Genomic DNA, 139,458 nt, shown 5'->3' with positions numbered 1-139,458 from the left:
AAAGGGGTTTCTACACTAGTGGAGAGGCAAAACGCACCTCTTGAAAAGAAAGTACTCACTTAGACAGGAGCTGAGATCAATAAGATGATCAGGAGGAATATAGCAATACAAACATAAAACCCACCTTTCAAAGTGTGCAATAAGTCATGCTTAAACTCATATTCAACAACCAAACCAACCTAAAATTTATAAAGAGGAAACAAATAGTTTTTCTGCCTAATGTCCCATCATTATAATCGCTACGATATTAGCTCTCCACATATGCTAATGAGGTCATTAATGAAAGTACATTAATTAAGTTCTAATATTAAGTGCTAATATATCGGAAGTCAAATCAGCCTCTTGCCATATAATAACTGGGTAAGAATACGTGGTGTCCACAGGTTGTTTCTGCCAAAGTCCTTACCGCGGCAGGTCGGATTCATGTCATCCTCTCTCTCTCTCTCTATCTCTCTCTCTCTCTCTCTCTCTCCCTCTCCCCCTGCCTTTCCTGTCTATCTCTACTACCACTGTAAAAAAAAAAAGAAATGGACAAAATCAGTGATAGAACAGTGTGGTGAGATCCCATTAATTGGATAACGACATACTGTCCTCCTGCTTATGTAAATACTAACTAGAGTTCTGAATGTGTATTAATCCGCAGCTGAAAATAGTCCCCAATAAATGTGCAGTCACTCCGTTTGAGTAACAATTAATGGAAATTACATGAACCGGCTGTTTTAGGAAATTACTGAACTTTTTTTAATTTAAAGTTATATATTTCACGAGCCATTTTTAAAGATTGAAATATTTACTTTGATGAGATAAGGTTGGGACTAAACAGACAAAATAGGGAAGTTGCGAGATAAACTAACACGTTGTTGGTTTTGGTCTTCTCATAGGATTTGTAGACACTAGTAAAGACATAGAACATCACCAGCCTCATCCCTTAAGGCATGTGTGAGGTGGGATGGTCACTGAGAATGGAGTACGGTGTCAATGTTGTTTTTTAACCTTTAAATCCGAATTTCTAAAGGGTGACGTGAAAGAGTAGATGGAATACTGATTTAGACTTTGTACAGGGTGGTTCAAAGATTCACTTTTACTATTACACAGGTATGTACTATGGTTTCAATCAATGAATAAGTCTTCAGATCAAAGTTCATATATTATTTGCTGATGCCCATCAAGTCATATTTTGTTATTTTTAGGTTTGCAAATAAATTGATGAATGAAATGGTCTTTGGGGTGGGTTTAGACACTTGCCCTATGTATTAAAAAAGACCTAAAACATAATTGTGTTATCTAGAAAATGCACTGTCACAAACCAGAAAGGCTGTTTTTTCTGTTTCTTGAAAAATAAATAGTTTTCACCTTCCATGACGGCCGCGACAAGTTATCAACATTGAAGATAACTTTTCAAATAATTATGTCTTTCCACCTTTTTCCAGCCATCACCTACACACCCAACTACAAGAAGACTCCTCCTCCTGTCCCACCACGCACCACCTCCAAACCCCTCATCTCCATCACGGCCCAGAGCAGCACCGAGTCCACCCAGGACGCTTACCACGAGGGGAGACATCCTCATGGTGGGATGTGGGCCCCTGATGGTCTCAGCCTGGGGCTGAGACCAGGCAGGGCGCTCTATAACTCCACTGACAGCCTGGACAGCACCAAGGCCGTGACTATAGCCATGGAGGCGGCCGGAGTCATGGCCGGAAAAAGACACCCGTCCACAGACAGCCACAGCTCGGTGCTCACCTGCGACAAGGCCATCTTGGTGTCCAAGGCTGAGGAGTACCTCAAGACACCTCGGTCGTCTATAGGGATACAGGTCAGTCTTGTCTGTATGATGAAAAGATCCACCACAACCACAAACCTATTCTTGGTTGCATAATGATACAGAATATTCTCACACACATACATTCAACTCAGAAACACTGCTCTCTTTCCAGCAGCTAAAAATAGCAAGAGTGAGTCATATTACTGCAATCAATCAATTAAGATTCAACTCATGCTGGAGCAGGTTTTAGTGAATGATCGTTCACTCCATGGTCCATTCACTCCCTCTCCACTTACTGTACCTTTCCCTCTTTCTCATTCACAATCCCTCTCTCTGCTTCTCTCCTCTCCTCCTCCTTTACTTCTTCGTCCCTCTCCATCTCCCACTCTCTGTGATCTTACTTTGGTTTGTTTTCCTCATTCTTTGATACTGGCTGAGGCCCTGGTGTTGTTGATCTCATGTCACAGTCCAAAGGTTGCAGGTCTGTGGCAGAACAAAAAGAGAGGAATCTGTGGCAGCTCACATCACCACCTCAGTGTCTTTTCAAAGCAAACTATCAAAGTTACTCAAGGAATTTCAGAATTTAAAAGTCATGGATGGTATCTTCTCTTATGCTGTGCTTCGTGAGTAGTTTTCTGCCCTTTATTTTTCTTGGTTCATATACTTGGGTTCTCAGCACCTCTTTATCATTATGATTCCCTCTGTCCACATTTACTTTCCTCTTATCTTTCCTGAGAGTACTAACTCAATTATTATTCTCTTTCCCACCCATAAATCTATGCATTCATTCACACGCTCACCCCCCTCTCTGCTGACTGTCGGACTTGCTTAGACAAGTGCAAAGTTGAACTCAAAAACCTTTCAAATATTTGAAAATTCTGGATATGTTTCAATGTCGTTGGGTGCTGTTGCAAAATAAATCAAGCGCACCTTAAAGGGTAATTGCTGAGTTTTTTTCAGCTGATATTAATAAAGTCCTTTGGCTGGAGATTGGTCTAACACCCAAATTACACTGAAGCCATTGACTGTCAGATGTTGCCATCGGGGAGTCGGCCAGTGGATAAATTATCCCTTCAAAGTCAATTGATCCTGCTACACTTGCTGCGTTCTATCACATCCAGACTTAGAGAGTATCCAGCAGCATGTTTCAGAACCCAAACATTATATTTCACCATTATGTGTAAATGCGAGCAATGAAAAACAGCCTCCAACACATTACTTCTTATACGCTATTAAAATGATGTACTGGAATTCAGTCTGCAGAAACCTGGTTACTCTCTGCTCTCTCCCAGTTTACACAGAGTTTAAGGAATGAAGTCATCGCAAAGTGATCACGATAATTAAAACGAAGGATTAAGAGAAACTTGGTTAATGCAGTAACATTGCACAGCTTGGTGAACCCCAGGTCAAGTGGACACATAAATATACTTCTACCATGTTACTTGTGTGCCTGCGTCTATAAAGACTTCAGATAAGCAAAGTATTGCTGTGGCAGGATTGGCTTGGAATGAAAAGAAAAAATCTGTATGTGAAAACTCCACAACAAACAACAGATTGCTAGACTTACTCACTTTTACTGAGCAGAAAGACAGTACAGCACAGGCAGCACAGGTTCCACATGCGTGTGGAGAACAAAAATGAGTCAGTGTGGCCCATATCTGAGCCATCGTCATTAATCACTGATACATTTAATTGCAGCCTTGTTTCAAAAATGTAGAAGCTTTGGAGAGACAAATCAGCTGAGCGTAAAAGCAAGTTTCGCAGTGACCAGGTTACATTACTTTCCTGCCTCGTACACCGCCTCGTCATGTATTCATTCATTTGCTCAGTGTCTTCCTCGTATCACCTCACCACTCAGTGAGTGAGCAGATAACTCTTTACGCTACTCTCTGTCAGACACTTAATACCTCACCCACATACAGTACTTACAGTTTCTGTTTCCTGTTAGTGAGAGTCAGAGTCAGTCATCCAAGGCCGATCTGCCGCCTAACCACACTGATGAGTGCTAATTTTAAATAGCAGAGCTCATTGTCATGCCTCACCAAACTTCGCAGTGGGCGAAGCGCAATCGAGGCTCCATCTTTCCAAATCAGCGCACATGCAGCTCGGATTTAGCTTGTTCATTACCAGCAGAGGTGAATACAGATCAAATACAGTGTGGAGGAGCTAAGTGTGAAGCAGAAAGAGCAGGACGCCGTTCAGGAGGATGAGAGGAAGTGTAGTTATGGGAAGAGCAGCCAGGGAGAAAGTAAATATGTATTTGTGTGTGTGTGCATGTGTGCAAATGTGAATGAGAGCGACAGAGAATTGTATTGGCTTCCAAATTGGCTGCAGTGATGTGTGTAAAGTCCATAAGCACATTTGGTTAGTAATGTAGGTGCAATAAAGGTCTATATTTACAGAAACATCTGAGAGGGACTGAGATGCAGAGAAGGCAGCTTGGCAACAACATTTCTTTAAAAAAAAAAGAAGAAGTGTCCCAGGAACTCCCTTTGGAAGCATCCAGCCCCTCACCGCCAGTCCACCACCACTCTGAATGTCTGTTTGATTGTCTGAACTTCACAGTATCAGCGTGTTGGTGCTGAGCGTGGCTGCCTTTTAGGACACTTAGGCCATGACCTCAGTTTTTATTTATTTTTATCAACCTGGTGGAATTGGACTTCAATTCTAGTTATAAACTTACATACGGTGGATTTTTTTTTTTTTTTTTTTTTGCAGAATCCAGTGATTTATACTTAAAATATTTTATTTGGATAACTTTTTGATCCACAGAAATAAATAATTCTACATTTTATTCTTCGTAGTGTGGCATTTATGTTGGGGAATCAAAGGCTTAAGAAGTGTTTATTCTGGTTACTAGGCTAAATAGAGATAAAATTCAGAGTTATAGATCGTAATTAGAGTTTATTTAGCTGAGTTTGTTTATTGTCAAAGGAATTTCCGAAAACAAGCTCTATTTAAAAACTACAGAAAATGTAGTTGAATTAATAATTCAGAAAATAAACATTTTAGAGATTATATTTCTTTGAGGCTGTTGCGTTCGCTCTCCATGCATGAGATGCTCTGTCTAACTTCAAGCCCATATTGTTTCCTGCTCGTTAGTTGATAATTTCCGTCGATGTGATGACAATAACATGTTACAGCAAGCGACTCTTGGGACTTTTCAAATATCGATTTATCTACATAGCAGACAGGCTTTGTTGACCTCATCATATCATATGGCCAATCAGTCTGTTTCACCTGCTACTGGAAGCATAATTAACCTGAATTAGCCAGCCTCTGCATTGATCTGCCGTTTGCTTTTCACACCCTCTATCTCAGAAGGTCAACGTGTTTTTAATCTCTGCCCGTGTGGACGTGGTGTCGTATTGACTTCCCGTAGCCCTCAGAGGCCACTTTGCAGCTGCACTTTTGCTACGTTAAAGCTGCGACGTGTTTGTGTTCTAAAGCGCTGATTGATTTATTTACTGAAATAGTTTTAATTGGAGCCGTAATGAAGTTGTATAAAGCGGAAGTCAAAGCTTTTAACCTTAAACGCGGCCACTGGCTGGCAAAAGTCACCAGGTGGTGTTTGTGTGTTTTGGATGAAAGTCGCAGTGGCTCTGTTCGACTTTCCGCTGATGCTCACAGTTTCCACACCTGTGCTGAAATTGTGACTGTGATTACCGATGCAGCGTGTGTGTGTGTGTGTGTGTGTGTGTGTGTGTGTGTGTGTGTGTGTGTGTGTGTCCAGCATATCTCTATATACATACACCTAAACGTCTCCAGGGTAGGTAAGCCTATAGGACATAAATCTCACGGCCTCCTGGATGTTTTGTCTTCCTTCAGTCTTTATCCATCACAGAGATGAAACTCATCCTCTCCTCATGAGTTGGACTCTGCTCTGCTTCTAACACAAAGTAATGGAGGTCACCTCGGCGAGCTGCTCCACACTCATTTCCTTCCCGCTAACAGCTTCTCCCAAACGGCCTGACAGAATACAAAATGGCTCTCCAAAAATGTCACTCCCCAGCTTTAATACTGACCACTCCACACCAAAGATGGGGTTGACATTTCTCCACGACACAAGGCCACCCTTTTTTGAACCCGTGCCTTTGACTCACTCTTGCAAACTCTCGCTGAAGATTTATGAATGTCAGAGGCCTCATATGGACATTTCTGGATGGCTCCTGCAATCATTCTGGTGGCAAAGGCACGATTGATGTTCCTGATATGACAGAAAAATAAACTGATTTCTTTTTAGTGCACTCCGTGTTATAAAGAAACACACTAATCAAAAGATAGATATCGTAGAAAAAGTGAATCCAGGAGAGCTACATTCAAAAGGAAAGAAATGGCACATCGCTTCCTACCAGTAACCACATCGGCCACTCTGAACTATCAAACTTTGGATGTGCAGACCATTTCTGATACAGTCACGATGAAAAAAAGGCTCAGTGGGCACTAAAGAAGAAAGACTGATAATACAAAAAAGACCAAGAGAGGCTTAAGACACCAAAGAAAGAAAAAGATTGTGACAGTAAGCCAGCAGGAAATTGTGAACTCTAGACAAAGAGAGAAGTGAAAGCAAAGAAATAAAAAAAAAAAAAAGAGAGAGAGATGAGAGAAACAAGGAAAAAGTGACAGATAAAAAGAACCAGCAGAAATGGTGAGCAGTGACAGGGTTTCCATAAAGCCAGTAAAATGTGGGGCTCCAGGGAGTGGTGCAGGCAGCGATAAAGAGTCTCTGAGTCTGGGCTGCTGGATCAGGTTCTCAGCCACGCAGCAGCAGGGAGGATCATCATCACTCACTCTTGCTTCCCATCCCATAATATCCACTAATGTTGCCCTATCTGTCACTGCGTAACTATGGTCACACAGTCATGAATACTTGGCCAATACATACTACCTCACTTACAGTATTGAGCAGTTTTTCAGTGGATTTTGGAGGCAGTATAACAGGATGCAAATACAACATTGGCTTATTATGACCTTATAAAGTTGATACGGCTAACTTGTTAGCTCCATTAGCGCGCATTTGAAGTGATGTTCCTGGCTACCTGAAGACTGTAAAAATCCAATGTTCACTCTCCTGTTAGGTTTGTTTTGGTATAAAAATATTTCTGTGAGAAATATTTTTACTCTTTAGCGACTAAACAGTCGTCATTGTTTCTCAGTTAGTTGCTAACTTTATGTAGCTGCCGTTTGGTGCTAGGCTGACGGAGTACAGTGGGTTTAACAGAGCTTTACCACTAAAAACGCTGCCTGTGTTGAGAGACTATGCTAGCATGGTGAGAGTGAGCCAAAACATAGTTATGTGACCTATTGTTCAGATAAAAATACTGATTGGAACGACTTTAACCCCGATGGAGTCCTGCCAGTTTCAAAAATATTGATTACAGCACAAGAAAATACCTTAATTTTTTTGCTTCTTGTATTTCTATTTTATTGTAAATCATATGACCTGAATTTGAGAACTATAATATTGCACATGTGTGTTGCTCATACTCATTTAAACACAGCACTGCAGCACAGCAACAGCTTGATGAGCAGAAATCTGAAAATAATAAAACATAAACATTACAAATTTTCAGTTAATGAGCATGTTGAGGCATTATATAGTGTGCGGCATAACATGCAGCACAGCCCAAACTCCTCTGTAGTAAACCTCTTCAGTCTGTTACCTTTACAGCCTCTGTAAATCATACAGTGTTTACTTTCAGACAGGCACTGTACAGTTAAGGTGCTCTGTCCAGTCCCAAACCAATAAAACCCAGTAACACTGGGGAATGGTCACTCACATAATGAGAGGCACTGTTGATTTGTTTCATTTCCTCATATTAGGTGGAAGCAGCCACAGACTCTGAATCTGAAAGCAAAGGCTTACGGGAGTACCACTCTGTTGGGATCCAGGTAGAAGATGACAAGAAAGGGTGAGATAATGATTTAAATTGTGTAATCTTTGGATGTTTTTCTCTAACTTTTACAAACAACAGCCCCATTGTTACTACCATTATTTGTAATTTTAGGCTGTGTATGTGTATCTCTGCAGACAGGGCAGGTTCAAACGCTCCAACAGCGTGACTGCAGCTGTGCAGGCTGACATGGAGTTGGAGGGCTTCCCTACCATGGAGGACAAAGGCCTGCAGTTTGGTGGGGGCTTCCAGCGTCACTCAGAGCCCAGCACGCCTACACAGTACGGGGCTGTGCGAACCGTTCGCACCCAGGGGCTCTTCAGCTACCGTGAAGATTACCGTACCCCTGCTGAACCCCCCAGCCCCAGGGAGACGACCAGTGAGACCACCTGGCAGCTGGAACCCCCCTCCCCACGGGAGAGCGCGGTCTCGTCAGGCGAGTCGGGCAGGGCGTCCCCCTCCCTGCGGAGGGATGGGAGCTGGTTCATGCAACTGCTCCACACAGAGACCAAGAGGATGGAGGGCTGGTGCAAAGAGATGGAGGCAGAAGCTGAAGAGAATGACCTGACAGAGGACAGTGAGTGGTCTGCTGAAAGCTTCCTATATTTCTGATTTTTGATTTTTTTTTTTTAATGTGCTACACTGAACCTATGGCGCTGTGTGTGTTGTACAGTATTTGATATGCTGTGTGTGTGTGTCTCAGTCCTAGGCAAGATCCGAAGTGCAGTGGGAAGCGCTCAGCTGCTCATGTCTCAGAAATTTCAGCAATTCTACTGGCTGTGTCAGCAAAACCTGGTAAGAAACCTATCAAAGAGAGGCAGTATGTGAGTGCTCTCTCTCTCTCTCTCTCTCTCACACAGACACACACACACACCAACACACACTCACACATACTATACTTTTGCAAGTGAAATGCACTTATATAATATTATTATTTTTGACCTTCATGCTAACTCTAGTTGAGTCAAGTTGTGTTGTGGAAAGAAAATTTTATCAGATGATCTTTTGCATATATCTCAACAAGAATAAAAGAGACAACAGAAACAACACTGTACTAACATGATCACTGGAAACGGTGGATAGTAAGTGTTTGGCATATGATTATCCATATATGGCAAAGCATAAAACAAAAAGAAAAGACGTATAAAACTATATGGTCTGTTTTGTCTATGTAGGAATTTATAGATAATGTCTCTGTGTCAGTAAAAAAATCTAATTTAGTTATTTTCGTGGCAACTCAGACAAACTTAGAGTTCAAGTCACATGTAGGACATCCAGTTTTTCAGTCCATTCGTCAGGCCCAGGTCAGAATCTAAGTAATGTTACTCCACTCAACTTTCTTCTATACGCAAAAATTAGAAAACATCATATCTGAATTTTAATTAATAGGAAGAGAAATTATTGTGCCTCGGTTGCAGTGTGAAAGAAAGAAACAAGACAAAAAAAAAAACTTTTGTCTTTAAAAACAGCTCCACACTCCTTTACGTGGCCTCACAACCTTAGTTCTCCAACCTGTGGTCCACATTTAGTGCTTTCACTGGCACTATCAAACTGAATCAAAACTCCTTGAGTATGGCATTGATTGTGGAAAGCTACAATGCGGAGAATCAGTAGCTCAATAGCACATTTATATGTGACCTGAATGTTTTGAAATGAACAATACACGAGCGTGGATGGACGTGTTCTCTGCGATGCAGCTCGCTCCTGAGAGGACAAGAGAAGAGAGCTGAGGGCTGAGCCAAACCGGAGGTTTAAATGGAGCTAAATATCCAGACAGCAAGCCGCTCTATCGCTCATCCAGGGGGTCAGGAGCACACACAGGGTCAGGGATTTCCGCCTCACATTTTTCTTTGCACTGTTCACAACTGGTTTTATTGATCTGAGCCAAGCACCCAATATTTCAAATGAAGTTGGGGTAGAGTTATGAGAGATAGTGATGCTGTATTTGCAATGTGAAGCAGAAACTGCTCATCCTGGGGGGAATGGGAATTGCATGGGGATTAGATACAGAGAACCAGCCTTTTAGACCAAGTCAAGTGCGTTTTGTCCTCTAAAGGAGACGGTATTATGCAGGTTTACTCTGCAACTTCTTCATTACAAACAGCTGCATCATTTCTCCACATGGCAAATGCATAAAGATCAATACTCACAGCACGTTTTGGCTTCACTTGTGAAATAAATGCTCACGAATTTGCAGTTTGAAAAGACGTCTAATTGCGTTTTATCAGCCTGCTTCTCTCTACCTCATGGATCGACTTTCATAAAGCTCGACTCTGAAAAGAGACAAACAGTTTGCGTGGAGCACTTCTCTGGGAGGAGCTCCAGGATTAAAAGCACACACTGACACAGCCAGGGTTTAAAACTTACTCTGACTCTTCCTAAATCTGGCAGCTCTGGATACTTGAAGCCTTAAGACTTCCGAGACCGTTTGCAGAACATCTCAAGGTCAGGGGTCAGAATAAAGCTGATGAAGTGCTGAGGCAGTTCCACGGTAATTACAGATAACAGAAATGTGTTCCCAGCTTACCTCACCTGATGGATGCTATGATCTTTAAAATCTTATGGTATGTTTTTTTGATTCTTTTGCTGCACAAGAAAAGAGTTATACTGATCCCAAAATGCTAAACAAATATGAAAGTAAAACGATGACTCGATGAGAATTATATGCAAATTTTAGTCACGCCATTTGACATTACAAATATCACAGTAAGATTACTGTAAACATGAAACAAAGCACAGTTGGTCTAAAGCTAGCTGACAAATGTCTTTTTCATTCACATTTTTTGTTTGTTTCTGTGATGTCATAAGATTTTCCTTTTAGAGGATCATTAATGTTTAAAGTCAAAGTCAGATAAAGTCAGGTTGGTGGTTTTATTCCCGCCTCCTCCAGTCCGCATTTCAATGTGTCCTTGGGCAAGATACTGAACCCCACATTGCAACTGATGTATCATCAGTGTGTGAATGTGCGTATACGATAGAATAGCGCTACATGTGTAGGGAAAAAGCACTGTACGAATGTTTGTGTGAGTGGGGTGAATGTGGCTTCTATTATAAGAGGGGTTTGAGTAGTCTATAACTAGAAAATAACTATATATAAGTGCAGTCCATTTACCATTTATTCTGGTAAAAACAGGATCCTGTAGCAGGATATGATGCCACATTGAAAGGGGGAGAAATAAACCACAGGAAACAAAGCTGGAAAAAAATAATATAATAACTCTCCCATGGCTGTAGCGCGGATAGCACCAGGCACTGCCATCATACTGCACGTCTGTTAGACCATCAGGCAGCAGCACCCTTCACCAGCCACATAATCTAAATGTCATAAGGTTTCGAGCGTGAGTGTGGGAATGTCGCTGGGGTTGTAGAGTCGGCACGTCCCTTCTTAGATGTTTTGTTTAAGCAGGTCCACGGTTTCTGGAATCTGGAGTCTGACACTGACTAAGCTGCAGATTCTGCTGGCCTGAGACGCATTGAAAGAAATGAAAAACCAACCTGAAACACGAGGTTGACTTGAACAAGTGAACATCTTTATTATACACACTTTCTTTAATACTCGGTTTCTTTAGTCACAGTGAAAAATTTAACGTACTCAACATCGCTTCTTAAATGTCAATAGTTCATACAGAAAGCAAACTCATGACCTTTGTATTATCAGCTCCGTGTTCTTTAAAAGGTCCTGAATAAATTACACAGTGTGGTGTGGAAGGAGCTCCTTGTATGATTAGACCATTGTTAAGAAAATTGTCTTTTTCACACTATTGTTGTACCATAGATTAGTCCAGCCACAGTGTCTCTTTGTAGATCACCCAAGAAGAAGTGAACAAAGATGTGGACTTACTCTTATTATCTAAAAAAAAAAAGAGTGTTAGCACAGATTCTTGTGACTCATTAAAACCAGAGACAATGAAACGCTCTTCAATCTGATGTTCACTTCATTTCAGGTTTCAAGTGGTGAATAGGACCCAATTGACAAAGGCAGTTTATTATTTCTAAGCTCATCCATGGAAATATGACAGGATTGGTCTCCATCACAAGTTGTTATCCCTCATTTCAACCAAAAGCCCAAAACTAGTATCCATGCCTGTTTTGAGTGTGATAAGGACATCTAGTGGATCTAAGCCGAAGTGCACTGACCACTATGGTCATGACTGTCTTCATGTCCACGTGCTCATGTGCAGAGGTGGAGGAGATATCCAGATCCATCACTTAAGTAAAAGTACCAACACAGAAAAGTCCATTTAAAGTTTAATTCCTACTTAATTAAAAGTACATAAACAAAAGCGCATAAGTAAAATGTAGTGAAAGTTTTAAAGTAAAAGTACAGTTTTGGTCTGATATATTGTTATATATGACATCATCAGCTGATTAATAGTGACGCATCAGCGTGTAAGCAGCATGTCACTGTTGCAGCTGCTAGTTTGAATTTATTTATATACAGGAATACAAGATAAATCTGAGGGGTTGTGAGATGATTGATGAAAGAGGAAAGAAGGAAAAACAAAGTTCTGTTTTCAGTTTCTGGACTTTTTCTCTTTTCCACTATCTGGTTCATTACTTAATGTCACCGCAGACATTAATACCATCTTTGTTGTAACTCCTCTCACCTGCATCTCATGTAGGACCCTAGTGCCATGCCGCGGCCAACCTCTCAGGACCTGGCCGGGTTCTGGGACCTACTGCAGCTCTCCATCGACGACGTCACCATGAAGTTTGACCAGCTGCAGCAGATCAAGAACAACAACTGGAGGCCCGTCGACAGCCCAGAGAAGAAGGTGAGAAGTTCCCCTGGCAGTGTTAGCCATGAACCCAGGTAGCCTGAAGATGTTACTGCTTTGTCGGGTGCATGTATTTTGTATAATGATCCTGACAAAACTTCAAAGACTGGAAGTGATTCAGCGCTTTTCTGTGGAAGCATTAAAAACATATGAATGTAAGAAACAGTCAGAAGTTTGATTCTTCCAATTTACTTGATGAAGCATTTTTGATTAGGGATTAAATATTATTAGGAGAAGAAAAATAATTTATTTATTAAGTTATTTAGTTATTTAGTTATTTTTATTTTTGCAAGGTTGGCTAAGTTTTGGAGAAAGTATGGGAGGGTTTTTAACAAAAACACACACACATCTAATGTGCAATTTAATGGCTATATAATATGAAAACTATTGTCTATAAATATTTGTACACTAATCAAAATTCTCTATGCACGTTTAATTGGCCAATTGGCAAATTTTGTACTGTTTTTTTCTATTTATATTACATTTCTTATAGGAAAGGATGTAGGCATAGCTTAGAAAATATGAATCATTCTGGGGAAGGCCTTTGCTTTGAAAAAAACATAACATAAACATGTTTTATTAATTATTCTCTCTTCTTCTTAAAGCCACCAGCTCCTGTACCAAAGAAGACAGTTCGACAGAGGAGTGCGGTGACCAGGGAGAAATCCTTAGACCTCCCAGACAGACACCGACAAGAGGCCCGTCGGCGGCTCATGGCAGCCAAGCGAGCAGCCTCTTTCCGGCAGAACTCAGCCTCGGAGCGAGCGGACAGCATCGAGATTTATATTCCCGAGGCTCAGACTAGACTTTGAGGAGATAGGGTCAGGGGCCAACATGTCTCCCTGCTCCCACGTTTAAACAACTTTAAAACTAGCCTTTTTTCTAGACTGCTACTCTCTTTACTCTTCCTTTATCCATCTGTTGTCTGATCTCGATAGCCATCCTCAGTGCCCATCACCATCGGTCTGTAGGATGTGCCAAGCCTCTTCTCCCATTGCCAGAATAAGTGTTAGCAGAAATGTATGTCTGACATGGGTTGGTTGGGTTTCTCCTTGGTTTGCTGGTGATCACGATACCCAGCCTACAAGCTCTCTCATCCAATGTCCTGGATGGGTACATCTGTAGTTTTTCAGCATTTGCAAAGTGCCATTTAAAAAGTGCAGCTTTGAAAACCTACCAGCAACCAGGCCTTTGAGCTAAAAGAGTAAATGAGAGAAATTATATTTATTTCAAGTTGTTCAAAAAGGGTCAAAGTTAGTAATACTTCAGTATTTTTAAATAATTTAAGGTTACATTGTGACTCTTTTTTTCTCTGTTCGTTTTGGAGTAAATGTTAATTACAAGCTAAATATCACAAAATTGTTGTAAGTTCAAAACTTTGAAAAGTGCCAATGCTTGAAATACCTCAACTATGTGCATGTGGCACTGATCACCCATTCAAGGTTATTCAGGCAGCCCTTATAAGCTCTGGACTGGTCAGTGTTGAAAAATGCAGCTTTCTACCCAATCTGGTTGTAGTCAAACATTTTTCATGGTCTGGATTGGTGTTAGATTGACATCTGTCAGCTCATTAACATGCACATTTCAAACAACTTTCCTATATATCTCATGTTCTTGTTGCCAACTTTCAAATATTGACATTTACTTGAAGCGGAAAACATGCAAGTCTTGTGCCAACATTTTCATTATGTCAATGCAGTAGAAAAAAAACTATGAAGGTTTGTGTAACTCCTTAGATCAAAATGTGTAGACAAACGCACTTATGCACTTATTACAATTGTCTCTATTTCCAAGGGAAATGTACATACCCAAGTTCACAATAGTACTGTTGTATTTTTGAATTGTGAGCGGGAAGAATATTCATTGTGTATTTTTTTTTCGCACAGATCCACTGCTTGCCTGCCCTCTCTATTGCTTTTGACAAATCTGGATTTGTTGCATACATACAGGGGCTTGTTCACACACACTCACACACACACACAAACACACACAAACACACACACACACACACACACAGACAAAACCAAACTGCTGTGTTTTCATCTAAAATACTTCTCTCAGGCGCTTCCAAGTAGCGCCCCCAGCCACAGTTAATGAGGAGTGATAGAAAAAAATCCTCCCAAAACATAAACAAAATATCTGCATACGAGTTGCTTTAATCAAAGACAGAGCTTTGTAATTTTCATATTTCTTGAAAAGTTCTGTGTTGCTGAAAGTCTACCTAAGCAGTATCATAACTGCACTGACTCCCTCTAGGAAACACTGAGAAGTAATGAAAAGAAATTGGGGCAAAGGCATTCCAGAGGGAAGCAAGTCCCAAATAACCAAAACTCTGCACGTCTCCCGTTGAAAGGAAATAAATGAGGAATGGGATATTAGTTGTCTGTGGCTCTGCAGACCTGTGGGTGATATTTTGTCACAACATGACGTAGTTACCTAGATATTATTATTTGCCTTTGATTACCATCGCAATGCTGAGATACACTCGAGAGGCTGGTTGCACCAGCTCTTTGTAAATGCAAACTTAACCTAGTTCTAACATGTTTGACAGAACTAACTGGAGATTTCTGCATAAATTAAAGTGGGTTGCACTACACAAGCAAATTCATACGTAGAGATTAGCTGTAACAAAATATATAATTACACCTACTCGGTGTCAGGTGTAACTGCAACATAGCTAACTGAACCAGCTGACAAACAAGCGTTAGCTTGCTATATGTGACCTGTTCAGATTGAAGAGTCAAGGAGTTCACATGAAATATGGTCAACATATCTGACCTGATACTGGATAAAGTGCTTCAAACGTTTAAATGATGCAAACTAGTAATGCTTTAAATTAAATTTAATAAAAATAACACAACATACATTAAATTACAAAACGTTTTGCTAATTACATCATGCTAAATGACTAAACTGTGACAGTTAGGCGAGCATAATGACGGTCATTCTAAACTGCATGAATAGTCCTAAGTCTGACAGTGCAGTTTGTGATGCTGGAGTGACTTCCTTTTTACATTGTTTATAGCTTTTGAATGGACCATGCTGCCAGTGTTTCCTAGCAACTCATTTAAACATTACTAAAGGCTTGACCAGCCAAGACGTCTTTTGAGTTTTTGCAGTGCAACCCAGTTTTGTAAATCTCTAGTTTGAAATCAGCCCGGAGATTCTAAAATCTTTAGCATTTTACACACAGACTTGGTAATGGATTTACAACTAACTGGTGCAACCCATATCCTGGTATGTGATGTGAAGGTGGAAAACCAACAGTCATCACAGAGTTTACGTCCAGGTGCTTTTAAGTAAATTGATCTTAAATCAAGCTCATCTTGAGCAAAAGCTAAAATTGTGCTGATCTTTATTCATTATATTGAAATCGCTGACCTAAAGACTGAAGTCTGTTGTTAAAAACTTTGGATAATCAATCAAACGGTGCTGCTTTTTATTTAATCAATACAGTACTAGATAAACAATCAATGCAACACAGTGTGCTATCAGCTGATCAAAATATCACTTGAAAGTCTATTTTTATGACTAAGAAATTTTTTGTTGATTAAATGTGCCAGTGTGCCTGGCTTCTTTAAAGGTAGGACCGTTTGGATTTATCATAGAGCATTAACATTTCAGTGAATTTGAATATTGCATGTGTGTTTTGTTGATATGTGTGTGTGTGTGTGTGTGTGTGTTTATCTTGTTTTCGTGGCGCAGTGCTGACAGATTCAGAAAAAGAGAGGGTGAATCTGGGGTTAGTGTGCGTCTGAGTCGGCTTGATTTCCCTGTTGCTACCCAACTGTGGCCTGACCTGCATCTGTCTCACACACACAACCACACAGACAGATACACATTGTCCCTGTGTCATCAGCATTCTGCTGAAATGTATTTTAGAGACCATAGCATATAATGTAAATTTTTTTGGCTACACATACCTTTTTTAACCGTTTGCATCCGTGTTAAACTTAAATCCCTGAAGACATAAAACAGCTCTGAATCCATCATGACTCCAAGTGTAGATGTGTTTACTCCAATTTGTTTCCAGTTTTCAAACCAACCTTTCACTGTATCAGAATGCATTATTCATTGTTTAGTTATCATACATTCTTGTAGCACAGCCCAGACAATACATTTCAGAGAGCTAAAAAGTATTTTCAGTCCAACAACCAAAGTCAGCTGTAGGGTGACAGTGTCTCAGACATGTGGTGCCATGCTTAAGTCACAGATTGAGCTTTTAATAGCCCACAGCTGAGTCTAAGATTACACATTTTCTTAAAAACACACTCATCTATAATTCTGCTGTTTTTTCATTGCAGAGGCAGGAACCTTAAACACTATGACAGCGGGTTTCTGGAAAGCGTCTGGGTGTTTGATGCCAGGGAGTTGGCAGAGCAGAGACGTTCCCCTGCTGTTGCCACAGTGGCAGGCAGACGGGGGAGAGACAGACTCAGCCTGACATATGCTGGCTTAGAGGAGAAGAGAGCTCCGCGCTGAGCCCCAAACTGCCGGTGTTGTATGCTGTTGTGTAGCACGGAGGCTGTTCTGTGTGGATCGCTGGGCGCTGTGCTGGGTATTTTTCAGCCTGCCTTTGACTAAGCAAAGCAGCTTATGTAAGATTTCGGGTCCTCGGTGAGATCAAGCAAACAGCCTCCAAGGCCCTTCAAAGCTTGTGTTGATAAATGTATTGCTGAATATTGGCCTACACTGTAGAACTTAAGCATCAGCACTATACACATTTTGGTTCTATCAATCTCTGCTGGGCTGGTTTCACAGAAGGCTGTGATTGAAACAACAGAGGTGTTTCTCTCATATGCAAATTGATCAGGGCTGTAAAAAAAAAAAAAAAAAGAACTGTATCCACCACCTTGGTTCAGTTTGAAACATATCTCTTCCTCCTCCAAGAGGCATTCACATAATTGCAATGAGACAGTTTTTCTCGTTAGACCACGAACAAGCCATTTCAAATAGCAAAGTGAGATCAGTGCCAGTAATCACGAGGGAGCAGAAAATGTTGGAAAGGATTTGTGCAATTGAGACACGGACTTCAGTAAATTTACAGCTACAGTTTAGAAGTAAGAACTAGGCTTACAGAAATCACATATTTAGATTGAGAACCATTTCCTTTCTGGAAGAAAAGAATATTACCTTGGTAGTCCTGAAACTCTCGCGAAGCCATTTTCTAAGCTATGAACAAAATCTTTGTGCTGTAATGGTTAGGTCAAGTTTCTCTCTGTGAAAATCATTTTCCACCTAGGAGAAGTCTTTTTTCTTTTTTTTTTTTACCCTTTCACTCATTTTTGTCCAAATAGGTATGAACACAGTCTTAGATGGACAGCTGTAATGGCCTCCTCCTTGTGACAAATTGATCTTGTAAGTCTTTACTGAGGATTGTTTTAGTGCGTTCTGTGTTGGATTCCCTTGATTGACGTACGTTTGTGTGGTGTGCATGTGACACTGTGAGCAATGGAGGATGCCTCACTCGCCAGAAAGTAACTGCAGTGATGATTTTTTTTTTTTTTTTTCAAATTAAAAGATTATGGTAATTTAACAGGTCACCCACCAAAACCTCCTGAAAAGCCAGCGGGCAGAAAATTGCATCAATGTCACATTTAATGTCATGAGGGCAGCAATTAACTACAAGTGCCATCTTTTTTGACTTATCCAGCATACTGTAAAGTAATTTCTCCTCACAGCCACGTATCCATCATCAGTTACGTGTAAGCTGCCATCTTCCTTTTCCCATTTCTAGTCACATATTTCTTTTCATTTCAGCCCGCATCTTGACATTCTGTGGCCTCTCTTCTGGTGTACGACTGTCTATCCGCTCTCGACTCTCGACCCCATGATGTGAAATATTTCAAGGGGACTTTTTCGTAACCATGTCGTGGAAAGAGCGTCAGACTCACTGAGATATAGCCTGATACAACACTTCCTTGAACTTGGAATGTGAAACAACTCTATAATTACTAGATAAAATGAAAAAGGTAGTTTAGCTAAAACTATTTTCATCTCTTGTATATCATATCTATAGTGAGGATGAATATAATTCCAAATATTCATTATTTGTAAAGAAATATATATAGATATATAAATATATAATATATGCTTCATTGAAACATAACTATTTTCTGCTCTTGCTCATGTTTTGTTTTCATTTTTACTTTGTTATAGTTATTTTATAAGCTGATATGATGGCATGCGAAATACTGATTCTGAATGTAGGTTTATTTATTTTGTCAAAAACTGATGACACTGTCCCACTGATGTACATTTGTTATGTATTTATTTAAGTCGATCACATATGCATTTCTCAATGTGTGTTATTTCAGTGCAAGTTAACGTATCACTTGTTTTTTTTTTGTATTATTTAAGTAGTTTGCAACAACATATGCATTTTCCTCTGTTCTTTCCTAGCTGAGCTATTGAAAGATTTTGCCTCTTTGAGTAGTTTGATCATTGCTGCAGTCATCCGGTGTAAATAATTCTGCAATTAAATTTTTGGAGAAAAAGTTTGGAAATGTTTGTCTGTGTGGTTGCTTTGAAAAATGTTAGTAAATTACTCTCTGCTACTGTGGCAATTATAGTAAGATATGAATATCAGTAAAATGTTATGAGTTGATTTAAAATCCCTTAAAGGTTTAATTCCATATTGTTAGACACCAAACTACATTATATCCACTAAAGAAGGGGGTAAAAAAAAAACAACTGCTATTCAATGCTTCTCCTAACAACAACTGTATTCCCAGTGGAAGGATTTTATCTCACAGGAGGAAGGCTCAAAGAATTTATCAAACTGTTCTTGACATTTCATGCATTTTATATCTGTATGCAGTCTGCTAACCAAAATAGCAATGAGATAAAGATGAAGGGAAGCTTTGAATCATCTGTCAGAGAAATTGAAATTACTTGTCACTGTTCCTGGTTAAGTGAGTCAGGGAGGTCATATATGTTATTCCTCAATATATGCTGTTATTTTTTTCCATAGCTACCAAGTATGAGTCAACTCACCTTTTTGAGTAATTCAATTGAACAGACCAAAATAATGACTTTACAATCCACCTCCCATAATGTTCTGGTCCAATTGCTGAAGAGCATCTTTTCGGTTCACAACACAATAGAATGATTAATATCCAACATGGTGTTTGTCTGAGACATTTTGTATTGGAAAGCTGGTTGTGACCAGTATTGCATAGTGTTGCTACAGATTATATGTGCATTCTGTTGTAATGGTAATCTGATTCAGGCCCGTGACAAAATAACAACAGTGCTATATTTAGGTTAGTTGTCAAATAACATTGCCTAATTTTAATGTTGATTTCTTTATCTGAAATATAGACACTTAATACTTATGTTTCTGCAGGTTGTAGGGATGTCTGCAAGAATATGATTATTGCAACAATATATCAGGATTGTACTTTCAAATTTCAAAATCCAGATCATCAGTCTGAAGGCGTTTTCAGTTATTCTGACAGATGAAACATCCTCTAACTCTGAAGTTTGGCAGAGATATGGATAGGAATAATGAAACACCATGCACTAATAAAAATGATAAAGGTGTAAGTTGTAGGAAAAGTAGAAGCTGTCAGAATACTGAGAGTTACAAGCTCCCAAAGGATTTAATTACTGCAACATTTTGAACTTCAAGGTCAGGTGAATAAAATGGTGTGATTTGCCCCACTCAACAAAACTAGCAAGAGAATCAGGAAGATGTCAATACTTTAATTGCAAGTTGATTAAAATATGCTACTGTAAACCTTTTCCTTCAATTTAATATTAGATTGGTTTTATATGAAAAATCAGTCATTCAACAGCCATTCATTAACTTTAGTGTCAAGATATTTCCATTAAAAAGGTTACACTGTAGAACCCATGTGCAGAACTCAACTTAAACCCTGGGCCCTCTCTCTCACAATCTCAAATATATGTGGCAAAGTCGCCCCCTGTTGGACAAATAAAGAAATTCATGCATTGTTCAAATAACAGTTGTTGCAGCTGAATTTCTTTGCATACTTTTCTTCCTTTACTGCCAAATCAAGATTTAATTTGACTTCAATATTTGATTGTTTACATTGCTGTAATTATTGTGACATGATATATCTAAATGTAGTGCATAAAAGGCAGCTGCTAACTCTCTGTCTTTTATTTTAACCTGTTTACCATTAGTTCAAGAAGTTTCATCAGTTCTGACTTGTGAAGTTCCCACCTCACCGGGGAGTGATGTCTTCAAAGGTTTGACAGGGTCCTAACAGATATTCAATGACTATAAAGATTGGGAAATCTTATCAACATATAACCCTGTTGTTGTGGGATGTCATGTGCTTTCATCACATAAACAAGTAAACACTGTCTCATCACAATGGGGCGAGACCCTTTGTGTGTGGAGCCTACATGTTGTCCTTGTGTCTCTGTGGCTTTCCTCTAACAGTGCGGAGATATGTATTGTTTATTTGGTGGCGTCAATGTGTTTTATCACTATGGCAATCTGCCCAGGGTGCACATTGTTTCTTGCCCAGTGCATTTGAGGGTACGCAACACAATTTCCCGTGACATAATTGTCTGAAGTTTTTTGATTGTTTGTTTTTAATAACACTGCTTTCATGTTATTTTTCTCCATGTAACGACATATAATTTATATCTGCAACTTGTAGATGAATACACGTCCTGTTCATGTGGTTTGTTTGTTTGTTTGTTACGTAGCGTTATAGACAGAATAAAACCATAAAACCAAACCAGACTTTTGGCATTTAGATGATAAGTCAAGAGACAACCAGTAGGATTCTGGCTCTCAGCGGCGTTCACCAATGAGATGTCCGGAAGTTCAGAAGAGGCGTGACTTCCTGTTTGCAGGTCACATGACCAAATTGAAGTCGTATGATGTGAATTGTTCTGTTGTAGCTTCCAGTGGCTGTATCGTCATACTGTGTTCAGTGGAAACTCGTCCGTACGGTGAGTGTTACAAGCAAGTCGTAATTATTGCCTCTTCTTGGTATCTTCTTAACTTGAGTCGGTCGCAGCCACATTTGGGTGTGTTTTTCTGCTAATTCTACCACACAGTTGTTTATGTTGAAACTTGAATGACTCATCGTGTTTTTGAAAGGACTTGATGTAAAAGTTCGGCTTAAATGGGTAAAACGATATTTATTATTTATTTATTAGGTGTAGAACTGGTTGTGTTTCGTTTCTGAGTTACTACAAAAAATCCGGGGTACATAAAAGCTACCCAACTTTTGTAAAGTCATTTTTAAGTCAAACAGCGAATTAAACACATCGTTTAATGGAGCTTGGGCTCATTTGTTAAGCGAAAGTAATGTATTACTATATATTATTTGTGTTATATGATTTGCTGTCTGTATTTTCTTCATAAGCTTGAACAATTGTTTTGCAGGTGACCCACACACACCATGTACGTGCCAGCCCCTGCCCACAGTCCCACCTGCAGCTGAGCCTCCCCTGAGCTTGAGCTTCACCTCCCTCCATCACCATGGATCCTGACCAGCAAACCAGCCCTCTTCCCCGTCCCAGTGCAGAATACTTCCAATGGGACTATCGCCTCAGACTTATTGGCCTAGGATTTGGCTTCTATGTAGCAACATTCCTCCTCTCTCACCTCCTGTCTCTGGCTCTGTCATGCACCTACAACTCCCTACCTGCTAAGGAGAAAGTTTTCTGGAACATTGCAGCCAGTCGGGCGGCATTTGGAATCCAAAGTACTGTAGCAGGTCTCCGGGCCCTGACTGAGGACTCTGAGTTAACCAGAGACAGAGTGAGAGGCCAAGAAGACTGGTCATGGTTTAATGTCCTCACAGCCACAGGTTTCTTTGTGTTTGAGAATGTAGCGCTTCACACCTCCAATGTGGTATTTTGGTCATTTGACCTCCCACTGGCGACACACCATTTCTTTGCCCTGTCGGGATATGCAGGGGCAGTGGTGTGGGATTCCCTGGGCCACTTCCTGCCGATGGTTACACTGCTGCTGGAGATGAGCACACCATTTACCTGTATATCCTGGATGTTACTGAAGGTAGGTAATAAAACTGTCATCACTTTGCTCCATAGAGGAGCTTATCTTACTTATCACAATACAGAGTAAATGCAGCACTGCCACTGCTGGTTGATTATCTTTTTGTCACAGTTTGTGGTCAACAAATGATCAGAAGTTCCACCAGTTTTCAGTTCCTCTTAGGTCTTGTGTATCATATGACCAAATGAAGTTTGGCTTTCTTAGAAAGAGGAAGTTCTATAAAAAGGACTGAGTCTATACCTGAACTTTCTCTGTTCCTCCCCAGAAATTTGACTTGAGTACACATAAGTTACAGACATGTAGGCTACATAAAAAGAGGTTATGGTATAAAAAGGAGCTTTGTTAAAAGTAATAAAATGCTACCATGTCTCATGATGCTTCTCTCAGTAATTAACCATCTCTGTATTTCGTTCAACCCAACAGGCCGGCTGGGCACGCACCCTGTTCTGGAGAGCCAACCAGTGGGTGATGATCCACATGTTCCACTGTCGCATGGTGCTCACCTACTACATGTGGTGGGTAACCTTGACCAACTGGGGGGAGATCAGCACCCATGTGGCCCTCCCCCAACGCCTGCTGTTCTTCTCTGGCCTCGGTCTGCTCACTGTTATCATCAACCCCATCTGGACGCACAGGAAGACCATGCAGCTGCTCAACCCTGTAGACTGGAACTTTGGCAACAAGCCGGCTCCCCTAAACGGTGCCGCGGAGGACCGTTCAAAGATTCTTGCCAAACCTCATGCCAGCTGAGGAGTACCAAGGAGGTCAATTCTCATCTGACTGATGTCATAATTTTTTAAACCTGTTTTTCTTTCATAATGGAGGTGTTAGGTGACTTTTGGTGTGGTGATAGTGAGACGGATATTCTTAAGATTTAGGACTCTTAAGTCCCTGGTCTGGTACCACATAGATACATTTTGCTACACTGCCTTCCATCAGGTTTTACTTTCAGGCAGTTTCCATGTAGTTTTTCTTTTTGATCATCTTAAGGAAAGAGTATTTATTTTCCATCTAATTAGCTCTTCATAGGTAGGTGTGGTTGTGTAAAGCGTGTGGGGCCCTGCTTGTTTGTGTGGCCTTCACAACACTGTGTTGTGAAATGTCCACTATAACAGTCATGTGATTGGCTATTTATTGACACGAGGAAAAATATGTGAGAGAGAGGATCTTGCCAGAGCCATTCAGTAGCACAAACTTACAAATTAAAATTTACAAAGAAAAATCAGCTTATAAAGTTAATAGTTTTGACTTTTTTATATTAAATTGGAAAGAAAATAACACAATATGTAAAAGAAATGTAAGCTTTTGAAGCTACTGTACATCTGTAGTATTTCAAGATTTACATCCTGTCTTGATGGAGGAGGTATTGTACTGTATATCTCTTTGTTTGCCCACAGTTGCTTCTGGTTTATTGCTGTTAATAGTGAAGGCCAGTTGTTCTGTCAGGTAAATGACGACTAGTAGCAACATGTTCTGCGCTTGGGGATACAACATGCGGAAGACAGGAGAGGTTATACTCATTCTCAGTAGTCACCAAACCACTCTAGTAAAGTCATGTCAAGAATTTGGCCTTTGTCATCTGTAGCACTGGTGCTTTTTCAACAGACAGTTATTTAGCACTGATTGGGCAGCGTGGACTGGAAAACTGAGTTACAGTTAAATAATTAGGTTCTGAAGGTTGGTTACTGGAACTATTATGTACAAAATGGATAATTGCATCAGTCAAATCATGATTCACATCCATGAATCCTCTCTCAGCAGAGAGGGAACTGTTTATTGTGGTCATGAAAGAGAAGGCGGTTAATTGAATTTTCTTTTCTGGTGGACGAAAGCTCAGGACTTTACTCCACAAAGCCTCTGCTGTCCAAAATGAAGATGTAATGTGACAAAACTGAAGCAGTATTAATACAGACTAACCAAGCATCAGTTTCATCATGCTTGTTTTTGGTGTTATGAGTGAAAGTAATTTAAACTAGAGATGTTTTAATAAAGTAGGTGTTTCTTTCTACTGAAGCTTCTTCAGTATTTCAAAAAGATTTTGGTTTTGTGTTTTTCCACACAATGGCTTCATTGTACATGAAGTCTTGGCCTTGAGTATTTGGTTTGTCTGTTGTCATTTATCTGGCACAGGAACTGTTCAGTCAGTTGTCACTGCAAATTCTGCAAACTTTCAGATCCTCAGTGTGCTGGCTGAAACATCATTGCTACTGTAGCTCATGTCTAAGTATGCAAGTAAGCTCTAGATTTTTAGACATTTCAGTTTTTATTTTTTCTTATTTTGTCTGCATTTCTAAACTTGAACAGCTGGATCTACACAGATAATGAAATCTGTTAATAGCATTTTAAAATATTTTCATCAGTTCCGTTATAAAGTAGATAATTAATTTTTCTTTTATTGTATATGTGATGTTATTTTTATTTAAGGTAAACACAAGAAACTTGTGCTACAGAAAATGGACCAGACTCAGTGAATAGCTCCCTAAGCTTAACATGTCCTATGATAACTATTAATTTTAGCTATACTGACTAATGAGCAGTGATAACTAACATGTCTTTGGGGTCATCAGGTGGGAACCTCCTTTCACCAGTGTTTCGTCTAGTTGGTCCCACCAACTAGACTAATATATATACTGCAAAAATGACTAACATCAAGCTGTCATATTTACACTTTGCATTAATTTGTTATAATGGCATAAAAATACTGTACTGTAACATAATGGGATGGTTTGGGGGATTATCTATTAATTCTGTGCTGTTAAACATCATGTTTCTATCAGGAAATGCATTAATTAGAGTTACTTTGAGTTGCATATTAAAATGTTTACTCACATACAATGTTGTCCGTTTTAAGGTTGTGCTATAGAGACTGCGCCTGTAGGTGGCAGCATGGGAATAATTATCTCATCAGATATGTTGTATGTTTCGTCTCTTTTGGCGTAACCATACATCCTTGAGTTTGACACATTTTTTCACTGTAAGGTTTATTGTCTTCAAAGTATCACCACAGACTGGCATATTTTACTAAGCTGGTAGATGTTTTTCAAGATCAAATCAATAACATTTACAAAAAAACAAGCAATACATGAAAAAAAATGAGTGTGGTTTTCCCCCAAAACTCAAAGTGTTGGGGAAAGACGCGCCGTTTTATATTCAATCCTAGTTTGAAACAGGGGTGTGGGGTGGGATGTGTAAATTTATGTGAACACAAGACTCACAGAGTGCGACAAAACTTTAATGCAACATCATCTCCGGACAGCTGTTTCGGGGGGAGCCACCTCACACGTCACGTGGGCAGCTCGGAACTCCACTGTGCGATCCCGCAGGAGAAGACGTTGGAAGCTTGATTGGTGTTCCGTACAGCCAATCAGAGTCTCCCCAAGTCTACCCGCCGGCCAATCAGCGACTAGGAGGAGGGTAAAGCGTTTTCATGGATGGAGTCAGCTTGCATCGAAGAATCTGAAGTTAAAAGAGGGACACTGGGCAAACGCTGGATGTGTTTTGATGTATTTTTAAAGTCGTGTCGAAGTCAAAAATGAACCACGTTTAACACTTGTACAGTGTTACAGCAGAAGGATAACGTCATTCTTTTGGGGAAAAGTCATACAATGGTGAGTTGAGGACATTTTTTTTACGTGTCTGTCAAAGTTTTAAACAGCCCTAACTTAACTGTTCTGCCATCTGTTTTTTTTCTCAGGTGGGCTTCAGCGTAAAGGCAATTATTTATTAACCCCAAGAGAAATGTTTCTTTTGTGTATCATAGTGACTTAACGTGTATTTTGTTTTTAAAACTGTGTATTGGGAGATGGCTATAACGTGGCGCCCTAGCTACACTGCCAAGTTTGCAACACTCTCAACTACCTGCTATGACAAAGACAGTCACTCATTTTGTCCACACAGTTATGTTAATTAACGCGTCCTAATCTCGGAATTAACTGTTTTAAGACCAAAACTAAACTTTTCTTTTTTGTTTAACATGTTAACTCAACAGGACACTAGCATATTTCCTCAGGGTTCGACTCTGTCATTAACATTTTTGATACATGTCTCTGTTTTGAGCACAACCTCAAACTTTTCTTCAACCCCCTGCCCCTCTTCTAGGATGCAGTTGCAGGTGCAAGATAGCCTTTTGCCATTTATAATAGTGATTTAAAAGCATGTCAAGTTGCCATCTTGATAATAACCACGACTTCATTCATACACAACTTAGATATAGAAAATATAAGAACTTTATTACTAACATAAAATCATTAATGAGTGGGGAAGTCTCCCTGAGCTGGAGCAGTCAACCCAGCTACAAATTCAAGTAGTCATGCATAGCATTCCTCAGTGAAAGGGCTGCACAGCTTCAGTCAACTGGAAGATTAGTCTAAACAGGTAGTAAAACCATAATTTAATTAAACTATTTCCTTCAGTAGGTGCCCCTCTGCACAAAAAACAGCCAAGTGCTTCCAGGAATCTTTAAAGCTTAGCAAAGCCCCCAAAGGATGGTTTAAATACAAAGAGTGCTTTGATCTTCATTTGTATTGTCTGGTGTCATGCATGTCCAGTTTACTCAGCCAATACATGGATGAGTTAGAACATTCAGGGGGTCACACACACACACAGACACATGCAAGTACACAAAAGTCTCCAATGGTAATTTGTTTAGCAAATAACCAGGGTGGCCTGGCTGCAAATACAGATCCTTAACACCTCGACCCACTGTAATAACACCTAGGGAAGGCTGTTAAAGGAGCACAAGGCAATTCTTTCCTCACTCAAATTTACTGCTTTCTAATGTAAGAACTCAGGTGAGACATGTAGACACACAGAGCTCTTTATGTGTGACACTTTCTCCTCATCAAACCACAACTGCTTTGACTGTGAATGTTTTCGTAGACCTCTTAGGAAAAAACTGTTGATGTTTTGAGGAAAGGAATGTTGGCAATCAATGTTAACGCTATTTGCCATGTCTGTAATGTAGATGCCTTGGGAGACAGTATGTTAGCATCCTATCATTCCTTTATTCATCAACATGAAAACGTGGTATAGCCTGGGACTGCAGTATCTTCCTCTGTCATGGTTATAGTCAACACAGATGTAGTTTAGTGGAGAAATGCCAGGGATTGCTAATTGCTAAAGTAATTGTGACCAGCCAGTGACTCTTCTTTGCCAGTAGCGGCTCATGGAAATGTCTTCTGTTTACCATGACTAAGCTTGGGGTTCCAGAGTACACAGTGGTTGAGCAAAGGAGCATACCATTCATTTTTAGAAAGGCAGTAATGGATTCACTGTCCACCCACGACCCCTGCAATGATCCACTGAGATAATCCATGTATTTGTAACATAGTTCAGCAACAGCTGGGAAAAAAAACACTGCTCTAATCTGCAGGTGGATGTGAGAAATTGCTCACATACCACACACTTGTTTAGCAGCTGGGAACATGTGTCTGATAAATTTGGAGCTAGAATTGACCTGGGAACATCACTTAAGTTGTATATGGTAGGCATTATAGATCCCGCAATCACCAAGATGTCTGATCCCTCTGTTCCATTGCCCTTGTTAGTGCCATGCTCTGTGAATTGAGCGATATTCTTAGCAGCCAAGGAAAATCGTAGGTCATTGGCAATCTTGGCTTCAGACAGTGGCTCAACACTTTGAAGTCAGTGCATTGACCGGTACACTGACGATTAAATTGCAGTTTCCTGCGCTCATTTATTGTAATCTGAATGAGCTGCTCTATTCATATTAAAATGCCTTCAGAGCTTAATTCCAGGCAGTCAACAAAAGCTCTTTGGAGCAGCCACTTATCCACTGCTCACCAGACACTATATAGTGCTCTTCTGTTGACATGCTTGGCTCTCAAAGCTCATTGGGTGGGTGGAGACCAGTGACAGCCAAGACTGCGACCGCCTCTGTTTTCAAATGGACACCACATTAGAAATATTATGCAGCCCTGATCTTTAATTTTGTCCAGTGATGCCCAATCCAGGAGGGCCATATCAGTATTTTGTCTCTTTAACTGAAAACAGAATCTGCCTCCAAGTTAAGGTCAATATAAGAAATTAACCATTACGATTGTAATGAAAAAATGTCATACAGCTGTTATAGTAGGAATCTTCCTAGGCGTATAATGGGGTAATTTAACGCTGTGTGATGCATCGTAATGTTCACACTACATACTGTAATGTGATGGATGACACCATGCAGTAATGGGCAATTGTGGTAACTCAGCATTGACCACATTTAGTTTATAAACGTGGCTTCAGTGCTTGCAGCTGACATGCAATTCCCTCACGTGTCCAATAGCTCATACGTCTCACATCAGATAAAAACCACTGCAGATCAGCCGGCCCGCTTATTGAAGTGTATTTTTCTACGATCCACACCCATTAGGCCTGTAATTATAATTGGTAGCTGACAGGGAATACCAGAATCATCCTCTGGTTGGGTTATTCAGTGTGTTGAGGGTAGGTTATATTACACTGAGTGGGGGATTGAATGGAGGCGTAAACTCTCTGCCATGCATGAGAAAACTTTTGCCTCTACAGGAACAAAAGGAGATGTAATTATATGGAAGATTGTTTGCTTATCTGTGATTTATTATGTGTCTATGAATATGTTTTAAATTTGTCCTTTGCTGATCGCAACAGCAGTTTCAACAAGTCAGGGCTCTCACTTTTTAAAGTCAGCTATCTTGTGCCTGTATCGAAGCTTCTCCACCCCTTTTGAGGTCAGGGTGGGTGGTGAAGTGTGGTGCGTTGTCAAGACTGCTTGGCCCAGATACTGATATTTTGCGAATGTTGATCCAGTATGAGCTACAGAGCTTTTGAGTTGAGATTCAGGATACAGGCTGTCACTATGTTGTTCACAATACAACTAAACTAAAAACAGTGGGTGTTAAGGTTGGTTAGCTCAGTTGCTCAGAGTGTTTTTTTTTTAGTAATGCCATGAGAGTTTGATGGAGGTTCGATATCTGTATGGGCCACAGATCCTTTTAGCCAATGGTCTACAGCACCTATGAGAATCCGATAACAGTACAAGCAATATATTAATATGTAATAGTGGGACCTCATCAGTGCAAGTTCTTTGTAGCAATAGAGACTAAGACTAGAATGCGGTACCTTTTTTCCTTTTTAGTATGCTGCAGGGCACTGTCCTGTCCTCCCCTGAACCTCCCCACAAATACATCACAGTGCTTTGCTAAGCCTGTCCGTCCACTCTTTGTAGGCCTGGGATCTGTTGTTTTCGGTCGAGGCCTGATTACTGTAAGCCTGGTAGAAGGAGAAGATTAGGACACACTGCTCAATAAAACAGCCAGCCAAAGAACTGCAAAGCCAAAGACAGACACTCACAGCAGACTACAAGTCTGTCTCTCTCAACTCCCTCTCCTCCAGGCTTTTGTTTATGACTTTCAGTCCGTGCGTGGAATGCCACTTGTCATTAAGTGTGGTGCAGAAAACGAAAGAATCAAAACCCCTTACCAACCAGGCTGTTTGACGTAGAATAGCTCTCAGCAACACACACAATTAATTTTCAACAGATCTCCGGTTGTCATAAGTAATGGCTAATTGTTTTGTTTTTTTGTAGTTTTTTTTCCAGGTTGGAAACTATAGGGAAAGTATAAGATATCTGTGATGTAAACTATGGACAAATGTATAAATATGTTCTGTCTGTTTTGTGATTCTGTCTCCGTAATTCCCATCATTCCTTGATTTTTTTTCTCTTTAGATGACGTCATTTATCCATATCATGAATTTAGAGAAATGTGATGTTGCTGGAGCATACATGCTCTCAACCTATCCTCGATTTAAAAAGTTTAAATAAACTATTAAATAAACTATAATAAACTAATACCCCCTTTTGCAGTCTGAAATGGGGGAGGAATCCCTGTGAAATCTAGTGAATGTAGAGTTAATGTACAATAGTATCTGTCTCAGGTACCTCTAAGTTAACATTTAAAGTGCCATTCCACAGACGGCTGTAGAATTGTATTTATGACTAAACATAGGTGGCAATTTATCCTCCACAACGTAGATTATGTTGACAATTTTTATCGTACGTACATATTGTCAACATGTTTTTTGATCCTTGTCGTTGTCTGTTCTTTCACACAGGTTATTAGGATAACACATTGTGAACAAATTGTCTGCATTACACCAGCAGGCCAGATGACTGTTTTCCTGTCTGCAAAGCACAGCTCAGCCTTCCCAACATGTAATGACATGCTCAGCTGAGTCTGTCATCAACTATACGGCTGATTTTACATCTCTGGTCTTCCGCTCTGTCCTCAATCATTGCTCTCAGATTAGACTGGAATACAGTACCTTTTTATTAAATACTGAGCAGATTAACAGAGATTGTTATTGCATACTGAGGAATGTTTTCCTGCCTCTCTGTGAGGGTTCACAGACTACACATACTAACCTGCTTTTGTTGCACAATGTATCAATATACAACGATGCAGTATACAAAGGCTGCTGACGGATGCTAGAGATGTAGGATTTAGTTGAGATGGTCATCTCCATGGGGTGAGCCAGGTGCTTGTGTTGTGCACACCACACTTGATGTCACACCACACCACAGGTCATGCAGGATGTAATTTGCAGAAAGGGGCATTTAGTTTTCTCCCAAGAAGCAGGTAAAAAGACGAAAATCAGACTAATTATAGGAGAGAAGAGGATTGGAGGAATTTGCTAACTGGTTTCAAAGCAGAAGTGAGAAAGGCTGTCTTTCCTTCTCGACTGATGTGTGACAGGGCAATCAAATGCTGAGCCAGCTCCTCTAGAAGACAATAAATGTCATCGTGTTGGCTTGATGCACACTTTTAACAGACAATTTGGTTTCTCTCCTTTGTGCCTCAGCTTCAAGAGAGCACACCTGAATATTTGGCTTCTTTTCCCCTCCCTTCCTTCCTTTTTCCTGCTGCCCTAGACCTTGAACAGTGCATTTGAAGGGAGAGATGAGTCACTCTTCAAAGCTCCTGTCAGGGCAGGGCTGTTAGTTCTGACTTCAAAATGTGTCAGTCAGTTTACAACCATGTTTCAGACTTGTACATAACTTTTCTCAGGCTGTGCAATATATAACCTAAAGACAGCCTCATCGTCAGTCATACTATTTAACATTGTAGCTGCTTTTGGTCGTCTCCTCTCTATTGTGTTGGCTATTTCTCCTCAGGCTATGCATACTCTACCTGCCTCTGTTAGTGCTAGCATTATCTGTCAGTCGCACTGTATTCAGCAGACACTGGCCCTGTGTGCTCACATCCACTGTTCTGGCCTTGTGCCCTGTGAATAGGGTGGAGGACAAAGAAGCAGAGGATTTCACATTATTTGTAGACAAAACAAGCTTTGAGAATCAGAATGAGTTATCTTTTGGATCTTGTTTGCTGCAATACTGTGGTGTGCGTTTGTCTTAGTCAGAAGTAGACTGTTGTAAACTTATGTTGTGGTTTGGATTCAACTGTAGAGGCCCATTGCATGGGTAGAATATGGGACATACATACCACTACAATGGCTGCTTTATGCTACAGCATGATGTCATGACTTAGTCATCTGTTTTTGTGGATACTAACAAGCTGAAGAAGTCTGGAAGTAGAGCAACTTTTTTTTCTAGAGGAGGCCTTTGACAGAAACTGTCACCTCTGGATACGAATTGTACATCATCAAACAAAGGCTGTGCTGCTGAGGAATGCAATGTCTCTCATGCCCATGCAGGTCCAAAGGTCTCTCCTGCCTCAGCATGCTAATGACATTTCCCTGGGCCAAAATGTGTGGTTGCTGTTAAGTCAAAATGTCACATTGACCTCTGCACCTTAAATGCTAATACATACTGTGATTTAATTTCAAATAATGTTAAAAGCCAAATCTAATAGCAGAATCTTTGTACCTGGGTTAACCTACGGACATGATAATAATCCTTGGGTTTTAGTTTGCATTGAACTATTTTTCACAGCCTGTGGGATAATGTAACCTTTTCGAAAATCAAGCAAGAGAATACATTTTTCCTGTGTTTGAACAAAAAACACTTCAAAGTGAAAGAAGTAGTGTTTCCCTTCAGCTGTGTTTACTGTCCGATCTACATTTGTGATCTACACTCTTATCTTGAAGAAAGTGTGTAAATTTCTAATATAACTACTTCTGGGAAACCAATCGATTTAAGATCTCTAGTAAATATGTACATTTTGATAAAGGCTGAGCTGAGTAAACTGATGAAGGGATGTATGTAGCCTTAATCACCACAATAAGCAAGAGTTGAAATCTGAACATAAACCTGCTTTGAATAACTTTGTTTTAACCAGAGAAACCCATGCTGCCCTTGTTTTCATAATAGTTACTCCACAGGGTATGGCCTATCCATTATAATGGTGGCCAAGCTCCTTTATACCCATGACATGACTCACGCCCACAATTTGCAAATGAGAATGTTGTGTACACTTAAACACGTGGTAGTGTCAACAGCCCCCAGGAACGCTATAAGAGCTTCTTTTGTTTTCATTCATTTGTCTGAATTAGTTGTGGTTCAGATTCTGCTGTTGACACAAAAGGTACCAGACCGTGACCACAACACAGCCATGCTCCTCTGGTGATGAACTGCTGCTGTGATTAAGTAATGTGGAATAACAAGTGTGGTTGGGCTTTCGGAGACTGAGTGGTTTACATAGGCCGGCCCAGAAATGCCAAACTCATGATGTATGGAAACATTCTTCAGAGCTTAATTAATTTGGAAATAATGTGTGTATCAACCCACCTATTTTGCCATTTTATGACGTTTGTCTTTTTCCTTTAGGAATGTGTGTCAGCGTAGTTGATCCCCTGCATGCAGTGGTCTGAAGAGCTTGTGCCGGAGAGGAGCAGCAAGCATGGATGTGGAAGACTTTCCTCCCCCACCTCCTGAAAGTAAAGTCAACAAAGCTCTGTCACTCACACAGCTATGCACTTTGCTTTAACTTCACAGAGTAACTTGAGAAATATGGATGAAGGAAGGGGGTCACCATGGGCCGGTTAGCTCAGTTGGTTAGAGCGTGGTGCTAATAACGCCAAGGTTGCGGGTTCGATCCCCGTACGGGCCACAGCTTTTGAGTTGAGATCTGGGGAATTGAATGAAGTGATTATAGACATAAAGGGGGACCACAACAAATTAGCATTAAACATTGAATATACTAGTCTAAAGACAGAAGTGCAGTTGAATTTCAAAACATTGATGCAGAGCTGAGGGGAGATTTTGAGATGCTATATGGCTCAACTCCAGACAACATTCTCGTCATGTTTCGTGTTTTCGTTTTTTATTGAGAGTTTAATCATTATAATAGTGTCATCTGCTAGCTTCTGTAGGTCATCTTGGTCAGATCACTTCCTGGAGGGGTTGCTGAAGCTGGACAGTATGAGTAAACAACACGGATTCCTCTTCTCCACTCCTCCGCCACTGTGGAGTATGTGGGTGGAGGAGCAAGGGAGTAAGGAGGGTAAAATGTGCTGCGCTGCTGTGAACACCAGACAATGTGCCTCAGTATTATGCTGAATACTGCTGCAGCAGCACACACGCACATCCACACACAAAAAAACGCACTCACACAGCCTCCGGGGATAGACACGGGCCAGAGAAATGCTTCGTCTCCAGCTGGCCAGTCACTTGCTTTGTTGCCAGGGCGATGCTGGAGCGGATCGTAACCCAGTGACTCATTTGAGCAGACCATTATGAAGCAGTGTGGAGATAAGCCCACCGAACAGAATCCATATTGTGGTTATGAATTGACAATGGGAACCTCAGCTAGGCTATGGTTGTGTGTCAGTGTGCACATTCATACACTTGTATATATATTCCTCCATGAGCTTGTAGTTTGCGTTCTCACAAGAATAGAAAGATATTTTATTCCCAGTTCAGGGCTGGCCCTGAACAATATGATTGTAGTTTAGAAGGACAAGACAATCCTCATATGAGTGGTTATGCATGTTTGTGTGTGTGCACACGTGTGGTTACACTGTAAGGTCAGCATCCAGGACAGTCTCTGTAATTAAGCTGCTGGCATGCATTCCCACACAGCCAACTGTGAATGGCCTTATGTACACATAGTTGCAGATGTACTATTGAAGGGCTAGTTGTGATTAACCATCTGGCCAAATCCAATCAAATCAAGTCCTACTCTGTTCTGGCACAGTCAATTGTTCTGCATTGACACCACAGAGAGGGGATCTGAGTGCATATCAAGTATTGGCATATGACATAAACCCCACAGTCCTGGAGTACCACAGGCTGTTAGTCAGCTAGCTGTGACTTATCTCTGCGGCCCACACCATTCATTACTACACAGATGGAAAAAGACTGATAGCATCTCTGTTTCTAGGTTTGCTCTTTACACGTCTCGTTTCCTTCACCTTTAGTCACGGGCGCAGATGGACATGAGGTCAAAATGTTGACCTGGAACGTTAGTAACAGACCGTTTCCTCACACACTGAGTACAGGGTGGAACAGCTACCTGTCAACGCCTGGGGGAATTGTACTGGTGATTTAGAGCTGTGTATGTTGCTGTGAGGAACTTCAAAGTTATTGGGTCTTGCTACAGGGAGTTTCTTGATTTACTTGGTCACTATCAGTGGACCACTCAGGCCTGGAGGCAGAACACAGCATGTTACAACAGTGACTATGGCTCATTTGATGGTAATGGTGTGTAAAGAATAACCTTATCTGCCAAACTATAAATGACCACATAAATGCCTGAGTTAACTGGGTAAGGCAGGAAGTTGGACATTAAACTGATATTGCAATGTGTCCAAAGGAAACGCTGCAGCCTAGGTATTTGGGAAAACTTCATATAGGATTTACATGGGCATGTATCTACAATGAAGTGGAAGAGGGAAAAGGACAGGTCAAAAATGCCGAAACCCGGGATCGAACCAGGGACCTTTAGATCTTCAGTCTAACGCTCTCCCAACTGAGCTATTTCGGCTGTGTGGCTCTTATGCGGATATCTCTTCGACATGTCCTGGAAATGAACTCATTCAGACTTGGAATTTTCTGTTTTGTTTGGGAACACAGTCAGGATATGAGAGTAAGACTTTAGACTGTAGGCTAATACAGTCAAGCTGTGACTACTGATGAAAGTGCTCACAAAGAATCCATGGTATGCTTGCAAGTAAAACTGTGACAAAGATTGAGTATCATTCTTAGAGGTTAAAGGAACCTCCCTAAATGTTGGCACCCTAAAGGAAAATCAGCAACCCTATGGAGAAGCTCAAGGGTTGGTGGTAATAAGAGTTTCTTCCACTCAGGCTCCGTGGTTTTGGCTCAGTTTATGCTTCTGTGAACCCAGTTTAGCTGATGAGCCAATATTTTCCACAGTATTGAATTGAAATTTCTTTCTTTCTTTTTTTTTTTGAATATTTGCTGTACTCTTTTTTTGTTTCACTACACCACTGAATGAAAACTAATATACTGCCTTTACACATTCAGCTCTTAGTGCCGGAACACAAAACCAGCTGATGCAAGTTGAGCCTGTGCATTCCTAATCTTGATTTTTATTGAGATCCACTGACCCAGGGCCACACTCTATTCATCAGATCAGAAAAAAAAGCATAAACCCAGGCTGCACTACTCACTGAGGGGAGTAACAGCTCTCTTTCCTGCTGGCCTAATTGCAGTGTGGAAACTGGAAAGACATTTGTTGTTCCCTTCCTGTCTTCTGCCAAGTGAGCGCTCTGATGTGAACGTGACGCCTTTGAACACTAACTATATTTTGTAGCTCTGCCCTAGTTGGTTTTTTGCTATAAATTAGAGCAGCTGATGTTCTGTTTGGTGCGAAACCTTGATGTAAAAAATTCTGTTGAGAAAACATACTGCTGTAGTAGACCCCACCCTTAATTATAAGTCTGCATGTGGCTCAGTCCTGTAAATTTAACAGCCCAAGGTCTAGAACTGCCACCCACAGTGTATCTGGAAACGGTCTATGAAGTAGTCTGTGAGTGAAATAATATGATTATTGAACTAAAGCCTACCTCAATTTAACATCAAATCCCAAAAACATACAGTGCGATATGATTACCCTACTGTCATTCCAGTTATGTAACTTATTAGTCTAAGCTAATTTTTTGTGTTCCTTTTTTTTGTATAAAGACTATATGTGACTGTTACAGTAGACAAACAGGTCACAAGTTTTCAGAAGTTTACACATTAGCGCTTTGTGTGCAGTTTCGTTGACTTTACATACTGTAACATAAGGATTCAAATGTAATCGTCTCTTAAGGACTTCTTTTCTCAAGAAAACGTTAATTGTCATTTGGTGCAAAGCAAATACTGTGTTTGGTTACTGTTGTAATCATGCTCTTTCACATATGTTCTCTCTAGGGAATGAATTTGCACTTTTGGATATTTTTCATTTTTTCTAGTTGGACTGGTGATATAAATCCCCGCCCACACTATATTTCAATTGTTATAGCGATGTGTATCACAATATTGTGAATGTTCTGGAAATTTGGATGAGATGCTGTTTATGGGTGAAATAACTGTATGACAATAATGAATAATAATTGCAGCATTGCCACCAACATCCTAGTATTTTAAAGGGATAGCTACCTCAGTAGAGATAAAATCTTCACCATATTAGGGCTTTTACAATAACAGACTGGTGAATTGCAACACATATTGCCCAACTCTAATCCAGCACTCAACATCTCCTCCTATCTCTGTTTCCAGTGTTGGCAGACAGCGTCCCTTTGGCAGATGACGATGAGGGAGAAGCCTTCGACTTTGATGACAGCGGCGATGACGTCCCTGAAGCTGACCGCTCACCCCCTGTACCTCCAGCTCCTCCAGCCCCCAGCAACAAGGATCAGAGCCAGGACAGCCTGGTGGCCAGTCATCCTGAGGGCCATCTACCCATCCTGGACCCCCCAGCACCTACCCCCACATCCGACACAGCTGCATCATCAGCGGTTGCCACAAGTGGAGCCACCGCGGCAGGTGGAGCAACAGAACAAGGAAAGGGGACATCTGCTGTTGAGGGGACAGATGACAGAGAGACAGATTTACCTCTACCTCCACCCCCTCCTCTTAATGATGAGGCAGAGGCAGATCCTGGAAAAACAGGTTTGCAGCTCAAAAGTGTTGACATTTTGTTGTTGGCTCTATGGAAGAGAGTATTTGAGCCCATTTTGGCCTTTCCTTCGGGCAGAGACTCCTCTACACTACAGTTGTGTTTCAACATTAGTTAACTGCAGATAATGCATTGAATATGTGTGATGTTTTCTGGCAGTGGTCAAAACTTCTCCACATTCTCCTGTTGTGCTTTGTGTACCTTATCTCGCTCTAATCCAGCCCCTTCAGCGCAGGCTCAAGTGAGGCTGTTAAGTGGGGCAGTCTGTCTCTCTCATGACACCTTGTATCTCTGGCAGCGTGGTGTCGGAGGCTGTCTGGCTTTTATCACACAAAGTTGTGACAGCGGCAGCAGGAAGGGCTAGGCTCTGTTTATTCTCACTCAGTAGTCACTCTGTAGTACTGCACTGAAGCAAAGAACTTATTTTTCAGGTGGTGCCCCTAGAGCATTTATGATTTGAACCCATGCACAAATGCCTTGTATTTCTATTACCATGGGAACCTCCATTGAATACATTCATAACACAATTCAAGCTTGTAAAATTTACTAAATGACCACTACATTTATAACCCATACCTAATCCTCAACCAAGGCTCCTTGAAAAAGTGAGGTTCATCCAGAATGGCTTTCGAAAAGTGTCCTCTGAGAGTCTAAAACTCAAATCTGTTCTAACAAAGATCGAATCAAATGGAATATTTTTTCCAACTCAAAATAGGGCTTTTTGGAGTGGACGCCCTGTACCGATCCGTTTGTTGTCCATGGTAGAGCATTAGTGGTTTACACATGAGCTCTGAGCAAATGCGACTGACTGTAACCTTTGACAACAGTCTAAAAGGTTTCAGTTTCATAATTACTTGATTAATGAAATCACTTTAATAGAACATGAAGGCCAATGATTGAAAATAAATGTCCATACGGCCAACTAAAAATAAACCAAATTCAAGCAATTCCACGCATAGCAAAGAATTGCTTCCAACTGTGATTGGCATAAAGTTTGCAACTGGCAGTCAGACACACCTTATTTAAGTACATGAAAAAGGCAGTAATGTATATATGCTCGTCATTGATGGTGCTAAAGTTGTAGGTTCAAACCCTGTCCCACAATGATGAATTTAGGTAGTAGGTGTGATCATTTTTAAAACAGGGTGTGTATAGACCGGTTCTGTGTCTGTAGTTGTCTCAAAAGTATATTTATAATCAAATTAAGTACTGTGTAATTACAAGTAAGCTACATCTGCATGGTATTTTTACATTGTTGTAATGTGCTAATCACTGACTGTATGTGTAACTGTATAAGTTAACTGCATCCGATTTCTCTCACCAGGCAGTGAAGGCCAGGATCCATCCACTGATGACCCTCACCCTCCGCAGGCCGTCCCCAGGACCTCCTCCCAGGGCAAAGTCAACCCCTACTCTGTGATTGACATCACTCCTCTCCAGCTGCAGCAGCTTGAGCAGCAGCATGGCCCCTCCTCTTCAGCTTCCTCACCAATGGAGCCCAAGGAACAAGAGGAAGACACTCAAGATATCAACACTAGCCCTGTTGGCATCACTTCAGGATACTCAGTCCCAGTGCCCTGTGGCTATGCAACCCCCTCTGGTGTCCCACTCATCACACCAACTTACACCACACCTGTCATCATTCGACACCTCTCCATGGATGAGGATGGTAAAGTAGAGTGTGCGGGGGTACTTTTATATCTAAATTTTGATTCATAAAATAGTTATGATAATAATGTATTTATAGATAGTGTTTTTTTTTTTTAAACATCCAGGTCACCTTAAAATTCTGCGCATATCTGGGTTACTGGGGTGGCATTCTCCACCACTCTCTCTCCTCAGTTCCTGTCATCTTTTCACTTTCAACTTTCTAATAGAGACATAAAACGCCCGAAAAATACTTGAAACTGTTCTCTGCGTAGCAAAACTGTCTATTGTGCTCTGTTTATGTTTATCCTGTCCTTTCAGCAAGATTTTCCTCATCATACACAAACCTAGAGATACAAGGCCGTCACACCCAGCTACTTCACTGCTGTCTCCTTTCTTCTTTCTCTTGTTTTTCCTAAAGCCTTGCCACAAGGAAGTAGTGACTAAATTTAGCCCTCCCCAAAGATCTGTGTTGGCTGTAAGGATTTTCCGGTTTCCCTAAAATCCTGCAGTAGCTGTGTCCAAGCCTGTGGCCTGGCACTCTGAGGAGACTGATTACACTGTATTTATCTCATCAAGGTCATATTGAAAGAGTTTTGAACCACGTAGGTTTGTAGGATAATGCACAAACTTATTTACATTTGTGCAGTGTTTTGGTTTTAATCTCAGTGATTTTTTGACCACGATATGCTGAGCCAGAACATTTTTCTACAATCACTACTTTTGCCATGACAAAACTCACTAGAAAAACAGGTTAGTCTTATCATTGAATCTTAAATTACATGAGCGTGTGAATTGAAATTCACTAAAGCACGTTTTCAAGTGAACGTCATCTTGACTAAACCATTGGTAATGTAGGAAACACGGAATCGTCAGTGACATCTGGTGGCGTCATATGAAAAAAGTCAACACAAGAGTTCCTAAATCTTGGAATCAGGAGGTCTTTTGGAGTTTCTTGACATGGATATGCCGATTTCTCAAGAAAAATGTGTATAATTTGTTTGAAAAAAACACTTTGTTTTTGTAGAAACAGGGTTTCAGGAAAGTAAACATATAGTCTTATGGTTTTTTGTTGTGTAATGTTTTCTCTTTTTCCTCCTTCAGTCACTGTGGTTGGGACCGGCAACACCTCTGCTGACAGGTGTGTGACAGTCAGAGCATGTCTATAGCAATCATTAATACATTTAGTGTGATATGTTAAGAATCATATATATATATATATATATATATATATAAAAGGTATACTCCCATACTCCCCACATAAAGTTACAGTTATAGTTATTGACAATTGATAATAATACATAGATTAAATCACTTTTACTTATACAGGAAATTAAAGAATTATTAATAGATTTTCTGACATAATACCGACAATGAAGATATTCATTTGTAGAGATACATTTTTGTTTCCATGTTTTTCAAGTGTTTTCAGTGAAGAGTATCCACCTATTAGAGAAGAGGATGCTTTGGCTAAATGGGCATCAGATCCTGCCAACACTGCGTGGATGGAAAGTAAGGAATGACATCCATAATTAATGTAAATTTTGTAGAGATGCATTTATAATTCCCAAGGAGACAATACTGGTGTTGTTTCAGTTCTTTGGACTTGCTTCACAGTGTATTCCTTCAGCTTGCTATTATCTCGTTTTTCTTTTGACACAGCTGAATTCCCAGACACTTCCTTCCCTGTTCTTTTGAGGAAGCAGACCCTTGTGTGTGCCTGTCTTTTAGATCCCTCTCACATTACATCCTGTTTGTTGTGTGAACAGCTATGTGATACAAGAAATCAGGCATTAGCTCTTTTGAATGTTTGTTTCGTGGCTCAGATCCAGATGAGGTGATTTATGATGACGTGCCCAGAGAGAACTCTGACTCCAACACAGGTTTGTGAAATTTCTTTTTCATTTCTTCATTTCACAAATTCAATATTTTAGTTTCTGCCTGTAGCATTAAGCCTATCAGGGCTGCTCACTTTCACTTTTAGTTTCCTTGCCTTTTTTATTTTTCAAAACTGGGATACTTGAATTATTCATTTAGGCTTTTGAATGTAAAAATGTTATTAAACATTAACATTATGGTGATGTTGAGTGTTTGGGTTTACAGTCCACATCAATAGCCATTCAATTAAAAATGACCCTCTGTGAAGCTTATGATTTCAGTAGTTTTTGTTGCAGCTGTTAAAAAAATAACAGGAACACCCTATGATACAATGCAATGCAATGCCACACAGCTATGGCATCAGAAATGACCATGTAAAATGAGCACATTTCTACTCTCTGCACAAATTATCAGCTTCACAAAAACAATATTGATTTCAAGGCTATTCAATTTCAGTGCAGTATATTGTTATACTGTTTATCTACATGCACAGTACATGATCTGAGTCTGAAGCTGAACTGAAAATATATTTTCTCTGTCTGTCCTGTTTTTTTTTTCATACAGATCCAGATGAGATGATCTATGATGACGTGGAGCTTGGTGAGGAGGGTGGTTGCAACAGCTCCCTCGACAACGGATGGAGCTCTAGCGAGTTTGAAAGCTATGATGAGGCCAGTGACGGGGAGGGTCGCCCTGAGAACGGCCTGCCCCACGCCTTCATGAGAGGGAAGCCGCCCCAGAGGAAGACCCATGTGTGTAACTCTCCCATTTCTCTGTCTGGATTACAGCCAAAAACCAGCTCCTGTGTCAATATACTGTACATCTGTGGGTGGGCGGATGACAGCAGTGGATAAAGCAGGGATTCATTTTATTTGTTACTGTGGAATTTAGTATAGGGGATTGTGTTTTCTCTTCTGTCCTCCACATATCCACTTTACTATCAGCTGTGATACCGGAGGTCATATATTTGTTTATATGAAGTTATAGTTTAAATTTCTGAGTTAAACAAATCCTCTTATTGTGCTTGTTCTTAACTTGTAGATAAACTATTTATAGATGAAGTTGTCAATGATGTACAGTTCATTTCTCTGTTTGATGTGGAATCAACAGTCCATTTGCTTCTGCAGATCTGAGAGCGATCATTCTGGCTTATAGTCAGCTGGCTGCACTCTGTAATGTTTTGGCTTGTGGTTTTGAGAATTCAACTTCACTTTGTTTTTAGTACCACAGTCAGAAATTAATTGATTCCTTCAGGCAAGAAAAATCTTTTTAAATTTCATCAAATGCCAATTACCTTAAATATAAGTTGGAAATTGCCCCCAATAATTGGAAAGCTATTTTGTATATTTTATATTTTGAGTTGATACATATTTATTTACACATACACATTTACACTATTGTCCAATTTGAAAAAAATCAACAAAACAAAAACTGCAGTAATAAAGCAAAACAGTCAGTATTGTGGCTGGAAGCAATGGTCAGAAATGAGCTCTGTTATAATATTATATTCCTCAGATTCAGTTATCAATGAATCACATTTTAATGATACAAATTAACTATTAATTTTCCTGTATGTTGTACAAGTGCATTTTGTCATATTTCAATGGGCTCCAAAAAGAAAAAAGTACAGATGAACATGAGATCATAGGACACCATTGCCCTCTGGAAAAGTTCATTCAAATTATTTCTAATGCGACAGGAGATTTTTGGAGGAGGATAGAGTCGGCAGTCTAGCAACAGAAATTTCAAAATTAAGGTTCTAGCTCATTCCAAAACCATAACCAGTAACGCTTGCTTTGCTTTTGTTTAGCTCTCTCAAGATCTGACTCGCTTGAAAGAACACTATGAGAAAAAGATGAAAGATCTAATGGCAAATACAGTGGGAACGGTAGAGCTGCAGCAGCTAAAACAGAAACACGAGCAGAAGGTAAACTACCTGAGGCTCACCTCACCTGCCTGTGCTAGGCAAAGTAGTCCCAACCCTCTACTCTCAGTCTAGCTAACAACTCTGGGTATCTGACGCTTAACACGGTACCTTTATACCGCTCTGATGTGAATGACATGTGGTGGTGGTACTGGTGATGGGTCTGCATACAATTCATTTGCCTCCCTGTCTGCTGCATTAATCTTTCTCGTTATTTGTTTATGCACTGGAGGTTGTAAAGCTTAGGATATATTCAGTAAACTGAGACACCAGCAATTGAGTTTTATTTTGAGCCATTAATTTAAGATGTTTTCAAAGTAGCTGAAAAACTATATAAATATTTGTGGCATTTACAATGTCTCTCATAATGTAAACCAGTCTTTATGTATTACTTTTAGCTGCTGTCCCAGTTACTGTCATTCTCTGATCAGCTCTGCTCTCCTGTATTACATGATCTTCCGTTCATCCTCATCCCTGCTCTAACACTGCCTCTTTCTTGCTTAGCTCAGTCCAGTATGTAGCTTTTTAGCCATAGGTTTAGACAAAGTAAACTAAACTTTAGTAAACTAAACTTCCCCTTGGACTGACATCCCTGACTGTGAAATTACTTGGTGTTACTTTTGCAATATAGATAATGATGTATTTTGTCTCATTCAAGATGCAAAAGCTGGTGAAGGCAGCTAAGGAGGGGACCAAAGATGGGCTTGAGAAAACAAAAGCTGCCGTGAAAAAGGGACGCTCTTTCATCAAAACCAAGTCATTCTGTCAAGGTATATAATCGTAAAAAGACAGCTTGCCTTCATAAACAGCAATAAATGTGTAAATCCATTTTAACTATACACACCCTCCGTTAGCGCTTCTGTTTATGTTAAGTCAGTGTTAATGTATTTTACTGAAGGCTAATATGGTTTATTCAGGACAGCGTTTTTTCTGTTCCTACAGCATGTTTGCTTAATTGCAGCCATTTTTACAGCGTTACTTGCTCTCTCTTAATCTTTTAGAGAGGAAGTCAGCCTGTTTTGAGGATGAGGAGTCTGAACTCTTCATTGAGGTGGACTGTTTCAATGTTGAGCCAGTGCTAAGTCCAGCCCCAGAGGGTCTTTCACAGCAACAGGTAATGAACATGCACTTGTTAATTTGTTGTTTAAGAAAACCGCGCCAAATGCCTGAAGACCACTGGTTTATTTTTTTCTCTGCAGCTTGTGAGACGATGTATATTGGGATCCATATTGGAGAGTGAGAAGAATTATCTTGATGCACTGAAGAGGATACTAGAGGTATGGAAGTACAACTGCAGCGAATGCCAGATCCACTTTTAAGTGCTTGTTATTACAGTTCATTTTATCTGCTTTCTCAGCAATACGAGAAGCCCCTGTCCCAGATTGAGCCGAGGCTACTGAGCGACAGGAAACTGAAGATGGCTTTCTATCGTGTGCGTGAGATCCTGCAGTGCCACTTCTTGTTCCAGATTGCCCTGGCGAGCCGCGTGGCTGAGTGGGACAGCCTGGAGATGATTGGGGATGTCTTTGTGGCATCGGTAAGATGGGACTGTAATTTTAAGGCCTTTTTTACAAGAGCTGCACCATTATATTACAAATGAATAGTCTACATTAACTGTGGTACCCAGAGTTCCCTGAGTCCAGCTGTTTTTCAATCAGCTTGACATTTATGGGATTTATGATGATTTCATGCTGCACAGCCAGACTCCTCCCTGTCTGACCATCTTACTTCATGTCAAAGACACGTGCTCTCATGACATAGAGAGCTGCATTCTGTTCTCTTACAGCACTGTAGCACTGGCAAACATCTTTAAAACAAAAGACCTCATGTCCCAAAATCCCGCTCCTCACTTCACTTCCTTGTTTTTGTATGAAAATCGACCCCTGGCATGACAACAGAGGAGCAGTGAGACCCATATGAGACCGATTTGAGGTCTGTTCACTGCCCTCTTTCACCTCACGGTCCTCATCTCATCATAAAACAGCACTCACGCACTTAGAGCTTATTTTTGGAATGGAATATTCCCAATGACTTGCATATATACAATAAAATACAATAATATGAAGATAAGGTTACATTTATATTGTTTAATCAAGTTGTTTCTTCATTTACTGTATACTTTAATACATGTTCTCCCTAGCAACCCAACTTTAAAAAGAATTAGAAAACATAAACAATTTACAAATGGACAAAAAAAGAATACAAAATTTAAAGTGACAATCTCTGAGATTTCAGTCCTGGTTGATTGGGCGACACCTGTAGTTACTGATGGTAACAGCAAATGCGGTTTAATTCTACAGGCCACAGATATATATGGGACTTTTTCCATTATTCTGTGCGTGACCGTGATCTGATTTTATGCTCCACACAATGAATCTGCAAACAGCAGGGCACTGTGATAGGAGCTGAATACTTTTCTGAGAAGTTAAACAGGTTGCTCTTAAGCATGAAGATAGGACGGCATTTTTAGACCTCCTGAAATGTTTTCTACATCTGGATGCCGAGCGAAAAATCCCATCAAAAAAATCCAGAAAGAGTCATCTACTGCCAGTTCCCATGAAAAAGATTCATTAACTGACAGTTCATTTATTTCATTTTTATTGAGCACCTTGCAAAACACAGTCACAAATTAAATTAAAACAATCACAACAAGTATCATCAGTTAAGAAAAAAGCCATACTATAAAAGTGAGTTTTAAGAAGATATTTAAAAGAGGATACTGAGGAGACCTGTCTCAGATCCTCAGGCAGTTAGTTCCAGCTGAAGCTTTTGGATGTTTCACCTGCTGATACCACGATAAAGGGTGCTGCAGTGGTCCAGTCTGGAGGACATAAAAGGGATGACCTTTTCCATAAAGTTGTTAATTTGTTCAGTTATTCTACACTGCCACAAAACAAGAAAGAGCTATTTGCAAAAAATAGCAAATGAAAAAAGATCAAAGCATTTCACAATTAATACAAAGATTGTGGAGGTTATATGAAGAATGATCAATGTTAATGATAAACATACAAGAGAGTTTTCTGATGTGTTGCCACTATCTGCAGGATGATATACTTCTGTCTGTCCCTTCCAAAACTGATCCTACAAGTGGTTAGTGTATTTAAAATGTCTGTGTTTCTCAACAGTTCTCAAAGTCTATGGTGCTGGACGCCTACAGTGAGTATGTGAACAACTTCAGCAATGCAATGGCAGTGGTGAGGAAGACGTGCGCATCCAAACCTGGCTTCCTGGACTTCCTCAAGGTTTGACAGGAACGCACAAATGCAAAGTTTTATTGCTATTTGAGAACTGTGTCAATTAATAATTTTCTTGCAAGTGGATTGAATCTACTTTTTTTCTGGGAATAAACAAATATTTTTGATATTTAATAATAGTTCACATCTTTTATTTTTGTGCATTTCAGTTAAAAAAAAAAGGTCTTACAACTAATTGTTTTAACCATTCATTAAGTGAAATTCTTGCTGTTTAGCTGCCTGTTGACAGAAATGAAAACTAATCACATTAAATACATTACAAATATTTTAATAAATATTTATTACATTATTGTTATTATTGAATAATGTTACTCAGATGTACATACATTTAGAGAGTTGTTAAGTACAACTATGTACACCTCTACCATCATTCCTAGTCCTTCCCCTTTTAAAGGCTTTGACTGGTCCCTCACTGCACTGCAGTAACCCATCCTCTCATCTGCAGCATCGTCAAGAGAGCAGCACTGACAGGATGACTTTGTATGGACTGATGATGAAACCTATCCAGAGGTTCCCACAGTTCATTCTGCTCCTTCAGGTATAATGACCTCGTATTTGGATCTCCTTCACAGTAACTGCAATATGCAGAAGACAGTGTGGTATCTGTATTCACCACCAGAGGGAGAGCTAACCACACACAGTCGAGGCATTTTTGTTTTTCAAAATGCTTACCTCAAGGGTAGGCAAGAGAAATGCCCGAGGGGAAATGGTTTTTTCAGATCTCTTTTAATCCTGCTTTCATTTGCCCTGGCATATTAAGTATGCTCATGTCTATTGCGGAAAACCTTACACATAATATGGGACACTGGGCTCTTTCTTTGGTTCTTCCTTTTTTTAAGTATAAACATGTATAGCAGCAGCTGAGTGTCTACAAATACCAATCACAATAGCTTGTGTTCAATCTACAGTTATTCTGTTATTAAATAGGATGTGTGCTATATAGATATAGAAAATTGGAGAGAGTATGATTCCACCAAATGCCAGTGGATGCAAGATCACAAGACACAATGACACAAGTAAAAAGCTCTGGTCCTCAGTGTGGACAATCAACTAACAACTGACTAATGTGTGACCTCTCTGTGCCTCCTCATCAGGACATGCTGAAGAACACACCAGTGGGTCATGCAGACCGTCTGCCACTTCAGATGGCCTTGACTGAACTGGAAACACTGGCAGAGAAGCTCAATGAAAAGAAGAGGGAAGCTGACCAGCGCTGTGAGATCCGTCACATTGCAAAGGCCATGAATGAACGCTACCTCAACAAGGTCTGCCTGTTTCTCCTGTTTGCCCTTGCATACATGTTTGTAGTTTGAATTGTGTGAGACCATCATTGTTCTTGATACGTGTGGTTTTGCTTTTTTAGTGTGTATTTTTTTTACATGCTGGTTAAGACTGTGGTTAGAGCTGATGATGTACTCATTGCTCACAGTCAGTGTGCAAGTTTTTGGCTGATGCTTGATTCTTTTAGCATATGCTGTCGCATTTCTCTCTGTCCCAGTGTGGGCGGCCATCAGGCACTTGAGCCTCACATATTCTACCAACTATTCTCCTGACTGAACACCATATTTTTAGTGTATGGCTTAGCACAACATGTGCACACAACACCAGCTTTCCCCAAGGTATAATTATTTGTCTATCTGCAGCCACCCACTCTGGCATCGATGTAGAAACGTGTGTTTACAGGATACCTCACATGGGGCAGAGGAGTTTTGTTCCTCATGGCCTTTAATTGTTAGAGAGTCACTGTTGATAGCCATGGATTATATGCTGTTATCCAAAATGTGTGGTTTCACAGTAGAGAGTGACAGGAAACATGGAGGATAGAAGACCAAGATGAAACAGACTGGATTTCTTTTTGATATCTAGAGTTTAAAAAAAACACATGCGACAGTGTTTACTTTAAGATTTTATCTGAGGCTGTATAGGCTGAAGTGCATCAGGGTTGTTTTTTTATGTAATGTGAAATGTGAGAGCTGTTGGTCTCTGAATGGACTACATTCCTTCTCTAAGCTTGGTATTGTTAGTGAGGTACATAAACAGAACTTTAATCAAAGGTCCACACTCCTACTACACTTTGAAATAGTACCACTCTGAGTTATCAACTCTATCCCTCAGCTTCTGAGCAACGGCAGCCGCTACCTGATTCGCTCAGACGACATGGTAGAGACGGTCTACAACGAGCGTGGTGAAATCATCAAAACCAAGGAGCGGCGTCTCTTCCTGCTCAATGATGTACTCATGTGTGCCACACCCAATATCCGGTAAGAGTGACCACAAACCAGACCTGTTCTTAATCTCTCCTCTAAATTACACCTTCTCCGGTCCTTGGGTGCAATATCCTATAATTTGTTAACCATTTTGCAATTTTAGAAACTAATTGCTCTGTGTGTATTTTTGTTGCGGTCTTCATTGAATAATAGATCACTTTGTCTACTGTGGGGGGAATATTTAATGCAACTGGGATTTCAGTAAAAATTGATCCCGAAGTGAACTAAGCTAGAGAAAGATGGTAAGCTTTGTATGTAACTGGTGTCCTTGGGATGACTTTTGGCAACACAGAGTCTCTGGGTTTGGACCAATATGTACCCACTGTGGAAGAGTGATGGAGAGCCCTGTTCCCGAGCTTGTCAGCTTCAGTCCTGTAATTTTAAGATGCTGGTCCCCACTTACTGCCTCTAGGAGATGTGCACTGACTTGTACGAAAAGTTTGGTTTTCCACATGAGTGACATTTATCTGCTCCTATCTTTCACATATGGCATCCATAGGCCTCCTCCACAGACACTTAACTGTTCTCTTTTCCTACCTTCAGCATTTCTTGCACTCATATGCCTTCTCCTCACACAGTGCAGAGGATACATACATTCTCCACAAACAGGGTGTTAACACCATGATCCGGGGCCACTTTGTCACATAACCTTCATCTCTCTCTGCTCTGTCCAGATGTCAGGATGGCAGTGGGAGCGGGAGTGGAAATGCTCCACTGGACCAGAAGTTCCTTCTAAAGTGGAGCGTGCCTCTGAGCTTTGTGGAGGTGCTAGAGTTCGGATCAAGTGAGGACATGGCTGACAACAGCCGCTACCCAACACCCCATTCTGGGGAGAAGGTGGTCATCAACGCTAAGCCAAGTATGAACCACAGTTTTATACACCTATGTGTCTGTCTGTCTGTACCTGTTTCCCTTTCTGTGCTCTCAGGACAAAAGGTCTTGTAGGAAAGGTGACAGAGTTTAATTACCTGGGTTGATTAGAGAGTACCAAGTAGTTGAGGACTGATCCCTGCACAGGTCATGTGGATTTCAGACTCTGGGATAGGAGCCAATAACTGCGTGTGCTTGGTGTCTGGTTAATTACTTTCTAAGTGGTAACTAAAGGTAAATATCTCTGTCTACCTGATAACTGATTGAACGAATCAAGTTACAGTGTTGCACCATTTTAAGAAACTAATAGATCTTGTCTCCTACATAAATACATAGAATAAATACATAGTTGTTTCTTGCCAGACATTTTCAGACATTTCTAAAATGGTGTCAGTCCTCCAAAGACCTTCCAGCCACCGAGTGTGTATTTTTTTCCTTCTGCAATCCTCTGCTCTGCTGGCTGCCGAGTCCAATGATTTCAGTCTTTCCACTGGGTTCTCCCCTGTCACAGACAGCTGCTCAGCCACTTTAAAAGGCCCAGATCAGACAAACAAGAGGCATAACGAGAGTGTATGATTTTGTGGTCACAGCACTGCAGTTTTTATTCTAGGACCTAGATTTTTCTGTGCATGTGTTTGTGCCGAGGTAATGGTAGTGCACATTTCTGGGCTTGTGAATGCTTTTATACTGTATTATCCCTGGTCTGTCAAAGGTTATGTGTATTCAAGCTGAGGTCAAAGGCACACTCTTTCAGTTGCCAATGGTAGTGGGCTGGAATTACTACCACTGAGCTCATCCACTCTCTCTCATGCTCTCTCTTACTCTCATTCTCCTTCTCCCTCAAATCTATCTGTAATTCAGTTACATAAGGCTCAGTCTTTTGCTGCTAAGTGTCACCTTTATCTCATAATACATCCTGTGATGTTTTTGTATGGGTTTTATCATATAGTCCATGTCTGTGTCTGACTACCAAAAGATTACTGTTCAGTATTAGCCACGATATATTCCACTCCATGTGCACACGATATAATAGTGGAAACTGTAAATTAAATTAATAGGGACAATGCCCATGTTATTCTATTGGTCCCCCTGCTTTGTGGAGTTATTATGCAGTCGACGGCATGTGAAATAGATGGTCCATATGGGCCCTTTTGCACATACACACACATACACCCTCCTGCCGCCCAACCTCGTCCTCTACTGAAAATATCAGATGGTGAATTTTCACACTTTTCCCTTCTTCGACTGCCTTAAAATACTTTTCCTTTTTTTTTATCTGCTTATATCCCTTTCCCTTTACCTCCACTGCAGCAACATTTGGGGCCTCTCTTTTGCACTAATCCCCTTTCAGGCCACCTGTCCTGCTCTGATATTTCACAGAGCTATATGGACAGCCCAGCCATTGCATGAGCGTATGTAACAGATGGCACAGACAGGCCTGTGTAACATCTGGTCTGGCTGTCAGGTTTTCCTAAGGCTGCAACTGACAGACAGGTTCACAGCCTCATCACAAAGCAATGTGATGATACAAGTGTATGCACTCTCCTGAAAGGCCCAAGGATGGCCATATGGGTCCCAGTGTATTGTTTTCCTCTTTTAAATACCATTTAATTGAATTAGATGTTATGGAAGTTGATTTTAAGATTATATGGATCGACCACAGTGCTTCAAAAAGAGCTGTTTATTCCCTGGACAGAATTGAATGACTGTATTGGTTAACAATAACATACTGACCTTCACTCGGTTCCCTCCTCAGTTCTGTGTGTGTCTTTGGGGAAGTGGGTGTGTGTGCATACAAATGTGTGCATTGTCCAGGAACTTTTAATAAGTGGAAACTATTGTTTCTCACTCCCCTGTTCAGCCAAAAGCAGCTCGGTGACCAGCCTGCTAAAAGACATTGAAAAGACTCTATGCATGATGTCACCTTTCAGTATGTCTCTCGGCTCAGTTCATCTCCTCTCTATGATGCATAGCCATCAGACAACCGTGAATACTGGTCAGTTAAAGTTATGTTTCCCTCCTGCTATCACAGCCGGTATGTAATTTGTAGATATATTGTTTGTTTTTTGGAAGTGTGTAGTTGCTGGGATGACTGGCCTGCTTCTGAAGATGCTCCCAGGCTTGTTTTGTTAGAAAACTCTTGGCATTTGGCGCTCTAACAAAGAGCCATTCAGGAAGTTGGATCCCACTTAAAACGGGTTACACAGTGCCAGTCTAGTCTGTGGGAATGGTCAATCCAGTGATGGTACAATTCTGTTCTCTCTGGTGTGTTATTATTTGTACTATTAAATACAGATAATAAACATCAAGAGATGCTATTAAACTCTGGAACTGTTGATTTTATAATGGCATTTCTTTTTTTCTTTTAATGTGCATTTATTCAAGGATGACGAGGACATTCAGTGGAATAAAGAATTTAAATTCTTGTTTTATTTAAACATCAATCATGTACAGGGATATTGCAAAACATGTAGTTAAATTAATTAATTATTGACAAAATTACATAATATTTAGTAGAGTCTTACTGTGTTGTGTGATACTGGCTGTAATGAAGTGTTGTTGCTGCATTTGCTCATAATATGACACACCAAGTATATAGAGGGTTTATTCAGCATTCTGCTCTGACCTGAACTCAACCCCCGTCGTCTCAGCCTTTGCTAAGATTGATGAGACATGAAAATGGCATGTAACTCCTTTAGACAAGGAAATTTGTGAGATGAACAGAAACATGCTAAAAAAAGTGCATAACACATTCCAACGATTAATTTCTCATTTGATCTTATTAACGATTTAAGTAAATAAACATAACATATAGATGTTTTGTAGACATGAATGAAATGAAGAAGGAGGTCATTGACCATGGAAACATCAGTGAAACCCAAATCCATGCACACCACAGTGGGCCTGCTGTGTAGTGCATGTGCTTTGGTGTGAAGGGGTGCTCACGCATGTCTGAGGCCAGCAAAGAATTTCTCAGTCTGTAAGCAGCCTCTTGTGTACAGACTCACAGGGAGACGTCTTAAGAGTCATTTTCTTGGAGACCACCTACAAATGTGTTACTGGGGTAAAGTTTCCCCTGAATGCCCAGTCAGCGAGACCTTCAGGAGAGTACTGGACTGGGTTGCCATGGCATTCGAGCACCAGATAGACATAGGGACTATTGTAGAAGAAGATGAGGAGGAGGAGAAGGAAGGAAAGTAGAAGGGCAGAAGCAAACAGAGCTGAAGGTGCCAGAGACTCTAATGCACTTTAACTCTTTGTCCCCAGATAAACACTCTCAATGGAAATTAATATAGAAAAGAGCATACACACACTCAAATATTTGCAGTTTGGTTTTAATTTGAAAGAGTCCTGAACTTGTTAATTGAGTCTTGTGATCAAATGACCGCAATAATTTGTCAGTTGGCAATTTTGGCCAGCTGACAGGCGTCCCCCCCTATGCTCTTTGTGTGCTTTTCCCCATGATTATCGCCATGACTGTGTGTGTGTGTGTGTGTGTGTGTGTGTGTGTGTGTGTGTGTGTGTGTGTGTGTGTGTGTGTGTAAGAGAAAGAGACTCTTGGCCTGTCAGACCTTCGATGAGCTCTGTGTCCTGTGCAGTAGTCCTTTGTGTACACACAAAGCAAGCCGTTGTTTCGTTTCAATACAGGACAAAACTGTGACCGCTCAAGGTCACTGAACTGTTCATATAGCACAGTGATCGTTAGGTTTAATATTTTGAGCACAGGGGCAGTAGTGAAGAGGTAAATACCTACCTGCAAACCTGTTGCAGCATTCATGCAGTAGGTACGCAAGTGAAGAACAGACAGGAGGATATATGCTGACATGCGAAAACAAACACATTATTGGGTGTGTGGCCTCTGAAAGCTAAACATTAGATAATAATGTTGTTGTTGTGGACAAGTGAGCACACTGGTGTGAATCACTGCCAAGTTTGCAGAGCTGTCAGCGCTCCTGTGGGAAACTGAATGATTGCCCCTTATTGATCTTTGTCTTCATTAGTCCATTTTTAACTGCTTCTGTCATCAGACTGGCCTCACTCATTACTGCCTGTGTTTCCAACATTTTGTAAGCGGACTGTTGGAAACATCAGCTTTTTAGGTCTCGGCTCAATTTCCTTGCTATCTGTCAGTCTTGTGTACTTTTATTCTTTCCAGCTCACATGAGGACACTGCTTTTTGTATGGGATTGTAGTCACTGATTTATGAGCTGAAAAGGTGGCTATAACTCACCACTTTAATACGAGTCTATGAAAGCCTTGTAACATTAAACGCTGTAACATTAAATGTGAGTTAGTTTTTGGACAGCTGGCTTAGCTTCGCATTTTTGAGAGAGAGAGTAAGAACAATGAATTGTGTTTTTGTCCTAATATTTTGCCCTTGTGTGTTTCTGTGTAGACAAGCTGTACATGGGCCCGGGTCAGCTGTACCAAGATCTGCAGAACCTGATTCATGACCTCAGCCTGGTCAACCAGATCTCCAGCATGATCGGCAGCCTCAAAGGAAACTATCAGGTACCGTACAACCACACTAAACACAAGCACTGCCAGTCCGAAAGAGAATCAGTATTTTTTTCTAAAAACAGGTCAAAAAATCAGAAAGGCAAAGAATTAATCCATAAGTCATAAGTCTGATTTATTATGAATAATCGAGTACTTGTCTTTTATGTTATTTTGACTAAGTAGGAGGTCTTTTGGAAAAGTGTCTATTAATATTCTTGGAAGCTTGACAAAAATTGACACAGACAAATGTTTCTCCAATGTACCTCAGGACTTTAAAAATCACATTCTCTGTGTTTCCCCTCAGATGGGGCTGGGCTGTTATGTAGGCGTATAATGTTTAAGCTATGGAACACACAAGCATGGACGATTTGTCTTGTGGAGATCTGGAGTCTCTTAGGTCTTTATTTGCACCATTCAAGCCTGTCATATCATCACACACACACACACACTAACACACACCTGCCTGTGCTGCTGGGTTGGAAGTTTAGTTTGCAGAGCACAGCATGTGTGTGAGGCTGTGTTTGTGCTGCGCTGGTAGATCTGTCAAAAGCAGAGTGGGAGGCAGAGTATCAGAGAAGCTCTCAGAGAGATATGTGTCCCAGAGATGGAGGGAGGGAGAAACTGAAAGGGGGGCAGGATTGAGATATATGTGAGCTGTACACTGCCAAGCATTTTCTCAGAACAAAATTTCATTTAGTTCTTATTCGTCTTCTTCTTCGTCTTCTTATTATACATGTATACTCAAAGGTTCTCCATACAGTTTGTCTAATTAGTACTGACATTTTAAGGCCAGATTTCCTATTGCTTCTTCCTGCAGAGAGAATCTTGGTACTTGCACTTGAACTAGAGTATGTAAGCCAGTCTTCAACTGTGCCAGTCAAACCAATGAATATCTGCAGTTGTGGTTGTTTGTGTATTGAATCAACTGCATGGTATTTTTTGCAGTTGTGTGTGTTGATACGGGAGAACACTGAAATGAGTGTGTAATAACGTTTCCACCTCATTTATATGTACGGAGGAGTAAAGATACTAGAAACCACAAAAGCTCCCAAAAAACTGAAATTATACATTTCTCAAAGGTAGTGTTTGAAACAGGACTGTTGTATTGGATTGCACTACAGTGACAGGTCTTTCTATTTTGTGGAACTTAATGTAGATGAGAGCAGATCCACTTAAAATTGAATCTGAGAAGAACATATAGTTATACCTAATTATACCGTATCTAAATAAATGTGGTTAGGATTTATTGATGTTGAAATGCTCTGAAGTGCAATTTATGCCTCTCTTACTTCTTCTTTCTTTCTTCTTTCACCTACTTCTTTGTCTCTGTTTTTTCTTTCTATCCCTCCATGTTTTTGTGGACAGAATGTAAACCCTACAGTGGCCCAGGACTGGGTATCAGGTCTCCAGAGGCTGATACTAAAGAAGGAGGACGAGATCAGGGCAGCTGACCGGTGTAGGATCCAACTCCAGCTGCCTGGCAAACAAGACAAGTCTGTTTTTTTTTCCACATACATAAAAAACCTATTTAGCTTTAATTGCTATTTCACATGTACAACAATGTAACAGTCTCCAGTCTCAGTCCTTGCCCTCCACCCTCGCCCTGTTTATCCTAGGTTTGTGTTTATCCCCTTTTACCCTGCTTCCTTCTTCCACCTATCGCTTTAGCAGAGAGTATTAGAGCACATTTGGATATTTGGACAAACAAGTTTCCTCACCAGCTCTAATCTGAGGCATGAATCTCAGGGGAGGAAATGTTCATCATTGTTTGCAACCAAAGTCTTCTCAGTGCTGCAGCTGTTGCTGAACACAAACGCTCATGTCACACATTTACACACACTATTATGGTCCGCACGTGGTCCCCCAAGGGTGAACCTTGTTTTGGTTTTGTCATATTCTCTCTCTCTCTTTGACATCCTCACTCCATCCCTCATCCCTGCTCCATTTAGCTGGTGAGATTATCCACGGGTATGTTTGGAAACACAGCTGTGCCTCCCTCATTCCTCCGCTGATCCCTCAATCGCAAACAAACACTCAAAACACTCGCCATCAGCTAGTGGCAGGAGGGACGCATTTCAAACAGGGCCCCACCACACACACACACACACACACACACACATACACACACACACACACACACAACAAAAACACACACATGAAGTGCACATGAGCTGCTGATAGAAGTGATAATTGAAATTGACTTCAATCGCATTTCTGTCATAGTCAGTCTGGTCAGTCAGCATTGAACACCCAGACTCGTTTGCTCCCTCATTTGGAATTCAGCCCAACAGAACTTTATTTTTTTGATCACTGATTAGGTATTTTACTGTAAAAGATGCTAATCATCGGACTTGTGTGTCTGCAAGAATATTCAAACATTAACATTAACTGCTTAGAGAAATGTACGTGCTAATTCAGGCCCTCTGGTTGCCAAAGTGTTGACGCATCTCGCAGGACATTAATCATTCATTACATCTTGTTAAAGCATCTCTGATGTTTGGCTCACAAAAACTTTCAACGATGTCAAGTTCATTAACTCACTCTTTAATGTGAGGCTTTTTTTCTTAAAGCTCTATGTCCTGGCGTTTACGTTGTAATTTAACTTTCAACTTTTCTTAATTTCAAACTGCCTAATCTAACCTGATCTCCTTAAGACAGTTCATGTTTTCTGTCATAAATTAGAGCCTCAAGCAGAAAGTGATTTTTGTTTTCTTTTGAATATCATGAAATATAAAATAACGTTACTATTTTGTGTTTCTTGATCCATCATAATCTACAAGCACCAGGCAGTACACAAAAGTTTGTAGTCTTACATCATCAAAAGTGAAGTTGTGAATTCTTATTATTCTCATTATCACATAGAGCTTGAAAATAATTTAAAAGATGTTAAGTAAATTTGAGCGAATGTTTAATGAAAGTAGAAGCACTGCTCTTTTATTTTTATCATCATTCGTGTTTTTGTTTTGTCCTCTCTATTGGCAGGTCGGGTAAACCCACTTACTTCAGTGCAGTGTTCAATACTCTCAGCCCAGCCATCAAACAGTCATGGATCAGTAACTTGCAGATGGCTAAACTGGCTCTAGGTAGTGTACACTGGTCTTACACTTTCACTGTCTCGGTTTCCATTTTGATTGTGTGCATGCATTTATATAGTATATTCAGTCATTTTCCTATGATTAAACAAATTACTACTATCAAACATTACTGGCCAGTAGTTGTTGGGTTAACTAGATATTATGACTGATCTAATGAGAGATTGAAAGCTGTTTAAAGTTAATTATAAATAAGATGATTTAGTTTTACTATCACGTCACGTCTGGATTCTTTCCCTCTCCAAACAAATCACGTGTGATTTAAAAACTCACTGCATGCTGTTCATTACTGAATCAATAAAGCATTTGTGGTGTGTGTGTTTTACATCAGAGGAGGACAACCTGCAGGGCTGGTTCTTTACAGAGGATGATGCAAATCAGATCAAAAAGCAGAAACATCCTCTCTTGCTTCGACAAATGCCTGTGGTCATGTCAAAACTACAGGAGTTCAAGGTGAGAACAACTGAATGTCCATATTTTAGTCTCTGTGCATTTGACTATGTTTCAAAAGTGCCACAACTATCCCTCTATACCACACTGGACTTACTATAGTATTACGTCTACCAGCATTGACTGAACTTTTCGAAATTCAATTATTAGAAAAATTTATGTGTGGCTCGTTAGCTCAGTTGGTTAGAGCGTGGTGCTAATAACGCCAAGGTCGGGGGTTCGATCCCCGTACGGGCCAGAGTCTTTTAATGAGAGTGAAGCCAAACCAGTTCAGGTCATATGATGTAAGTAAATTGTTGCTGACGTCAGATGGTGCAGAAATCCTCAAGACATCCCTTCTCCACTGTCAAATTTAGTTATAAGACCATGTTAGCAACAGGTCCTGACTGAGTGATCATAGTTCCACCATTGTTCTGCAAAATGCTACATGACAGAGTTGGAGATTTGCCATTGGCCTTTGTTTTTCTTAAAAATAAATTGGTGCAGAGAGGCAAAGCAGCCGTCTTTCACCTAGATAGCTGGATAGATAGATACATAGAGATAAAAAAAAAAAATAAGCACAGTAAATGCCATAATAAAGATAAAATGAAATTGCTCAATATACATAATAGAACATAAACCCAACGAATAACAAAATGAAAATAGAATGAAATAGCACGACATACAGTACGTAGTTAAACAATAAATAGAACAACTATGTCTTCAATTTCACACATTGACATTACGCGGTCCAGCCATACAGTAGGTTTTGACCTTGTCTTGTTTTATTGATTAGGTTGGGTTTTTGCCTTTTGATCTTAAATCAACTGTCTGATTGTCCACATGCCGGTGTGTATGTGCCTGACTGTATGTTGCACAATGTTAAATGTCTACCAGCCATGCGTGAGACAATAAATAAATACCAGACATCCTATATGTGGCCGGTTAGCTCAGTTGGTTAGAGCGTGGTGCTAATAACGCCAAGGTCGCGGGTTCGATCCCCGTACGGGCCATTGGTTTTAAATAGACAATACTGACATGATCACTTAGGTTCTTATACTAATTCACTGTTAAGTGGCACATTTCAAATGAGATGGTATTGATTCTCTGCTGATGTAATATGCCCCACTTGTTTAAGGGAAAGTCTTTCTCCATTATCAAACAAGAAAACCACTTAAAATAGCACAATGCAAAAAAACAATCAATTAAATGCTTTCTGATGTTTCTGTGTACAGAGATGTTTAGTCATGTATTTGAGCCATTTTGCTGCACATGTTACAGTAATGTCATGTGCGCTTTATCTGCCGGACCATTTGTCTACCTTGAAATCTCAAGTAGAACAATGACTGGCGTCAAAAAGCACAGTGCCAGGTCAGCTCATTTAGGCTGGTTACTTCAACATGGCTGGACCTCATGGAGACTAACTGGACTGGACACCAGTAACATCTTTTTTATTTATTCTGTGAATTACTATACGGTGACTTGACAATTTCTTTTATCACCCTCTCTTGTTTCCTCCTCTTATGTGGCAGGTGGAGTGTGCTGTTCATAACCCAGAGCCCCACATCAACACAGAGAGCACAGCAGACACTCCAATCGTGGGCCATGGATGTGTCTGGGTGAGACAATTTTTTCCTTCATCCCTTGGAAGAGAAGCACTGCGTTAGCTCACATTTAAACAATTTCACAAAAATAGACCTTATTCCAATTTTATGATGGCTGCCTACAATAATGTGGGCCTTTTCCATTCAGACCGTGAAACTAAATTTGTAGTTCTGTAGGAACTCATTAATGGGCATCAGCTTTGACGTCTGAGTTTTGTCAAGTGTGTTGGGTAGTCAAGTGTCTGCTTATTTTCAACAGCTAACACTATTTAAGTTTAAACACTTTTCTATCAATAAGCCCCGCTCTTAGTTTTGGCAGGGGGCTGTTTATCCCTATAATGCCTCAGCTGAGCAGATGGTAACATTTTTCTGTTTATTTATTAAAATATCTAATTACCCCTAGAGAAAGACAATATGGGTATGAAAGTTATTGCTTCGGTATTTTAAGTTTTTCTCAAAACAAACAATGACAGTCATAACCATGATAATCACTGCTAATGCTTTGTTTTGTCCAATAGGGAAAACCTTGGATCTGTTAATGATATAAACATCTCTTTAGCTGGTTATTTTCATGGTGAAGTCATATATTAAATATTGCTGAAAGATGTTAAACTCAAAGAGGAGATTTTTAAATTGTTTAATGTAAGTTGTTTTTAACATGACTGAATGTCTCAGGAGTTAAATTATTTTGTTTTTAAATTGGCCTATCCTTATTTTGTTTTGATGTGCACTTTCTAATGTAATTAAACTCTGCTCTGTGGAGGAACTTTTGTGTTTTCTCGTGAATTATATTGAGAGTACTTCAGCTGTATTTGCTTAGTACTGTTTGCTTTCTTTTCACACACACTCAGCTTTCCGGACTGGTTATATCATGGAAAGATGTTCAGTCAGAACTGCACTGTATCAATGGTTTAAATCATTCCCAAAATAGTAAGATTTTCTTTATTTTTGTCCAGGTTGCAAGTTGCACTAATCAGATGGGCCAGATAGCCATTGTGGCCATGCAGAATTCCAGCCCTAAGGTGACTGAGTGTTTCAATGTGGAATCCCGTATCCTCTGCATGGCGTATGTCCCAGCTGAGCAACCCCAGGAAAATGGCGAGAAGGTTCCCGAAAACAACCACGTCCCCCCAGCAAAGGCCAGTGATACTCCCAGTGTCTGCCTGGGCATGGAGGAGGGCAGGTACAGACGGTTACACACAGTGTACTCACAAACGTGTGTCTGCAGTATCCATACACATTTTTGCTAAACACATTGTGCTTTACCACATAATATAATAAGTTACCTTTTAATAATAGACACCACTTTTAAACATGCGCAGTTTAAAGACTAAGTGTCAACTTTTTGTCAGTGTTCAAAGAGTCAAGGGTGTCTTTCTAAACTTCTCATTTGGCTCCAAAGTTTATCAGTAGTAGTATCAGTAGTAGTGGCCAGCTGCACTAAATCAAAGGGCCATAATGCAATGCTGCATTTCATAGTATCAATGCTGTGTCCATCTGTATGTGCTGCATGCACCAAGACAGTGTATTCTGTTACTAAAAAGTCTTATAATCATAGGAAGTCTTTGAATGAACTCAAATTACAAAAAGGAAATTCATTCCTCTGCTGAGAAGACATCATATGTTTCACTTGTTTCAGCAACAAAATAGGTTTAATTAAGTTTAACATCATGTTTGTCAAGCGTCAAATGCTGCATGCTATTAAGACAACACTGTAAAATGTTTCACAAACACCAAAGTAATCACTGGAGTCAATAATTTAGAACTAATTTTATTTCCTGCCCTGTTCAGCATCATTGTGTATAAGAGCAGCCAACGAACCAAGAAAGTCCGTCTGCAGCATTTCTTCACACCAGACAAGTCCACTGTCACCAGCCTGGTCTATAAGAAGCACTGTCTGTACGCCGGCCTGGTCAGCGGCTCTGTGGCCATCTACTCCAGATCACAAGGTGTGTGTGTGTGTGTGTGTGTGTGTGTGTGTGTGTGTGTGTGTGTGTGTGTGTGTGTGTGTGTGTGAGAGGAGGGGGTGGACTTGTGAATGTGTGTATCTCTTCTGTTATAGTCTCAGAATTCTGCCGTTTGTTGATTCTCTTAAATAGCTATAATTTGGGCAATTACGGGGTTAGATCACAGTTATCGTGCAAAACAGAAAAGCATTCATTGAGTTAATTAGATTTTTTTTGAGAGTGTAGGCCGACATTGTTGACTTGTTTAGTCTGCACTAGCCTTGAATTTTGTAACTTTAACCATAATGGGCCATGCACATGAATAAGAGTGTTGTGGCTGCCTTAATGACTTTGTTTTTGGTTTTATCAACTTTTGACACACTTCTGCTGACATTACTTTACCATAAGTAACACATCTGGTGCCTCTTTCCAACGATAGGCAGAAAATGGAATGTCTTAAAATGCTGAAGCGATTGTTGCTGAATTGACACAGCTTAACATTTTGCAACACTGAATGAAAAAGGTTATTCTAGGTAGAGCATAAGCAGAGATGTTGTTGTTTTGTGGTCCATTGCTTCAACTGCCTTTTTTTTTTTTTTTTGTTTATCTCTGAGTCACAGTGTTGCCCTTGGTGTGTAACTCAGAGGTTCATTGTGAAACTCAAGGTCAGGGGTCTCCTCTGCTCTGTGTTGAGGTTCTGTTTCCATTCGCTTCGTTGTCTGGGAGAAGCCAATCTGTTAGTGGTGACCTATTTACTGTCTTCCCTCCCAGACGAGCACAAACGCAGCACAGAGGAAAGGATCTGAGCTGCTCTCTTCCCACAGCCTCTCTTATTAGCTTTCATGGCGTTGCAAACAGAGGGTCTCCGAGCCTCTTCGTCCGTCTGTTTCTCTCTGTCTTTGTCTGATTTTTCTCTGTCACGTTGTATGGGTAAAAATAATTTCATATTTTTGAACATGAGGAAACTGAATCCCTGTAATTCTTGGCTGTCAAATATAAGTATTGGTGTCACTATCATGTGATGCTGCCATTGCTAGAGGCATGTTTTATTAACCTTAGTCACACATATTCATTCCTCTCCATGCCCTCATATGACTCGAATTAGATTTCCAACCTCTCTGAGAAAGAGAGAGAGAAAGAACTTGAATATTTCCTTGATCAGTTTCTAGCTTTGTTGTTTTTCCTATGTTGGTCTGTAAGGCTTGTGTGTGCAAGCGCGAGAGACCGAAACCGAGACAGAAAGAATATGGGTGATGGCCTGAGGACAGAAAAACAGGAGGAAAACTGTTCTCGCTCCTCCCTCAGTCAAGCTACAGTTTGTCTGGAAGAAACATGCAGTATATATGCGTTTTTCTCCACACACCAGTAATTAGACAGGGGCACATTCTTTGTGAGTGCTGGTCTTTGGTGTAACTGAATGTTCCAGCAGTAGGTACTTTTCACCATTCATCACTACTAGAGTGTCAAACTAATTCTTAGTAGGAAATCCTGGCCATAAAGTCTGATTTGTATGATTTCCACCCTTCAACAGCTCTGTCACTGGGACATGATGCTTGATGCTAAAATGATGACTCATCCTGCACAGTTTGGTAGGGAAACTCTACCCTGCATGCCTGTTGTAATGCTGCTCAAGTACTTTGTCACAGTGACTGACTCTGCCTGTACTCCATTTGCATTTAAAGCGGACCGGCGGTTTACATAGCAGAGAAGAAAGCTAGCAGAACTAGGGGGAATGATCAGCTTATATCATTTGACGCTACACTGTCATCTGATCAAAGTGGACCCTAACAGCGAGCAGTGAGGAGACATCAAAAACACTCTGAACAGACCACAATGTGGCTCTGTCTTTAAAGCCTTGAGTGCTGAGTAATCCTGCATAGAAATGTTACTCCGTTGTTGATGCAGTGTGTCTGAAGCTGGACAGTCAGCCTCATTCTGCCATGCTTGCTATTTCCTCCGTGAGAGATGGAGAAAGAAGGAGGCAATGATTCGGCAAAGGTCACACGTCATAGATAGGCAGTCAGACCATAAACTCTATTCTGCCATTCTGCATCATGCCTCCTCTTTTTCCTGTTGTTGTTTGTTTGTTGCAGTGTCGTCAAAATAAGAAAATTAATGGGCTTGTTTAATGGGCTTTCACTGCCTGGTTCATGTGCTACTGTTTATGCACATACACACACACACTGGGATGAGAGGTCTGTTGCTGCTGACACTGACATGAAAGAATGCTACAGTTTGAGAAGTGAGAGATGTGGGCAGACTCACTACAGTAGAGACCACTTACATAAGACTCCAAGTTGGCATTCCTGTTATTTTTTTCCCTTTCCTTCCCTTTTTTATTTTCTCTTTTATTTTCGTCATGTGCATTCACCTACACAGTATGATTATTACAATAATATACACAGAGGACTGCTGGAATGCTAATCCCACTTAGCTCCTTTATTGGGAGATTACCTCTACTTCCCCAGTCATTACTGTACCTCTGAAAGAACATCTCTCCCTGCGTGGCACCTCTCCCTTCAATAGCCGCCTTTGTGCCTTCTCTTAAACAAACACTATTGGTGAGGCCTCATTCACTTCCTGGCCTAGATTAGCTAAGGGAATGTGGTATCTGCAGGAAATGAACTTCGTATTCCACACAGGGCCCTTCTAGCTCAAAGTAAGTATCAGGAACATGCATCAGTGAAAGTGTCTTTTTTTTTTTTTTTTTACTGTATTTCAAATATAGCACTTTTTTCTGTCCAACAAACTTACATATCCTCTCCTTTTATGACAATATTGATTGAAATCTAAACCGGCGGATATAATGGTTGCAGAAATGTAATGTGTTGATATTTATAAAGACGCTGCATGTGGTGTTTCATTTCAGCAGAGCTGGCACAGTAGGTGCCCAGGCACATGTATAACAGAGTGTGTAGGAGGTGCATGTGGGATCGAGCTCAGCTCTGACTAAAGCCTCACAGCCCATCTATATTCATAGTGAAGGCTGTGGAAACCATCAATGGCCACTCCACCAGCATTAGAAGAGTTATAAATGCAGATGATCTTTACAGATGGCATTTATAAAGACCAAGTGACTGCTAGAGTGACTTCAATGAACCAACCAACTATTACATGAATAAATTGCTAGGGGTTCACACTGCAACAGAGAATGCAATAATACTAACAGAAGAGATGTACTGTGCTGCTTGGTTCGTTGTCACTTATATTTCGTCATATGTATTTTTACTGCAACTTATTCCAGATCATTACTGAATATATATTTACTCAGTGTTTGCATACAAAGTGCGTTTTTTCAGAGGGTATTTTATCATTGTTTTATTTGAGTACTGAGCTGCCAACATTGTATTTGTTCTGACAGATGGTTTGTGGAACTGTGACAAGCCCAAGGTGCTGAAACTGGGAGTCCTCCCAGTCAAGGCCATGCTGGCAGTGGAGGAACACCTGTGGGCTTCATCAGGTGGACAGGTCTTCATCATCAGCACCCACACACATTCTGTGGAGGTATAAAACCTAGCTCTGATACTGTTATAACTGTTATTACATACCATGTCTACATTATAAACAGAGCTGTGTCTGTGTGCGTGCGCGTGTGCATGCGTGTGCTGTAAATAACCGTCGCTACATGTCTTTTTATCTGTGTATCTGTCCCAGTCTGCCTGTGTAAATCATGCAGGAAACAAGCACTAGTGAAAAAGATGATTAGCATGTTAATCATCGTCCTATCTGTTCAAGTCTGTGGGAACATCTGTGTCTCTTTAGAGAATGGAGGAGAAGAAAAAGCACAAACATAGTTTGGAAAAGCTGTTTTGTTTACTTGAACGTATGAGTATTTGAGGACTGCTTCCAGAGTATATGCAATTCAGTAAAGAGAGGGAGATGTGAGAAGTGAAACATCACAAGGAAAGTGAGGGGAAACAGTCAAGGCTTCTGTGAAAAGTATCTTGAGTGTGGATACGCATGTTTATTTGAATATTTCGCTAGAAGGTGCACATGTGAAATATGGTCACTAAAGGTATAAAGGATATCTAGTAGATGAGGGAGCCTCATTTCTCTTCCCAGTGTTCCTTTTTCCATATCCTGGAATATGGATGGTATTCCCTGTGTGTGTGTCTGACCTGGTTTAAGGAATGGAAGCACCTGCCATGGCTCTAGGAATAGTAACGTTCCTCTAACATGCACTCACTCATAATCTGTTTAGCCTCATTAAGCTCATTATGTCGGACCACCTGCCTGTCTCGCTCTCTTTTCCTCACTGAAGACTTACAGTTAGTCCTCAGTGTTGACTGAAAGTCAGGCGGATGAGACAGACTGAGCCAGAGAGGAAAGCATGGTGAAACGGGTACAAAGAAACTGGATACTTCGATAAGAACTTAATCATTTTAATCAAAGGTAGATCAAATATAAATTACAAGGTTTACACTTATCAAAAAGAAAAGATATTACCTTTATTTTTCTTGCTTCTTCATTGCCACATTTTATCAGCACACTGTACTGCGACACTTGTGAATGAACTCTCCTTAGCCAAATATAACTCCACCTACACGTCAAGCAATGTGTGGTGAGATTATGTAACTCGTGGAGATGGAAAAAGCCTAGTAATTGGTTTCCCATGCACCAAATGCAAACTTGCACTCTGCATATATTTGAAACTATTCTAATTTAAACTACTGGATGAAGGGAAAACCTAGAGTTAAGAAAAAGTTTATGAAATTGATTTGATATGAGATTTATTAAATACTAGTACTTTGTGCTTGTCCTTGTGCTTCTTGTTTTGACTACAACTGACAGTCTTATTATCTTCAGAAATATTGACATCACCTCTGAATAAACATCTTTGGTGCAAGTTGCCCGAAAAAAACCTAATTGTATCATATTCTATGTTGCCCATTGTGGAAATGTGATTCTTCATTTTCGATCGTAAAGCATAATCACAGGGTCCTAGACATAACAGCCACTAACAATGCGTGAGCTGCTGCAGTCTAAACAGACTGAGACAGATTTTCTGTGGGTTGATTGGTCTCTTAGGTTTTTCAAATATTTCTCTAGTTTGTAGTCACACACAGCCAACATGGGACAGCCAAACATTCTCCCTGTAGCCTCTGGAACATTTAGACTGAGCTTAAAACGTTACTAATATAATAGTATTGTGTGCTGTTGGTGCAAAAACTTGTTGTATTCTCTTGCAAAGGGACATTTTCTGTCAGATTTTGCACATTCTTGCAACTGATTTGAAAACGTGTTTAAGCTAATGCAAATGCTAATGAGAATGACATAACTTATAACGGAGATCCTGTAGGTTCTACATACTGTTCTATGCACCAGTAGGTTTTATAAATATTCTGATGTCTTCAGTCATAAAATTCTGAAATGAAATTCTGTATTGTGAATGTGCAGTATGTGATGCTTAAGTCCTGTCACCCTGCCCTGTCTTCCCCTTGCAGAGGCAGCTGGAGGCCCACCAGGAAGAGGGCATGGTGGTGTCCCACATGGTGGTGGCCGGTGTCGGAATCTGGATCGCCTTCAGCTCTGGTTCCACACTCCGCCTTTTCCACACAGAGACCCTGGAGCACCTGCAGGACATTAACATTGCTACACCTGTCCACAATACACTGCCTGGTAAGCATCATTTTCATTTTGAGACAGACAAATTACCAGTCCGATTTGATATCTGATTTAAATGCTCAAATAAAAGAATTGTAAGTGAATATTATGTAAAATTATTTAATTTACATTTCTTTCATGGTTAGAAATATTCACCACCAAAGACAGACTACAGTTAACCTACATCCCTTTTTTTTTTTTTACTGTTCTTATTTTGGCCTCTGCATCCGATCCCCAACATTTTATTTTCACATTTTCAACAAATAAAATCTGGTTAGGATTCCATAATTCCATCTCAAAAGTCACCAAAACGACAGGTTTAAAATGTTAAATAACAAAACACATGCACAGTAGGTATCAAAGAAAGAAAATATAGGTATAACTACCATTGCCTGCAGGTGGTGCTAATTTAACAATTCCAGTAGCTGTTAATTTTTTGCCTGTAGGAGGCAGCATTGGCATGGCAACATCTTCCTGTTTAAACTGCTGATGCTATTACTTTGATTGTCTGTTATGATTCATTCCACACAGTGACTTATTTGAAAACATAGAGGTTTTCTCACCTTGTAGAAGTCCTTGGTCTGCATACAACCTTGTGGTTTAAGACTCAGTAATATTGATTCTGTGGTCTTAACCACCTTCATCAATTCACCCACCGTCATCACTCTCAATTCTCTTTGCCTTCCGTTGAGTGTCCGTCAGTAATGTGATCTGTATGCCTCATGGAGACTTAAACCTTTTTGTGAGTTTCAAACTGTCTGACAATGAACAGCAAAGCATGGTCGTTCTCTCTTTTGATATCCGATCTTGTGATCATCTAGTCAACTATAGTTATTCAAATACAACCCTATTTGCGTGGTTGGTGTTGCAGGTCCCATGACTTCATGTTTTCAAAGTGCTGTCTTACTTGGTTCCTGTCAGTAATTAGCTGACATCAGTGTAGGTGCTAATCCAGGCAGCTCTTGTTATGGCAGGTCTGTCACGCTCTCGTCCTCTTTCAAAGGCTCCCTTATTCTAAACACTTGATTTGGACCCTCTCATTTTGCCTCTATTCATAGTGTTGAAAAAAAAACCTCCTCAAGTAATTTTAACTCTTTCTAAAGAGCACTTTCTAAAGGGAAAATCCAGCCCTAAGTTGAACATAAATAAATAACGGTACATCTGTTTTAATAACTGACAAAACATAGACAGAATTATGACATCAGATTGATATATTATATATATATAGACATATTCGCAGCTGAGCTACTAGTGGAGTTCAGCATAAAATAACATTCCTCAGCCGCATGAAACATCAGAGACCAAGAGTTTGTTTTGAGTACATAACTACACAAAGAAATGAATCACTTCAGAAATATAAATAAACACCTTTTCCACTAACAATTAACCTCAATTGATCAAAATGTAATGATGGCAAGCTTTTTTTTAATGTAATTTGGGTTAACTTAAATATCTCTTGGTGTAGGAGTTCCTTAGGGTTGTTTTTCCCTTCTGCAGATCTAGTGTAGCATTACCAGTGAGTGCAGTAATGCTGCTTTGAAAGGCACTTTACTTACTTCATCCCACCATAGTGGCTCACCCTTGATCCCTGATTGTGTAAGGCACCGCAGATGTAAACCTGTCATTAACAGGTTGTAACATCTGCAGAACAGTGTCAGGCGGAGGCAAGCCAAATGAGCCATAGCTCACAGACCATTTGAATCCAGATGAGTTTTATTCCGGAGGGTAAATATTTGTTTTAGAGGAAGAATTCACACAGTACATGCCAAAAATCAAGGCCATGTATTGTATCACACAACAATACTGCTTTCAGTTCCTGCACATGTCCTTTAGCTTTGAGGCTGGTTTTGTTACTGTGGCAATAGATCATATTGTATTTAGTGGGATGTGAAACCGGGACAGTTTCCTGATATGTTGCCATGTGTGTTTAAGCCAAACCTTGTCGCTGAGGATGTTCGGATCAAATCAAATGACTGTTATTGTGTCAGCCGTCCTTGGGTGAAGTCATCAGAGCACCCTGTAGCTTTGGATCTTGTAATCTGTCATGTTACATCAGCTTGACCCAAAAACAAACAGCCTAAAATGATGACTGTATTTTTTTGTTTGTTTGGTTATTGAGAGGAGATTGCTTCTGTTGTTATGAAGTCTGGATTTGTGCAATCCAATCACTCCTGCTCTCAGTCTCTTTTTCCTCCATGCTGAGTAATGCAGACAGCTGCGGTCTGGCATGCATTTCCTGAAGTATTCTTTCTGATGTTGTCTTGAAGTTTCATATAAATTATTTTTGGCAGTCCACTCCTTTCCTTCCTCTTTAAACTGGAATATACAATATTTTGATACTTCAATGAGGTTTTGATCTGAGTTCTGTTTTGTGTTGTGATTTAATCTGTATGGGTGTTGTGGTCTTCAGTTAATGACCAACCTGTAGTTGTTCTGTGCTATCTCATCTTCAGCATCATTAGCAGTGCTGCGATTAGCCTGGCATGTGTGCACATTTAGTCTTCAGAAGGATTTCTCTATTGTTGCCATAAGGTAGTAATAACATCAGGAGTATTTAGCTACAAAATGCCATGAGGGGATGTGTGAAAGTTGTGTAAAATCTGCTAAAGCATAGTAGCTCTTTTCATCTGGCTCTTCTCCCACTTAAAGCAACATTTATTCATCAGTGTAATCAGGTTTTCAGAGATGGTTTAAATGTCACTTAGGTGCCGGAGCAGCTATGAAGACAAACCCCACTGCTGTGAAGGGGTTAAAAACAAACTATAACAAAGAACCATTCACTCGCAGCTTTTTGTATCCATGGCTACAAGTTATTCACTGTGCCACAATGTTTAACAGCATTTCTGCATTGTCACGCTTTGGAGTGTAGAGAAAACAGATTTATGAACAGTACTGGCTGCTCTGAATTTACAATCCTTTAAGTTTCTTTAAGGAAATTTCTAATTGCAAGCAAAAATGTAAGCAATAACCAACTGCTTGGAGTATCTGGAGTGTCTTGATATTGTGGAAGAATCTCTCTCTGATGCCCAGTGTTTAGAGTTAAGTGGAAGGCCTCTTTGTCAGACAGATGTGAATGATAAAAACAGCCTTCTTTGGGACCTCAGTGCCCATATTGACTAATAGGATCCATGCAGCCGCAGAGGAAGCTGGTTCTGGGGCAGAGCACCACACATGAAAGCTTTCATCCTCCGGGCCTCGCCATTAACAGCTCACTTCCGCTGATAACTTAACTGGGTCCCTGGACTGTCAGTCAGCATGGAAATCAAACATTTTTTTATCCAGTTTGAACCACCAACAAGGTTGTGATTTGCAAATTTTAAATACAGTTGCATTAAATCCACCTGTCTGCTACTCTGCTTGCCATGTGTTTTGAGCTGTAGTTTTCCATAGTGTTCCACAGTGGCATTTATCGCTGCTGGCCGCTGCTGGGGAACAGAATGAGACCAAAAAATGTGCTGTTTCTGCACAAACTGATGTAATTGGAATTGCCAGCCAAACTGTTTGGACAGGAGGGACCAACTGTAATCGATGAGTGAGAGGCAAAGAGTGACAGGTCTTTCATCCACAGTTCTTTGCTCCATTAATTCTTATTTACTGAGACACAAGCCAGAAATAATATCAGTAAATGGGAAGAAAATAACAGGAAGTCCATATTATTATAAAGGACGATTACATTACAGACCCTAATGCAATCTTGGCTTGTCTGCAGAACACAATCAGGCTCAGGATTGACCCAGTGAACAATATCACCACAAGAGAGGCGAACATGGGGCGTTTTCTTCAGTGTGAATGCCTCTGTGAATGGTACAGTGTTAAATGCAGGTGGTGCTCTAGGTGGAGTTATCCTTCTCATGTTCAAGCATGTTGGAACAATTCTGCTAACTCCCTTCTTTGGAGAGAGGAGTTGCTTTTCCAAGCACTAAACACACAGTGGGTTAATATGCTGTAATAGCCATCATTACCACTGTAACTCATAGCTGGTGCTTATTAAAGAATCCTATGCAGTTCATATTGTAGAGTAATTTAGTGGTATCAGTAGCTGATTGGATGATAATTCCTGCAGTTAAAACAGACTACTTTTTCTTTATATTCCCAGAACTGAACTGTGGATCTTCTGATTGGACTTTGGATTTATTTTATTCTATATTCATCCTGTGGGACGAGGGTGGGCCCACTGAATCTCTTTTCCTAAAGTAAAGTAGGATAAAGAATCTACATCAGGCCAAGAACAGAAGCTGTAAAACAGTCCTACAATACTCACTTTAAAGGGAAAGTAGAGGCAAATCAATGTGTAAACTGTAAATAAATTTAAAATGTAATAAAAGAGGGAATATCTTAAAAAGTTCTTAATAAGCACTTCAAAAGGCAGTGGGCCTCCATCAAAGCAAACTGTACTGTGATGATGTCTCAGAGGACAGTGGCTGACTGCCTGGCTGCTATGTCTGCCTTTGTCTGCTGCTCTGTGACCTAAATAGGCAGCCATGCATGGTCTAATGGCAGACAAACATCAGGGGGGGTCAGTAAATAACACCTCCAGCTTTTCTTTGTTTGTAGGCCACAGTTGTTGCACACCTCCCGACATGAATAACACACTTATTCCTGAATGAACATCCACTCCCTCAGCGACCCAAGCACTGACCCAAGCACTGACTCAACAGGGTAGGAACGGATAACATGCTGTAGCTGCACTGTGAAGTAGCTCCAGTCAAAACTTGTCTGAAATTTGATGTCTTCTTGGAAAAAGCTTATGGTATTTAGTATTTAGCTTTTTTTAAACAGCGTGGTCCGCCACTTTGATCCAGACTGAAATATTTCTACAGCTACTGGATAGATTTCTATGAAATTGTATACAAGCATTCATGACCTTTGGCCTGACTCCCCTATGAGGATCACATTTTGTTTTTCAGTCGTGTCTTGAAAACTATTTGCTGGATTCCCAAGAAATTTGGTACAGACATTCTTTTTCCCCCCTCACAATTTGCTATATTCACTTTGATCCTCTGCTCATATAATCAATAAATGTTAGCATGCTAACATGATACACTAACTGGTGAGCACAGTAAATATTATGCCAGTAAAACATCTGCATTTTAACATCATCAATGTGAGCTTGTTGACATGCTAGTGTATGTGTGTATTTAGCTCAAAGCATACCTAAGCACAGAGCCGCGAGCGAGCAAATACAGCACCCTAAACTTTGCTCACTCGATGATGCAACTGATAAAATTTGTGTTTTTATCATTGAGTGAACAAAATTTAAATCTGTTGAGATAAAATGTGAATTTAGGCCCTAGAACACTTCCATTATCTTTACAGTGGGAGTAATATAGAATGAGGGTATGACTTCCAGGTATAGAGACTGAAACCATGATAATTCACATTGTGCTGATCTGACTTATTTCTACACCGATTGAATGGCTGATACAGCGTATTATTGTAATGTTTGGGATTTGCTCCTCCCTCCTGCTGGTGGTTGTCAGGACTAAGTGCAGATCAAAGTGGTGCTCTAGTCTAGGATCAGGGCCAGAGCTGGGCCATGTTGATGCTCACTTTGGGTTTATTTTAGTTCACCCTCTGGGTGGGGAACTCCAAATATTATGAAAGGAGGAAGTTGAGCAAGGTCCCCGACCAGCAGTCTGTGTGTTTCTGCTCACCCTGGGCCCTCATTAGAAGCACATGTGGGCAAGACGCAGAGCTGTGTCTTCCACTGTACCTGCCTGCCTATCTGGCAGGATTCCTGGAAGTGTGGCAGTATGTCGTGTGTGTGCCCCATGCAAGGGGTCAGCTCTAGTGAGGGGGGTCAGGCAGAGAGACTGGCAGTAATTTTTCCTAAAGCCCAAGAGGATTACTTTGAGGGAGGAAATTCAAGTCAAGCTGTTAGAGCAGTAATGACTCATGACAGTCTCGCCTCCCACATAGCAGGACTGAAAGGACATTTTTCGCCAAACCCCAGATTCTTATTACAATCATAAAAAATGATGATAAAAATGTCTGACTAGATACCATTTCTTACATAGCTTATTCCTGACATAGCTCCCGTGAGGGGATGGTCTGACACGAGAGCCAAATTGCACATAATAAGTCACCTAACACAGACTGTCAGCAAGCACGACTTTATTGCCATCCTTGCTGAAAGGTGCTGTTAACTTAACAATAGCAGCTTTTACAGTCCAAAGTGGCATCACAATGATTTCTCAGACCAGGAAGGAAAATAAAAGGTCAGATCAGATTGTTCTTTTGTAGCTGCCACAAGCTTTCTCAATAGAGGCAGAGCTCCCTGTTTAATTACAGCATTACAGCATGCTGTTACATAACACTTTTGTGTTTGTTTGTTTGACTCACAGCGGACCATAATGGTGCATTTTTCTGTGTTCAGACACTTGAAAAGAGCAGCTTTTATTCAGGCTCCTCTTTACGTTCCCCCGGAGACAAATAACCGTTGAACATCATCGCTGCAGAAATGCCCCTACACACTAAAACAGATACAACCCGCCCTCCCTCCCACGCACCACACTGTATTCAAGCCCAGTGAAGTGGACCATTAACGATGCACTTTTCTGATTTTCCAGGAGACACAAGTGTGCACGGTGCATCTATGTGGGGTCCAACTGTTCACGCCTGACACTTTAAATCACCCAGGGTTGGAGGATATCTCTGCAAAGAATCATTCTCTGACTGTTTCACATTATATTTTAACAAAATTGTCAACAGATTTACTTAATAAAGAGACTTGATCTGTGTAAGATTAAACCCGTGTTCTGCTTTTGTTTTTATCCAAAGGGAACCAAAGAGTGTCAGTGAGCAGTCTGCTGGTCTGTCATGGTCTGCTTCTGGTAGGGACCAACCTGGGGGTGACTGTGGCTCTCTCTGTCCCCAGACTGCAGGGGATCCCCAAGGTCACAGGTAACACTGATACATCACTGTATCACATTTTCAAACGTACTTACATATAGGGCTCCAAACTAATCATTATTTTAATTAACAATTTCCCTCAGCATGACAGAAATTGTCTGCTATGTCTTGCCCACAGGTGTTCAAACAGAGGAAACTAGCAAATCCTCACATTTTAGAATGAAAATCAGGAAATATTTGGCATTTTTAGTTGACAAAAGCATAAACAATAAATTTTTCTCTGTTGATCATCAATTAGATTCATTATAAAATTCCATGTAATGCTGACCTTTAGAGGAGACCCATCCTTGACTGCTTTACTCTTCCTCTTTACTAAGAAGGTTAATAGATAATTAATCTAATGATGATTCTTAGTGAGACTGAATTATATTATATGGTTATTTGCAGAAAAAAGAGGCAAATCAGACATTAGATAAAGTTGCAGGTTATTAGTTTCACTTCTCAGACATCAGTGTGTGAAACAAACCGGATGAATACTTATTTCGCTGTACTTGTCAGGTCGGGGCATGGTGTCCTTACACGCTCACTGCGGACCAGTCAAGTTCCTCACTGTGGCTGCTGCAGTGTGTAACCGGCCCTCTGGCCTGCCCTCCTCCACCCCTCCCACCTCGGTCCAGCCAACAGACACAGAGGATGTGGAGAGCACCCAGCTGCCCTCAGATTCAGCCCTGACTCCTCCTCAGGGACGAGGCGTGTGGTTGGGGGAAGCAGGCTGCACCACCATGGCTCTCCAGGACAACGTGTCCTCATCATCCTGCGGCTCACTAGCTCCATCCCAGGGCTCCTTGGAGCACGGGCCGGAGGACGGGGCTCTTTATGACATGCTCCATGACCCGGCCCACCACCAGAGGGGCCGCCGCTCAAGCAAGGTGGATGTCAGCTCTCTGCTGGTGGTGTCCGGAGGTTTGGGTCACCGCAGGGTGAACAAAAAGACCAAACAGTCTCGCCATGAGGACACCACTTCCACTATCATGATCTGGCAGATTCCCCTACTTAACATGTGACTTTAAAAACACCTTGATAGGTTAGTAAAATAGCATTTTACCAGTTACAAGTACAAAATTTTATTACATACCTGTGAGATTTAACCTTTTTTTCTGTCTTTCTTTCAGGTTAAAACAGAAGTGCTACACACAATTCACACAAGGAGATCTGGTGTTACACTTCACAGAATATTTGAGATGAATCAAAAACAACTAAATGTGTTATTTAAACCAGAACTGCATCAAGCATTATTTCCACAATGTTTCTAATGATGTCTCCTACCATAAAAGAACGAAGGGTCGATAAAACCACTCAATCGTGATGCTTGATGGTGCAAACACCAGCCTACAGACCAGTCAAAGGATATACTGTACTTGTTAAGGATGTATTCAGTCGGAAACAATGAAAGGTCTTTAATTTCACCATCTGACAAAGTTGATGGTTGTTCTGTAACATGGTTAATACATTTCATTACTCTCCAGTGTTTGTGCCATACCAGTGGACTGTATAGGACTGCAGTATTTAAATCAGTGTTGAAAAGAAACAAAATTGTCTTGCTTGAAAGGCGTGTAAGGTAACGACTGGGCTTTGAAACTGTTACATAAACGTTTCTTGTAAGATTAGGATTAGGTTTTTGCCGGACTTTAGATCATCTGTCAAGGCCAGAGTTGTAAATATGAAGTATGACAACTCAGGATTACATGTGTTGGAGTTTAGGGGTCAGAGTTTCTATGGAATCAGATCATTTTGCTATTGGACCAGCTTGTGCAGTGCTCCAACTATTCTGTTAAGAGAGCAAAGGGATAAAAAATTTCAATGACTGAATTAGTTTGAGAAGGCTTGAGGAGAATCCCTGGCTGGCCAGGTTTCTATTCATAAAGGGAAGAAAGAGTTGTTATCACCACAAGAGGTTTTTTTTTTTTTTTTTTTTCCCCTAATGCATCTTTGTTTCTCACATAACGATATTTAAAAGAAAAAAGACAAAAAGCTTTATACATTTGTCACATTTTGTCTGTACGTCTGTTATGTATTTTAACAAATCCATAAACATTGTTTTATTGAGCAAACTTGTGTATTTCATGCATGCATTTCTGTGAGCTTTAGTGAGCATGTTTATCCAGAATACGTCAACCACGTGGCAGCTTTTCTGCAGTTTGGAAAAGTTCAAAGCCAAACAAAATAATGAGAAGGTGCTGATTTTTATCATATTCAAAACAAGTGGCAGTATTGGGACATAAAAGAAGGAGGAAACGGTGTCAGTGTGCCTATTTTTCTTGACTCTAAAGTAACCTTGTACTTCTGTTCCACTCAAACTGTGTGCAGCCATCAGTACATGCAGGGACTAGCAATGTGCCTGAGGGGCCGCAGGAACTGAGCCTGATACAGCTCTTCCTGGATTTCACTGCTCATTTCTCCCACTGCCGAACAGAGAGGGTCAAGACATTTTCTCTCTTATAACGCCCACGTCCACTGTTGCGCAACCATGTTTCACTATATTGTCAGTTCTATCAAAAATAGATGAGATGACTCCAAGTTGGAGTTTTTCACATGCTACAATCCGCAGCACCCTAGGATGATCCTAAATATTATCTGATCTGATTTTTTTTTTTTTTTTGGTAGTATCTACCTGAGATAATCTTTAACTTCTGTAACTAAATACTGACTTGTATTTATTAACTAGGAGTAGAAGATGGCTTCGCCTCAGTCTCAGTAAGTAACCCAGTTATCAGTTTGTTTGGCTGGGTGTTGCCATTTCTCGCATATCAAGAGAACTCTGTGACTGGAAATCTTTTGTTTTCCCTCTGACCCTGAGGTTTCCATGGAGATACGCATTTTGTGTGTGTCTGTATCAGTCCTCAGCGAGTCTTTGTTCTCAGAATATCTGGCATTAAAACCTCCCAGCTGAATGCTGTCTAATCTCACAGGGCTGATAGTTGTGTGATGCCCTCGCAGTGGCTGCCCTCTATTTTTGTATTTGAAGACCGGTTGTTAAGACGCGCAGTCTCCGCAGAGGGAAGGTTACAGACCCTGGATAAAAACGCCGGCTACTGCAGCTGCTGCCCTTTTGAGGATATGCCTTTTGAGTGTACATGTCTCACATGCTTCTTGTGTCACTGGAGTGACACGCGTGCCCATGACATTTCCACTTCTAAGGTTACTTTTCCATACAAATCACATGATTACTTTTACTACACAGACATACAGTACATTATGCTTCACCCTGATTGTTTCGGACTGTATCTCCCATTGAACTCAGATTGATCAGACAGTTTTTGATCACTACAAGAAGGAAAGTGTGTCTCACATTCATAGAGCATTGCTAAGTTTTGTGTCAAACTTGCCTCAAGTACACACATGCAATTTATTTCAAGGAAAGGTTCAGTCAGCTCTACAGACATTGTGATAAACTCTCATGCACAAACAGGTGGTGTGTACTAATGGACCATTTATTGATTTTTACTACTTAAGCGTTACTGCAATACAAAATACATATGAAGGCGATGGAGTGTCGTTCATTTAATTTTATTATAATATACACTAGTAGTAAGGTAATATTCCAATAGGCATTGGATTTTATATGGGTTATTTAAATGAAGGGTCACACATTTCTTTTATTATAAAATAAAAGGTTTCTGGTTGGGATTGCTATATGCTATAGACTATATGTGTGTACAGGCATAAGAGGAGGGAGGGATTTCCCATATATCCCATTCCATGTCCCCCCCTAACCCCCACCCCCTACTCTCCACCCATCCATTGTGGTACCCAGGATAGGGATGATGCGTAAAGGAATGTCGCATCTCTTGGATGCGTCCAGCGCGAGGACAACAGATGGAGCCTCGTGCTGTTGAGAGTAGGGTTAATACCAACTGAATGGGGCGTGGTTTAGATCAATAATAACCGCCTCACTGTAGTCATCTGTTGAAAAAAAAAAAGAAGAAGAAGAAAATAACAAAAATCAGTGTCCTGACAGCTGAGAGCTAGTATCCCTGCTGTCCACGCTGGACAGCTCTAGTTTCCTGGAGGAAAGGAAGCTGGATGTGCGCAGCAGCTCTCCTCAGCTTCCACCGGAGGAAATTACTTGGCGACGGCTGATCTGAAGGAGGTGGTGCGACCTGAAATGACTGTTTGATCGTCCCCCTGCCGCGCCTCCAGCACGGAGCCCGGGGAGATTTCATCGCAGGAGCGGATGAAAGCAACAGTCCAAGAGACTCGCTGGAGCAAAGGTGAACGGAAGGTATAAACAAGCTGGAAATTGTCGGTGAAGTAAAGTCATCCAGGGGAGCACAGTCTGACTGCTTCATCAGGATTGCGACTGCCTTACGTAACTGAGCTTTGTGGAGGGACTGGCAGGGAAACTGCTGGTGCCGAGTTGTTGAATCACAGCGAGGAAACGCAGGTAGGTCACATTAAACTGCTAATAGAGAGAAATCCTTCTGTGTAGATTCTAATGTGGCTGAGATTACAGTCAAACACCTCCTTTTCCTTTATGACTCGACTGAATCAACTGTTTTCTCATTGTTTGATCGATAAGGTCGGGGAATGCGTTATACATCAGTTTTCGGTATATAATTACAACCGCCCTTTGCCCGTGATATTAGAGATTAATTCCCCCCCATCAGCGCGACACCATGTGCGCATGCGTATGGAATATCTCCAGATTATCACAAATAACGGACAGGCAGGGTGATGGTTGCAGTAGGTCTTGCAGTTTTACAGCCTCAAGAAGCTGCATGTTGGCAATACTTAGATTTCAAAGGTCAGACAAAGATGCACTTAAAACGTTGCGCTGCTTCAATGTTGTGCATGAAATGCGCTCTATAAATAAAGTAAAGTAATGTATTGACTGAAATAATGGCACGTACAGGAATGTATTTCACATCATAGTTGGCAATGGCAGAACAAAGTAATATTTTCCTTTAAATTTCACGGTTTCCATGCTGTTTTTAACCAGAGAAATGGCGCCCCTTAGAGAATAAAGAAGTCTTTGCAGCCTCAAGAGTCATTTCTCCCACCTCTGTTTAGTCTTGGTTAAATTCTCTCCTTGTTTTCCCCCCTGTAGGTGAAGAGAGAGGAGCACAGTCACAAGTTTTTCTATCCACTCAGCATGATCGGTGAAGACGCCGTCTCCCATCACCAGTGAGCACATCAGCATGAATGAGGGTCGCAGGCAGTGCGGAGGGACCATCACTGTGGAGGCTGATGTCATCCTCCACGCTGTGAACCCTGACCTTGTCACACCTCCCGACAAAGACGGGAATTTATGTCCAGGTTATGTTAAGGGATTCCTGCAGGATGACAAGGATTTCAGCCCTCCTCCAGTGTTTGAGAAGGAATACCTGTTGGATGGAAGACTGATGGAGAATAATCATATCGATCATCAGAAAGGTAACGGCTCGTACATCTCAAGAGCTGATCAGTTCCACCTCTCCAATGATAAGGGAGCGCTAGATCTCCCTCTTCATACTGACTCCACTGTTTCCAATCACATCGCTGGCATGCAACAAAATTGTACAAGCAGTGAAATCCACAACGGCGCCAGAGCTAAAGTGTCTTACGGTGCAGATTCCTCTGTATGCTTGTCTAGCCAAGCCAAACAGGAAACTGATCGGCCAATCTTAAAATCGAACCTCAGCCAGGAGGCTGAAAACGCACAGGCTAAAAAAGAGCCTGATTTAGTCATCGAAGTGGGCGGGCAGACGATTAGCGCTCACAAGTCTGTCCTGGCAGAGAAGAGCGACTACTTCAAAGCACGGCTGTCACGAGATATCCTGAAAGTGAAGGGAGTGAGCTACAAGACTTTGTCTACACTGATAGACTATGTTTACACTTCCCAGATGAATGTTGGCAAGGACAACGTTGTGGACGTCATCACAGGCGCTAAAATCCTTCAGATCCCCTGTGCTGTCCAGGCGGCCATGGACTCCATGTCTGAACAAATCCGTGCAGAGAACTGCTACGAGATTCTGACCATCGCCAAAAAGCAGCGACTGAGCGAACTGAAGGAGACGGCCTACGGCTTCATGAGTGACAATTTCCTCCAGATCCTCAAAGACCCCGCTGTGTACGGCCGTCTGACTGGGTCTGAGAGGGATCTGATCCTGAAGAAGAGAATGGAGGGGAGGAAGACTCTGATGGTCGCAGAGATAAATGATGTGTTCGATCGAGTTGGGAGCCGGCCGCCAAGCCGCTGTGGCAGCCGACCGCAGAGCCCCTTGTCGGTGGGGTCTTTAGAGGAGAACCATATGATTTACCACTTTAACGAAACAGCAAATGACTGGAGACCTCTGACTGCGATGCCTGAGGACATAAACACTAAAGGGTGTGGGATCTGCACCATGTATAATTACCTGTTTGTGGCAGGGGGAATAAAGGGCTACGGGGACAAGGGCAAGGTTTCCGACAAAGTCTTCTGTTACAACCCCATAACCAACCGCTGGGCTGAGGTCAGACCACTGAACCAGGCTCGTGCCCAGCTAAAGCTTGTGTCTATGGATGGCTACTTGTACGCCATTGGAGGGGAGTGTTTGTTTACAGTGGAAAAATATGACCCTCGCATGGACCGCTGGACCACGGTGGCCCCCTTGCCCAAGGGAGCCTTCGCGGTGGCCCACGAAGCCACCACCTGCAGTGGAGAACTTTATGTTTCAGGCGGCTCCCTCTTCTACCGCCTTCTTAAGTACGACCCCAAGAGGGACGAGTGGCAGGAGTGCCCCTACAACAACAGCAGGAAGAAGTCCACCGACATGGTGGCTTTCAAAAGCTTCATCTACCGCTTTGACGTCAACCGTGAGCAGGGCATTAACGTTTTCAAATACAACACCATAGTGAAAATGTGGCATGATTGCGCTTCACAGAGGCTTGGAAGTCATTTACCCTTCAGGTGTGCTGTTATCGAGAACTGCATCTACTGTGTGAACAAAGCCCAGACTCTCCAGTTTGTAGTGGAGGAGGAGAACGCCTACTTTGTTGAAGAGACGCTCAGGGCGCCTCTGGAGGCCAAAGGCGTTCTTTTCCCTTTTGTTCTCACTTTGCCTGAAAAGCCCGAGAAAGTTACATAGTGTGTGTGTGCACGTGTGTGTGTGTGTGTGTGTGTGTGTGTGTGTGTGTGTGTGAGAGAGATCCAGAATAACACACTCCATGGGTCATAGCAAAACTGGAATAAGCAAACCTTATATACACTCTTCAATGTCAGCTTTCTATCTCAGTGTCTCATTGCCTGCTTGCAATGGAATGTGTGTATTTGCATGGCAATTTAATGCGTCTACAGGGTTAAGCCTTAAAAATAAAACTTTTTCTTTAGTGTTGAATGAATGCAACCATACTTGTAACTGACTATAGATGATGACATGATGAAAGTGACTGTGGATCATTTTGTGTATTTCCTGTGTTCAGTTTCGTTTTGGTGCAATTTTGTAGTTAGAATAGAAATTATTTAGAACATATTAACTAGTTTACTGGTGACTTTGGTAACAAAAACAAGTGTTTTCTTGAAAATTGTAGAAAAAAACCCGTATGGAAGCAGTTATAGTGCGCTTTATGAACGATGCAACACAGGTTCTATGCAAATGAAACAGAATATACAGGTGGGTCTGCTGTAATGCTGTGCTATTTAGTAGAAACTATGAAATGAGTAGGAGTACAATATTTCTCAAACCCTGACCTGCATCGCCTTCGATTAATCCTGTGAAATATTGTCACATTATGATCAGTAAAAAAAAAAAAGAAACTACTGCATCCGTCTTTTAAGCCACATAAATATTCATCGTGGCTAAGCAGTTATGGAACTCATAGTACCTAATCGTAATTCAGGGGACCTTATCAGTCAATGCAACTCTGCATTTCCACACTACAATACATGAACTACTTTTATTTTTAGATTCAGAATATGCTATTTTGCTTATAGTGCCTACTCACGGTTGTAACAGGTCCTACATTTAGTACATTTGCCAAAGATGCATAATAATTCTGTCAGGCTATAATAAATCTATCAAACTTACATATAGTGTATTTTCACATCTTTTGTGGATTAAGTTCTTAATGAAAAGCATTCTTTAGACGTCACCCCAGTCGAGTCAAAAAGTAAAGCAGTAGTTTTTGTAGGAGGAAGGGCATCGTGTTTGCTGCTAACAGGTGTTTTCTGGAAGGTTTAACCCAGTCCCGCAGATTACACAGAGAAGCTGCTTTAATCTCACCTTCCCTGTCTGTGTTTCAGAGTAACAGCCTGCTCACCTGTTACCAGGTTACTTCCCTGGTGAGGGCCCATCCCTTTAAAGTCAAACATCAACTGAGACCACTGTGCTTCATTTCAGGTCATGGCCCTCACTGCTTCAACGAAGAAGTTTTATGACACTAATTAACCATGTTCTTCTTGCATCAGTGCACATTAGTACCAATTCTGCTCTAAATTTCCTTCTTTTAGACATTTCACAGTACTTGTTTGCAGCTGCAATAACACAGCGGGAGTTTTGTATGGAAGCTAATGCTGATTTATTCTTGGAACAAATTGCTTTTGATAATATTTGTAGAAGTGTCTCCATGCAAGTCAATGTGACTCAGACAAAATGGATGTGGTTTTGATATTTTGGCTGGCTGGCTGGCATCTGTATTTTTGTGAATTCTTTTATGTAAGGACTTGGTAGTTTTGGATCTGCTGCTGTGATGGACAGTAAAGTAATGCAACGCTAAAGGCTTCCTGTTCATGGCATATGGAGTGGGCTAACAAATAAGCTGTTGGATAATGTTTATCGGTCAGAATTAAGTGCTTCAAATAAAATATTTTGTGTCTGAAAATGATCTGGTTTTCTGAATATGTGTGGAGCATGATGGTGACGTGCTGCTTCGTTTTGGCAGGTCTGTCACGCATGGAACTGACCTGCCATCTAGTGGGCACTGACTATAACAGCACAAAGTAATACTGCTGCACAAACATTAGCTCTTGGCCAACAAAGCATGTAAGAACTAATGTGACTGTGTTTTCCTTGCCAATGAATGTACAGTAATTGTAATATTCAGAGTATAACATGAAGGGAAATTCCATGTCAGTAGGCTGCGTGAGTTTACACCATTGTGAACATCATTATAGTAAATCCAGCTTTTGATCATTGTGTTATTTCATTTGTCACATTCTTCTCGTTGCTGCCTGTGAAATATTTTTGAAAGGGAGATCATGCAAAAAACACCCTCAGGGAAAATCTGGCAACATGCGGTGGTTGCTTGTTTAAACCAGTGACACCATGAGTGTATTCACACAACAAGCACCTCAAAACATTTAAGAGGTTTGTTTACTGTATTTTTCTTGCAAATAACTAAAAAATAAATGTTGTAATAATTATTAACTAGTATTAGCTTAAGGGGAAATCTGTGAGTTGAGTTTAAGCCATTGTAAACACCATAGAGCTAGACCAGTTATGAGTGATGCAGGAGCTCTTAATTACAAGCCAATCATATCCATCATCAGCGGATCAAGAGTCAAGTGCTTAATATGAGAGAAAATAAAATGCTGATTGAAGCCCATTTCCACCACCATCATTTTTTTTTTATCTACAGAAAGTCAAACAAGGTAAAAAAAAAAAAATTTTAAAAACTCAGAAACCTTTAAATTCAAGTCGTCAGGGTAACAAGTTGTGTGGATTGCAGGTGAACAGAAGTCACAGGTTACAGTGAAACACATAAATAACACAACATTATCACAGACGTGGCCATGGTATAATTAGCTGTGCTTACATGTACTTTATATTATTTCTGTTTTCACAACAACAACAAAAGGGCAGACATGTTGACTGCTGTGTTGAACAAAGTTGAGTGTTGTCGTCAAGTATTTAAATGTGTCTTAAAGTGAAACCACGTAACTTTTTGCTAAACAGCAGCTACAGTTTGCAACTCCAAGATAGTTGCACATTCATTTTCTTGGGTATGTTGCTTTAAATGCATCATTAGGTGACCTGACTGAGCAATTGGAATGGGATCACAAGCAGGAAACAACAAACTTGTCTCCATGGTGAGTGTACTTTTTGTTTGCTCTGATGCAATAATCAGTCAGTTTTACAACAGGATCTTACTACTGGCAACTGGTCATACCAGTGTGTTTTATTCTCACTGAATTTCTTATCTGTAAGGGGAAGATTGTGTTTTTGAAATTTATAAAACTAGAAAATCTACACAAAACAATTAATTTACATCAAGGTCCAATGATTTTAATGACATACATAGCAACAGTTGTTAGAAAAAAGTCAAGTTGACCCATTTTTTTTGTCAAGTTTATTTTGTCTTTCATTCAGCCCACATCCCAACTTCAAGGCCAATATCGCTCATATGCATATATATATATATACACACACACACATATGATTTTGAACCTATACCCAGACAGAAATGTATGTTGCAGGGGCATGTTGGTATTTTCAGAAGGATCACAGTGGAGTGTGAGTTTGATTGTTTCTCAAAGAACAACAGGGTTTGTGAGAGAGCAAGTCACACAGTAGAGCGCAACTTTCACAGGGTCCTAACAGTGGGAAGAAAAGCGACAGTTCTGCTTTCCTCAAAGACAGAAAAGCCTGATGGGAGATTAATTTCATCTCCTGCCAAAGGCTTCAAGACAACTACATGAAACACTCGTAAACTCCATACACATAAACCCACATGAGCAGCTTTGTGGTTTACTGCAGCAAAGAAATCTTCTCTCCTGCTCTATGCTTTGCTTTCATTTAGTTATGATTTTTTTTTTATGTTGTTTATACTGTCCAAGCTTATACTGTGCAAGTGCAAATTAGTTGAATATGAACAGAGTTGTACGAGATGAGTGTGTATTGTACTGGATGCCTATGCATGAATGAATTTGCACATTTTTATTCAAACAATTTAAGTGAATAGTGAGATGAGGGACTATTTCTTCCTACCACAGAGACAGTAGCAGGAGTATTGGGACAGAACAGTGAGGATAAATTAAAGGGTGGAAGTTGGTTTTATATACATTACATACAGTGGCCTTTCTTTTTTAACACAGTACATCAACACATAATTTCACACCCACCCTTACTTAGTGAGGACATTGATACTGAAAGATATTTTTGGCATATTTTTTAGGTCTCCTTTTCTTCCCTGAAATTTACATTAAATCACAGATTTTCATTCACATCTCACCTGCTGTAATATTCTACCTGGGTTAGAGAAAGCTTTCCAAATCCGACCTTCCCATCCCTCCGTAATGATGCAATCACAGGAAAAGTATCTCAGTTAACATGTAAAAATAACAAGCACACTTTCATGGAGGAATGATTGTATTAACACACTGTAAAAACTACAACTTATATTCTTTGGCATAAATAACAATTACAGGTCATTAGGCCTTAGAGACGTAAATGATCATTTACAGTAAAAGCTGAAATTGTGCCAACAAATGAAGCTAGTCTTTTATTTCAGTGAAAGTGACTGAGTCCTCACTCGTTCTACTCTGTGACATTGTCAGTTTATTCATATATACTTACCAGCATTCATTGCATTAAGAGTAAAATTCCCTGGAAATCATTATTTTTTTCTATGAAAAAAGTTACATATTTATCCCACTTTAAATGGATTAATTTGATATTTTGCCAATCAATCTGCACTCACTAACCCATAATAACCCATAAATAAAAAAAAAGTATTTAGAGCATTAATTTAGCATTTGGTCAATTTATCACAGTCTTCCTGGCAGATCCCATCTGTGAACTGCCATCTGCAAGTCTCTCCATAGATGTTTTATGGGATTTAAGCCTGGGCTTTGGCTGGGACAGTCAGAGACTTGTCCTGAAGCTTTGGGTCATTGAGGTGCTCAGAAGTGATCCAATCGCATCCACTTTGGAGCAGGTTTTCTTCAAGGATCTCTTGGCTGAACATTCTCCCTGTCCCTGCTGTTGAGAAGCACCCCCATAGGATGATGCTGCCCCCCACCATTCACTGTAGGGATGGTATTAGTCAGGTGAAGAGCAGTGCCTGGTGTTCACCAGACAGGGTTTGGAGCTCTGCCCAAAGGATTCGAGACATGTCTCATCAGACCAGACAATCGTTTTTCTCATGTTCTCAGAGTCCTTTAAACTCCAAGCAGTCTGTCATATGCCTTTTGGTCAAAGTAGCTTTCATCTATTCACTCTACCATAAAGGTCTATTAGATGGAGTGCTGCTGAGATGGTTGTCCTTCTGGCAGGTTCTCCCATCTCTGCAGCTGAAGCTCTCTTATAGTGACTGTTGGGTTCTTGGTCACCTCACAAACCAAGGCCCTTCTTGGCCAGTTACTGAGTTTGTGCTCCCAGAAACACTCAAAGCTTTAGAAAAGGTTTTACACTCTTTCCCTGATCAATGCCTCGCCACAATTTTATAACTGAGATCGACAGAAAGTTTCTTGGACAAGTGGACTCAGTCAAGTTCTAGACACATCTCAATGATGATTAAAGCAAAGAGGATGCGCCTGACCATAATTTGGCCACAGCACTGAATACTTTTAAGAGAGTCCGGTTTTTAAGTTTTTGATTGAAAACATTCGAAAAACATATTTGAATTGGTCATTGTGGTTTATTCAGTGTAGATAGATCGATGGCCATTTCTTATGAAATCTACAGCACAAAAAAGTGTGCAAAAAAAAAAAAACAACTTTCTGAAGCCACTGTAAACTGGCTCACTGCATTGAAATTCTGTTTTCTCAACTTTTTCTTTTTTACAGTGTACTCTTTTATTTTCACACATTGAATGGGCTAAGACAGCAGAAAGATATTTTTCTTCATTTTAATTTTGTTTGTTTTTTTTATCATAAAAAATTACTCCATGCTTTTCCAGAGGCAATGTATGGGTAACCCTGGGCAACCCACCGACCTCACTGCAAACAGCTGTTTTTGGAGCGTATTTGTCCAGTTCGTGATCATGCTGTTGTTTTTGTGGTTGTGTGGGGTTTCTCCCCAATATGAGTTAGATACACTGTGCCAGATAAATGAATTAAATTCATGTAGTTACTAATCCAATACAACAACACCACACACTGCAGCCTGAACATACAATAGACTGAATATTTGCCTCACAAAGTAACTCTTTGTTCCAGGCTTGTTAATTTAAAATGGTTTACATTGCACAGTTGTTGCCTCTATTGTGTCCACTTCCTGGATTTCTCCCTTTATTCAGTCCTTTAACACTGGAGGGCAGTATGAGCATGATGTAAAGACTGGATGTGCCACATCTGCAACCTCTTCCATCTATGCCTGTACTGGAGTGTGTACAGCTCTGTTCAGAGCAGAATGTATACTGCCTTACACCAAGCAGATATGGCCCATAGCTGGTCCACATGCTGGCCGAGCTGTGGCCTAACTGGGTTGTGCTTCTCATGGGTCAAATGTCCCTGTTATTTAATAGAAAATAGGGGCCACAACAGTCAAAATGACTGAACAGAACTGAAGGGTTTCGTTCTTTTAAGCTAGTTTACCAAACAGTAAACAATACAGCTACGTTTAGGTGTTCTGGTGTCAGCTATTATATTAAGGTGTAATTGATTCAATTATGAATTTTTGAACGTTAGTGATGGAAAATTCAATGTTTTTGTTAAAAAACAACAACTTTTATTTTGTTTGCTTTTGTTTGCAACCATTTTTGAGTGATTTAATTTAAAAAAAAAAAAATTAAAGATATAAATGTATTCAAGCCCTTTTTTATTATGATTGTCATCTGTGGAGTCTGAACGTTTAACATTGTGTTTTTTTCCCCCTCAGAACTAAATTAGATTTAAATTAAAATGAAACGATGCTATATAATTAATGATTTCGATTTAGTGGTGTACTCTTAATAATTCCATATAACCTCAGTGCAGATCTAGATTAAGAAGAAATTGAATATCAAGCTTACTAATTGCCTCGATGAGTTGTCACGACGATTCTCTCAGTATAAAAGCAAAGCTCAACTTCTGTCGGCCCGTTGCCATGGAGCTCAGATGATTGACAGCCCCTGATGTTTCAACCAGTGCATTTGAAGTGCTCCTGTGTTTTGGCCACACAATGACCGCACTGCCCTATTTGCTATTCTCCAACCTGCCAAAAAAACTTTCGGTTTCTTCAAAGTTAATGATACTAGAAAGCATTTGAAACCACACTCTTATAGCCAGGTACGCTCTTTTTGTGACTGTTGGTATAAGCAAGCGTCATGGCTGGCTGTTTGAAGTGCTCAGCAGCTAGTGAAGTTAGCGTTAGCTTGGCTAATGTTAACTAGTAAAGACGCCAACGTGATACCGGACACCTGAGCAAGCTTCACTGTGCGGACAAAGATCGTGAAATACGGTTAAAACCACAGACTGTATATAAGAGGGTTAAAATCTCTAAAGAAATCAGTTTTGGCTCGGGACAGCAGCTAATTAGCTTAAATTTGTAAACCTTATGCTAACTACACGGATGTTAAACGATTAAACGTACGGAAGATGGTACTCTGGTGGCTAAGCTGAAGTCAAAGTTAACAAAATTGTGCTTAGTTTACACCATGTCACAGCTAAGTTAAATGAATGAAGATGAGCATTTATTAGGCTACTGCTTTCATAAATACTGCTGTTGGCTTTGGCTAGATAGAAACGGAGGTGAGAAGTTGGTCTTAAACTGTATTTCTCGATTGCTTCTGCAGAGGGGAAGAGCTGAATGCATCTACATCAGGCTGGCTAAACCAAACACCAGAACCAGCATCAAGAAGAGTGAAAGGTAACGTTGGGTGTGGTGTGGGCAAATTTGCAATTCACTTCATGTGACGTATGTTGGAATGTTGGCCACCCCAAAATAATTATGGGTAATAACCTTACCTGCTGCTTAACAGTTTCACTGTAGTCTTAATCTCAGTCTTAGTCTTAATTTAGGATAGAGACTCCTTCTCATTATGACTTTCCATTTAAGTATTTCACATCTCTTTTTACACTTTGCCTTGCCCACAGGAGGTGTGAAGAAGTTTCAACTATGATGGTCTGGTTTCCCAATCTATTGCAGGTGTTGACGTGTGCAATGGGGCAATGTGGTGAACCAGTACAACCAGTGAGGGCATGTGTTTCACCAGCAGTTGACCACTTGTTATACAGACAGAAACATCCACCAAGATCTTGTCTGATGGGGCCTTCTTTGGAGGTAAGCAGCTAGCCCCATGTTGCAGTTGTCTTTAGTTTTCTTATGGAATACTAATTATGTTTGCTTAATTGGTTTTAGTCATTAAAATGGGGAGCTTGTTAAATCTTTTCCCCCTGTTTTCACCTACAGCTAAATTTAGCTAACAAGGTCTGTCTGAATCTGAACTACTTTGTTCAAAAAATGAGGCATTAGTGGTTTAGACTTCAGAGTACAGTGTCAATTGATCTTACATCTTGAAAGAACGAAGATAAAATTTGAAATGACTTACAACTACTTATGTGATAAGCTGCTGGAATGTTTTTGTGCTCCACTGCTGAACAGCTTTGAGCACCCTCTTTTCACGTAATGGCACAGAGATATAAAAAATGTGACATTTTGTTTTAATTTCCAGTTGATTATCTGTGATTATGTACTAAAACAGCAAACTTGTACCGCTTTAGAGAGACAGAGCGAAAATGTAAAAGGCTGGAAATTAGAATAACCAGAGAAAAGTATGGCCTGAGGAGAAGCATCGTGTAATGTGCTTTTCCGTATCCACCCCGCACTCTCTCATTTTGCCATTTGAATATACACAGAATTATTTACACCTTCAAGGCAACTCGACTGAACTGCACATCAGTCAATTAGTAAATCAGAAATTTTCTGTGATTCCAGTTTAGCGTGGAGTCCTTGGCTCCCTCTGGTCCCCCCCTTTTAGTCTCCCATCCTGACAGTGACAAATTACTCCTCTGCTTGGCGAGATTGAAAATTAAAAGCATTTAAAGTTGCTCATGCATTTATGCTAATGAGAAATTCAGATATGATTTGCATGCCAAAGAGGCTAGTCTGAGAACTCATCATTGCCCCCACCACCTCCAGTCCTGCATTTCTTTAGGCTCTGTTTTTTTCTTTATATGTGAGCAAAGAAGAAGATGTAGTGTGTAAACACTCTCGAATGTGACATTTCTTTATGGCTGCATGTCATTACATACAAGATATTGTGCTGTTGCCCCAAAGACGATCTTTGTACAGTGTTTATGGTGCAACCTACCCCCCCCCCCCCATAGCCACTCAGGCAAATTGGGTCATTGTGTCTGGCATTGTCACATCACACCACAGGAAGAAACACCACGAACATAATGACATTGTGCAGTTACTGCTCATGCTGTCTCCTGTCGGCATTTGGAGACAGGGACTACTACATTCAGGTCGTACTCACTGGTATAACATTGGCAAGACAAAGTTTAAATTATGAGCATTATTGTCTGGGCGTAAGCTTCTAAAGTCTAATATTAAAATGTTTGTTTAGATGAAAAAGGCTTTGTTTCATGATAAACATGTGCAGAACACTTTGGAGCTGGAGGATTAAAACTCCATGCTGATTTGTTTTCCCAGTAAACTCCATCCACGTCTTCCTCTCAAAATATCAAAGCGCACACTGCTTTGAATTTGTTTGTTCCACAGTTACTAAATGATTGTAACCTTGGAAACAAGATGCATTAATGAAGGTGGAAAATGAAATGGGACTTTAATTTGTTTCAGTGTTCATAGCTGAGGTGAAATGGATTAGCTTTGATTGAGGTGTGAGATGAAGAAAGAAAGCGCTGACATGACACTTGTATTTGTCATCATGTCATTTCAAGGAGGATGCGGCAGCAATTATGAATATGGGTACACAGCAATTAAAAACGGTAGTATTCATTAATAATTTTTATATTAATTTTTTCAGTGGCCACAGAAATGATTGCCACTGCATACAGGCTTTCCAATTATGCAGCTTAATTAGAAATGTCAATATTAAGAAATAATTAAACTTGGGAATATATTAAGGTTGTCAGAAATACTTAAAAAGTTATGACCATCACTCAAATTATGTTTTCACTAATATGTTTTGCAATGATTTGTAAATTAAAGACGAGATCAATTTGGTTTTTGGTCAATGTGTGTGGCAAACTGGAGTGGATAGTTAGTAAGTTACATGATCACATGTTTTTTTTTCTCCCCCATAGGTGCTGCTCTCAAAAGCAGCATTGATGTAGAGAAATCAGTCTTGTTGAGATAAAGTGTGAGAAGCTAATTCCTTATCTTTAACTCCTGTGCTTTAACATCTAACCATTTTAGGGTGGTGCTGGACCGGTAATCTGTGCGAACTGTACTTGCCAAAGGTCAATAAAGAGTCCAAGAGATGGTGCCATCAACGGGTCCACTAATCCACAGGTACTCAACTCTGTTGTCTTTTTCAATTTAACATCAGCCTCTGGAGTACAATTCACCACCAGTACAAGGTATCATCCTACCTGCAGTTGTGAGCATGAGAATGAGCATATTGCCTGTAGATCAACATGATTTTCAAGTGCTTGCAGGGTACATATCTCAATTTAAAATATATGTATTTTTAATTGAGATATAGTGTGCAGTTTTAAATGGCTTGACAGTTATTAGCCACCTGCAGTTAGTTAAATATTAACCAAGTAATTATCTGTTTTTCTTCTGTAACACAGTTTCAGTTATTTATTGATATATATTCAGTACATATGTATGTAATTGAATATGTTGAATAATCCACAAATAACTGCGTTATTCAATTAGATTGCTTCATATTTATTTTAAATGTGTGCATGTGCTTGTGTTTGTGCGGTCCTTTTCAAATTAAGTTAATAGAAACTACATAATTGAACTGAAGTTATCTTCCTTTCTCTTAAAGTAATAAAATGAATATGTGTGTATAATGGCCTTAGAGCATAGATTTAACTCATTAGTTCATTAGTATTTAGTTCATACTGTTATCTCAGATGCTTTGAGCAATATCTGTGAACATGGGCAGTATTCTCTTTCAAAAACTAAAAACCTTGCTCTATTTTGAAATGTTATCAGAAGATGAAAGTCAGTCATGCTCCAACCAGATGCTACTGTCTGATCATAAACTTCTAATTACTTATTTCCAAATATGCTTTTTTTATTTTACATGGGAGCTATGAGACATGTTGTACTGACACTGTGTCCCATTCAATTCCTGTAGAGACGTTCTGTTTGTCTCTCAATATATTAAAAGCATCAAGAGAGCGTTGACTTACTTGTTTTTATCTTGAGAGACAAACCAATTTTGAACCACCTTTGATCATGGGAATAAATTTTCATTCCAATATAGATCTCACAGGTAGCTGCATATTGATACTAGTAGATTTAAGGGAGACTAATAATCAAGTAGAGCTATCACCTGTTGACTGCAGCAGAAGCCGACTGAAAGAAAGACTTGAAAGCATTTGTACCTCAAAGTGATGGCAGCCTCTAATGATAGGATCGGTTTTGGCACCGCACGTTGGCCATGTTTCCCTCAAAGCCTTGTGTGACAGCTCTTTAATTGGACTGCTCCGTTCCCTCAGTGCTGTAAAATGTTACTAGCCAGCATTGCTTAGCTGTTGTGGTATAATTATTCCACGATATACTGCAATAAAATCAAGCAAGACAAAGTTGATCTCCAGGAATTCTGTACATCTATTTATGAATACAGGCAATTTCATGTTCATTTGGACCTTGATATCTCTCTCTGAGACTCACTGAATCATTTCTTCCTTCCTTCCAATCAAGTGCTAACTGAGCGCTCATGCATGTAAGAGGAGGAACAGAGACACCTTGGTGTTACAGTTAAAGCAATGTTTTTTTAACTTCCATTAGAGGATAATTACGAAAACCATGTCCAATTATCTTGTGTGTTGTTTGCAGTTCTTCAAGTCAACAGAAAAAAGGTTTTGTTTTAGTGTGAGAATATAATTTCATCACCATCCAGCCAGTGTAAATAAAAAAAATTGAGAGGTTGTAACCTTGACCTTGATACTTTTGACATATCTCTCTTTCTGTCTCTTCCTTGTTGTTCTTGTTTTCCCCTACTGAATGGAAAGAGTAAAAAGACCCTTGTGAACTAAAGCCTATATCAGTCAGATGAGAGAGGAGAGAGTGTATGCGTATGTGTGTGTGTCTCCTCTAGCCTGCGGCTGCAGATTAGCCGTGAGAGCCAGAGGATCGCCCCCGCTCTCTGACAAATGAGAAAAGCCACAGTGGCCCTGGCCAAAGTGACAGGCCAAATGGAAGCAATTCCTCCCGAGGCGGGGGAGAGCAGCTGTGACCAGGGCCTGCTATGCCACTCTAGACAGGACCCTGCGTGTGTGTGTGTGTGTGTGTGTGTGTGTGTTTCTCTGTGTATTAGCTATAGAGACTTAACCCATGAGACAATTGGCTTTTCTCTCCTGGCGGTCCCCGTGAAGCGATGTGTGTTGCTGACCTATGGGAAACCCCAACAGTCACAGATGACCGTACACCTCTACCTGTGGGGGATTTTGCCATTCGTGTTTGTTTTACCCTGCTCCATTCTGCCCTGTGCTCTACGGGATGTGCTTGTGGCTGGTGTTTAGAATGTCTGCCTTTTAATATATGAATTTGAGCCAAGGTAATGGGCCCTAGACAAAGACGCTGCACATGCTTGTGGGATCATTCCTGTTAAAGAGCAGTGCCAGGGTACATCACCCAGCCTCACTTCAGAGCCCAGCGGATGTGTGAGTAATTAACACTGAGCCCTGGTGGATTAAATACTACCCTGCTGAGATCGACTCTGTCTGCTGCCATTGGCATAGTGACCTGCTAGCAACAAGACACTTTTGGGGGCAAGGATGGCAAGAGTGATGTGAGCAACAGGGATGGAAAGAAATGTGGAGAGAGTTTATCAGTCCCAAACCATTTAAATAAACAAGACTGGTGCACGTAAAGTGTTGGAGTGAATAGGTCTAAAAAAAACATGAGGATTAGAAGATGGATATCTCCGGGTTTGAGGCTATTCCCACCAGTGTGTAGTATTTTGCCTCCAGTTCAGTCAGGCTGTCTGTCAAGAGATATATCCAAATCCGTGTCTCCATGCTGTCTTTCCTCCTCGTCTCTAAATCTGTCTGTTCTCCCCTCGCTCTCTCTCCTATCACCCAGGGCCAAGTGGATCCAGCTCCACTTCGACACAGCCATCATAATTACTCCACGCCGGAAGAATCAATTACAGCTAAGCACCATTGTTTCCAGAATGGAGCTAAACATTAAAGTTTAAAAATTCCGAATTATTAAAAAGTCATGCTCTCAGGGACACATACAGAATATTTACTGTTAACAAATAACTTAATAACTTCACTCCGAATTATTAATTCATGGCTCACATTGGCCCGGCAAGACTTGTCTCATGGTTAATTTCTCTGCCTTTATACATAGTTAAATATGCATCACTTCTTGACTGTTCTCGCCTATATGAGCACTTGGCAAATCTGTCAGAGTTTTTGTGACTTTATTAGAAAGTGTGAGCTGCAGTTTTGTCTGTTGACATACTGATATGAATATTCCAGTCTTAACTAATGTTTTGTTTATAGCTTGGAAAATAGATGCACTTTCTTCTGCGCATTATAGTGATGTGGTCTAGCTGCCATAGATTTATACTGCAAATCACTTTTACTTTGAGGAATGGCTAGCATTTAGGCTAAATATCCTCGAGTCAGCCTTGTTTGGCTCACGCTTGAGCTAATGAGGTGGTTCTGATTATGGCACCTAACAATCCAGCAATCATGGATCATGTTTTGATGTTTTTCTGTATCAGTACCCTGCTGGGTGCTAACTGACTAATCAGTCATGCCACTTGAACTTGAAGCAGAAAATGATTTTGTCATAAAACATAGGTGGAAAACCTTGCAAGGGTATCTTGGGACATTACGCTCAGCACAAGGTGCAGGTAATGTAACTGGAAAGAGATTTTTGAATAGAATAGCCTTCTTTTTTTTTAGTCTATTTGCTTGCTCATAAAATCGATATGGCCATTCCACACTGTTCTGGATTTCTTGGTTTTGATGCAGATTTTCAGAGTCTATGGGATATATCCACTCCTTAAGCCAATTGCCACTGATGGCACTTCTCATTCATTTCCACAGGGTATGCATACAGAATATTACCAATGGGATTTATTTCCTTGTTGGCGTTTTATGCACAATTCAAGTTGTTGGGCTTCCATGAGATTAATGTTATTGCTGACTGGTTCTAATAGCTACTGCAGCAAGCAGCAAACATTTTCCATTATAGGTCACAAATACAGTATAGTCCATGAAATGCAAATGCCACTTCATATACCCCTGTCTGTTGTAGGATGGATGGCATTAATGGAATTTAATGGGCTGCAGGATGATTGAGAATGAGGAAAGCGAAGGTGCTTGCTCTTTTAGCTGCTTCCATCTTAGTGAATCAAAAACAATGTGGCAGAACCTGAAATAGTTCGCAGCTTTAGAGAAAAGTCCCCAGGGGCTGTAAATTGGCTCTCAGAAGAGGGGAAAAAGAAACAATTGCCCTTTACCTCTGAGGTTGCATGTCATCTCTCTGAAACTCACTACTGGGCAGATTAAGGTCAAGTAGACCATTCCCCCTCCCTTCTTTTTTCCCTTCTCCTCTGAAGGGAGCAGAGAGAGGGCGAATAAAATGATGACAGGGAGGGATTGAGAGAGAGCGCGAGGGTAGAAACTCAGATTTTGAAGGTCTTTGAAAGAGGAAAGAGGTTTTACACCCATCCCTGGTGGTTTTCCTCTCTCACTCCAAGAACTGTGTTGATAATGGCTGCTTGTCAAGGCGGATGAGCCCACCTGCTCTTTGTAACTCAGTCCTGCTGGTTCAGCTCATAGCCTCGACATAAATATGAAAGAAACACGATTGGGGGTTAGCAGTGATCCTGCATAGTGGTTGTCAGTGGCCCCTTAATGCAGCTGTAAAGGGTACAATATTATATGAAAGGGCACTCAAGGAATACATTTTACCGAGAGAGGACATGAACATTACTTGGCTGCTAACCAAATTGTAGGTCCACTCAAATACAGTAGGTCAGCCTCCCGATGCTCCATGCTGACCCCACGTTTTGGAGATAACATACTTTGCTAACGCCATATTATGTCATTATGTTCTTGTTCACCGCATATGATAGATCAGTGAAACTGAAGTGGCAAGCCTGCCAATTGTAATTAAACAATTAGTTGACACACGATTAAGTCTTTTGTTTCAATGGATTGTCCTGTCAATCAGGACTGAGCTCCTGCATGTTCAGTAATGTGCGAGTGAATGGCATAACATTTTGCCTTTCCATGTCAAGGGCACAGTTACGAAGTCTGCCAGCAATTAAGAACTATAATGTGCTGAGTTGAGCACGGCAACAAAATAGGCAGCAATTTCTTCTGCTCCTGTTGAAATTATGCTTATCAGGTACCTCGCCTCAGCAAAGGTGAGGGGTCAGCCCGAGCAGGCAGGCAGCATTTCTCCACATAATTGAGAGAAGTTTGGATTTAATTGTATAATTAATCTTGTCGAATTAAGTTACACAGAAGTCCGACCCCTAAATTAGGCAGTCTGGAATATTTTAAATTGCCTTAATGTGAAATCTGGCTCCAGAATGCACTTTGTTCTCTCCTGATGGTATGAGGTAAGTTTTTAGTCGTGATGAACACGGCATGCTGTAATAACCTGTTAGCAGTTCTTATCACGTTGTTCCTTTATATGATTAATTTCCTCAAAAAGTAATTGCAATTTCAAAAAGAGGCTCATTTTATTCTATAGCTTATTGTGGGCCAGGGAAGTGAAAATATAGAGACACAATTTATGGTAATACTCATCAAACTGAATTTGAACATAAGAAAGTGCGTTTTTTCGACTATGGATCTTTTTTGATGAGGGCTTAGTTGTTTAATTTATTGTTTAGTTCATTTCTCTGACTTAATGTATTCTGAAGGCAATCAAGATTTATCACTGCTCAATCTTCTGTACCCTAATAGCATTCATAAGGTCTGGCACATCTGTGGTGCACTTGCCCTTAACAGTCATGGCAGCTTCTATATGAACTCCTAGCCAATAGATGGTACGCTGTCCTACTGTGTTCCTTTTTTGTTGATTGATTAGTATATTAAGTTTGCATTTAATATATTACCTCTGTGAGCCAGGTAACTCAACTTCTTCTTTGGGATTATCAGGATAAATTGTCATATTTGTCCTGTTTAGAAGGGATTGCGTACTGGTGAGTCCCATATAGTGGTGATGGATAGGCATAAAATGATTTTCTGTGTGACTGGACTCACCTGAACAGCCTTCAATTTCCTTGATGACTGTCAGGTATGGGCTATGATACAGCACGAGCTATGCTGTTCATGTCACATGCTGACAAAGACTATAACTGAGGTAAAAAAATTATTATGCAAAATTATTAGCAGAAAACTACTAAAAAAAATTACAAATAAATATAAAAATCGCTATGTTTTAATTGTTTGTTTTTTAATATATGCATTCAGGATTCCCTGGAAAACAGCATTGATAATAAGTGTATTATCCCAGTGAAATAAAGTAAATTGAATTGATGCAAAATTGATAAAAAATAACCACAGCTGCAAAAACACACTTTTCTGACAATTAAAAGATTAAGATATTAATCAGTAAATAAGGACAATCATTGACAGATTGACATCTTTAATGAAAATAACTTAAGTAGTAGTAGTCTCTAACATGGATTCAAATTTAGTTTCCTTCATTCACATGGCAGAGATTCATTTGTAGACACCAGTGCATAGACATGTTTTCAAGAGCGCATTAATTCTGTGTGTATTTTCTCCTATTGGGTTTCTTTGTAACAGAGTTGTATGGTGTCCATGTTGATATGACAGTATAACCTTGTCATAAATCCAAAAGCTCAAACTCCATCTCCAAACAAATGAGTGCACCTCACAGTATCTCAGCCAGATAATCTTGTTTCAAGTCACAGTTAGGAGTGCATCTCACAACAGTGTCTCTCAACAGACTTTGCAGAGATTAGAAACACTTGAGTGGAGATTGGTTTGGGAGAGAAAAGCCATTTGGGGGCGTCACACGGGAAGGGATAAAAAGTCGGGGAGTATCAATGAACTGACAATAATCTGAGATGTTGATAACACAGATGTGAACAGAAGGAGTTTTCATCAGCATGCTTTATTCTTGAACAGTGCACATGGTTTTCTCTGAATATGAATTTAAGATATGTACTATTATGTGTCAAAATAGAAAATCTGCTGAGATTCTATTGCATGGGGCCTGGTGTTTAGCTTGCTGCAGGTATTATGTATATATTTTCTATATATTATTTAGCATCTGTATAGTTGACTCAACTGTAATGACAACATTTCTGTTTACTGCAGTATGGAGATGAGAATGTACGTCCGATCGGCTACTGCCTAGAAAGCGGGATGCCCCTGGGGTATTTGCCAGCATAATTCTCTTCTTAACACAACGACCTTACTCTGCTGCTGTTGTCAGATTTAGTAACAGCAGATGCATGAGAGGAGCTGGTAGGAAAAAGTCTCCTTCAGCTTGTTCGAATGCCAACTGTGTGTGTATGAGCTTTCAAAGGGCCCTCTTTTATGTCCGTGACGTATGACTGTTTCTGTGTAGACGGCATCTCGTGGAAAGAAACGCTACACCAGCACAACGCTGCTGTCACCCAGAATACAGATGGAGCATCTGCCCTTGTGCACTTTCCCTCAAGTGCGTACTTACATAGATGGCTCTATTCTGCACTGGTCTGTGTGTTTCTGTATAGTGTACTTTTTGCAAGTGGGGAGATGTGCGGCTGCTGCAGGGGAGTATTCTGGAGTGTGATTATTTTTAGTGTCTGAGTTTCTCCCGGTCCCCGTCTCTCTCTGTTACCAAATTGAGGCAGTCATCTTTGCAATAAACCCACTTCTGGTTCCTGGCAGAATGCAAGACTCTCAAGACTAAAGGGGTCGGAGATGCGGTTTTGTGCTGCTCGAAATTATTGTGGTTTGTTTTTTTTATTTATTTATTTATTTTTTGTCAAGAAGGGGCGTACCTTCCTGTCCCTACAGAGAACATCAGGATAGCATTAATGCTGTATGGGAAAGTGGTCCCAGACTACAATCCTGGCCACTGAGACTCAACATGTTTAACCTTTAATCTTGATAGTCCCATGATATTTTGCAAAAAGACATTCTTTCTTTGCAACAAACCATTGCAGCATGCTGTTGTGAAATTGAATCTAGCTGCTTTCTTTTTTAGGACTTCCATGCTTTATTTGGCTTCTTCCTCTTTTCCCAATCTGTCTTTGATTGTTCAGGGAAATCTTGTGAAATGCAAATGGGGCCAAACAGAATGTAATTGCTGCTGTGTGATGATTATGAGGGAGAACTAATGATGTCCCAACACCGGGGTCAGGTAGGGTTTAATTAGAGGAGGCACAATCAGTGTCACTCTAGTCTTGCGCTCTGCTGTTCCCGTTGCCTGCCTGGTACTGTGCCAGCTCGATCTCCAAGAGAGTTTAAAGAAAATAGGCTGCTGATGTGAAAAGAGAGAGGGGGCAGAAATTAATGCAGCTAAGTTCTTTTGTTCGGAATCAGACTGTTTTGGAAATGGAGCCCCATAAGAAGCATTGGCCTGTCTGCAGATAAAGGTGGAGGTTAATGAATGGGACAGAATGGAAAAGGTCGCCATTCGTGCTCCTGAAAACATTGGTCCATTGTGAGAAAAGCCTTGTGATGTCTTTAACTAAACCCACGCACAGTGGAACATACGCTCTCTGAGCACTTTATTAGGTACACCATACTAATACTGGGTAAGGACTCGCTTCACTCAAAACGGCCTCGGTTGAATCACTTCATTTCTGCAGATTTGTCAGATGCACATTCATGCTGCCAATCTCCTGTCCTACCACATCCCAAAGGTGTTCTACTGGATTCAGATCTGGTGACTGGGGAGCCCACTGAAGTTTACTGAAGTCATTGTCATGTTCATGAATCCTGCTTTAGGTGACTTTGTGACATGGCGCATTGTCATGCTGGTAGTTGCCATTAGAAGGTGGTAAACTGTAAACTGAGTGCACATGGTCAGCAACAATACTCAGATTGGCTGAGGCATTAAAGCAATGATTGATTTGTATTAAGGATCCAAAGTGTGCCAAGAAAACATTCCCACAGCAGTACACCACCAGTGTTGACATAAGGCAGGTTGGGTCCATAGGTTCATGCTGTTGATGCCAAATTCTGACCCTACCATCTGCCTGTCCAAACCGAAACAGGAGCTGAGCCGAGAACAGGAGTGGAACCCAAAATGGTCTTCTGCTTTTGTAGCCCGTCGGCCTAAAGGTTGGACATGTTGTGCACTCTGAGACATTTTCCTGCTCACCACAGTTAGAAAAGTGTTTATCTGAGTTACCGTGGCCTGTCTGTGAGCTCCAACCAGTCTGGCAAATCTCCTCTGACCTCTCTCATCAACAGGGTGTTTTCATCCACAGAACTACTGCACACTGGATGTTTTTCGCACCATTCTGAGTAAACTGTAGAGACTGTTGTGTCTGAAAATCCAAGGAGATGAGCAGTTTCAAAAATACTCAAACCAGCCTCTCTGGCACCAACAATAATGCCACGGTCAAAGCCACTAAGATCGCAATCTTTCTCCATTCTGAAATCTCCGGAAGTTCCTGATCCGTCCTTATATTACGTGTTGCACTGCTGCCACATGATTGGCTAACTACCATAAATAAGCAATTGTACAGGTGATCCGAATTAAGTGCTTGGTGAATATACATAATGCTAACCTCAGTAGCAAAACAAAACATCTCCCATGCCTTTGACTGTGATCATAAATTATTGTTGAGTAGGAATATGTTGTGCAGCTGAGCAGATTACTCAAACAAGGAGACCAGATTGGACAGATGAGTGAGATCAGCCAAGGAGAATAACTGTGGCCAACATTCCTGATTATCCAATCAGCGCTCCAAAAACATCAATTCCATCTCGTCAATAGATAATTAAGAGGGATAATTGGCTGGCTGCGCTCTGGGCAGACACGCACTGCTGGTAAAGTTCCATCCCTTACCTCAGCATCACGCGCACACACACACATACACACACACATACACACACACACACACACACACACAGCAGAGACATCTGCCCAATGAAGGTCAACGTTACGTCTGATGTAATAACTTGGAATTTAAGACAGAAAGATGGTAGTCCTGTAACCTCTTAGTGATCCAAAGGGATTTTGAAATTGAGCATTCTTTAAATATATGTGTTTTATTGTGCACTAAACACTTTCAGTTTAGCAAGATCATCTTTTGAGATCTTTTATGGTCAAGGCGGAGGGACCAGTCAGCTGTTCCACATTAGGATCTTTTCCATGTGGCCTCTGTTGTTTTTAAACCACTTCGAAGGATTATCTTACTTGGCAACTAAAGGCCTATTTTACAAGGCCACCACCTCACCCTTTCCAAGACCAGAGGTTTTTTTCATTCTCAACCATCTTGCTCAGAGCTATTCATCCCTTTTAGATCCATGAGTGTCTGTGAAGTACAGGCCAGCAGATTTAAGCGGACAGGGCCAGAGATTTAAAACATTGACCTGCCCGGTCTCAACAGCTGTGTGCTAATCCATTTCATTGCTCTGACTGTCCTCCCCCTTTTTTCTGCTCTGGTGAATAGCAAGGTCCTTAATGTGTGAGATCAAGAGGAAAATAAGGCTCTCCAAATGGAATCAAATCACACGGAGGGGCTGCAGCAAAAGGCCTCGGCAGCATTAGGGCCAGAATAAGACAGAGCAATTGGACTGTAATTCCTTTTCCAGCTATTAGCCCGTCACAGCTTGCCGTACACTCATTTGCCTGGTTCGCTTCTCGTCCCTCTCCCCGACCAACCAGTCTTTGATTAATTCATTAATTCACAAACAGAGGCTGAATCACATCTCAGCACTTGGTCGACTCAAATTGGATGCAGGGTAACAATCAGTCCCTCCTACCCCAGTCTGATCTGACAAATAAAAAATACAGCATTACTGAGTAAATAGATCTCTGTCCATTCGGCCTGATAATTTGTTGCATTTTCATGTTTTATTTATGCTCAGAGAAGCTGCCTGTTCTCGTATATCACAAACCCAACGAGGCGAGGCGGGTAGGGGTGTATTGATTTGGGTTGACTGTGCACCCCACCACACAGCCCTACTCCTACAGCCCCTGCTACGCCCTTTGCAGTTTGTATTCGTCTCAAGCTTCTAGCCCTCTAGCCTTTGTGCATTGGCTCTCATTCAATGGTCCCCCTTCTTGGCTCACGCAAGGCCCAATCCCATTCCCATGCATTCAATATTCCCATTATAAGCTCATTAGTCTAGTCATTGTTTTGGGCTCATTAATAGGATATCCATCGCCTTAGACACCTCTGAATTACCATGTCACAGTGTGGCCCCTTTCAGAGCATCAACAGTGGGTGGATTTACAGAGTTGTGTGAGCGTGTGTGTCTGTGTGCGACTGTGCGTCTTGCGCTTGTGTGTGCCATGTCGACCTTGAGTTTGCTGACATGCCAGCCCCTCTAGAAACCTGCTGACACACTTCATGTAGATACACATGCACCCACACATACACACACTGAAGTCCTCCCTCCTCAGAACCACTTCCCCGCCCACTCGCTCCCAGAGGCTTGTCCGTCAGTGATGCAGGAGACAGCGGAGCGAGCGGGCAGGGGGGCTGGGGCTGGATCAGGGTTTTTAACATGCGAAGCAGGTCCTCCTGTGCGTACGTATTGATCCTCGGAGGGCTCCCAGGCCCCCTTTTCCTTTCTTTCCCCGGCAGTGGAGGCCATTCATCACAGAGACCATGACTGGAGAGCTCAAACAGCCGTCTCTGTCAGAAAATGGGCTGCGCCGGGCAGTGCCGTGCCACACGGAACTGGCCTTTCTCATCAGGAGGGATGAAGCCATGACACAGTGGCTCATGGCGTGATCTGTTCCTCTCACTCACAAGAGTCATCCATAGTGTGCTGGTCAATGCACAGGCATGCCTCTATAAAGCCAGGCCTCTCTTAACTGTTGTATTGGATTGCAGTGCTCCACTCTCACCTAACATGTTTTTATTGATTTGTAGGAATAAAAAAAAAAAAAATCGTAAAAAGAGGATACCAAGCACGCTGTTATGCTCTTGGTCAAAGTAACTTGTCTTGCTGACAAGAAAACAATCAAGTTTTAAATGGCGGTTCCTCTGTAGGGCCATTTTCTTGGATCTGCGCTCAAAGAAGAAATATGAATGTTAATATCCAGGTCATGTTTATCTCTGACATCTTTCCCCTGGCTGGTGATTTATGCAAGTCTCCTGCAGTCTCCCTTCCTTCCTGCCTCCTGCCACACCTAGGTCCTCCCCCGCACCCTCATGTTTGATTGATAGTGACTTTCGACGCCATGGGGAGATGTGCATCCCAGCTGAGCTGCTGAGGCTGGATCTCCAGCTTCAGCCTAAGTTTGGGCCATGACAAGGACGAACAGGGAGAAAGAAAGATGGTGGGAGGGAGCAGAACGGAGCGTGGCCTCAGCATCAGATGTGTTTTAAATAACTTTGACAGAGGAGTTTGAACCATCTCTCAGGGCTGGAGCTAATCTGATGTGAGAGGATGCCACACTGAGGCTGATAGGACACAGAGATAGAGGAGGGGACGAAAGGCAGAGAGAGAGAGGGAAAGGGTAATAGAGGTGCTCCTGCAGCTGGTGGGAAATCTGCCCTCTTCATCTTTTCATCTCTGCAGCCTCTCTCTTTCTCACTTTGCCCCTTCCTCTCTCACCCAGTTACATCCATTTACCACCAAGCCCCGGCTCTTCACTCCTCTCTCTTCTTTCTCTTTCACACTTTGCGTCACGCTCCCTCTTGCCTCCCTCCATCTCTCTCCCTGTCGTCCCCTTCACTCACCATCTCCCCCGCCTCGCCGCTCCCTTCCTCTGTCTTTCACAGACGATTTAGGAAGTCACAGCCTCTCCCTTCCATTTATGAAATTGCTCATGTTATTTCCTGCCCCCCCACCACCCCCCCCTTAGTGCCCAGCTCTCTCTCATGAGTCTCAGTGCATGCATCCTCTCTCAGCAGATAGTCCCCACATGGCCCAATCCTCCATCCAGAAAGCACACAGCTCAGTGGCCAACGCTCTACAAAAATACAAATTTATCCAGAGGGTAATATTCTCAGACAGCACGACTAGCCCCCGACACCACAACCCCATCGTAACACTGAGGTGTCCATTCTTAGTCCCCACCCATGGCCTCTTGTTTACCTCGTCGCCCTCTGGCCACTGTGAAAAGGCACATGCTGCCCCATTTTTCCTGTGGCTGTGTCTTTTTTATGGCTTACTGCTCTGGGGCCATTGCTGTTATGAGTGTTGTCTGAGTGCTGGTGTAGTCAGAGAGATTTACAGGGCCTCGAAACATTTTTTTTCACATGATGGTGAACTACTGCACCTGTTTCAGGACTGAGTGGTAGAGAGAGTGGTAGCCACAATATGGAATTATGCATTTAAGAAGACATTTTTGAATAACAGAGTGCTTGCACTTGTTTTAGTTTTTGATCTAAGGAGTGAACCATTGTAATTTGAAGAGACCACACTTGGGTTAGGATCTGGATTTGGGTTACATTTAGCTAAAAATTAAATTGCATTAATTGATTTTTTGGCCACTTGGGGCCTGTGGAACAAACTGTGATCAAAATAATGAAATATTATCACATTATAAAGCTGTGGAGAATGTGTGGACAAACAGTTGCCTACTTAGCTACACTTCCAGCAACATTAGCATTAGAGCTGGAAAATGTAAGTCCAATATTCTCTCTTCTTTTACCCCTGTCTTAGTCTCCACCATTTGAAATGAAACTGATGAGAGAAGTCAGACTGAACCAAAACATAAAGTTGCAGGACAATGGCCTGAAAGATGCTGAAACCCTGCAGTCTGGTGATAATACTATGTGGGTTTGTTACAACAAGACACCCATTTCACCTAGATAATATAACAATATTGATCAGAGGAGCTTTCAGTTTGATTTTTTTTTAACTCTTAGTAATTAGATGTAGTAACCCCTACAATAATACAGCAAATACTACAGCCTATAATAGAGGCTGAATACCTGACCCAAGTTGGGACCTCATGGGTCAGACTGGGCTCAGACAGAAATTTAGAAATGTTCGAGTTTGGGTCGGGTGAAGTCACGGCTAACCACAGGTGCTGTTAGTGTTCAAAGCATGAGTGCCAATGTAGCATATTGTATGTGTGAAGAACTGCCGGTGACGTGCATAATGTATGTGTGTTAAAACAATCTTCATAGCCTATATAAAGCAATGCCGTTGTCATTTACAAGGAGCCTACATGTGTAATCAGGGTAAACAGACAAGCTTTGACCATGGTATAGGTTAACAGAAATTCAGTGCTTCAGCTTACATGAACCATATTCGGCTCTTGTCAGGTTTGGACATAAAAAACAGAACGTCTCAAAGAGTTCAATGACTCACTTCTGAACGACTGATCAAACAAGTAAGATACCAGAGCACAAGATTCACTTCAACAATGTAATGATCAGGTGCAATGACTAACGTTTCGATGCAGACTGCGTCTTCAGAGTCAAACAGAATGTGGGGTTCGGGTCGGGCTCAGTTACTGCTCTCTGTGGTTCGGACAGAAGTATGCAGCGCGAGCAGCGCTCTGATTGTGACATTTTTCCTGTCTTATTTGTGGTCCTGTTTAATTGTTTATGACAATTGATGTATTAGCTTGCGAGCTAACAAGATACAACATGCAAGTAAAACAGTTCTGATAATGCTGTACTTCAATGAAGGCTAATTTCCAGTCTTTGTGCTAAGCTAGGCTAAACACATCCCAAATCTACTATATTAAGTATACAGAGGTGTTATCTGCTTTTCTGACTCATCTTCCAAAATGGCAGTACATCCTTTTAAAAACAATATTGTGTTATTTGTGAAATGTAATTGTTTTAAACTAAGTAACCTTCATTAATTGCTATCTTATTCACAGTAATTTGGTGTAGTGAAGTGAGAGTAGTGTACATGTAACCTTACACAATGGAAAGTCCCCCATATGAATAGTAATACAAGGACATGTGTGTAGGTAACCTGTGACTCTGTGCTTGCAAGCATATACAAATGTATTTTTCGAGTTAGAGTGTGATGTAGAGCGGAGCAGACAGAAGGAAGTAGGGAATGAGTGTCAAATGGTGAAAGAAAAAAAAAATCCAGGGGAACCTTGATGGTGCTTGGCTTACTGTGGGTAAGAGAGAGATGGCAGGGTAAGGGAGGCAGAGAGATTGAGTGAAGGGTGTGTGTGTGTGTGTGTGAGGTGGCGGGTAGAGTGTGGCCTGTCCTTGTGCCTCCTCCACTCCTCTTCTCTCAGCCTTCTTCTCTCTCCTCTCAGCCTGTTTCTGGCTCATTACCCCCTCCACCAGCAGACTTCTCCCTGGGCGGCAGCGAGAAGAACTGTCCTCTCTCGCTCTCACCGACAGCCGCAGCCCGAGCTCTGCCCTGCCCTCCTGATATTAATCAACACACACTCTGTCAAGCTCGCGCACACGCTCTCCCCAGTGAGCTCCTCTGACGGACAGGCTGGTGGGCAGCCGTCTCTTCTCCTGGCCCTCACTTGCAAATGAGACATCCAACCTCTTAGAGAAGCAGGCGAGGGACAGGATATTAGAAAAGTTTCATTGGGAGGAAACTTTGTTTTCATTATATGTTCTTGAGTGACTGACTGCGGCAGGAGATACTATATGTGCGTGGTGCTGTTGGTGGTTTTGTATTTCCCTTGCAACTTTTTATAGCTGACAAATACTGTACATTATGGAGAGTCAGGTAATATCAGTATGTTGCTTTTTTTGGACAATTGATCCAAATGTAAACAAAATAGTCACCTCCCTACTATTAAAAACTAAATACAAGATTAGAGGTTTGTATTGCTGTCAAATTGATTGACAGTACAAGGAGTACATACAATGAGTAAAATTAGAAAAACCCGAGTTAATGTCTTTTTTTATTAGTGTTTACAGCAGACCTATATTTTTAGCCATGACCAACAGAGGAACACTCAGAATGTAGATTTTTCACCTATAAATCAAGGTGTTTAATTATGTGAATATAATTCACATTGATGTGGACAGAAAACTTTGAATTTTGTCTTTATAACGGGTATCTTTATAACAGATAGGATGGACTCAGCTTATTTGACAGAGCAAGAACGCATTTCTCTTAATATTACTGAATTGTTTTTAAATTTTAGGTGGGAGTAGCTCATGATTACAACCAAACCCATATAGGTTTTTTGAGGCTGCAACTGATGTCAATATTTAAGATATTTTGGCTGATATTCATTTTGTAACATAAATTAATATAAACATAATATTTTAAGGGATAAGGATCCCTCAAATTAGGGTTTTAACGAATTATGTTCCAAGTTATGTATTGAAAAATCTGATCTATTGTATTTCTGTTCTGAATTTTCTTATTATTTACCAGACAATATATGTGGCAATGCTGATATATCTGCATCAAGATACTATCAGCCAATAATACTTATTAAATGTTTCAGAGTCTGATAGAGAAAATACTGGATTTATGACATGAAAATATAAAGTACTTGCAGCTTCTGTCAAAATCTATATTAGTCTTAAAACTTAGTCAGAAGGCGAGTGGAGTCAGCTGACTTGCTCTGCAAAGCGCCGTAGTGTGTTTATTACACACTGTCACCTCTGGCCTAAAGATATCCCAGAGCTCCAGCCCCTCCCTGCCTTACCCTCTTTGCCCTCTCTTAAAACCTGTGCCCGCTGACAGTCTGCCAGGTGTGCCCATACCCAGGAGACGTGCCCGGTGTCACTGAGCAAAGCGGGCTCACATTGGCCGTGAAGAGAGACGAGATGCCAGCTCGGCCACAGAATAACTTTAGGGGCGATGGAGAGGATCCCTGATGGTGGTATGTGTGACATTAGCTGGCTGCCTTCCCTCTCCTCTCGGCGAAGCTGGCGGCCCCAACTTTGCCTTCACATGCTGACTGGGTATGTGACCCGGTGTCCAAGTGACACATTCCCTGGCAGGGAGTCAGAATATGAAATGATCGTATTATTCACGTCCTACCTTTGACTTTGCCTGTTAGCTGTGCAGAGGGCAGCACAGATAGAGCTACAATCTGGCAGCACTGTCCACCTGAGGTTGCGTGTCTCAACATCAAGTGAAGAAAAATCCAGGAAATCCAGCTTTGGCGTGAACATGTCTCTCATGTGTGTTGTTACACAGCATCATTCAAAACAATGAGTATCCAGTAAGCCTCTCTCCTGGTTTTGACGCTGTGCTAATAGCTTAGCTGCCACTATTGTGGTGCTGTCTCCTGGGTGTTCCTCAAGTCTTCCTTTTCTGATGAGAGCAGCTGGACACTGGGGAGTCTTCGTCTCCTTTTCAGGCAGACTATGCAATTTAAACCTGCCTCGGGCATGTAGATATTACTCCCTGGCGAGATGGCTGAAAATTAATGGAAATTGTTTTAGAGGAATCATTATTAACATTCTCCTTTGGATGCCCTTTTGTCATCTCAGCACTGTCGCCTCTCCTGTTTTATTCTCACGCTAATTTATGCAGCCATTGACATTCCTGTTGGTGTGTGAATGTGCTGGGAAATGTGAATAATCAGACTAATAATTAGTAATTGCTCCGTCACTTCAGTGGGCATATATTTTGGCATTAGAATAATATCAATCATGCATTTATTATCTTATTTAGCTGTTGTTTTCCCTCTTATGTTCACTGTTATCGTTTCTGTATTTTAGCATCCAAGGTGTGATGCTTAGGACTGTCTGTTGAAAACTGTGGGTGCCACTAATGCACAGGGACAAAGGTATTACAGTTTTTCTCCACATGTCTTTCCCCTGGTGAAGAACACTTGGTTGTAGTGTAGTATAGCATAGCATACTCACTCATCTCTGGAACCAGGAAATCACATTCCCTCACACATACGACTCAATTTCACACCCCAAGCTGGATTAAGAGGACTCTTCGCTCCGGGCCTGCGCAGGAAAAGAGTAAATATCACCCTTGTTCCTGGTGCCGGAAAATCCGCTATTTAAATGGGGAGTAATATAAGTGACATTTTCCAGTTCATTATGCAGCCCCTGACCTTCACGATGTACGACTTGGATACTTCTCTGGCAAAAGGCGAAGCCTAGTTTTCCCTAATGGGAGATGTTTGACCTTGTCAGGAACTAAGAGGAGGTCAGGGATGACGGAGGCTGTAATCGGCCCAAGAGAGATGGGACGCGGCACCTACAACAATGACTAAGAACTCTGTAAACACTATACAGCAGGAGGGGTGGCATTGAGTCAGATCTGTAGTGACTAAAAACTTGAAAATCTTACAGTTTCTTGACAGACGTGAGTAAATAATCTATTTGCGTATTTTGGAAAGCGATAACGCCTTTGATACATTATGTAAATTTCTGATCTGCAGGGATAATCTATAGCTGTCGAATGTGTATTACATCATCTGGTCTTCAGATTTGTGTTTATCTCTGTTTGTGGCCAAACTGCTGAAGCTTATCACAGATGGATTCAACTAATCTTCAACTGGCTCTTTGCCTTTATGTCCAACTGTACTTTAAAGACTCCTCAGGATTCCAGATAAATCCATCGCTCTCAGTCACCAAATGTAATAGAAAGTAATCATATCGGGAGTCTTTCACGGATTAGGCTGTTTTGAATGTGACTTATAATCTCTTCCATTTGTGTGAACTACAATGATGTGCACTGGGCGCCTGGCAGAGATAATCTTATTACCCAGTTGGCTTTTGTTTTCTACTGCCTTGCTTTTATTCTTTATTAAAACATTTTGCTGCATTAAACATGCTAATTTGTGGCTGGGTATAATTGGGGTCTTGCTTTAAAAACCTCTCCCCTGTTTGGTAGAAGATTAGGAATTTCATCTTCAGAATTATGTATAGAGTACAGTGAAAGCCCATGAAATATTCTTGCTTTCCATTATGTTTAAAGCCACTCAAGCTTATTAATGTGAAAGGAAAATGTATTATTATCCACATAACGCCATTGTTGAATGACAAAAAGATGTCAGATGGCAGCTATTTTGATTGATGGGATTGTTTGGCTGATTAGTCAGTGCTTCGGGGATCAAATTAATCAAACCAATCAGCTTTCAAACAGACAGAAAAATCCTGGTAATTCTAGTTCAGTATATTTTCAGGATTGTTAGAAATAGCCCAACATTCGCTGTCGGAGCTGCAACAGAAAAGCTGTCAAATCTTCTATACCACTACAATCAGAAATGGAACAGCAGCAAACCTAGCTTTGGACACCAGAAGGGAGAATGTGAGGCAGATAAAACCCAGCAACTCACTCAGGAATCCTCATTGATCACTGGTGGCTTTTCGTGAGCCTCAGATGTGGAGAGATCAGAGCTTCAATCTTACTATGAAATGATATCTCACAATGTGAAATGATTCCCAGATCTGCTAAAAAAAAAAAAAAATGTCAAAGAAAGCGCAGAGAATATTCAGGTGTCAGTATTTCTGCCTCGTTCACCTAGGGGTCTAATAAGTGATCACACAGAAAACGGGGAATCTCTCCCCCATAATGGTGAGCAACTTTTGATTTTGTGTCAAAACATATTTAAAATTTGAACAGTGCCGTCATTCCTGTGGTGTGCCGCTCTCTCCATGGGGCTTGTCACAGGAGGCGTCACGGCATGCAGCTCCAATACACGAGGCTCCTTTCATTTTTCTGTCTGACATGTTAAGTGTGATGGTACAAAGAGGTTCCATTTTAATTGTTTGGACAGATCACTCAAGGGAGAGCGGCTTTGATTTTGGGTGTTGACAGAATAGGCACAGGCTTGCTGAGTTGCTTTGGTGTCTGTCTTGCCAATTCTGGCACTGCACTGTATTGATTGTGATAGGCTGTTTACCACAGTCCGCACTTAAGCTAAAGGCCAAGCTTTGTCCAACCTTTCACAGTAGCTGTTGTTGAGGGAATTATGTTACGGGAAAGCGCTATGATGAAGAGATGACTTCTTCTTGCTCCACTCTTTTGGATTTGTATGCAAAAATCCATTCAATCAAATCTTGACACTCAATCGATTTTTATTGGATAATCTTTGAAGTAGATGTGAGGAAAGCTATGCAGCAAGCTTAGTCACAAACAAGCCACTGATCTCTAAGCATGACTCCACTGTATGTGCAATATCTGTATTAAATAAGACGAATGGGCACTTGAGCTGTACCGTGTAGGCACTTTATGAAATACGGGTATACTTCGATGAAGCCTAGTGAGCAGTGAGAAATCACCTGTTGATGGGCCATAATGTAATAGAACATTCCTTTTGAATGGGCGGGAACCATAATGTCACACAGTCCATTAATATTCTCCTGCTGTGCCCACGTCTTGGCTTTCTTCTCTGGAGGAATGATGAAGGTGACGGACGATGGGGCGATGACACAAGAAAACAACTACCTTACCTCTCGTCTCCTCGCCAACTCCCCTTTCCCCCTCCCAACCCCCCACCCCCCTTCCTCTTTATTCACCTCCCATCAACCCTTCAGCACAACAGCCACAAATTACCCACTTTGCTCGCAATATTATCAGGGCTGATCGTTGATGTCCATAATTAGAGTCTTAGTGTCGTCTAGCCTCCATTAGTCTAACAATAGAGCCATGGAACAAGGCCACTTTGGGCAAATAACATGTTGAGAACACTTGACTTTTGTGAAGAGATAGTGAAAAGCATCTGAGGCCATAACTGATCCAAACAGCCTTGAATAGTTGTGTGGTGGCTGGCTCTGAAAGCCGTGGATAGGCAGACAGCGGAATCATCTCCATCGCACGCAGAAAACACACATATACACGGCGGAGATGCATAGGAGGCAATCACAAGCAGAAACACAGACACACACGTCTTCATGCTCAAATGGTGACAGTGTTTTCCCTCTCTGTGCCCATATTCCTTTGACAAAGACACAAATACAAATATCATCACACTTCACGCTGCAGCCTAGTGGAGCTTGTATTTCAATCACACAGCGTTAGATAGCTCGCTGCTGTGATTCCTTCCAGGCTACGGAGAGAGAGAGCACTTTCTGTATACTGAGCCCAGGCCTCGTTTGATCTCCGTCATCACCCCTCTAAGACATCATTGTGTAACACTGTAAAAGCGGACGGCTTCATGGAGCGAAGGAAATATCAAGGAAGTTATTCATAAATATTAGATAATATCAAAACAGCCGGTTGCTCTCAGACTCTGAGCTCCTGGGTCAAGCCATCCACATCCCTTTGATTTTTGTTCTTCCACTCAGGCTGAGCATGGAGGATTGAGCATGCATTGAAATTGAAGCCCCCCCCCCTTTAAAGAGCTGGAAAACGGGGGAAAAAAACACGTAGAGTCCAATTCTGTTACTAATAAGCTGCTAATAAAGCACAAATCTTCTGTTTTGTTTCATTTCTGATCAACACTTTTCATTATTCATAATTCTCTTGTTTTGATTACCGTCCCTAACGCACAGCGTGCCGAACCTGAGGAAATTAATAGGCAGCATTCTCCAAACTCTTCCTCCTCTCCTCCGGAACTGACACAAATTGGTGAAATATCACTTTGATCATGCCTCCTGAACAACAAACAAAACACAAACCTAATTAGCCTAATTCAAAATCGTTCCAAATGCCTCTGTTTGTTATGAAAGCCTTCCTTCTGAGTGCCGTTGTTAAAGATACAACTAAGTTGGACAAGCGTCAGTCTTTTACCTCTGTGTATTTGCTTGTGTGTGTGTATGTGTGTGTGTTTGAGGGTGTGGGTCAACTAAGAAAATGAGTCCCTAAATGTGTCATGTGACCTTTGACCTCACAATTAACAGAAGGCATGGGGCACCAGTCAGTCTGATGCATCAGTCCTCTTGCTCAACGTGTGCCAGGAAGGAGAGCAAAGCTAACCTGCCTTAGACAGACTTGCAGGCTGTAGTGGATTTTTCGATGTGGGAGAGCTCGCTTAGCTGACTCTTTTGTTGATGTTACTCATCCCATCTGGGTAGAAATGTCAAGTGGCAGGGGAATGGAAAAGCTGTCTAATTTTTTTGCACCATAGTTTTTTCAACCCAAGTAGAAATAAAAATGGGTGTAGGATCTGCTAGTATACTTACTATAAACGGGATAAATGATCATATGATTGGGTTTATAATTTGCATGTCTTATTGAGTTTTTATTATAGTCTTGATGATCACATCAGCAAGCTTTTATGTAAAGTCATGAATATGCTAAGTCCACCATGAAATAAGCAAAGTGCTCGCCTTTTGCTGCTGGTGCCTCTAATTTGCTGTAAAAGTTGACGCATCGTATCAGCGTCTGTTTGCCAGTAGGGATTTTACCAAGGGCAGCAATGCACCAAAGCTATACAGCATTTGAAGTGTTCACTTACTGCAAGCAGCATGAAGTCTACCTTGCAATGCTAGCGGATTAGCTCACGTTGCCTCGCTAACATATGCAATGACTGCCGGCGAGCTCTTCCCCATTAGGTTGGCACATCAAAGGCGGCGGGAGAAGTTCTTCACAGGCAGTTAAAAGTGGGCTCAGTGTGGATCTTGTAAATACCGTCTTTGAGTCTGTGCCTCTCGGGGGACACTTCACACACTCCTCCAGTCAGTAGAAGGGAGGGAGGGAAGGAGAGGAGCAGTGACTGGGGGGGACAGGGTGGGTATGGGGTAGGAGAGGGTGGAGGTGCGGGGGGTTTCTGAGAGCCCACTCCCCTGTCACCATCGGGATCGGATCCGTGTGGATGAAGAAAATCACTCTCCTCTCTCTGTCTGCATCTTGCTCTCATCGTCTTTCTCCCCTTCACACTTCACATGATAGCTGACAGTGAAAGTAGAGCATAGCTGTTTTCCGTTTTCTTTTGAGTCATGTTTTTCATAACACATAAATAGAGCATGTGGCGTCCTGGGAATTCTGTGATTCTGTGTTTCAGTATACAGGCGGACACAATAGCATCCACTCTTCTCAAGTGTTGTTGAAAACATTTTATCCATCATAGCCGTTTGTAGGGCTCTGGTGAGGCCCTCAAGTCCACAAGGAGCAGAAAGGAATAAGAGATGTGTTTTATTACCAGCCACACGAACATACATACACACACACACACACACACACACACACACACACACACACACACAGACACACACACAGACACAGACACACATATACTGTATGCTCCCAAGCCCATCTTTGCCTGGTTTTGCAGACTGATCAATGCAAATGCTGTTATTTACCCAAGCCTGAAATGAAAAGACTATGGATCAATTTGATGCACTTCCATAGGGTGTTCTCACAATAGCTGGCTGGCTTTTTGTCTCAGCTACACCCCCCCTCCATTTTCTCTTTATCCATCCACCCCTCATCTTGAACAAGACACACCCCCCCCCAAACCCCTTCAACATCACAAATGCAAACTATACTACTATGCTGCCTCTCATGTACACAAACCATCATCTATGCATTTTCTCTCTGCATGCTCTTTTTCCTTCAAACACACCCACAGTGTGACACCGGGGCTGCATCCATCTGAGCTGTGTGTGTGTGTATGTGTATCTGGGTGTGCATGTGTGTGTTTTGGGCTGACCCACTTTCTGTGCTTGGCCAGGCTTGTGCTGCTGCTGCTGCTGCTGCTGTCTGCTGTGCTGTTCTTTGCTGTGCTGCAAGGGGGAGATCCCTGCAGACTCCCCCAGAACAGACTCCAGCTCTCCTCCTGACAGACACTCACCGTGGCATGTTACCCCCCTGCGGATTGGAGACCTCTGTCTCTCTGTCAGTGCTTGTATGTGTGTGTGTGTGTGTGTGTGCGTTTCAGATACACCTTGATGCAGATGCATGAATGAATACTCACAAAAATGCATGCACAGGGTGCACAGGCTGTAACAACATCGTTGCCAACACACACACACACACACACACACACACACACACACACACACACACACACACTCACACACATATTCAAAGCACATACCATCCCAGATCTGTATATTTTTAATTCCATCCACCCTCCTCCAGCTCCTCCTCCTCTCTTCCCCGTGTTTGTCTGGAGTTATTGTTTCAATCTTGCTGCATCAGGGGGCCCCTGAAGGTTATAAATTAAACATAAATGCAAATGCGCTGAGCCATTGCCCTCCTCCACCTCCCTCCTCCCCGCACACACACCCATCCTCGCCATTCAAACAGATCAGTGTGTCTGCGAATTAAAAGGAGAACAGTGGGCTTTTTTTAATGAGCGAGAGAGGGAAATTAGAGTTGCAAAGCCACAGCGCGGCACACCCAGAGCTGCAGCCGAGGCAACGGCTTGAAAAGCCGGGCGCCATCATAGAATATGCTAATGCCCGAGGTCCCCTCACTGTCAGCCTTAGTGATGCTCTAGATGAGATCAGAGCTGAGGCTTTGATCTGGGATGCTGATGGGAGCCAGAATCGTCATGTGCACAAAGTACAGAGAGCAGGAAGGGTGTGGATGAGGCTTGTTCTAATCAGAAAAGGTGCCCATAACCAGTGATGATGACACTTAACACATAGAAATCCTTAATCATTTAAGGAGATATAGTTTTGCCTCTACTCAGATACACACACCAACAGCAGTCACTTTATGTCACCTATACATTTTCTCTCTCACACACTCACAGGGGATGTAAATGTGATGTCTTCTCAGGTTGTCCTATAGATAAACGGCCATCTGGTGTGGTGTTGCTATAGGATGGGCCTGAGCATACTGAATGGTGAACACCATGGAGACTTTGTAGTTGGAACATAACAATGTTATAGCTTTTATTCTCTGCCATATGGGCTCATAAAGACTAACGGTAGGGAAAGGTTTCTGGGGATGTCACTTGCTTTTATTTGTCTCCAAAGCAACGAGTGAGCTTTCATTTGGAAAAACTGTATTAAGCCTCTTGCTGTTATGTGAAAATATGAATTTGTGATTTGGGGGGGAAAAATCACAAATTTATACTTTGACATTTTCTCCTTATTCAGTTCTGTCCTACTTGAATACCAAGTATGTTTCTGCTTATTTTTTAAATACATTTTCTTTTTTTAAAGCTCCAACTTGTACTAACACTGTATCTCCAGCAGGGGTCTTCCCATTGTCACGGACATGGCTTCATAGTGAATTATCCTCCACTATACACAAAGTATGCCAGAAGTATTAGGCAGAGTGAATTGTACCTCCTTATTTTGAACATGTGTGACCTAAAGCAACAGTTAGGTGTTAAAAAATGTGGTTATCGCTACTTCTGTAGTCATCAACATTACTGTAGCCATCATTTCCTCTGCCACTGGCATCATCTTCCTCACATGTGTTCCCACCACCAGTCGTCATCATCATTATCATGGCTATCCTCAGCACAACTCTCATCCCCAAATCCTTCTCTTCCCCTCCAACACACCCCCCTCCCCCCCTCCACCCCCTCTTTCATCCGCAGCTCCCTCTGTTGATCAAATGCATCTGATCTCATCAAAGCGGACCCTCTGCTCATTCAAGTCCCAACAGACACCCCGGCTTCTTTACTAAGCACTATTTTACATTCATGTTTGAATACCACTGATGGGAGAGCATATCTTGTAGACTTTGGTTTTGTGTGGTCCAACACTGCAGCCTGAGGTTGATCTTTTTTTTTTTCTTTTTTTTTTCATTTCATTGTCATTATCACTTCAGACAAGTTTGTCTCTGACAAATAAATCGAAGGGAGGATATTAAAGAATGTAGCCTTTTAAGACCCTAATGAAGACTGGCTTTAATATTCATATTGCATTCCTATGGAGACTTACAGTGATTTCATACTGACCTAATTGTACTGAATGGCAATTTTTTATCTGCTATCACATTGAATAGTTCTGAGAATATCATATAGTTTATAGTTGGAGATATTTCCTTGGTATCCAGCTTATTACAGGACTGCTGTGCTTCTTTGTTGAAGGGGAACATTATTCCTTTTCAGTCTGAAAAGAAGTGGTTGGCAGTGGATGGCGTAGTGGATGAACTCTGTGCTTACAGATATTACAACATTATAGCTGCTATAAAGTGTGATTACATTCTTATTCCGATGGCAACATTATTGCGCACAGCTTGTGGTTGCGTGTCCAACTCCTGTCAGAGCTGCAGAGAACTGGCTTGAGCCGAGGGACAGAGATGGTGGGAAGAGGGAAAATCAGATCTGGATAATTGCGTAGAAACTCGCTCGCGCAAAGTTAACATCTTGTGGTGCGTTTATTTGAAGGATCTGTGCGCAGCGGAGGAACAGCGTCCGTGCGTAATTTAGGAATCACAACATTTTTCCGGTTATTGGTTGTTTGAAAAATAAAATGCACCTTAAACTCAAGGGAAGGAGCCAGTCCTTGTCCGCCTGACACGCAGTTATTGAACGAAATCTCGATGTTATTCTGAAAATAAGGGAATGTGTGTCATGTCAAGATGCTGCCACGTCAGTATATCTTTTTTTATTGTAAAACCAGCCTGCAAATCATCGTAAAAAAAACAGAAACAAAATGCAGTGTGCGTTATGGCTCGCTACTCCAGTCCGGATTTTCCATGTGAGGCGCGCCGGAGCCCTGGAGGTGGATAAGCTGGTAGAGCCCGCTCTCTCTCATGCCATGCTGGGCCACAAGGGCTCCGGGAGACGCTGCTACATATTACCGAGAACCGGGATGGAGGAGAGGCGGAGGGGGGAAGAAAAAAAAGTTTCGTTTAAACCTGGCAGAGAAACTCTCAACATGAAGCCTCACTGACGCACCATTTCACGACAACAACAGCAACACCAGCGCTAGAACAAAGCTTGCTTTTCCACTGAATATATTTTTCACCACCCAGCTTGTGTTTTTCTTCCCCTCTTGTATCATTTTCTGTGTGCAAGGCTGGTCGGAGCTTGCTGTCACTGCGCGCTGAGATGTTGGAGTGACCATGGCTGCGCAAGTGGCATCGGCTCCGACCAGAACTAATAACAAAAATAAGAAATTATCCAGCGGTTTGGGTCCGGAGCTCAATTCGGGGAAATCCGGAGGAGGCGGAGGAGGAGGGACCGTACAGCGAACTGGACCGATGCTGGGTGCCGGAGATGGGACTCTGAATAATGTAGACCATCACCGCCGAAACGAGCTCAACATGGTCCATTCAACTTCCACGACTCACAACGCTCCGGACGGCCACGACAAGGATGGGAATAACCTTACGTCCGCCTCGGCGTCGACTAATTCAACCACTTCCTCGATGGAAACGGGTTTGATCGCGAACCACAAGCTGAAATGTGTGGGGAGCGGAGATTCCCCTCAGTCCCAACCGCTGCCTCAGCAGCAGCAGCCGCCGCAATTCGGCCAATTTGCGCCACATCAGCAGCGACAGATCCAAAGTAATAACACCGCCAATAACAACGGCCAGGGGCCTCGGGGGGACAGGGGTATGGATCACCAACACCACGGAGGCAAAGAGAACCTGTTGGGGGGGCACGGGGAGCCACAGCAGCAGCACATGCCAGGGAAAGGTGAGGGGGACCTCACCTGTAAACCCGCGGAGAGGATGACGAGTACCAGGTACGAACATTCTAACTTGGGGCCAACTACTAACAACTCAGAGTTTAATAACAACTATTATACTCCAAGGCCCTGTTATGAGCAACATGGCGGACAGCAGCAACAAAGCGGTGGGATGGGGATAACGCACTCCTCGGCGCATAACAGCATGGAGAACTCCCACGAAGCGGGGTTCCACAACAGCCAGTACAACCAATACCCGGCGTACCGGGCGGGCTACGGCGGCGGGGCCTACGGGATGATGGGCCCCTCTGGATGCCGGCAACCAGGGAACATGATGATGGGCAGCAACTCCTCAACAAGCCACGGCAAGTCTCCACTGGGAGCTGGTTCGGGTGGCTTTCAGAGGTTCCCGGGACAAACTCAGCAGCAACAGCATCCTTCAGGGGCCACCCCGACCCTCAACCAGCTGCTGACGTCCCCCAGCCCCATGATGCGGGGTTATGGCGGTGCCTATCAAGACTACAGTGGCCCCACGGCGCAGCAGCAAGCCGGTATGGGCCTGGGGAAAGATGTGGGGGCCCAGTACGGAGCAGCCTCGGCTCACGTCTGGGGAGGACAGCAGAGAAACCACCCTCACTCAATGAGCCCGGGAAACGGAGGGCCAGGCCTCGGCAGGACGCAGGTGAGTTTTTGGGAACTTCAGTCAGGCGCATCAGTGAACTTGAGTTTCCCAGCGCTGATATGTCACTCATAATTACCAGGTGTTGTGTCTGTGTGTCTGTGTGTGTTGACAAAAACAGTCGGTGTACCTGGGACAACGTCCAGTATGTACTGAAGTTTGTACGTGAATTATTCGAAAAATAACGTGGGTTAATATTTTATCAAGCCATTTATATGCAGAAGAAAAGCCATTACAGGCTGGCTACATAATTCTGACTTGTGTAAACGTGTCAAATATTAGACCTACATGAGTTTTAGTTTGACAGAAAGAGACCTCGCATTTATTTATTAAAAAAGAAGCTTCATTGATAAGGCCATTTTAATTAGCTTAAAATAATTAAAAGGCTGCATCAGAGGGTGTGTTTCTGTCACCACATTTCAGTAGTTGATATTTCAGTTGTGTGTTCTCCGTATTGTTTCATTTTTAGTTTTAGTGGACTAAAAAATAATATTCATGTTGGGCAGATTCACCTCTCTGCCGACGTGGTGTCAGACACGTTGCGAAACGCCCTGTTTAGAGGACGTGTTGTAGCCTATTCGAGGCGCTCGTCGAACAAAGTAAAATATTGCTATAGAAAATGCACATGAATACTCAAGAGAAACGCTAACGTACCATAACACTACCAATCGCCTGACTTTTTTTTTTTTTTTTTTTTTAACCGATTTGAAAAATCAAGCGGACACCGCGGCCGTGCAAAGTCGGCACGTCCCTCTCAGTGCGCTCCGTGTCGAGCCGGAGCGCTTCTGTGCGCCTCGTTTATTCCCATGCAGCTCTGCTCAGAATTTGAATAGTGGAGGTAAACTGGCTAAAAGCTCTCCGTACTCCTGGCTCACAGTTGACACCCAGTCTGCCATCTGATTGGCTCCCCGTGGCCCAGCTGGGCAGACTGCACTTCGGGAAAAAAGAGGAGCATTCTTGCAGGGATCTTTGGCCATGGCGCTGTTGTGATGCTGCATTCACGTCTTATGGGAATACTCCAGACTTGGAGGCCATCCAACGCAATAATTGAAGTTTTATGAAGGTTTAGGCTGCTCCTTATAATTATTCTCATAATTTTTCCTCACTGAACAGACATCCAGACATACAAAAACACTGCAGTGTCAGCTCTCAATGAAAAATAGATAATGTGTTTTAATGTAGGGTTAAATTGGAGATCTTAAATTACTTTTTATACGGTGAAGATATTCCAGTTTTGTTTGTTCTGTTTGATACAGATTCAGAATGCACATATGATGTTAAAGCATTACGAAATTGTTTGTGCTCTAACATTTTGGAATATAAGGAAACACTTGTTCCTGCAGCTCCCTTATTCACAGTTAACCACAGTTTTACATAATAACCCCTGAAGCTGACTTTTACTGTTGGGCACTGCAGCAGCTGGGGTTGAATGCCTTGCTGGAGGGCACTCAAGCTGCAACAATGGAGGAAAGGAAGCAAGTGTTACTAATTATTCAACTAGTCCTCCTTCTGTTTTGAGGGACTGCAATCAAGAGTTCCTGGGTGTTCCCGAACCCTGTGCTGAAATACTTCTCTAATTGTGTTGTCAATAGTGTGCAGTTCTGCAGCCAGGGGAGCGAGTTGCTGCCAGTTCAGAACTCTGGACCAAGACTCCACAGTGTTTCTCCATAAGAGCCGTCATTCTGCAGTTGTTTTTGACGCACTATATTATGCGCACTGCTGGATGGCACATCTGGACGACTGGAGGGCTAGGTGGTTGAGCATAGCTTATACTGTCTGCCTCTCACAAAACAAAAGCAGTTCATTAGCCTACATTGTTTCAATCAAAGGCAATTTGCGTTGTATGCTGGGAAAATGAAGTGAATGTTATGGCGTGGGAGGGTTTGCTGTGGTATTGATTGTAGCAAATTACGTGCTGATAAGATGGTCACCGGAAACCTACAGTAATCTCACTCCTTATTACAATAATTATTAGCGGTTGTGTGTATTTGGTATTAAATATACATATTTATTAAAGTCATTTTAATGAATCCTTCAGTCAGAGCATACAGCTTATATGAGCCAAACTCATGTATTGTTAGTGCCAATAATTATTCCAACAAACCAGCCCCTAAAACAAATCTTACATTTAAGATTTTATGCCGCAAATCTCTGTTTTTTTTTTTTTTCTTTTCTTTTTTCAGTTCTCCACTTTAGGAATAAGTGCATGTGCTACTGTGTTTTTTCTTGACTCGACCAACATTTCAGCAGCAGTATATTCACGCTACAAAAGACCTATGTTTAATTCATATTTGGAGCAGCAGCACTGCTCTCCTGTGCACTGACAGGCTGTGTGAGAAAGGCGAGCGGTGTAGTGCATAATACTGCCTCCAAATTGGCCCCGTGATATGACTGCGCTTCACTTCAGAGTGCGTTTGGTCGGAGCACGCCTCTGTCACCTGTTGGCACAGTTTCCCCTCTTTCAAATTCAATTTCCCTCCCCACTGCCTCTCTTCAGGAGCAAGCTGTGAGCGAAACGAGTGCACCTCATTTACACTGCTGTCTCCCCCCCTCACGCTCACTTGTCTGGCCACTCACCAAAATGAAGACAGAGCCCCACCACTGTGTGTGTGTGTGTGTGTGTGTGTGTGTGTGTGTGTGTGTGTATATATGTTGTGTGTGTGCACACATCAGAGATACATGAGATATTTAGGTGTGTGTTGAATCTGCTCTCATCACAATGACATTGTCCTAGTTTTTCAAATTACCATGGCCTATTTGATTGAGGGAAAACAGAACAATATTCAGTGTTTAGTTTGTGACCTTCTGCGTGAATGTTTGTCTGCACTTCAGCTGCTTTAAATCCAGGCCATTCCTACTCAGCATGTGTTTTTCTTCCTCACGTACAGCATCTACCTATGGCAATAATATAACGGCATATGTGCAATCCAAATGACTTATTTAAGTTTATTTCATAAATCAAACAGCATTTTCTGTCTCATCCTATATGTGTAACAAGGATCCGTCTGTTATCCACTAATCAGAACAAACACAACACGCACACAGAACAATAAAAGTAATTAGTAGATAATAATGAGGGCCTAGCAAGTTGGAAATAGAGTGTTGTTGCTTAGATAATTACAGCAGCAACTCATTTAAAATCTGACCTAATAAAACAAAAATGAATGGATATCTACAGTACAGTTTCTACTAATTTATCACTATTATGCTCAGTGTTTTGCCTTTGTTTTCTTTAGAATTGGAATCAAAGCTCAGTAGTTCTACATATCAAAGACGAGACCCAATCCCATCCTTGGTAATGTGCTTACCTTGAAATGATCCCTGCTTCGCAGTGCTCTCCAGTGCATACTGTTTACATTTCTCTCTTATGAATTATTAGTGTGATACGAACAAAGAGTTTATAATGGGAGCTATGCATCAATGTCACATTGTATTATGCGGCTATCTCAGGGAGCCTTGTGCATAGTGATGGGCCTGACTGTGGCTGCTGGAATTTAATTTATGGTGCATGTTCTCCATCGGACAGACAGCCCATGGGGTCTGGTCAGGAAATGGGCACGCAGGTGTGTGTGTGTGTGTGTGTGTGTGTGTGTGTGTTTGGGTGCTTCTCTTTATTCTGGGTGTGTGTTTAATATTTGTGCTCATGTGTGTCCTTGAGTGTGTGTTCCTTCTCTCTGTTTGTGTGTATGTGTGAGTGTGTTCACAGGCAGGAGCAGGCTAAGCCCCTTCGTCAGCACTAAGCAGTCCAACCTCAACCCCGCCCCTCTCACAATGTGCATCTCTCTCGCCCACTCTCTGCCACCTCCCGTCAGTCGTTTGTTTATGTTGTTTTGTTTACATCTCTGTCTTGGCCAGCCAGCACAGTGCTGATTAGCAGCACTAGAGTGAAATTTCAATTTACTCTGTTGCGTCCGATAAGGACCCCGTGCAGCGTTATTCATCTTCCTTGGATGAAACACAGAGCCTGCTTAGGTAATTGGCAGGCGCATGTTATCCCTGGTCTGCATGTGGTTTCCACAAGACGCCATTTAATTCTGATTTAAAAAAATAATAATAATGAAAATTTTAACTGTCCAGTTACATCACTGGACATAAGCTCATGTATTATTAGCTGGCTAATAAGATAATTGTAGTTTTTCTGCCTGGCCCCACTGTGCACTAACAACATCCCCTGGAGTCAAAGGTTGATGTGTAAACGCCCTGAAGAAAGGATTTAATTACTGCATGCAGGCGCTGATTTGGTGTCAGCTGTTTCTCAGCTCTGTCTTATCCAAAGTGTCGGTGTCAGGAGTTAGCAGAAAAATCAAAACCAAAGCAATTTTGGGGGAAGAAAGTTAATTGTTCATTTGGGAAAATTTGACTTTTCCGTGTGGCTGAGGTAGTGCAAAGCCTTTTGGGTTTGATTTGATTGTCATTTCAATTTCATTTCTCAACCTTATTTAGTCTATGTCAGCAGAGGTGGATTCTACTGAGGATGACCATTTATGAAAACTAGAGCCATCCTCTGGCATTCTGAGATTTGTGGGATTTATCTCAGGTTTTATTGGATCAGATGCAACTATAGATGAGCTATAGATACAGCACCTAACAACTACTGCCAATAGTTTCTTTCTTTTACAGCCATGAGTCCATCAAAAACAAAGAAAACTTTAAAAAACGTCACAGCAAACAAATTGCAAATTACTGTTCCCTCCCTCCCGTATCAGCCGAGTTAAACTGAATAAACATGCTTCTCTGATTTTGTTCACAGTTACACATACCAGCAAAAATGAAGTCTTCAATAATTTAACAGTGCTGGGCATATTGATATTGTTCTAAACTGCAAGCTTATACTGACTGTATTTCATGTAGCCTGAACACTAAAACAAAGAAAAGCTCTTGTCAGTATTACAACAATCATGTAAATCACAAATTCAACGTGGATGCAAAGCTTTATATCGCAGCAGATGTTTTGCTTTTGTCATTATTTATTCAACAAATGCACTTCCGCTAATATTTATGTATTACAACATTTAAAAAAAACAACAAAAAACACATTGAACACAAACAAGTGTAACTTCGGTGGGTTCATGTTTTTTGTATGTTGATTTTATTGAAACTTCATTTGTCTCTTTCATCTCATAGGGTCATGATTTACAAAAACATACTTGCATGGAGACTTAGTTGCTGTCTTCTTTGTGTGAGCAGAGACGGGGGGAGTATAGGAAGGCCACAGATGTAGAAATGTAGGCGATATTTGAAGTGAGTCACATGGAGGGCTGCTGACTTCTTAGGAATGGGCCTGGCTGAGGAGAGAGAGAGAGAGAGAGAGAGAGAGAGAGAGAGAGTCAGGATCTGAACTCTGGCAAATGTCAGCCTAGTTAAAATCCTCTCCCTCTGGATCTCACCCTGCTTCAGCCTTGTGAACGATGCAAGGAAAAAGAAGTATTTACGAGTTGTTGGGCTCCCCCTCCCCAAAAGCCCTCCCCCACCCACACATATACACACACACACATACACAAATATATTGGGTTTCCTCACTTACTAGTGTGTGTGTGTGGCTGGCAGAGTGCCAGAGCGCATGGTGGTGCCCCAAACTCCCCCCCCACCCCTGACAGCCAGCACCCTGACCTTCACATATGCTAATTAGCCACGTGGAGCTGCTGAATGGAGGGATCCCCTCCTCCTTCTCATCCCAAAGGAGGGGTGATCTTTCTTTCTTTCCTTCTTTGAGTATTTTCTAAATAAACGTATGGAAGTTAAAGTATACTTTACTAAACAGAAGGTTCTCTGTACATATTGTTTTCACTTTTGCAGCCCTCTCTTTTTGTTTTCTGTTTTCTTTTTAAATACAGTCCCTCCTCTTTTATCTGCCTCTGTGTCCCTGGCTCTCAGTAGCTAGCTAGGTCTCCCAAGGGATCAGCAGTCAGTTCAGAGGTATTTAGACAACCAACATATCCTATTGAATATTTATACGCTATACTGAACAGATCTACTACCATAACTGCTGCCTTCCCTTGTTCCCTTGTGTCCTCTCTGGCCAGCAGTGGAGGAAATGGGAAGCATACGGGTCAGCCCCTCCAGAAATGAGCAATTTTGTGATTGCAGCAATTAATTCCAATTCAAAGACACAGCGTGACATTTTTAAGATCCAACCAAACTCTCCACCGCTTTCCTCTTTGTATAATAGAACTAATGGTCCGACAGTTCAGCTATACAAAAGGGAAGAGAAGAGGATAATTGGCAGATTATCCTGGGAGTTTTATTTATTTATATGAATTTAGAAGATTTTTGCAGCACAATATTTTCCATTAAGGCTTTGTATTATTATATATTATTAGAATTTCTGCTAACCTTGAGCAAAAAGAACCAATAACAAAATGAGCACATTTCAAATAAAACTTAGAGGTGAGGGTGAAAGTATTTTTAGATGCAAATCCAATCACAGATTTTCCTTGTTTTGTAAATTCAGGCTACTGTCTTTTTATTTACTGTAAAAAGACATCATTTTTAAGTGGTTTCTGTTTCATTAGTTGTGTTTATTATTACAGCATGTAACAATATGTAACTCACATTTGGATGTCATTAACACTTAAGTACTTTTTTTTCATTGTTTGGTTCTCACAGTGTGCTGCAAAAAATCAACAACCTGCTGCATAATCTTGCATCTTTGGTCACATCAGTGATAAAAATGTAAATGCATGTAATCTATACAGTCGACGTGTGTGTGTGTGTGTGTGTGTGTGTGACTACACATGAACTGCGTGCCGTCACCATCCTCCCATCCTCTCACCAGCCTGTGAGAAAATCATCATCATCATCATCATCAACATGATCATCATCATCACCATCATCTGTCACTTTACACATCAAAGCCTCTGCACTCCTCTCTGTTTCCAGACTGTAGACTGTGCACTCCAGTTACACGTCTTGCTGTTTGGTTTGAGTTGATCCTAATCAGCGTTGGCACGGTGGGACAATTTGCTCAGCTACAAAAAAAAAAAAAAAAATAAAACCAAACAGCACCAGCAAGGTGCTGTCTGTTGTTTGTGAAGCACAGAGAGACAAAAATAGAAAAACGATGGGACACGGACAACGCACCGAGTTTCTGTTAATGAGTTTTGTCTGCTTCTCCGGGTCGTTTCTTTTTCTCTTCGAGTCCCACTTCAGTTTTTTTTTTCTTCTTCATCCTCTTCTTTCTCTCACACACATACACTTAAACAAACACTTATGTGTGCACATCTTTCTCTGTCTTTTGTGTTGACTGGTCAACCATGTATTTTTCCCAGCCACAACATGTTCCTTTCATCTTCTTTCTTTCCTACCAATGCTAGGATTGTCCATTACAGCTGTGTGTGTGTGTGTGTGTGTGTGTGTGTGTGTGTGTGTGTGTGTGTGTGTGTGAACAGAGCTGGTGTGTGGATATATTGTTGATTTATAGACACCAGTCACGGCAGGACACTCGTGGTCACTCCTGGCTTAACGCTACTCATTTAGATCAATTTTATCACAGCAATTTAGGAAACAACTTCACACCACATCCTCTTCCAAAGACGTACACATTTATAGACACACACTAACATACACACATATGCATAGTTGACACTGGTCACTGGAGAAACTGTATGTGGGAGTAGATGTTTTGTTAGAAATTTAGTTTTAATGTGTTGCAGTGGATGTGGAGTAGAGATATTTAGTCTTGGTATTTCTCTCATTTTCTTGCATTACACACCTCTGATATGGCCAAACTTGTGTTCGACATTCCAGCCACCCCTCTGACATAAACCGGATGAACTGGATTAGTTATCGACAACACAAGTGAACTTTATTCTGGAGTTTAAATGTCTTATTTCTTTAAGATGTTAATTCTTCCAAAGGACATCAACGCGGTTTGCAAGAGCAGGTGTTTGCTGTGCACAGTTAATCTCCCTGTGCAACTGTGCCAGTGTGTCTCCATGTGTTTCTAAGTGCAAGCACGCGTGTGCGTCTCCCTACTCAATGAACAGCCATAGTTACTGTTGGCTAAACATGCAAAGGTTACTGTAATGTCAGACACATGCCAGAGGGGAGTGTGGAATACCACATTAACATAATCCATAGACAACTGTCCCATTTACAAACATTGCCGTGCCAGGCCGATCGCCACAGTGCTGCAGGAGCACATGACTGTTCCTGCTTCCGCTACGCTGCATGAGACTGAATGGAAGAACTACGACGCAATGTGACTTGTCTGACGGAAAGATGTTTCCAAGGACGATGGCTGGTTGTCAGATTTTGGCATTACTCGCCAGGACAAATTATGATGCTTGAACGTGAAGCATTCCTCTACTCTACCTGAGTCTGGCAGCTTACATTGCTCACACAGGTAGAAAATAGAAAAGATGTTGTTGTCTTGTCTGATGTGCTGGCTGCTGGGTGCACGTGCAAACACTTTGCTGTGTACTGTGAAAAGTTCTAATAATTCAGTGGGTAGTAGTAGATTTGGCAAGAGTTTATTGGAATCAGACTAATGTACATCCTCCTGTGAAGTTTGATTTTATTTTTTCCTGATGAGAAGGTTGTGGTTAAATTTTATTCTGAATGCCAGATTTACTACTGTGTTAGTATGAGAGTTTGAGAATATATTTTCCGGGTGTTTCATTATCAAAATCTCCACAATTTTGCAGCAAACTTAGTTGTATTTGTTATTTTCTTAAGTCATAAGGCCAATTTTTCCAGGAGTTACTTGCATTCTTTAGAGAATCACCACAGAAATTAATACAAAGCAGCCACTGGACTAATATTTAAAGCATTCAGTGTTAATTAGATGTTTTATGGTAGTTGAGGTGGCTAACATGTTGCCCTCTCACCCGCTGGGGCTGGAGTCTGTGCCGACACTCGCAGTGATTGTTTTGATAATTATGTGTGCATAAGCCAGTGAAGAGGCTCTCTCTGCATTTTGAAAAATACATTTTATATTTACAGCTCGGTTTGACTGTGCGAGACTGCGCTTTCAGCATTGTTTTGAGGGATCCATTGTTTTCACTCGCATAACAGGCACTTTAATTAGTCTGTCTTTGGAAATTCCCTGTGTGTGTTGTGGTTTGTGTTGGACACTGCAGACTCCCACAGCTCCCAGACATTTCTCAACCTTTTTTTTTTTTTTTTTTCACATTGGCCACATTCCAAAAGGCAGAGTCATGTGTGGAAACTTCTGCAAATTCACATTTTCTCCTCTGGTTGTTTAAAGCATAAACAACCCCTCCATCTCTCTCTACTGTTCTGTCTCGCCTCGTTTTCTTTTCCCCCAATTGTTTCCAAATCTCTTTCTCTCTGTCTTTTGGATGCTAGTTGTGGGTGACCTTGGCTGGTGACTACAGTGCCTACTCATTAAGTAGTAAAGATGAATGGTTCCATTATGGCAGGGGGAAAAAACGAGCGGGGCCAATTAGTGGTAATTAACAGCGGAGAGGGCGAAGCGCTCTGGAGGGCACCCTGACCCGGACTCTGAAGGGGGCAGAGGGGTGTAGGGGGCGTGTGTGTGGAGGAGATTTAGGTATATACGCGCAGAAACAGTGTGTATGAGGGAAGGTGTGCATGAGTACATGAGGTGTGAGTTAGCGGAGGTGATTATAGGTGTGTGTATTAATGTAATAGAGAGGTGTGTATTTTCTTTAGTGGGAGAGAGTTATAGTTGTATCAACAATGTATGTGAGAATGTGTAGTGGTTGAATATAGGCGTGTGTGTGTGTATATGTAGTCGGTGTTATGATTTTTTTTTTATATGAGTGAATATGAGTATTAAGCCTACAGACGTTTACGATGTATGTGTGTTTTACATGTACATTATAAGGCAAAGCTCCTTTCAGACATTCCTGTGTGCTGACCGATGGGGAAAAACACAGGGGGATCCGGCACTTTTGAGCATTTAGAGGTGACAGAGGTCAACAGCCGGCAACACCTCTTTGACTTTTGACCCTGGTGTGATGTCACTCCCCCCTCCCTCACCCCTTTGGTGTGGCCAGGGAGCTTGTTAGGCAAAGGTCTGAGAATAAAAGGCCCTGAAATGCCAAGCCGATATACCATCAGCGCTAATGAACGTTTTGTGATGATTTTTGTTCTTAATTAGGATTTTTTGTGCTGATCTGCAATATTTTAGCATCTCTGCATCAAGGAGAAATTCAAGGTTGTTCACCAAGAGTTTTTCTTTCTCTCTCTCTCTCCCTCTGTCTCTCGCTTTCTCAGCAGCTGCGCTTGATTTATTCACCCCGCCTACCTTCGTTTTTTTTTTTTTATCAGTTCTTGGGTGAAATTGTCACAGCCGTGTAATCCTTTGGGTGCCACTAGCTGGGAGACTTACACGTGTGCACGCATTCGGAGAGACGTGTGCGTGTTTGTAATGTTATTGGCGGCAGGGTGTTTAAACAGTAGGTAGCACCGGGTCTTGTGTCCAGCATGGAAATCCTGGCAAGTCAATAAAGAAATGTTCAATATACCAGTGAACGCTGTGTTGACACTTTAACAGACATGTAAGAACTGGCAGTTAGTGAGATAGAGCATTTGTAAAGGCTGGAGATTTTTTTAAGGTATTTTGCAAAGTGCTTGCAAAGTGCTGCTTTCAGGGCCCCTGAAATTGCAATGCCTGGTAAATGGATGGTTTGAGGAGTACAATGTATTAGAAGTCAATTGTGCATGGGAGGGCCTATTTTCCATATCGCTAGCCGAACAAGTGTGTCACTGCATGTGTAGCTGTTGCACACAGACACACAACACACACATTCAGATTGTACATGCCCCCGCCTCATCTATTCCCCTGTTGCTTCAGTGTGTCTCGGCTTCGTCATGTGCAGGTTTGTCTGTAAGGTGGGGTTGGAGAAGGGGGGGGGGGTTACACTGTGAGGGCCGTGGCATACATCAGAAACCATTACCCATAATGGCCTCTTTCCCCACACCACACATATCCATTCCCTTTCCCTCTTCTGACATTTATTTTATGACAGCTTACATATCAAATATTTAAATAAACAGAATCGGGGGCTTCGGCTGAGGTTTGCCTGGGGGGTGGGGGGGGTGGACTTGCAGCGGAGAGAGGAAGGGGATGGATGATGACATTCATTTCCGAAACAAGGAAAGAAAAAAAAAAAGCAGCGGCAGAGAAGAAGGGGGAGAAAAAATGCTTCGCTTGGCTCCAATCAAAGCGGGCGGAGGACGGCGGTGGTGTTTTTTCGCTTACGCCTGGCAGCAGCGGTGAAAGACGGTTGTGTATGCACATGTATGTATGAGTGCAAGTGTTAACGTGCGTGTGCACATTGTCACGGGGCTCATCCGTCAGTGTTTCCTGGGGACGCAGGAGGACGTGGGAGAAGGCCCTTGTGGCTCGTAAAAAGCAGTCCGCCATACTGAAGCAATATCAATTCTGCGGCAACCACCAAGGAGATCAGAGCTTGACACAAAATAACGAAAGGGAAAAACAACAAGAAAGAAAGTCTAATGCAGCGGTGAGTGGAGGTAGGAAAAAAGAAAGGACAGAGGGAGGGAGATGAAGGTGAGGAGGAGAAAGATTTATCTCTTGTTTCCTCAGGAGAGGAAGATGGAGAGAAGGCAGGCTAAAAGTGTGAAGGGGAGAGGTAGAGAATGAAGGGGATGAAGAAAGAAAGCGAAAGGTGTGTATATATATGTGGAGAGACAGAGTGGTCCTGGGGTGCAGGCGGCCAGTCTTGTGCTGGCTGGCGTCGGTGGGAGGCCCATTACTGTCAGGCTAATCTTAAAATAATTAATTGCGAAGTCGACGCTTTTTAAAGAGTATTGTAATTGAATCCTAAATTAGGCTTGGGAAAGGGGACGCGTCCTGCTTTGCTGCAAGTCTGTTCCCATTCTCTAGTCAACCCCCCCCACACACACATATACACACACACACACACACACACATGCACACACACGTCAGTGGGTCATGCGCACAGGCGGGCAGAAGGAAAAAAAAAAAAGACAACAGGCGAAGGAAATGCTAATGAAATGCATATTTGGGGAGAAAGGGGCCATCTATAATTTAGCTGTGCTCTTTGAATGTGAATGATGTGTGTGCAAGCGCTGTGATTTATTTTTGTTGTGCAGAGGGATAATTCTGTCAGAGTAGGCTTTTATTCTTGTAAACAAATGTGGGGAAAAGAGCAGAATAAAAGTGGAGTAATAAAGTAAACAGAATGGTTTGAATACATTTAGCTGCTGGCATGAATAATTTGTATAGGGGACGGAGGGGTTTGATGAAAGAGAGATGACAGATATGAAAGCCGTTATATTGCCTGATGAAATTTTGGGTCGGCCTTCGATTCACTATTTTCTGGCACTTGTTTTCATTTTTGTGTGTTTCTTTCTCATGGATTAGTGCTGAGTATCTCTTCCTTTCCCACACCCGCACAAGTACATAGTCTTCGCAGACAAATGCACACACCCAACATGCACCTTATAACCCCTCAAATCCTCCAAGGCCCTTTTGCACTAGCCTCCGCACCGGGGCTCCGCTTAAAACGAGCAGCTCAATGTGCTTTCACTTACGCACACTGCTTGCCCACATGGCTCCTCCTGGATGACCCCTGCAAAACTATAGGCTATAGAACTTTCTGGATCAAAGCTTTGGGAAGAAGGTCTGCCCTCCATAAACATCGGCCCTGCTCCATAACTCTGGCAGGAGCCCGGGAAGAAAGATGGCACATGGTGCGGGGTCAGGGAGATAGATCTGCAAGGCAATAATGGAAACTAAGCAAAGTCAACAGATGCCTTTTTATAGAGACTAAAAAGTGGAGAAACTGAAGTAATGTGTGACATTGTTGAGGCCCAAGATATAAAGGCTCTGATTTTCATAGTAATAGAAATTATTGTAGTTTTGGCAAATTGACTTCATTTTCTAATAATATATTTGTATCTGTACTAACGATAATGGCTTCTGATATCGAAAGTATTTGATGTATTTGAGCTCATGAGGTGTAGTAAACACTGAGTAGATCAAAGGGATTACTAGATTAAGTAAACATGTTGATAGAGTTAGATAGTATTTTCTGTTATGCTGCACCGTGCTTCAGTCTCACCTCCATAAGCACTCAGGAACCAGTCTAACCACTCTGCCAACATGTTGGCCCATGCCGCCGCTCACCCCGACGCACTGGGCTGTGCATGTCAGGTTCAGCTTTAAAGTCATCTGTATTAAAATCCTTGTCAGACTTGAAATACAATGAAATTCTTTAGCTCTGGCACAAGAATCTGGCTGCATCTGTATGACAAATCAAACGTCCCTCATGCTGTTTTCCAAATGTTTGAAACCTATTCAACTCCTATTTGGCCCAGATCTGACAGCTATAAACTTGGCTCAGAACATCCCATTTTCTCCTGGCTGACTGGATGAATAACAGCAGAGAGGACAATATTGTGGTCTAGCTGAGCACGGCTGACTCCTCTGTCTCTGTGATCCCTCTATCAATAAGGAACACAGGCCTGTCAGAAGGCCTGCCAACTGTCTGGCTGTCCACGCAGCCTGCTCTCTACACAACATCTGGACACAGATGGTACACACTGATCACACACACACATGCACAAAATACTTCTACACATGTTTTACTGATACTAGCAGACATTCACAGACATGCCGTGCATTTACAGTTGGTTAATATACCAGTGTGTGTGTGTGTGCATTCGTGCATGCACACACATTCATATCCACAAATATAGTTTACTCATTGTTTTCAAAATCATTTTTTTTACTATCAGCCGCAATGTGTAAAATATATATACACTGGTTCACACGAACATTGCCTCATGGGTGAATACATACATTGGTTACTCTCTCACACACACACACACACACACACACACACACACACCTTCTTTCACAGATTTGGACACATGGTGAAATCTATGTGTTGCTGCCAAAAGATCTGCTGCCTCCCCTGGGAAATATGTGCATCCCTTTAATATGTCTGGCCTTTAATAAAAACCTGAACATAAAAGGTCGGTCAAGGTTCACTGTGTAAAACAACTCATGATCAGGGTACTTATTCTGGCCACATAGTAGCTTGCTCTGATACAGATTCTGTAGATGTTTGCAGTCTTAATAAGTACTGAATTTAATGGCATTAAGATTTAGCTTTAGTTTCATTTTATTCTCTCAGAATAAAACAGATGGGGCAAATGAAAACGTTCATCTTTTAGATGAAAAAAGACTTAAAAGGGATGTATATAGACAGTTATTTTCAGCGTGATCATATCCAAATTTAATTAAGGCCCTTTAGTTGCAAATGTCACTCAATTTTCTCAGTCATATGTTATTCATATGGTCTGGCACAGCCAGTCCACCATAAACATTGCTGCCCCAGGGCTTAGCAATAATAGGAGTGAATGGTGGAGTTCAGTGTGAATCATGGTTGTGTATGTGCAGTCAGGCCATGCATCAAGGCTCCCACAGGCCTGGAGCCTCTCATTGATCGACCCAGCTCCCCCACCTCATGTTCCCAGCCAGCTTCTGTGATTGATTCCCAGTCATGGCCCAGGAGATGGGAGGCCTGGCCTGGGCTCACAGAGCCTGCGGCCTCCCAGAGGGTGACCTGGAGGGGCTGCGGGAGGAGGGAAGCCTATTTCCAGGGCCCCTAACCCAGGTTGAGGAGCCCATTTCTGGGGAAGCCTTCACAGTGGGGTGGAAGAGTGGAGGCTCACATTCATTACAGGAGAAAATGAAGGCCATGTCTGCTGCTGCTATGTGGAGGTGTGGGGAGAAAGAAAGTGGGGTGGAGTGAGTTTCAGTGCATGTATACAGGAGGTGAAGAGGTGAAGAGATATTGGTGCAGGGGGGTTTAAAGGGGAACAACACTACCATAACATGCTATTACACAATCTATCATAACCACACACACACACACTGTTAAATTACCACGGAAAGCTGGAACCCAGTTACAATATTCAAGTCTCTAACCTGCTGTGTTCGCATCCACACTGAAAACATCGCCGGCGCCACGCACCAACAGGCCCCTCTCCATGTCACTTTATGATGGTCGAGCGGAGGGGGAAAAAAATTATATGAAAATCAATTTTTTTTCTAATTAACTTTGTAAATTTCCCGCTGAGCTATCAGAAGTGGGGGCCTCGTGTGTCGTGCCGAGTCCGATAATGAAATCAATTTGGTTCAAATTGTTTCAGGTGACTTTTAATGAGTATCTAATATCCGCCTGAGGAAGGAAGGTCAGGATATCTGTTTGTTATTTGTGTTTTTGTGTGTCTTTTTTTTTTTTTTTTAAGTGATGGATCACCCGCAGGAGAAATATGGATGGTTCCACCCCGGAGGACTGGGCAGTGCTCCAAAACAAACAGCGTGAATGTAAATCCTTGTTTTTAGGGGAGGCTCTTTAACCGCACCACAGGTGTGACCTAGTTTGACTATTTGCTTTTTATAGATACAGTACATTTGCTTTTTTATTAATATTTATCCTTGATTAAAATACTTTTTTTTTTTAATTGGAATATTACACCTTTGTTTCAGGAGCGCCAAACAAAATCAGGTGGAGAAGAGCTTAATAACAAGGAGGACTTATTGTGGACTTGCTTTAGATGGAGCTTTCACATTCATAATTTACTCTCCTCCCTCTCCCTTCAATGGGCAGCCTCCCAGCCTGAGGAGCTTGTTAAGCTTTGCCTTACAGGGAAGACTAATGGATGGCAGAGAAAGCCCCCTCAGGACCCTTTAGCATCGTTTCTGTTGGTCTGCTCGCTTAGTATTCACTTATGTATTTTCACCCTACTCTGAGCACAATATCATGAATAACCATAGCTAATTCATAAACACACTTGGTGATACGGGACCTCGTTCATAATTATCCAAGCTGCAGAAACGCAGTTCCTCTCCAATACCATTCCATTAGCAAAGGTGGTGATTTCCTTGAATAAGAGGGGAATCTAGGCTGCAAATTTAATACCAGCATTTTGGCTCGGCTACGGGGGACGTGGGAAGCGAAAGGGCAGTGCATTTACTCAAATAGCCTGTTCTTTCTCTTTGGGGCAGATGGAGTTATTGTTATTTTCCTCTCTCCTGCCCCTTTTTTTCTCTCTTTCATTTGGCTGTGTAACAGCATCTCTCCATGGGGTTCTGCGGGCTGGGGAAGTTAGAGAGGAGCGCATTCCTCTCGTTCCACCACGGCCCTCAGATGAAATGGGCTTTTTCGGCAGCTCTCCTCTGTCCCAGGGTCACGGCAGGCAGGAAGAACACAGGACTGAGAGACAAGAAAAGACTGGGATTGTAGCAAGGCCTGCACTCTTCTACATCAGTATCAGATTCTATGAAAATAGGCGAGCAGCCCTGCTAGAGGTGCCTCCACTATTTCCTGAAAGCATTTTGTCATATGGTTTGAAAACACATGCTCAGCACATGTAAAAACAGTCAGCGTGTTAGAAGAGAATGGAGAATTTTGATCTTTGACCAGACTTGAACAACACTACATGAAATGAAATGTCCCATTAAAAAAAGTCTTCCCCCCCCCCCTTACTAGAACCTGTACATGTTTATCTTTTTTTAATCCGTTAGTCTTCCCTATTCCTTGTATTACAGTGGTGAAAATCTAAATAAATTCAGTCTTCTTCAGAAAACTGCATCCTAGCAGGAGGTTTGACTGGCAAATATGCACTCTCTGTTCTTCCACACGTGTTTCCTCTACTGTTTGCAGACAATTGCATTCTATTTGTTTTCATTCTCTAATGGTGTGTCGCCGGCATGTCAGGCGCATCTCGTTTTGTCATTGAGGGTTTTTTTTTTGTGTGTGTGTATCCCCGCTGCTTCTTTCACTCTCAGTCTCAGCGAAGGAAAAGGGCTCCGGTGACCCTTCGACCCCAATCTCACTTGAGACAGATGAAGCAGCCTCTCTCCTTCTCCTTCTCCCTCTTCCTCCCTCCCCGCTCCCCTCCTCTGTCCCATCCCCCACCTGCCTTCTCCTCTCTTAATGACGTCTTTGTGCTGGCCGTGACGAACCGAACGCCCGGCAACTTTTCCTGATGCACATGGGAGGGGGTTGGAAGTGGTTGGTGTGTTTCTGAGCACTGAGCGAGTTTCTGATGTGTATGTATGTGTATGCGAGTGTGTTTGTGTGTGGTGTAAATATTGGTGTCAAACGCAGAGGGCACACCGATCAACAGCTCTGAGGACAACGCAGGAGAGAGACCGATTATGTGCGTTGCGCCAAACACAAAGGCAGGCTGGCCGGCCGCATAACAACAGCCTGTTATCTGGCTTCTCTCTGTCTGCCTTTCTTTCTCAACTCACAGCATCACTGCCAAACATACACTGTGTATGTATGCATACCCCCCCCCACCACCACCCCAATCTCCTCTATGACTGTCACTGCCTGCACCTCTCTCTCCTCTCCTCAGATGATTTCATACTTCTCATTGCTAGCCAGCCTTCATGCCTAGCTGCCTGTGCCATCCAGGCATACCGGGCTGAGGAAAGGCAATTTGGCTCTACCCAGCTCCCCGCGGACCAGTGCTACTCTTCACACTGTCATTCGTTACGAGACTTTTTTTTTTACTAACAAGGCGTGCGTACTGAGATGCAGGATGGGATTGTGTTTCAAGACATAATTCACTGAATTTGGTCCTCTTAGCGATGCGGCAGTCACAAGGGAACACCAGCATGCACACAGCTCAGTTACTTCACTACACACTTACACAACAAGTTCTGTTTTTAGAATGGGATACATTGATGTGAAAAAATAGAAGAAGAAAAAAAAAAGATCTGTCTAAGCTAAGTGTTGTGTTTGGTTGACAGGATTTAGTATTTAGTTAACTTGCTTGAATCCTGGCAGTGAAATGAAGTGATGAACCGATGCTAAAGAGTGATCCATTCCTCATGGAGGCCGGACAGGGAGGAGTTAACAGCGCGCTGCTCCTCTCCTCTCCGCTTGATGACATCAGTATTGTCTCTGCATCCATGAAATTAATTTTTCTAATCTTAGTCAGCAGGAGCGGGGGAATTTGCACACATTAATATGGAACTCGATCTGTACTCGCCCACAGCTGCAGTCTCTCTTCTCCTTTTTCTCCCTCTTCTCCTCTCCTATCTTTTCTCTTTTCACCCTCTCTGGTTTTTTTTGTTGTTTTTTTTTCTGCTTGAAACAGTAGGCCCAAATGCACAGGGTTTCAAGCCTGAAATGCGGAGCTTTGTTCTGGAGGCCGAGGCAACGCTGGGCCCCGCAGTGTAATAGGAATTGGAGAGTGCTCTGCTGCATGGTTTAAATAAATAACATAAAAGACAAGGCTGATTGTCCCAGCAGACCAGCCGGCTCTGGCTGCAGCATGTTGATTCTCCAGAGACAGACGCGGCACTGAGGATAAAGAGGATCCGTTGACAATAATTATCCTTATTTGTTTCTCCTCACAAATACACACAGGCTAAAATGGTTTCATTACACAGGAGTAAGAGCTGGGATTCTTTAGTAGTCCCTCCAAGAGAAAGAGAAGATAATCAATACCAAAAGAGGCATCTTGGGGCTAATTTTCATACACAATCAGGTTTGATGCATCTTTTTAAGGTGATATTCAGAACCATTTTCACACGGTGCTAATTTGCGCCATGTGAGTGCCAAATAGGTCTTTACACTTAATAGCTGAAAAATATGAATCAATTTTTTTTGCAAATCACACTGAAGACGCAAGAGTATCCAAGCAGCTACATATATATAAGGTGTAGAGCACCAGTACTGTCACCTATCCAACAGGAAGAAGCTGTTGGAGGCAGCGTTAAGCCACCAGGTGATATAAGGGATCATGATAGTTCACTAAATTGCTCTTTTGACGTTCAAACAATTTCTGAAGCAGCCGTCGCTCAATACAGCTGATTGTAGCCTATAAAGCACATATGAGAGAACATCTTTTATTACAGTGTTGGTTGTATGAAGACCCTGCAGTCCTGATGATACCTGTAGAGTAGCAACACTGATCTCACTGTATTGTTACTAGACTGCTAGACCCTGCGAAGAGGGTGAGCATGTCTCTGTTTCCTGTGTGTGTGTGTGTGTGTGTGTGTGTGTGTGTGTGTGTGTGTGTGTGTGTGTGTGTGTGTTTCCCAGCCCTGCTCCAACACGTTCATTCACCACGGCTGATAAATCAGAATATTTTTTAAAATAAGTCCCGCATTCAAAATGAAATTGGAATAATAACCATTTACCAATATTGTTTTATGTTTGTTTGATCCCAGTGTGTGTCTCATAATCCACATATCCAAGCCTTTTGTGTCGAGCGTTTTGTCTCTTTCTGATTAACAACTTAGCACATTAAAGCGAGAAGGAGTAAAATTATTTTCGCAACATAAAAATGCTGTCGATTGAGCTCAGAAAAGCAATTTAGCAGGTTTCACCCCATAGTAATTTCACCCATGTTCTGTTTTAATGGCTTTGTTTTGCAAAAAAAAAAAGAGTCAGAACACTGGAGAGGAGTTCATAAATTGAATTTTAAATTTAGCAGTTGAATTACTATTGTCCCCCATGCCTCCTCCCCCTCCTCCACTGAATGGCATGCCCAGATGAACAAAAGTGAGAAACACATTTGAAGAAAATAAAAAACAATTTCTGTGTATTCCCTCTAGTTTTTTTTTTTTTTTTTTTTTCCCACTGTCCCTCCTGGCACAAACACGATTCACTTCATGTCATATTCATAATTTTTTTCCTAAGTACAGCCATTTCTCTGAGGGGAGAAAAAAAAAATGTTTCAATTTGTCAAGAATTGTTGTCGGGTTTTTTTGTGCCTAGTGGTGTGAGGGAAATGGTGGGCATATCTCTAGGAAAAGGCTGCAGTGGGCTGAAATCTCATTTAGTGGAACTTGTCATGAGAGCAGATATGAGGCTCCGTTTGGGGAGGCAGAGAATAGACTCTTTTTCTTTTTTTTTTGCCTCTGTGGACAGGTGTGGATAATGCCATGTGTGGAAGATGGACCAATGTATCAGATAGCTCTATATAATTTTATTGCAGCTGTTTTATTTAAGAATTCCCCACAAGTGTGTGTGTGTGAGAGAGAGAGAGAGGAGAGAGGAGAGAGAGCAGGAGACAGATGAGATCAACAGTGAGAGCCAGTGCAAGATTTTGCTAATACACATTTCTATGTGTGTGTGTGTGTAATCGAGCATCCACTTCTCAGCTCCCAAAACTCTGAAGTTGTTTTCATGTGTCCACTACCTTTTTTAAGTGCAGCAGTTAATGTTTTTTTATTTATTTATTTTTGCCTGCGTGTGTGTGTGTGTGGGTAGCCGTGTGAGCGGATTTACTCATGCTGCGCTCAGCATTTTTGGCAAACGGAGGACCTCTTGAGATGGATTGGTGAACTGGATAGAGTTTGGGAGGGTGTGTGTGTGTGTGTGTGTGTGTGTGTGTGTGTGTGTGTATTGTGTGTGTTTGTGTGTGTGTGTGTGTGTGTGTGTGTTGTGTGTGTGTGTGTGTGTCCCATATCACGGGTGGCACAGTGCCCTGGATTTTCAGAAACTGGAGAGTGTCGCCCTTTCACTGCAGATATTGCTTAGTGGACCTGTGTGTGTGTGTGTGTGTGTTGCTTGTGGTGTGTTGTGGGTGTACAAACATTTAAGCTGGTCATGTGTTGCCCTCCACTCTAGCAAAAACACCACTGTCGCCACAATAGAAACGTATGACCAGTGTCGGTTTAGTACGTCGATAATACCCTAAAACAAATCTCTCCTTTGATGTTCACTTAACTCTGTGTATTGCCCAGTTCACACACACTGTACTTAGGGACTAAATCTATTTTAGTTGCATTCTGGATGACGTTATTAGATCACTCTTGTTCCTGTTCAGTCAGGCTCTTCATCGTCTTACTGAGCCATAAGGAGACAAATTATATGGTGATTCAAGGTTTTCTCTCCTAAAAGATCCAATCTGGATTAAATTTAGCTTCTTGAGC

The 139,458-nt window shown here is 41.5% G+C and overlaps 5 protein-coding genes and 4 non-coding genes across 13 annotated transcripts in view; 8 read left to right on the top strand and 1 right to left on the bottom strand.

The window, feature by feature from the left end:
* The window catches only part of dlgap2a (discs, large (Drosophila) homolog-associated protein 2a), a 52,269-nt gene extending 35,843 nt beyond the window's left edge, over positions 1–16,426 (top strand). The window contains exons 7-12 of the mRNA XM_023401646.2: positions 1,431–1,816; positions 7,589–7,677; positions 7,797–8,236; positions 8,363–8,454; positions 12,282–12,434; positions 13,043–16,426. Coding sequence (XP_023257414.1) covers positions 1,431–1,816; positions 7,589–7,677; positions 7,797–8,236; positions 8,363–8,454; positions 12,282–12,434; positions 13,043–13,249 — 1,367 coding nt within the window. The 3' untranslated portion in view covers positions 13,250–16,426. The remainder of the gene's footprint in view (positions 1–1,430; positions 1,817–7,588; positions 7,678–7,796; positions 8,237–8,362; positions 8,455–12,281; positions 12,435–13,042) is intronic.
* Positions 16,427–21,254: 4,828 nt separating this feature from the next.
* On the top strand, positions 21,255–25,281 carry cln8 (CLN8 transmembrane ER and ERGIC protein). The gene is made up of 3 exons (XM_023401630.2): positions 21,255–21,371; positions 21,811–22,446; positions 22,870–25,281. Exons 2-3 carry the CDS (start codon positions 21,907–21,909, stop codon positions 23,194–23,196), a joined length of 867 nt encoding a protein of 288 aa, XP_023257398.1. The 5' UTR covers positions 21,255–21,371; positions 21,811–21,906; the 3' UTR covers positions 23,197–25,281.
* A 591-nt stretch (positions 25,282–25,872) lies between these two features.
* arhgef10 (Rho guanine nucleotide exchange factor (GEF) 10) lies at positions 25,873–75,492 on the top strand. Of its 2 annotated transcripts, XM_023401643.2 has the most exons (30): positions 25,873–26,054; positions 33,215–33,324; positions 37,115–37,507; positions 38,839–39,183; positions 40,266–40,302; positions 40,585–40,673; positions 40,988–41,044; positions 41,604–41,791; positions 42,850–42,966; positions 43,622–43,733; positions 43,965–44,077; positions 44,163–44,240; positions 44,321–44,500; positions 46,089–46,205; positions 46,663–46,755; positions 47,312–47,482; positions 48,333–48,478; positions 49,159–49,343; positions 53,751–53,866; positions 55,220–55,347; positions 56,837–56,937; positions 57,278–57,399; positions 58,908–58,994; positions 59,936–60,162; positions 60,771–60,928; positions 64,287–64,429; positions 66,370–66,544; positions 73,310–73,432; positions 73,940–74,465; positions 74,554–75,492. In XM_023401643.2, the coding sequence occupies exons 2-29, from the start codon at positions 33,288–33,290 to the stop codon at positions 74,443–74,445; spliced, it is 4,344 nt and encodes a 1,447-aa protein (XP_023257411.1). In that variant the 5' UTR covers positions 25,873–26,054; positions 33,215–33,287; the 3' UTR covers positions 74,446–74,465; positions 74,554–75,492. The 2 variants fall into 2 exon arrangements, with proteins under 2 accessions (XP_023257411.1, XP_023257413.1); XM_023401645.2 differs by lacking the exon at positions 42,850–42,966.
* Positions 33,424–33,497, top strand: trnai-aau (transfer RNA isoleucine (anticodon AAU)). The gene has a single exon. It is a non-coding gene; the product is annotated as a tRNA-Ile (tRNA).
* Positions 35,300–35,372, bottom strand: trnaf-gaa (transfer RNA phenylalanine (anticodon GAA)). The gene has a single exon. It is a non-coding gene; the product is annotated as a tRNA-Phe (tRNA).
* On the top strand, positions 57,561–57,634 carry trnai-aau (transfer RNA isoleucine (anticodon AAU)). Its single transcript has one exon. It is a non-coding gene; the product is annotated as a tRNA-Ile (tRNA).
* Positions 58,315–58,388, top strand: trnai-aau (transfer RNA isoleucine (anticodon AAU)). Its single transcript has one exon. It is a non-coding gene; the product is annotated as a tRNA-Ile (tRNA).
* A 1,701-nt stretch (positions 75,493–77,193) lies between the features above and the next one.
* Positions 77,194–82,219, top strand: kbtbd11 (kelch repeat and BTB (POZ) domain containing 11). The gene is made up of 2 exons (XM_023401649.2): positions 77,194–77,825; positions 78,489–82,219. Exon 2 carries the CDS (start codon positions 78,580–78,582, stop codon positions 80,485–80,487), a length of 1,908 nt encoding a protein of 635 aa, XP_023257417.1. The 5' UTR covers positions 77,194–77,825; positions 78,489–78,579; the 3' UTR covers positions 80,488–82,219.
* Positions 82,220–116,657: 34,438 nt separating this feature from the next.
* The window catches only part of LOC111651639 (AT-rich interactive domain-containing protein 1B-like), a 170,412-nt gene continuing 147,611 nt past the window's right edge, over positions 116,658–139,458 (top strand). For all 4 annotated transcript variants that reach the window (XM_023401636.2, XM_023401639.2, XM_023401637.2 and 1 more), the window contains exon 1: positions 116,658–118,571. In XM_023401636.2, coding sequence (XP_023257404.1) covers positions 117,321–118,571 — 1,251 coding nt within the window. In that variant the 5' untranslated portion in view covers positions 116,658–117,320. The remainder of the gene's footprint in view (positions 118,572–139,458) is intronic.

The sequence above is a fragment of the Seriola lalandi genome, unplaced genomic scaffold (genome assembly GCF_002814215.2).
Source record: "Seriola lalandi dorsalis isolate HSWRI2012SDOR001 ecotype SW California unplaced genomic scaffold, Sedor1 jcf7180002053711, whole genome shotgun sequence".
In the NCBI taxonomy this organism is placed as follows: Eukaryota; Metazoa; Chordata; class Actinopteri; order Carangiformes; family Carangidae; genus Seriola; species Seriola lalandi.
Note: the sequence above shows the minus strand (reverse complement) of the source record. Positions and strands in the feature narration are given on the sequence as shown.

Coding starts and splice junctions, on each gene's coding strand:
- cln8 (XM_023401630.2), top strand. CDS start 21,907: ATGGATCCTGACCAGCAAACCAGCCCTCTTCCCCGTCCCAGTGCAGAA. Junction 22,447..22,869: donor TATCCTGGATGTTACTGAAG/GTAGGTAATAAA, acceptor TCAACCCAACAG/GCCGGCTGGGCACGCACCCT.
- arhgef10 (XM_023401643.2), top strand. CDS start 33,288: ATGGATGTGGAAGACTTTCCTCCCCCACCTCCTGAAA. Junction 44,501..46,088: donor GGGATGTCTTTGTGGCATCG/GTAAGATGGGAC, acceptor GTTTCTCAACAG/TTCTCAAAGTCTATGGTGCT. Junction 47,483..48,332: donor ATGAACGCTACCTCAACAAG/GTCTGCCTGTTT, acceptor TCTATCCCTCAG/CTTCTGAGCAACGGCAGCCG.
- kbtbd11 (XM_023401649.2), top strand. CDS start 78,580: ATGAATGAGGGTCGCAGGCAGTGCGGAGGGACCATCACTGTGGAGGCT.